The sequence below is a fragment of the Crocodylus siamensis genome, chromosome 1 (assembly GCF_052110815.1).
Source record: "Crocodylus siamensis isolate JL-2025a chromosome 1, ASM5211081v1, whole genome shotgun sequence".
Classification (NCBI taxonomy): domain Eukaryota; kingdom Metazoa; phylum Chordata; order Crocodylia; family Crocodylidae; genus Crocodylus; species Crocodylus siamensis.
In genome coordinates, this window is record NC_143395.1 from 108013767 (window position 1) to 108157945 (window position 144179).

The window sequence follows — 144179 nt, forward strand, 5'->3', positions numbered from 1 at the left end:
ACTGTGGGTATAAGTTAGAACTCCATGGGGAAAGACAAAACTGGAGTTGGTAAAGAGCACTGCCAGATGTAAAATACCACAACAGAGGGGGAGGAGGCTCTAGATAAGTGTAAAGCAAACATGTTGAAGAAACAGGAAAACACATGGCGAGTGTGAAAACTGTTCCAGGGTATTATCAGAGGTTCCTCAGGTTCTTTGGGGTTTTTTCCTTTTGAAGGAAATGAGAGGTGGAATGATTTGGTAAAACTGTCTCTTTGGAGACCAGCAATATATGGAGGAGGCCAAGGGCAGGGTAAAAGACTCTGATTCATTCAGAAATCATGAGCTGCATAAAGGGATTTTCAACACTCTGAAGGACCCTGACGTGAGTTTAAAAAATACACAAGAGGGGTGAGGAAACTGAGGCAACAAAGTACAATTATGAGAAGTCCTTGAAGAGATGAACTACAATCCCAGAGTGCTTGCAAGGTTGGGTGAGAAATGGTATACTGAAACTGGGGAGTCTGAAGGCTCATTACACTGACCTAACAGATTTGACCCCTGAACTGTCGTTTCAGTGGGTGTTAACAGAAAAGGAGCCCATGACCAGGTGTGCCAGAGGGACCAAAGAAAGGCCAGTCTGGCTGGCCCTGAACCAGCTCAGACCAAAGAAAGCTAAGGGCACAAGATTGTAGTATGGTGGGACCCAAACACAGGAACTTGGTGGGTACGTAGATGCTATCACCTTTGGTTCATTGTAAAATAGCATGTGAATGGATACAGTAAGTCCTTGCTAATAAGGATTTGTCTGGTACAAAACAATGTATGGTACAACAGAGTCAATCATGTGTGACATGACATTCAAGTAAATATCAGTACAGACAGACAAGACATGACACTAAATTCAACTCTATGATGTGGTAACTCTTAAGTCCTATGAGACTGAATGTCCCACAACCAATTTGCAAATTATTCATATAGTTCAGCTGGAGATTCAGAAAGATGATTAAAGGTAAACGGCAAGCAGTAGTTTAGAAAGGTTTTCCTAAGAAAAATCAGCAAGACTTGGTTATTCAAACTGGCTGCATCAATAGAAACATCCTTCATACATCTAAGCTGGTGTTTGTGGGTTGAAGAGCAATGAAAGTTTCCCATCATTTCAGAAGTTCTTTTCCTTTCCTTCCAAGTGGAAGACATGATTTCCAAAATGTTAGGATGTATAGCAACCATTCATTAGAATAGAGAGGTTCTTATAGGGGTGGATGTAGGATTTTCCAAAGAGGGTTGTGGGAGCAGGACCCTGCACTTCTCTGGTGGCTGCACCCCCCATGCTCTCAGCCTCCTCCCTGCCACTTATGCTGGCACCATGAAGCCTCTCAAATGAAAATGCCCCCTCCTTTTTCATTGGTGCTCAAAGGTAAATCCCCTCTCCTCCACTTGCACCCCTCTACCACCTTACCTTCCGCTTTCTTCACTGTCCCAGGAACAGAGGGAAGCTCCAGAGCCACTTCTGCCTGCCCCGGTCAAGCTATCCTGGCTTGGGTTCAAATGAGGATTGGGATGGATATCCGCAGAGGGGATGGGGAGGGAGAGGGAAACTATTCTCCCACAATGCTGTTCCCATTGTCCCCATTCCCAGTTGAGCCTACCCCTTCCCCTCCCTGCAACCTGGCTGGGGCAGGTAGAAGCAGTTCTAGAGCTTCCCTGGCCTCCAGGACAGGGGAGAAAGCAGCAGCAGCAGGCAGGGGAGCGGATGTGCCTTTGAACACCAGGAGAAAGGAGAGGGGGATGTGGAGGAGTTCACTTGCTTTAGGGACTTTAAAAATTCCCTGGAGGCTCCCACACTGTACTGCAATCCAAAGTGTGTGTGTGAGGGGGGAGGATGTGGAGGTGCAGGCAAACCATTGCATTCCCTCTGGATCCATCCCTGGCTCCTTGTCTAATTATGCTGTTTTGCATTGTATTGGCACTTGGTTCCTTTAGGAAGTCATTGCAAAAGCAGCTCAGTTGATAATTTAAATTACAGCATCTATTCTGCACCCGCTCCTTATATGGATAATATTATTCCAAACTAAAGCCTAGATTTTCAAAGGAACATATAATAGGTGTCTAACACCCACTGATTAATAATTTAAGTAATGATATTTAGGTTGCATTTGAGAGTCTGGGCTGTGAATGAGTGTCCTCTTGGGGAGGTAGTGCAAAGTAGGTAATTCCACTATGGCTTTTTCCTATGTACACAAGCATAGTGACATATTCATTGTTGTCTGAGAATAGTTGCTGTCCAACTACAGCAACAGTGACTATTTGTCAGCTCAGTTTGATGAGCCAACTGATGTCTCCGCTGAAGCTCAGCTTCTAGCACCTCTGAGCTTTGTTTCTGTTGAAGACCTGCTCTTTTGTAAAGATATCCAGGCTGTATGTCAGCGACCTGTGTAAAATGAACTAGTGTGTTAGTTTAGCTCATTTCCCAGTCGTGTCCCTCATCACAGAAATCACCATGATAAGTTATAACCAACTGGTACTCTTGCTGACTGGCTTAGCCAAAAAATAAAACACTGAACTGGAGTGAAAATCAAGAACCCCTCCCAATATGTTTAATATGCTAATGAAAAGTCTGTTATTAATTATTTTACACTATCTCTCCATTGTTCCTTTAAATGGAGATCAAGGTAGTTATGGCAGGCTTTTTCATAGCTTCTCTTTTATAGTGTTTTATTCCAAGGACATTTGGCCCAAAGTTAAGTTTTATATAAGTAAGCCATTACAGAAGTTAAGAGCAATAAATATGTTTTCTTGTTTTCTTCAACTGCAGTGGAAATGGCATATAGGCAATAAACTTTAGCAACTCAGGTTTCACCTGCAGTTTTCAATCCAAATCTTGCAATTTAGTGCTCTTTCATGAAAACAAGAGAGATTTTCTATTTTATTTTGATTGTGCAACATGAGAAAAGTGCAAAAAATAAGTGTTTTAAAAAGGTATTTACCATATTAAAAGAATGTAAGGTGTAACACAGATAACCTATTGTCTCAAGACATGGCTGTATACTGTTTTTATTTAAATTAATTGCAACTAAATTATATAATTACACTAGAATATCTAAAGCACGCAGAACCTTAGTGTTCACCATAGGCACTGTACAGGGATCAACTGAAAACAATAAGTTTGCTCAAAAGAAGCAGCTGATTCTCTGCCTTATTCATTAGTTCATTTGTTATTTTAAAAATCTGCCTTTGAGAGCACTGCGGGGATTTTTCCACTCTAGTTATTTTAGGAAGACAGGGAAACTCCTTTTGGGGAACTATCTGTTCTTTATTATGTATAACCAAACGTCTGTGCAATGATCATGAAAGCCATATGTACTAATATTTAAATACCAATAAAATACCCTCTCATCTATAAAAGTGCCTCCTCCAGATCATGACTGAGATAAAAATGGTATTATGGCTGCTGCTCCTGCTTGTACCTGTTCTTAAAATTAGTGGTCTTTCTGGCCTGATTCTGATCTCACATCAGCATTGCCTTCAAAATGGAGTTTTTATTGATTACATTAGTTGAAGTAATATCAGGATCAGGTCCTGAGTCCCTATGACTGTCGCTCATGCCTATTTTGCTAGCTTTATATTGGGGGGGCGGGGGTTAAGCTGAATGTGGTCTTTCCATGATAAAAGTGGCTAGGTTTCCCGACAGTCTTTCCCCTGCTGTCAGATACTATCTTAGACTGGCAGGACTTGACTGTACACTGACAACCTACTAGTTCATAAAATTCTTTCCACTTACACCAAGCAGATTTTGGCTGGTTGACATTTTTCAAAATGCAGAACATCAAGCAAAATGAATTTTCAAAAAGCTTCCTCAGTTTTTTTATCCCTAAATTAAATTAGATTTCCATGAAACATATTGTCCCCCTATTTTTAAGTCATCTTCACATCAAATCTACCCACCAGGTTCACAGGTATTTACTTTGCATAGGTGCAGCTGACCTGGCCAGGAAAAAAATGTGGTGAATCAGGCCTAAATTGACAGGCAGGAGGAAGGCAAAACCATTGGGTCGGGACGAACAGCCTTCAGTACTGTCTTTATTCTTCTGCCATCTTCTGTAGTTCTTCTTGACCTGTGTCTTGATCCAACGGATGAAACACTTTTGCGCTCTAAATTAGAAACGCTTGTTTCTACAATGTAGGGAAGTATTAATTACTAAGAGACATTATTTCTGAAATCCCAAGCTCCCCTCTGGTGTGAATTAACCAATGTTCACTTTAAAGTTTCATGCACGCACACAGACACACACAGACGAGCAGACACGCAAACACACTCAGAATGTGTGCACATGCACAAACAACACACACATGCACACAGCCTTATGCACACATACAACCAACACACACAGCACACATGATGCATACACACACATATTCACTTTACTTAAAAATAATAATAAAAACAGAGGCAGTTGCAGATGAATCAGATTAAACCAGGACAAGGTGGAAGCATTTAGTTTACCAAGGGTTCTCTCCTAGGCAGAGCTGAGCCTAGAGGAATGGTGAATATTGTTGGGCAACTTTCTTTTTCTTTCCATTCTATTAGTGCCTTATATTAGTGTTTTCTGTCCGTTAATATACAGACTCTCCTTATGCCTGAAGAAGAGTGTTTGTGCCTGAAAGCTTGCAAAGAACAAGTTTTCCAGCTATTTAGTTGGTTTAATAAAAGATACCACCGCTACCCAAAGAATCTTGTCTGCCTAATACACTGTAAAGGAATACAGATGGAAAATTGGGGCTTGCAGCGAGTAATCAGTGCTGAGAAATACACAAGACCTGTGTGGATTGACAGCATCGATGTGTATTTCTGATGAATCATACAGCCCGATTAAAAGAAATGCAAACCTCTAGAATGCTTGGTTCAGAGATGATAACTTTTATTAGACCAACTAATGAACAGTTGGTCTAATAAAACATATAATCTCTGAACCGAGAGTTCGAGAGGTTTGCGTTGCTTTTTGTCCCAACCAACACGGCTACCAAATACATCCCTGAAACAGTTGGATTAATTCCTCTGAAACGGAGCGAAGATAAACTCTACAGAAGAAAAAGAGAAGCAGAAAACTATCGTGGGGGGGGGGGGGAACCCCCAAAACCAAACCAGTGTTATTCTCGGCAGCAGAAGCCAGGGAGTTTGAGATCGCGAAAGAGAAGCTTCTCTGGTCATTTAAGAGCCCAGGACCCAGAGCTCGTGCTGGGTCTGTCCGGGATGCAGTCCCGTGGCTCCGGCCTCCCCCCACCAGGACGCAGCCTGCCTGGGGCCCCCGAGCAGTGAGCTCCCCCTCAGCACAAAGCATGGGCACCCGCTCAGGATCTCGCCCCTTGTCTCTGCTGTGGGGAGGGGCGGGGAAGCTGAGTACCGCGCGGCATCACTTCTGCTTTGGTAGGAAAGCAAAAAAAAAAAAAGAGAGAGAGAGAGAAAGAAAGAAAGAAAGAAGAAGAAGCAAGAATTCAGTTTCTTTCCAAACTTTTGGAGAAGTCACTAAAGCGGTGAGGTGCCTGCACAAGGGGCTGAGATACTGCCCCGCTGCAGCAGCTCGTGCTTGGGGAGGCGGTGACAGCCCGTGGCAAAAAAAAAAAAAAAGAAAAAAAGAAAAGAAAAAGAAAGGATCAAAGAAAAACGATATCCCCATTTGGTAATAACGGACGGGCCATGTGAATTACCGAGCTCAGCCCGGCTCAGGGTTTACCTCCTCGCCAATAAATCTCGAGGTTGAAGCAATGAAGCTAAGTACTGCTGCTATTTCTTCTTTTTATTTCGGTATGAATCAAAGGAAATATCCCCCCACCACACACTTCTCTTTTCCTTCCCGGCAGCAGAGAAGAGAGGGGCCCTGGCTTGTCACCCCCACCCGGGGGCACGGATGGGAGGAGGCTCCGGCAGGGGGATGGAGGAGGGAGAGTTTTGTCAAGTGTGTCTGCGTGCGTGCGTGCGTGCGTGTGTGTGTGTGTGTGTGTGGTATCAGCTGCGCTGCAGGCGGAGATCAGCTGAGTGAAGCAGGTGGAGGGTGGCTCTACCCAGCTACCGCAATTACTCCGCGTTACCCTCTGCCCACCCTCCCCGGGCACGCACTGACACACACACGCGCGCGCACGCACACAGACAGATGCAACACGCGCACACAACAGACATTCACAGACACGCCCCGCGCACACGGACGGACGCACACAACGCGCGCGCGCGCACAGACACAATGCCTACACACGCAGGCGCACGACAGAGCCACACAGACCTACGGCACATACACAGGCGCACACACAGATACGCGTAACACGCACGCACACACAGCACACAAAAAACACGCGCAGCACACAGCACAGACACACACATGGACACAGACGCACACACGCACACAGATGCATAGGCAGTACACACACAGAGACACAGAGATTCATAGACAGTACACACACAGGCGCACACGTACACAGACACAGGCGCACACGCACAGAAGCAAACACACACAGAGGACACCCCCCCGCCCGTAGGGGGCAGCCGGGGGGAGCGGAGCCGGCGCCCTGGCCCGGGTGTCGGGCAGGTCAGGAGCCCGCGGGCAGCCTGGGCGCCGCAGGCGAGATGGGGGCCGCGCCGGGCGTTTCCTTCCCCCCTCGGGGCAACCCCGAGCTCCCCCCACGGCCCGACCGCCCCCTGGGGGCTGCCCCGGGGCTGCTTCACGCCGCGCCAGGGAGCGCGGTGGTGCGGGCGCCACTCCCAGCTGCTGCTCCCGCCGAGGCTGTATTTCAAGGCAGGCTCGGCCGGGGGAACAGCCCCGAGCGCCCGGCCCCGGCCACAGCTGCGGCCGCGTCCCCAGCCAGGCCTCCCGGTCGCGGCGGCCGGGCCCCCCCCCGCCCGCGCAGCGCCGGGAAAGAGCCCGCGGCTTCCCCCATCCCACCCGTCAGTCTTGTCTGTCTGTCTGTCTCTCTCTCTGCGGCTTCAGGTAAGGGGCAGGGCGGTTCTCTGACCCCCTCGCGTCCCTGAGCCACCCAGACAAGCTCCCCACAAACGAGCTTCCCTGAAGTTACTTCCTCCGTCCATCTCCAAAACGAAAAAAAAAATGCTGCCAAAGATCAAGGCCCCGAGAGCCTCCCTCCCCGAGCCCCCGGGACGCAGCGGCCCCGCTCCTACTTGTGCGTGGTGGTGCTGGTCCCCCCGCGGCTCCCCGCGCCCCGCAACGTGCAAAGCCGGGGACGGATTAAAATGAAGGTCTGAAAACTTGGGGAGGGAGGGGGGCACCCCAGGACCCAACAAGAACAACGAGCCGACCACCAGAATGACCTCCAGACCGCCCAGGTGCCGTGATCCGGCTGCGTGGGCTCCTCTGCCCTGAGGACACGAGTGGCATCGCTCCTCCCAGGGCAGACGTGCTGCCCACACACGGCCCCTGACCGCTGACACCCTGCTCTGCCAACCTGGCAGGGCCTGGCTCGGTTCTGGGCTGGAGATCTGCACCCCCCCTCAATCCCTGTCTCTCTCTGCCCCCCGGGGCTGATGTCCTGGGTGCCCAGGCGGGCTAGGGGCAGAGCCGAGAGCCAAGGCCGGGCCGCCGGACCTGGCCTGGCTGGTGCGTGACCAGGGTCCCCGCAGGGGGAGGCTGGAGCGGGTGAATAATAATAACCAAGGGGGCTCCTGGGCGGCTTCCCCCGGGAAGGAGGGGCTGCCTCCGGAGCTAGAGGATTGCTGCCGATCTGAGCTCTTGGGAGGCTGGGCCTCAGGGGCAGCGCGTGGGCTCTGCTCATCAGCTGCTCGTGCACTGAGGGCAAGCTCTGGGCAGCTCCTGCCCCAGCCCTTTACTTCTCTCCCTGGGGGTCTGCAGCCGACCCCAGCCCCGGGCAGCCCCTTTGTCTGACATCCGGCCCGGGAGGGGAGCCCGCGCCCCACGGGGGAAGAGAGCAGACAGTCACACCAAGGCCTGCGGGCGTGTGAAGTTGGGATCAGCTCGAGCATCAAAGACAGGGGGCTCCCTCCTTTCCCCCCTCTCAAGTAGCAGACGGGTCGAGGCCATTTGCCCGCAGCGCCCCCATGCCCCGCGCCCCACGCAGCCCCCAGAGCCGGCGGGGCTGCACCACCGGCGTGGGAGAAGGAAGGGACGGGTGTGCAAGGGATTGAAGGGGGCAGGGGGTGGGGGATACACTGGCAATGGAAAATCCCACGGCTGACTACCTGCCTGCAGCCACTGGGGCCTGAGGAGCAGAGTGGGGGAGGGTGCTGTTAAGGAAGTGAGGGGGGATTTGGTAGGGTGCGGGGAAATGAGGGCTGGGGAACACGACTTGTGAGGGGAGGCTGAGGGAACTGGGCTTGTTTAGTCTGGGGAAGAAAAGACTGAGGGGGGATTTAATTGCACCCTTCAACTGCCCGAAGTGGGGTTCAAAGGGGATGGAGCTGGACTGTTCTCAGAGGGGGCAGATGACGAACAAGGAGCAATAGGCTCAAGTTGCAGCAAGGGAGGTTTAGGTTGGATATTAGGAAAAAAGTTGCTCACGAGGAGGGCAGCAAAGGACTGGAACAGGTTACCCAGAAAGGTGGTGGCATCTCCATTCTTGGAGGTTTCTAAGCCCTAGCTTCAAAGCTGTCGCTGGGATGATCGCGTTGGGGATGGTCCTGCTTTGACCAGGGGTTGGACTAGATGATTTCCTGAAGTCCTTTCCTCATTTTTTTATGTCTTGAGGATCTTCCTCCCTTCCCTCCTTCCGTCGATGAAGACCGGGCCGCAACTCCGCTCTGCGCCCCTCTCTCCTTGTGCCCGGGGAGTAGCACTGATGCCGCAGCTGGGGCCGGGGACACCCCGCAGACAGAGGGGGAGCCTGGCTGGCCTACAGGGGGCAGGCTCTGCCCCTTTACCCGGCGTTTGCAGTTGCTGGCTGAGAAGAGCCCGAGACCTGGGGTCTTTCCTCCCCCCACCTCCCCAGATTGCTTATCTGCCCTCCCACCTCCCAGGATCCAGCTCAGCTCCGTCTCCAAAACCCCACTGAAATAATGCATATCCGCACCCTGCCACACACACATCGAAACCCACATTTTGCTTACCTGCTATGCAACGGGATCGCCCCAGGAACCCTCCCTAGCAGCCTGACTCGTGGGGGCTCCCCTCTGCCTGCACCAGAAGTGTGTCCCACCCTTGGTCCCAGTGGCCCAGCTCCTGGCATATTTATTCACCAGTGATTTCGGATCCGCTGGGTTCAGGGTTTGCTCTCACTTTGCCACAGCTTCAACTTTTCTGAACTCCGCCCTGGCCAGCTCCAGCCCCGACAGCTTCTTACTCATATCTTAAAAGCATATGAATTGTAGTGGGGGAAAAATTTTTTAAGGGGTCACACAAGGTATATGCTGGCCCTTGCGTTTTTTGAAGACAGAATGAACAGAGGAGGAGACACTATAGCTGGTGTTGTGGGTTTCTATGTAAAGGAAGAAGCAGACAGAAACCCGAGAAAGCAGAAAGAAAGAAAGAAAAAGCACTGTTCGTTACTGCAAAATGTCCTTATTGAGAATATGCTCTAACTGGCGGTGGGGAAGGGTTTCACGGAGAATCATTTGCTATAACTTTTGGCAGTCAGCTCAGTTAACTGGCTGGAGGTTATTAAGGATGCATCGGACAGGTTGTTTCAATGTATTTGTTTCTAGATCCAGACCTTGTGAATGCAAAACTTTCCGAGGTTTAGGCTCTGGGGAGTTCCCCGTGCTGGTTTCACCTAACTCCTCGACAGCTCCTTCATCACCCAGGGGAATGAATCACCGATGGGAAATAGACCATTATCTTCCCATTTGTCTGCCTAAAGGCAGTGGAAATAATCTCCCCATGCCACAACACATCTACTTCTCTTCACTTCAGCTTTTGAGTTCCAAAAAGCAGACTCTGTTTCCAATGGACAGCATTCAGCTTCACCCCTCTGTTTCTTCCTCTATCCCCGCCAGGAAACTCACTTCTGATGCACTGTTTTTTAAATCTGAACATGAACTATAACTCTCTATTGTCCTTCAAAATCCCTTCTAGGAAACTTCTTTGCAAGTCCTCAGAAACCTCAAATTTGTTGTTTTAAGGGTACGGGGCGAATAGTTTCACAAAGTCTCTGAACATAAGACAAAGTTAGCACAATAAAAGTCAGAGAGCAAATCTCTCTGGGAGAATGAGTACGTTGTCTAATGGAGAGCAACATGAAGTGGTGTTAGCAGGGGCAGAGGGGGAAGGACAATGATTTCCCGATGTTATTAATGCGCAGTTTATGCGCAGTAAGTAATGAATTCTTTTCTTTGGATCATGAAAAAAACTGTTCTCTTAACCCAGAACAACAATCTTGATATAAATGAGGGAGAAACGAGGAAGTTAGGCACATCTTAGAAATGCAAATATGTCTTAAAATATATTTTATTCTAATTTTGACAAAGGAATGATTTGTATTTTTTTTAAATGACAGATTCCTTTTTAAAACTTTCTCCTGAAAAATAAATGCTATGTGAGCAGAAAGCAAAGTTACAAAGTTTAACTCCGCTATCCTAAATGCACCTGCATTTTTCGCCCAATGAGACTTCTTTCTGTCGCAAGTCACTTTGTAGCTATTCGTTTACGAATTCATAAAGATCTTCAACGCGGTATAAAAATGAAATAAAACGGCAAGTCAAGCAATTAATTTGCACACACGCGGGGGCGGGAGGGGCGGTGAAGGAGTATTTGGACAATCCCTTCTCTTTTTATTGCTATTTTAAAGAAGTTCTTGTTAGTCACAAACCAGATTTACCAGCCCGCTCCAGTTTACCGAGGAAAGTCGCGGGGAAAAATACCAGGCAAATGCTTTTCCCCCTTTCTTGTCTTAAGAGTCCCCACACAAAGGTAAAACCAGAACTTTTATTTCATTTTGTTTTTATTTGGAAATCTCATCCAGAAACACTGGTGAATAATAAATATATCGATAGTTATCAAGAATATATAAAAAATAAAGACACGTCGTTGTCTTTGAGGTCCTAACAAAATATTTCAAGCAAATGCCCAGGAAAACAAAGCAAAGCATAAAACAACGAGAAGGTTCAAATGTAGGAACACAGTGACCAATCCGACCCTGCATGCAGAAAAATGAGCAAGGGAGCGAAGCGGTGGGCGATGCAGCCAGCCCAGCCACACACTGCACTGCTGGCAGGACTTGGCCAAAGAGACTTGGGGGCTGCTGGGGAGGGAGGGGGGCTTGCACTATTTCCCTTTCTGCTTTCATATAGACACAGGCGAGGGGGGGGGAAAGAAAAGAAAACTTGCGAAATACTTTTCGAGAATTCACTAGTAAATCCTTGTTACAAGGAAAACGGCCCCGTGGCCAGTACAACATGTTTAAACAAGGTTTAGTGATAAGCACGCATGCATTTGGGGGAGCTACATCGTATCAGAGGGTTGAGAGTCATCGCTAGCTTTCAGGCCCCGGCCGGGAGCAGGGAAAGAGGTCCCAGGATGGAAAATGTTGCCCTTAAAGAGAGAAAACAAAAACAAACCAAAAAACCCAAACGAAACCCTCAAACCAACAAAATCAATCAATCAATCAAACAAAAAAAATCTCCCCCAAACCCCAAACCAACGCACCGTCTCTTTGTAGCTGTGAGCAGCACAATGACAACCATGTCTCCCTCTCTCTTCTTCTTCTTCTTCTTTTTTTTTTTTTTTTGTTGCATCCATTTTAAGGAAATATTTACATTTTTGTGTTTGACAACAGGGATATATATATATATATATATATATATATATATATATATATATATATATATATATATATATATATATATATATATATATATATATATATATGTCGTTCTGTTTTAGCATAAGAAGAGAACATAGGCCAAAATCCAACTAAAACATTACCTTTGCAAGGTCCTTACTACACTAATCCCTTGTTACAACAACTGCAGTTTGGACAAGATCAGGTGTCAGTGCGGGGGCCGCACGGGCGGGGATCCGAGGCGAAGAAGCATGCATGCGAGCACAGGACTTCTTGGCTGCGCCACCATCTCAGGGACCTGGGGCCCAAGGCCGAGCTCCAAAGGCTTGCAAAAGTCACTTCAGTAGGTCCTTGGACTCTCCCGAGATCCTGGCCATGCTCGTCGTGGTGAGGGCGGACAGGTGGGGCGGAGGTGGCATTTGACAGATAGTGCAAGGGCAAGGCAAGCCTGCCCAGTGCTGGAAGCCACTGCCAAGCTGGAGGGCGGGAGGAGTGGAGGGAGTCTTGAGTAAAGAGTGAGGGGGTCTGATGGTGCCAATCCCGGGCAGGGAGGCGGACAGGGAGGTGGAGGTGTTGGCGGAGGACAAGGCACTGCCGAGGATGGGGTGCACCTGGTGCACGGTGCTGGCTGCGTGCGCCGGGTGCCCGGCGGAGTGCCCCACCGTCCCGCAGTGGAAAGCGGAGTGGTGCCCGCCGTAGATCTCCCCCACCAGCCTCTTCATCTCCTCCAGGGAGCTGGTGAGCATCAGGATGTAGTTTCTGGCCAGCAGGAGCGTGGCGATTTTGGAGAGCTTTCTCACGGACGGGCCGTGAGCGTAGGGCATCACCTCCCTCAGCCCGTCCATGGCCAGGTTGAGGTCGTGCATCCTTTTGCGCTCCCGCCCGTTGATCTTCAGCCTCAGCTGCTGCAGATCCTGCTCCGAGAGCTGCTTCTTGATTTTGTACTTGCTGCCCTCCCCTCCTGCCTTGGAGCCATTTCTGGAGAGGCCCTCCCCGGACATCTTCTGCACCAGGTCGTTCTGGGTGGAGGAGACCGAGTTGAGCCTGCTGTCCTGGTGGTGGTGGTGGTGGTGGTGGTGGTGGTGGTGATCCCTCAGGTACATCTCCTCCATGTCTGGTGAGGAAGCTCTGCTGGAAACAGAGCTGGAGTCAGAATTCATTGTATTGGGGGTCCTGAGCCAGAAAAGTCTGCCCTGCTCTGGAGTGGGTGCAGTGGGCTTGCTCTTCTTAAAAACAACCAGAGAAACTGCTGGCTCTGGGAAGAAAAGACAAACACGCGCACACACACAAAGCTAGGAAACTCTCCCCTCGCCCCTAATCTTCCCCTCTCCTCCGCTCTCTGGTGATTCAGCCTGTTTACAGGAGAGCTGGTTGGTGTATGCTTGAACTAACCTCAGCCTGAAAAAGAGGGGCTTTTATAGAGCTGCAGCAGAGAAAAGAGACAAAAGGAGCCCTCCTATCTATAATGGTCTTGTTAGGATGACGTGCCATTATTCAGGGCGGTGCGCTTTGACTGTCCCATTTAGCAAGGACTCCTATTCATATGCATTGTGGTGCCACCCTGGGACACCTCAGCCATGGACCATCAGGAGTCAAGGAGACACAAAACCCCTCTGATTGACAACACGCACTCATCGCTCCGTGTTCACGCCTTCTCCTCCCCCTGTTTCTAATTTCCAGTATAAAGCCGCATCTACTATACAGTAGAAAGAGCAAAGGGTCTGCTTGGGATGTGTATTTGCTTGGGGTAATTTTTCAGGCTAGCATCTCCTCGTTAGGTAACCTGGTGGGGGAAGTCCTGTTGGAGGAAGGACGGGGGTATGCCTTGCTTTGTTTATTATTCTCTCTCTCTTTCTCTTTTGCTGTGTCCTGCTCTCCCCAACCCCAAAAGAAAACAATAGTTTTAAGTTTTGAATTTCTTTCTCCGAGTATGGCCTTTCCCCCTTGCCTTTCGTTTTCCACCCATCTTGCTCATCTCGTTTGTCAGACCTGGGAGGAGCTGTGCAGGGCCCTTTTCCATCGCATTGTACCTGAACTGCCTGCCTCTGGTTGCTTTGTCTAAAAAAAGTAATTATTAGTGGCTTATCCGACCCACAAATAGCCTTCCCCTTAAAACCTCTTAAAAAAATACTTGGCTATGCATCTCTCTCTTTGCTATCGTTTTGCTTTTCCCTTGGCGAAACAAGGGGAGGTTGTTTAAGGAAAGCAATTAAGATAAATAGGAAACTTTGAATCTGTTTGTGTGACAAGGATTTTTTTTAAATTTTGTTTTGGAGCTTTCAATTATTTTTCTTTCCTTTTCCTTTTCCTTTTCCTTTTCTTTTCTTTTCCTGGTTGATTCGGAAGGGTGGCAGCAGAAGCTGATCAGGAGGGAGAGCAGGTCGTATTTCCAGCTCTCAAAGTATTTTCTTTGGATTCACTGAGTAATGTAAGCTACTAAGGTGTTGGGGGAGGAGGGGGGTGGGGAGGAAGTCATCTGTGAATTGGACTGAGAGGCTGCACAAAAGAACTGGACAGAGGCAGGCAAACATCAAGCCAGCGAGGGAGAGAATATTGCAAGCGAAAGCTCAGGGAGGAAGGATCGGTGTTTGCTATAGTAAGTAACCGGCTCCATGCACTGGTTTCAGCCTGCTCCGCTGGTAACAGATGCAGCTGGGGGGGGGGGGCTATAAATGTGCCGGGGTTGTCAGGGGCTGACAGTCTGCGTCTATGCCGGAAAATGTTGTCTTCATGCCGCTCTGTGAGCACCGCCTGGGTGAAGTGCAATGCCAGTGGGCGCGGAGGCAGCCTCTGCAGCTGAGCTCCAGCAATGTGGGGCGAGGGGCTTGGGCGGGGGGTGCTCTCCATCCTCCCGGGAAGGGAAAGCAGGGCGCTGGGAGGGGGAGGGGCAGGATCCTGCCACCAACACGCCTGCTTGTGGAAACCGAGTGCAGTTTGGCCCACGTGAGACGAGGATTTGCACAGATCAAGGTGTTCCCAGAGGCGGCTCAGCCCCCGGGGTGGCCTGCGATTGATTTGTGTGTGCTCTTTACACGCTGATTGCGGGGGGCGGGGAGGGGGACCAGCGGGGACTTGGTGTGACCGAGGCAGCCTGGAAACTCGCACGGTCTAACCCGCCCTGCAGAAACTTTAACACGTGCTGACTGCTCCAGACGGGACAGTAAGACTTCCAGGGGAGTTTGCCACGAGGGCATGGGCTGGGAAGGGGAGACGTCTCTTCTGCGCATCCCTTGGGCAGGCAGGGCCCAAGCTCTTTTTCACCGGAGTGCTTGTAAAACCTTCAAGGGGCTCCAAGAGCCCAACAGAGAAGGCAGGAAGGGCCGGGCACTTTCATCCGATTGGATTGAGGAAAATGTCTGTGGAGGAAAAGGAAAGCCTGCTGACGGTCATTACCGCCTGCAAGCCCGCATCTGGCAGCGGAGCACGTAGCAAAAGAAAGACAGAAACGCTGAAGGCAAAACTGCTGCTCGTTAGGCTCAATTGAGGGAACTAATTCGATCCAGAGATGTGGCGGGTTGTTCCTTGTTCAGGGCAATATATTACAGCAGACAGCAAAGGAACCGGATTCCCTCTCAGCGTAGTTAGGAGGTGCTGAGAGCGCTGGAAACTCTTTCTGCAGGCTGGCATATTTCGTGCGAAAGTTATTTGAATAGTATCCACCAACCTCTCCTTAACCTGACTCTTCTCAAACGATAAATTCCTTTTTAAGGCTATCAGGCGCTGAATAATAAATACACCCGCTGACCGCCCACCCCTTCCCAGCCCAGCGAATAAACCACGGGGGGGAAAAAACAAAACAAAACTACCCAGGGGACTAGTTAACTTCTTGCACTGGGGCCAAAAGACATCCCAAGAGATCCCCATCCCACCCTGTCTTTCCAAAACTTTCCTACCGAGGGAAACAAGCAATTGCCACCAAATTTAAAGAAGCGATTCGCAGAAACAAACCGGGGCGGGTGATTTCAGCTAAACCCTCAGCAGCGGCTTAACAGGGAGGTCCCGGAGGGGTTGTGAATCGTCCCTGCCCGGTGAGTTTCCCGGGCGGTGGAGGGGAAGGAGCGCGGCGGCGGCGGCGCAGCGGGGGAACATCTCCAGATGTTCCAGATGTGCCCGGTGGCCCCCCTCCAGATGTTGCACCAGGAGAACTCGCTGCTCGGGACCAGCCGGGCGCCTGCTCGCTCCCCGGGCGGCCGTAGGTGTCCTCACACTTGGACGTACTGTTTTCTGCTCATGCGGAGGCAGCGCCGGGTCCCGGCTTCCCAGCCGAGTCGGAGCCTCGAAAAGACCCGCAGCCCGCCCCAGGGGCGCCTGGGTGGCCCGCTCCTGGACTCAGGGCAGCGGCCGGTCCTCTCCCGAGGGGACAGACTGACATTAGTGGCAGGGGAGGCTTGTCCAGGAGGTACAGCCCAGCTTTGGAGGGGGAGTGAAAAAGGCGAAGGGGGTGGTGGGGGTGGTGGAGGAGGGGGATTAGTAAGCACTTGGCTGCTGCTTCTGAGATCCGAGTGCCTGGAGGGCTCGAGGCCGATGACTCCCCCTTTGATACAGAGGGGCAGCTTTTCCAGGTGTCAAGCTGGCTAAGTGTTTCCATCCTCCTCCCTCTCAGACCCTACCGGGCTTGCTCTGTGCCTGGCCGGAGCAGAGCGGGTGAGAAAGCCGGAGCCCTGCAGGGAACTTGAAAACCGGGGGCTGTAATGGGCAGACTGGGGGAAAGAAGCAGCAGGAAGCAGCCCCCCACCCCCCTCCCCGGGGGAAGTCTGTCCGTCCTTCTTGCCCCGAGGATGGCTGCTGCCTTCGCAAGCGCTGCTGTCCCTGTGGTTTCACGTCCCCTCCCAACAGCAGCCGCCCAGCCAGCACACCGAGCCGCAGACACTGCCATTGATGCTCAGGTGAGGGCTGGGACCATGATCATCCTCCCCGAACAATTTCCCTGCACATCTGCCCCGCGCCCCGGGTCCCTGTCTGCAGGCCGCTCGCGTCCCGCACCCTCCAGCCTCCAAGGCGGAGCCCGCCACTGCTCGCTCAGCAGCCAGCCACGGCTGGGGAGTTTCCTTGAAATCAATTTACCCCTAGTGTCCAAGCTAATACCCAAGACATATCCAAGGTAGACTTCTTCCCGGGACACCCGTGTCTTCCCTATCATTTGAAATCTCTGGAGTGCTCCGAGACCTGAGTTGCACGCAGGGCGATTGCTCTTCTCAGCTCTGGCCGGCTCCTTACAGTTTCCAGAGGTTCAAATCTTTTCCCTTTTCAAGCTCCGAGGTGTTGGGTTGTTTTTTTTTTTTTGGGGGGGGGGTTGGGTTTTGTTTTTACATCCGAAAGAAGGAAAATCAATATATTCTAACCACGTGGGTGATATATGGGCTGTTTTTCTTGTCACTGGCCACATCAGCAACTAGTGCAAGATTAGTCAGAAAAAAAAAATTAACGGCAAAATAAACTTCTGGTTTATAAATCTAGCCACAAACCAGAGTGACTGATGGCTTCTTTCTCTCTTCCACACAACACGAGGCTATGCCCAAGTATAGATGAATGAAACAAATGGCAGTTAGAAAGATTTTTATAGCAGTCTACAATTTAGATTGATTGAATGATCAAACCATTATTAGCCCCGTTGGAATATGCTAATATAATAAAGCCTCCCCCCAGTCAGTAGACCTTTTTTATTTAAACATAACATAAATTATGGCCTTCTATAGAAAGCTTAAAAGAGGATTTTCTTTTTTTCTTAATTTTTGCAGGGCAAGAGCATTTCCTGAAATTTGTAACCATCCCTACTTGTTGGATGTCTGTGTGTGTATGTGCAAAGCAATGTTTCATACTCTTATATACTCATATATTGTGTATTAAGTACTCACAAACAACTGGCAGACCTTCTAATGTGTGGATTAGGAAACCATTTTTAACAATTTAGCAACCTGGTCTTGGACAGAATTAAGAAGGGGATTGAAGACCTGATCTTGTTTCTATTTTAATGAATAGCAAAACTTCCACTGACATTAGTAAGATCAGAATTAGGCCATAGGACTCATAAAGCCAGACAGTTAAGTGCTTTAATAATGGCAAATGTTGGGTGGGGAGAGAGAGAAATTATGGGAGCCAAATTGTGCTAAAATGTCTAACATTTTCCTCCCCTTTTGATCCGCATCTTGTTAAAGGGAGACAGATTTGGTGAGGAACAGAAATGTTGTCTGGTGAGGTAAATGCAGAACTATATTGTGTGGCATGTCATATTTACTGGATTTGAGGAAATTCCAGAATAGCCTAAATGCTACTTATATAAATACATATGAAATGTAATCCAGAGGCAGATCTGGAAGTTTAATTTTAATGATGCCTAAACAGCATGGCTGGTTACAATTTGCAGGTTTCTTATGCAGTTCTGATTTTAGAGGTAGCTTGAAGTGGATTTTTCCACCTAGATAGGAGTGGAAGTTAAGATTTTCTTTAGACATCATTTATCTGATTAAAGAATGCATTTCAAATTGACTATGAACTATGCCTAATTTTGAGTTTTTTGTACAATTGCTGATGAAAATGAGATGTTTCCTCCCTCTGTGATTAGTGTGGAGGCGCATTACATTCAGCATCTCTTGACTCTATTAGTAGTTTTGTCCTGTCATGGAATGTAAATTTCGATCCCTGATATAAAGAGTGTCTGATCAAAGTGACATAATGTATTTTTTTTTTGTATTTTTGTGGGCCTTTTAGGATGTTATTTAGCTTTACTTATTTTTAATGTCTGAGCTTTGCTTCTTCTTTAACTTAGACATTTTAAAACTGTGCTTTGAACAAAACATTTATCAAAAAGATTATTTAAATTTTTAAATGATTTAAATTTGATATTGTTACTATTTTATTGAGTAATATTGAAAGAGAAAGAAAGAAAGAAAGAAAGAAAGAAGACACCCCCTCCTATTTAGATAAATATTGCTAAAAATAGGTTGTAATCATGTAGTGTGATAAATATGCATGTTATTTTGAAAACATGCATTTTACTAATGAATTCAAGTTTCTTGTGCTGTGTTCTATGTGTTGCTGAATTATGGTTAGATTGGTATTTTATGCTATCTTCTTATCAGAATTGCATAGTTTGAAAGGCTATATAATTCTTGTGGTCATTAAAAACTTATTTTCCTATTTGATAGATTTGATTCTGTTTTAAAGCCGGGGTCAAAATTCCAGTTGACTGCAGTGACAGTAGGATCAGGCACAGAACCTTATTTCAGTTAAAAAGCAATTTTTTTCTCTTCTGGGTTGTACACTTTCAGTCTCACTGACATTGAGAGAAAAAGTCAGGGCAAAAATTGGGCCTTGTTGCTAGGGTTTAATCCTGAAGTCCTTGTCTGGGCCAAAGCTCCTGTGAAATTAATACCAGATCAGGCCATTACTGGATATTGTGAAGTAGACAAAATGACACCTACATTGTAGATAGTAACTACTTTCTCTTCAGTACAGCCCACTGAGGTTGAAGTTTTCTTTCTAGATTTAAATCCAGATTGTCATCATTGATTGTCAAGATTTAGAGACAATATAGATTTTTTTGGACTTTGTTAACATAGTGACAATGTTAGAAGCCAGTTTCCAAAGTCTAATTAGTTTTATTTGAGCTTTATGAATTACTAATCCTTGATGACATTTGCTGTGAATGGCTTGAAATTAATTTCTGTAAACAAATACAAGCACTGAATCAACAGTTTGCATTCCATTAATGTATTTTGCCTTGCACTAAAGACCCCTTAATTTTATATGAAAATGAAAGGATTATGGTAAATCAATCTGAGTGTCTGTAAAACTGTTAGATATTCCAAGGTATTAATTGACAGTGAAATATTTTGCTGTGTTTGGGTTTTTCAAAAGAACAAATACCAGTCACAGTTGCTCGTTATGCATCCATTAGAGAATTTATTTCTTAGATGCTTGGGAAAACTAGCATTATCTCCCACATTTGGAAGGTGTTTGTATCATAGTTATTTGGTTTATCAGTTATAAAAATAGTTGTGGTTAGCATTTGTTCTTTATATATCCATAATAGGCAAATTCTGACAGTATTTGGCAAACCTCCAATTTACTTTGGATTTAGGACCAGTTTTCATAGACTTTATAAGTCTCGGAGGTCTTAATTAATTTCTCTTTTGCCTTTATTCTCTCTATACATATTAAAGCCTTACATATTTTAAATATGTGATGCCAGGATTTTACAATACATGTTTACATTTTCTGCCTTTCCATTCTTTGTCCCTCAAGCTACTTAAAAGTGGTACATATCCAGGTTTCTATTTGCCTTCCCTAAATATCAGCTTTCATTCTGAGCTTTTTCCACTGACATTTTCCAGAATCTTTTCTTATTTCTTCAGTGGCTATTTAGGTGGGTGAATGGAAACATAAATAACAGTATAAACTGAAAATAAAAAAAGGACAGAGAGAAGACAAAATTGTTGGAGGAAAAAACAGATATGTGGTTCTCTGGTAATTTGCAGGTGGTTTTAAATTGTATTACTTTCATAGCCCACGTATTGATGAAATAAAAAAATGAAGTGTAACTGTAGCAATCCAGTTATTTTGCAGAATTACTGGGAAGTTTAATTAAATTAAAAATTGTCATTATTAAGGCCAAATAAAAAACAGCCATCATTCAGTAACTTCTCCATTAAGTATTTCTAAAGTATGGATGGCCAAATAGAAAAAACAATTACTTTTTTTTTAATACACCAAGTGAATTTTTACAATCAATGAGTTCATACAAATTCTGGAATATGCACCAGAAATTATTTCTAGCCCACTCAAACACTTGCACTGCCATTTTGTCATATAGGCCTAGGGATTGACTTCACCCTCCTGATAGTGACCAGTATTTTGTTGTATGGCTAGTAGCACTGCAGTCAATAGGACTACATGTTTAGTAAGGGGCTAATCAACATCAAGAATCTGGCCTTTGAACAAACTTGCTAAAAAGTGAAGTAATCTAATATGGAAATTTTTTGAGCCCCTTGCAATATTATCAGTCTTTAGTTATTATGCTTTGAATCTTTGAATGTACTTGATGACTTTATTATTTAAAACACTATTCAAACAATGTTTTCCCCATGTTTATTTAAATTACTCAGCATCCTTATCTTTATTAAAGCTGTAACTGACTTCAGCTAGGCCATTTATAGTGGCAAAATGCATTCTAGCTGCATTTATTAATTTAAACACATTTGGATAAATAGAAAATTATGCACTTGGGGAAAATGATGTCAAACACAAATTCAACAAGGAAGGCAGGCATTCAGAAAGCCCTAACCCAGGAAAGGATTGGCCTGACAGTTTGCAGCATAATGGATACTACCTGACACATGCAGGAAAGGATAAATTTATTCTGAGATCTACCTAAATGTGGCAATTATTGTGCACAGAAAACAAGTGTGCTAATCCAGGTCCCATTTCAGAAAGGCACTTACGCATGTGTGTGACTATAGTGTTCCCATTGAAATCCATGGGACTGGTTGTGTTTAAAGTTACATGTGTGATTACTGTTGTGTGAAGAGGTTGGTGAGCTATAGAACACATTTTAAGAGATTACAGAAAGTGAATTAGATTTCGCTCACAATCTAAATGGATGGGCCAGGTGAAGGACAGGATGGGGAACAGAGACAGGAAGGACAGAGAGAGGATTCTGTGTGCCCACCAGGCCAATAGTAGGCTTACAAATAGAACTTGGACCACCAGAATAAGACCAGTGACTTATATATTAGACTACTGGGGCTTAACCTTCTGGCCCTGCAGGCCAGATGAATGGCATGGGGCCAGTCCACAGGCAGCATCCTATGGATAGGATCAGTTCACAGGCTCAATTTTGCATGGGATTGTGCATGAAGATGGGCCCCACGTGCTGGATTTGGCTGCCACATGGCCCTGTGCACCAACAATTGAATGTGTCATCCAGTCTGTGGGGTTCCCTATGGGTCCAGAAATTTGATGGTGTGGGAGTGGTGGACTGGCAGCATGAATTACTTCCAGAGCCACAGCAACTAATGCTACCATCACTTTTCTGCCACCATATTTCTTGGCCCATGGGGCCATATTTAGTTAAGTACCACTATACTAGACCACGCTGTCTTTCCATTTTTTGAAATAACAGTTGGAAATATCTTCCAAGTGGCAAGTGCCCTCTTTGAAAGTATTTCTATGAGCCCCAGGAGTATGCTTTATTTGCCAAGAATGATTCAGCATGATCCCAAGGGAAGATGAGATCAAACAGAAACAGAGAAGATGGCACAACCCAGTTTAGTGGTCAAAGTTTAATAAGTTCATAAGCATGGCCAGTCGAGTCCATCACAAGATCAACTTTCTCTACATGACAGCTAAGAGAACTGGCAGTCTCCACTGAGTCAATGATGCTGTTTTAAAGTAGTTGCCTGTAAGCATTCAGGAGTGATGAAGCATGCTCTCTTTCCCTTTTAACTAGTCTCCTCTGGGGTCAGCCCCTGCTATTAACCCATTGTGCAAATACCAAAAGGTTAGCTTCCCATCAGTAGCAGTGTCATGCTCCCAGAAGGTCTGGCCTGAAGCCATTTTTAACTGACAAGAGAATGAACTCCCTTACTGGAGTGGTATAGATATTATTGATGAACCAATGCCTACATACCTGAGTGAAATAACTTGGCATAGTATTAGCAGGCAACAGTTTGATAAAAACCTGGAAAATACTGGTTGGATGTGTTAGTGTCCTAGGACATGAATTTCAGCAAGGGAGATTTAGGGTGGATATTCGGTAAAATGTTCTGAACTGTAAGGTTAGTTAAGCAGTGGAACCTCCACTAACTGTCCTTCATTGGAGGTTTTTAAGAGCAAGCTAAACATGCATAGGCATTGGTGATAGACTAGGCAACCTTTTGAGGTCCCTTCCAACTCTATTTTCTATACTTCTGTGATTATTGAAAGCCAGAGAGTGCCTTCAGCCTTGCACTAGAGGGTAATCAGGACCCACCCCCCAGGGAGATCAGGAAGGCACTGTGCCTCAGAGGGAACAGTCATTTTGGAGACTACTTGGTGCACAGGGAGAATGTGCATTTTGCACGTTCCTAGTGAGACTACATGCCCCACTTACCCTCACTGAGGCGGTTTACACCCTTAGCAGGGAAAGCCTCTATGCTCCTTCTAAGTGTAAGGAGTGTGGCTGCACCCTTGTGAATTTGAAGTGGGATGGGGCAGAACAAGGAGAAAAGAAGTCTTATCTTTCTTCTCTTTGTTTAAGAAAAGACACAATATGTCACTCAAGCAATTGACTATTGAACATTTTCCCTCATCAAATAGTCTCCTTTATCAATATAGGATCCTTGTAGTACAATTAATGATATTATTATTAATAATGATTTTTTTTTTCAAATACCTAACAACTATTAGGGCCTTAACATGTGTTGTTCTTTAAAACTCTGCATGGAAGTGCCTACAATGTACATTGAAAAGTGGGAATGAAAGACTAACACAAAAGACCACAATAACAATTTGGATGGAGGGAGGAGACATCACACTGGCACTGTCATAAACTATAATATACAGGAGTCAGGGAACACTATAGGAATTTAAAAGTTATATATGGATATAAAATGAGCAATTTTGTCACTGCTATAATGTTTTAATTAAAATAAAATCTTTGAATTAACTTATCTTCTATCTGTATTCATACCCAAGGAGGCAATTTCATTTCCAAAAATCTCAGAGGCCTGAAATGTGGAATAGCTTTAAGTTTGGCTTATTTTGCCACCTCTCTATAAACTAAATCTCACCATGTGATGTGCAGGGGACTCAACTCCCATTGTGCATGAGCTGTCAAGTGTTCATATGGGGGCAGAGGTGCTTGACACATACCTGCCACTTCCTTAATTTGATCTTTTTATATGCATTTATTTGCATTTTGCCCATTTAAAATCCTATACAGGCATACCTTGGAGATATTGCGAGTTCGGTTCCAGACCACCGCAATAAAGCAAATATCGCAATAAAGCGAGTCACACAAACTTTTTGGTTTCCCAGTGCATATAAAAGTTATGTTTACACTATACTGTAGTCTATTAAGTGTGCAATAGCATTATGTCTAAAAAAAATGTACATACCTTAATTAAAAAATACTTTATTGCTAAAAAATGCGAAGTGAGCAAATGCTGATGGAAAAATGGCACCGATAGACTTGCTCGACGCAGGGTTGCCACAAACCTTCAATTTGTAAAAAATGCAATATCTGCGAAGTGCAATAAAGCGAAGCACAATAAAACGAGGTATGCCTGTATATTCATCTCTATGCTACAAAGCACAGTACAGTATCAGGACCCCAAAAATTCAGATCCTTTTCTCAACCTCTATGAGAAACCTTCTGCTACCTCTGCCCATGTGTTTTCATTATTGGCAGACTTTGATAAGTTTGGGAATTGCAAAAATAGCAGTTTAACCAAAAGTTGGTTCAAATCCTGATTACTTTATTCACAGGAGTGGAGACACATTGGCTCTTAATAGTGCCAGTAAGATCAGAATTGGACCATTATCTTCAACGAGAAACTTGACCAGAACTTAATAGTTTTTCTATCACCAAGGCAAGTAATATTAGCTGAACTTTTCAGTGACAGTTCAGCTCAAATTTTATTCATCTAGTGTAAATTCTTATGCCTATGTTTATAGCTGCCAAACAAGTTTACACATCTCTCAAACTATAGTTATTTTAACAGTTGTTTGGTATAAAAAACTTTTAATCTTTTTTAATGTGAATATACATGCTTCTCCCCCTTCCAGATCCTAGGAAAGAGTGTTATTCCCCCAGAGCTTTTATCCTAGTGAGCAGGAATGAATGAACAAAAGAATGAATGAATTAATTATTGCATGAATGTATTTAAAAAAAAACCCTCCACCTGCTCTGCTCCAAAAATCTCTCACTGCAAAACATGGATGTTTGTTATTATGGCTATTTATACACTACACCACACAAGGATGTTGCTCTCAATTGGAGTTTTTTGCAAAATATGAACTTTGCAATAAAGATTGCTAATTAAACTTCCTGCTCTATGTAGTATGGGGCATCTCCTATCTTTAGTGTCTTTGAGGTATTTCTGGAGAAAGCACATCAGAAGCAGGAATGAGAAAAGATAGATTTTTTAAAATATCTTTTTAGAAATCTTCTGCAATTCTAAAACACATGCATAACACATATGCAGAGGCAGATCTTCTGCATCCCTGCCTCACACAAAGGGTCCAAATTTACTTTGCGTGTTGAAGGCCGATGCCCAGGAACAGGTGGTTATGGGATCAGGCCTCTCCTTACTTAAATAAAATATATTGTATTCTCCCCCAAACACCAGGGAAAACATCAGTTACTAAAAACAAAACAAAATTGAATGACATCCCTTCATTCTTATCAACACAGTGATAATATTGCCAGAAGTTTGTGTCAGTGAAAGTAGCATTAGCTCTGTCTTCTTGGCAACATATGATTGATTAGACTAAACTGAAGACATACCAGTGTTACCAATGTGAAAGGGTTTATGGCTGAGGGTTGCGGCTACTGCATCATGCTGGATTAGACAGAGAAGAATTTATTTATCCCCAGTAACCACAGCTTTAAACACTAATAAAAAAGCACTGTCCCCCTCATGAAGGTGCTGAAATGCAAAGCAAGCTCTCAGCTCCTTTTCTCTCTCTTGGTGGCATTTGAAAGTGTAAAGCTTTGAATACCAATTGCTTGAACTGGACATATGTGAATCTCTTCTAATCCTACTAATCCCGTCCCCAAGTGCTTCTTTGTATGTGGAGGCAACACACATAGATCTAAGTGAAAGTGGCCATAATCCTGGAAATGTGGAAAAATGTCCCAGTGTGAGAGTTGGGAGAGGGGAAAGCTCCCTAGCAGAGAGGACCTGCTGGAGAAACCATTGTCTCTGTGGGGGTGACTTGGGGGTTGCGGGGGCGGGGGGGAAGGAGAACTCTCACCTTTCTGAGCTGCTGGGAGGAAAGCAAACCTACCCAGCGGGGCAGCTCCCTCGCAAACAGCCATCGCACACTTGAGCAAACCCACAGAACTGAGACAAAGTTTCCAAATGCTGGGAAATTCACCCACTGGTAGCTTTCAGCAGTGTGAGCCCAGCAGGCTAGGTCCTAATGTGCTGACTTCATTATTTCTCAGCCTCGCCTTTTTGAATGGCAGATTTGTTTATGGCATTGGGGGCCATTACTCCTTTTTTCTGTACACAGATATAGAGAGAGAAATCTGGATCTTGGTCTTACTTGAAAGAACTACACACCATGAGCCTGATTCTCACGTTCACTAAAGCCCATTTTACATCAAGGGCAAAAAAAGGGACCTCTGTTTTCATAAACATCAGGATGTCTCTGTGGGTTTAAAATAGCTGTCATACTGCAAATCCTCTGCAGTTAGCATCCCGATCGTTGGTCAGCAATACAGTAGATACATATTGCAATTAATGTTGTGCTTTATACAAATAGTTTTGGGTGACTGATCCATACCAAAAGCTCATGCTTTTTTAAAATTAATCTTCACCTGGACATAAATCAACTACACAGGCTTTAAAAATATGCAAATCCCATAGCTAGAACATTCAGGTTTTCCAAACTATTACTCAGTCATCTACATTTGATTCCTGATCACTGAATAATGTTTAAATCCTACAGTAGTCACTGTGCAGGGAAATGAAGATTTGCTTTTAGTGTTTTCAAAATAAGTTAAAATATGGAGCAATTGATAACACAGTTTGCCAGGGAAATCTTTATTTTGTTCAATAAATCTCTCAATAAAACTATGTTAGGTGAACAAATCAAATGCTATATATTCCCAGTGAGGTGACTGTTTTATTACCTGACCAGACTTTCTGCTTTCATAAATAAGTGTCAGCTGAAATTGACCTGCTGTTTAGTGATTGTATAAAACATCCCAAATTCACTCTGGGGACTAGTCAACCAGTTTTGGTATGTGAATCTACTAATGGAACAAGGGATTTTGGGGAGCAGAGAAAAAGGGAAGGAGCTATGAGCACTGGATTTGAACAGAATAGAACAATATGATTTTTTTTAAAAATGTTTGCAGGAAAATAAGGAACTAGCCAAAAACTGAAGGGGTAGAAAGGATTTTAGGTCAGGAAAATGATCTATGTAAAAACTTGTTTTAAATGTAGACTGAAAGGTGAGTTGAATGCTGAGAATAAGGATCAGTTGTTATGGGTTTGAATGAGTTCAGGTTGAATACTTGTGTGAGCAAGCATTATTTGTGTAAATAAGCATTCCCAGAATTGGGTTTTTAGGGAAAAAATCTGGACCTTGCACACATCATCTTAAGTCCTGTTTCACCTAAAAGCATAGAAGTGCCACTTTCATGCCTAAATGTAGCTATGTAAGTGGCATTTTTTCTTGTTACACAAATGTTAGATTTTACTTCTGTTTGCACACTTGGACTTGTTCTTCTGAGCATGCTCAGAAGTGATCTGCTACAGCCATGCTCTGTGGGGCTGGTTTTCAACCTGTACCCTGGGGGTCTGCAGAGTCTATCTAAGGGGTCCACAAAACATGACTATGATCAATCAAAAGTGTGTGACTACCCACACTTACAATTCAAGGAGACCTTCAGCACCTGTGTGAATTCCCTATATCCTGGTCCCAGGTGGATAGCTAAGGTGCTTAAAGTGTCCTACTGGCAGTTGCCAATGGCATGCAAATTAGCAATGCGCCAAGCATCACGTCTGGCTCCTTTGGTCCCACCCCTGTTCTGTCACTGTGCCATTACCTACTCACTAGAGGGTAAGTTCACACTGGTTTCAGTACTGCTATTTTCAGGGTCATTTCTGCACTTGGTGAGTAGGGCTAAGAATTAGGAAATTAATCAATGTGTGGGCTTTAAAAATCAAATACATTTGAAAGGAGGACTGAAACAATTGTGACTAGAAACCAAAAACTTCTGTTACTGCTATACAATCTTAACAAAGAGTACTTCCTTATGCTATATTGGCCTTGAAGATGGCAATACTTGCAGTAGAAATGCAGATCTCTGAACCCAGAGCTTGGCAGCTAAGTGTTTGGGAAAGAGATTTGCAAATATTTTGCTTTCAAATACTTTATTTATGATTTAAATCTGCATAATTATTCTTCAGTTGGGAATCTTCAGCAGGTCTTTGTTTGTTTAAAAGCTTTCAGTTCACTCTAATGTGCTAAGAGAAACTCATATAATTGAAGGGCAATTCTCCATTGCTAGAACATCATTGTATTGTTTAATGTAGACTTTGGACTATGTAAATGTGCAGTGTTATGATTCTGTGTCTTATATACAGCACCTTCTAATACAGGGAGTCTTTTGCAAGCTATTCAAAATGGAGGTCCTTACATAGCAAGGAAGACACACATTGCTTTCTTTGATAGATATTTTATATTGGTTTGTTCTTCTTTGTATTAGTCTAAAAACTAAACTAAAGTGAAAGCACAGGCTTTCCTCTCACATAAAAAATATACCATGAATCACTGAGATAGATTAATGGGAATACAGTGAGGTGATGGGGGTCTGTACAGTGTCCTATAATCTAAATTTCTAAAATACTTAAATTCACATTTCTAAATCATTGTAGTTTCACTGACTTTTAGGGGCTTATACTGGCTGAGGACCTGACTAAATCTTGTTTGAAGTGCAATCTGCCAAAAATACAGAGCAATTTACTAAATATATTTAAGGTGAGGGGTCCAAAGGTTTGGTGATTTACCAGGTACAAGGTGGTTCATTGGCAGAGCAGGGAATTGAACCTACCATACCTGGGATCTGTTTAACTGGGCCAGTCTCTGCCTGCTCTAGATTATACCAGCTGCTGTTATGCTGTACTGCCAGAGAGATGGCTTTGATGTAGGAACACCTTGATGATATCCCTAGCCACCCCTATTTTATCTAGCAGGTGGCAGGAGTAGGAACCACTCCGTTCTAGTTAATAATTTCCTGTTCTACAGGAATCCTCCGCTGCCTGCCTATGCTGGGTTTAGGCTTGCACTGTCCAACTGGGGCAATGCAAAGCTATCCTGATGCACTATAGAATGAGGATTGCCAGTTTTTTAAGTGAATAAATGTTCATTTTGTGCACGTTGTGGAAGAACTAGAACTGGGAAACTACAGCTATGGTAACCTTACTGTCCTTGGCAGTGATGAATTGATACACACCAAGCTGTTCCAGCCTTGCTGCAGTGGCTTCAGTTTAAGAGAAAGCCTGCCCAGATCATTGGTCAATGGTACAACCCTCTATGGCAAGTTTGCCATAGAGACATAAGCTATCTGAACAAGAATCAGAGGGGAATATTTTTGTCTTGGTACACAGAGCATTAGGTACCTATCTCCTATTGTTGATGTTATAACTGTGAGGCTAAAGTCACCATTCATTGAGTAGAAAACACGCCATAGGTTTATTTGAAATACCTTTTTAATAACACTAAGACTTCCTTCTATTAATCCAAAAATATGACAACATTAGTTTTGGGTTTTTTTAAATTTCTCACTGATATGAATACTGTTTAATTAGGCACACTGCAACCTTGGAAAATCCAAAGAACAGGGAAGTGATATTGATTCTTTATTATCACTTTAATTGTCGATTTTGATGTGTTAAAACTGAAACAATCTTCCAGCTGCAATATCTAATGAACTCCAAGATCAAACAAGATCTTGCTAATTACTAAGTTAATGAGGACAAGTTCACAGGCAGAGTTAAGTTAGTAATTACTTGTTTCAAAGCATATTGAAGCTAAGATCTTGATTTGTTGCTATACTGGTATATATTTTGCATTCTGCCTTCTGAATATATTATAGAAGGGCACCCCATGTACAATATATACTGCTAATCATGAGGAAACAGTACACAAGGCAGACTTCAATAATTTAAGAGACTGTTATTTATAAATCAACTAAAATTGAAATCTCATTTACATTTCTGCTGTCATAAATAGTGTTTTTATATGCAAAAATACCCCCGTTTACATGGGGGCAAAATATTCGGAATTTAAATTCTACAGCACGGTTTTCAAGCTGTAGAGCCATGAGAAGGCTAACAATGCATCTATGAATGTTTTAAAAAATGTTTACCTCCAGATCAAACATTTAGTCATGGTGTACATGTATCTATATCCATTTGTATAAGCAAGCTTACACAGTACATATGTGACATATAGCCACAAGAAAGTACACCTAATAAGAGGAGCAGTACTTCTCAAGAAGGTGGTGAAGTTTATATTTAACAGTTAAACTATTTTATTTGACCATGGTACTAATCAGTATTCAGACCTTGTGTTTGATCTATCTGTATCCTCTACTTTACCTTTCAACAGGGTGGAAGAGTTCTGGTCTTTATAGCTATATCACATATCCTTGTGCAATATTAACACCTACTTTGCTTCTGAGGGGCCTGGGGGAATTTTGATCAAGAAACAACATATACATCAGGATATTGAATGGATTGTGCGTTGATGCAGTTAGTAACAGGAGTACAAATACTGTGCATCAGAATATGCACCCAGCAAATACCCAGACCAGATAAGCAATTGCATCGGGTTATTTTGTCAGCCAGGTGTCAGAAAAATGATACTGGAATAATCTGTGACTATTTTTCCACAGCAGCAGCATTCTTCTGAATTACCTTCTGGTCAGCCTCAGGCAAAGAGTAATAAGGAGCTGACCTACAAGCACCATGGGATAGCACAAGATCCCATCTTATCTTCTGAACAGAAGTTTCTGGCTATATGTAGGGATAACTTTGCTCACTTAGAGCTTATCTCGTAACTATATATGTAATCTCGTTATGTCTTTCTTTTGCACTTCTTCTGCAGGTATCTATCTGGGAGCTGCTCTCAGATTGGGAACATGAGCAGGAAAATGTCAGATGGGAGTACTGCTCTTCCCTCTCTATTAATTCTTGATGTTTCTCTTGATCTTTAGCTTATTGTTTCATAACTTGCTTTCTTTCTTCTCTTATAAGTTGAAACCCTGAGCTGAAGTGTGGTTTGCACCAAAATTTATTTTCCAGTTTCTATGTCTTCTGGTACTTATCTAAAAAAAATATAGGTGACATCAATCCAGCAAGAACTGCTGCTGGGTCCTTAATTCTGTTTGAATTTGGGGACTTCCTGGTTGTTTGACTAGTCAGTCAAGCTAAATTAAAGCCACATTTAAATGCATACATATATAAATTCAGACCAAGATTTTTCACAAGCTTTGACCTTTGGGTCAGAGACACTAATAGGCACATACTCCTAGTAAAACAACAAAAATATTACTGTCTTACAAGGTTAGGTGATACACATTTCTCCCAGCTGAGTTTCACTTCTCTAATCTTTTGGTTCTTCAAATCAGAAGATCAAAATGAAAAGTTTCATGGCATATACCAAATTCTGCCAGGTTTTAGCCTAAGTTCAGCTTTGCCTAAATCAGCTTTTGCTTAAAGGAATCTTGAATCTATGAGTTTCAGCAATGAAGGTGAATCACCTGTCATTAGAATGTGGCACTCATGCTCTTGTCCTCTCATTGGGATTATTAAATCCTTCCCATACAAACATTGCCACACAGGGCAAAAAGGAGTTCCTCTCCAGTTTGCTTTTGCTTCTTTCTTGTCTGCCCTCCTTGGTAAAGGTTCTTCTAAAGGATCTTGCTCACCCACATTTCAGCACACCAGTTCATTTTCATACTCCTGATATGTCTTGTGCATCCATCTGATTCTGGTGGAGACAAGCTAAAGGTTGGTGATTTGTCAGATCTCTTCACTAGTGGAGAAGTCTTTCAAGATTGGACAGAATCTTCAGTTGGCGCTTGTTGAAGGTGGGTGCATCTACACATGCATTTACTGTAGCCTAGATTTACTGTGCAGTAAGATACTGCGCAGTAAGGGTTTTTGGGTAGGACAATGGCCCCCAGTCCCTGTACAAGGAGCTCCCAGCCCCTGCTCCATGACTGCAATTGCGATCACCAGGGATCCTGGTTTTCCCTGATACAAAGCAGCAAATTCTCTAACAAAACCCCCAAATCCATGATTAAAATTAAAGGCCACCCACAGCCTCCTGGCCCTGCTCATGCCTCTCACCCCCCAGCCACAGCCCCTGCTCCCCTAGCCCTCCCAGAGGGGGCCCCCAGCTGCTAGGGCTATGAACCTGGGTTTGTAGCCCCCTGCCCTAACCCCCCTGCTGCCTGCTGCAGGCTCAGGTGGGGGCGGCTGGCTCCCCGCTGTGGCACACATTCCTGAGGGGGGGCAGAGAGCACCCGTGCCATCCAGATCTGTGCATGGGGCAGCTGCGGGCTTGGGCTCCCACCCTGTTGCCCTCCCTCAGGGCCTCCACAGCCCAGCAGGCATGACCCAGCAATGCGCCCCCTGTGTGCGGCTGCTTTGAGGGGCACAACCCCACGCCACTACCCTCACTGCCACCATGCACACAGGGGGCACGTCTGGTTCTCTGCATGGCTCCGCTGTTCCCTGCCATGCCAGTTTGCATCCACTGAGCAGTGGGGGCCCCAGGGGAGGGCAGAGAGTGGAAGCCTGTGTCCACAGTGAGCAGCCCGCACCCACCCCGTGCACAGATCTGGGGGGCGCAGTTCCCCCATCCCCCTCAGGAGTGCACACCACAGCAGGGAGTTAATTGCAAAAACTGCAAAATCTGTGGGTTTCTCCAGTAAAAAGAGAAATCCGGGTTTGCCTCTGGTAAAAGGTAAAATTTGCTGTTTACTCTGTTTTTCCATGGGAAACAGATCATGGAGTGGGGGCTGGGAATAAGTTCCCAGCAAGCTCCCAACCCCCACTTTGCAATCGGTGAGTGGGGGCTGGAAGATCCCTGCTGCTGGGGCAGGGGGACAATGTCCCCACCTGGAGCACACAGGGTGGAGGCTGAGGATCTTGTTTTCCCTCCAGCTCCATGAACATGGAGCTAAGAGTGGCAGGTGGGGAGGAGGAGAAACAAGCTCTCCAGCCTGTTCCCCCCGCCAGCTCCATGTTTGTGGAACTGAGTGGGGAACAGGCTTCCCTGCCCTGGCAATCAAGGAGCTTGGGCTGAGAGACACTTATTTCCCAGCAGTGACTGCATGACCTCAAGGCCACTGCTGAGAGATGCTTATTTCCCTGCCCTTGCCTTCATGGGGCTTGGGCAGGGAGATAAGCATTTCCCAGAAATGGCCCCATGATTGCAGAGCTGCTGCTGAGAGATAAAGGTCCCCCTGTCCCCTGCTCCCTGATCATGATAGCGAAGCAGGTGCTGGGAGATAAGGATCTTCCCCAGCCCTGACTCCCCAGTCACAATCTGGGCATAGGGGGCTTGGAGCTCCTTGCTGCCAGGGCAGGGAGACATAGTCCCTGCCCAGGCTCCTGTGGCAGAGCCCGCTTTAGCAGCAGGCAGCTCTCAGGGGCAGGGAGCAATCTCCCACCCCCTAGTGGACAGCTGACTGGGAGCAGATTTTGCTACGCAAGTGGTACGGTGCCATTACTAATGCTGAGTAAATTTGCTACTTCCATTTGCAGGTAAATTTACTTAGCATTTATGTTATGGAAGTTTATTGTGAAGTAAACCTGTGTATGTCTAGACACACATGCTTACTTCGCACTAAACTATGCTAATGCAAAGTTAAGCATTTCATGTAGATGTGTCCAGTATCTATCAAAAGTTTTAGTCCATTAGGGGCCAGTCCTTTTGGCAGGTGCACCACAAATTAGCCCCAACTCTTTTTAAATGCTATTCTGATCCCCTTCTGCCCAGTCTGTTGCTCAGTTTTCTGTTCCTTACCTACTGTTCTCTGCCTGATCTGCTGCTGTTTTTTTCTGCTCCCTGTCCAATCGGCCACTGTGCTGCCTGTTCCCTCCCAGGTCTGTCACGTGAGACACAGAGGCTATCCATGCCACTTGTGGCCTACGTGCCACAGGCTGGCCCTCCACTGTTTTAGGAGATTGCTAGCTTTTATAACCATATGTTAGCATAGAAAATATTTATGAGTTGAATAGTTTCAATTTTGTTTTGATGCTGTATATCTTTGATTTCCAGACATTGCCGAGCTTAGTAAATTATGTGCGTGCCTTTCCTGTTCTTGATATGATTCCTTCTTCTTGAGGAAATCCCTGCCTTATAATATTACCCTACCCAGGCAGGTGAACAATTCTACCTTTTAGCATGATGCTGCTGTTGGATGTCTAGACTTTGAAGTTGCTTGAGTTAATTTTGAGCAGTTTGGCCAGCTATTGTTGTCAGGTTATGTAACTTTTCATGGGTTCAGTTCAGTAGTGCAGTAGTTCTCAGCCTTTCAGACTCAACACACCCCTCAATAAATTCAAGGTACCCCCCGATAAACTCAAGATACCCATAAAAATGCCAACTCCTAGCTTTTCTTTTCTTTTTTTTTAAATACAGAAAAACAATAGAGCAGTTTTTCTGTTGCAAAGAACTCAAAAAGACTATGTCAAGTCAAAATCTTTTTAACACAGTGCTTTCCTATTTGAAAACTCCAGGTTTATCTTGTGAATCATGTTTGCACACCTAACAGTGCTAATACTGCTTGGCACACTGTGTGGTACCCCACGGCACCCTGATTGAGAATCACTGCAGCAGTGCAATGCCACCAGCAAATCTAAGTCTTTTGGGCATTTGACATCTACCCTGTGTTCATGTTGCCAGTGCACATTATTCAGTCTATGACAACAGCAGTGGAGGGAGTATGAAGCCTGGTTTTACACCAGTGTCCATGTTGAACCAATCTGTCCCATCACTGTTCATCCTTACAGAGCCCTCTGTACATGGCCTTGATGACATTGACAGCTTTAGTTGGGATTCTGTAGGACTGAAGCTTGTTCAACAGTCAGGTCTGTCTATCGTCTCTGGGTAAGCCGGTCCAGGAGGGCAGTAAAGCACTGGAACAGGTTACCCAGAGAGGTGGAAGCTCCATCCTTGGAGGTTTTTAAAACCTGGCTAGACAAAGCTTTGTCTGGGACGATCTAGTTAGGGATGGTCCTGCACTGAGCAGGGGGTTGAACTAGATGACCTCCTGAGGTCCCTTCCAACCCTCATTTTCTATGATTCTATAACTCTAAGCAACCAAATACCTTTCAGAGTCAATTAAATGAATTAGGGGAGCTTGCAGTTCTGTTTTCTTCTCTAGTATGACTAGCTGGTCTACACAGGATCTCTTGCCCTGTTTTCTGAGCTTTGCACCCATTTACTATTTACTATTTAAGCATGTGTAATAACAAATGTCAGAAGGCTTTGCTATGACAGACTATAGCGTGATTTGTCTCCACTTGTGGAATCAGTGGGAAGACCCTTTTGGAGTATTCTGATGATATTCCATGTTTCCGTCGGTACAAAGAGTCACCTTGTTCAATTATCCTATTTACATGAATCTAAAATGACCTAGAATTTAAGGCAGCCCCCCAATAATTCGATTCTATATATGGAAAATGTATACATTTGTCATAATTTTCCAGGTATAGAATCCAATTAATGGAGGGTTGTCATGCAGCAGTGGTGGTGCTGCTGACTGGCCAGGCAGGGATGGAGCTTCCCTGTGCTCCATGCCTGCAAGAGAATCCAGCCCGTGCCAAAGCTGAGCTGCCTGACAGTATGGTGGGCAAAGGGGTGGCAAGGGCAGGAGGCAGAAGCTGCAGAGGGCAAGTAGAGGAGGGAGCAGGTGGTTACTCTGTTTCAGGACCTGTGATCAGGCATGCCCAACTGGGCCAAGCACCTGAGTCCTCACACCTGCCCCTGGTTCTTGGTTAATGTAACTGCCCCAGTTCTCTGCAACTGGACTAATGGCTGAAAGTGCCGCTCACCACTTATAAGCACACCTGCAGCCTCTGGCTGTAGGAACAGCTTGGCATAGGCTCAGACTGTTTGGCAAACCTTGTGTTTACCCGTCTCTGATTTTTCTGGCTCCTGACTCAGCTTTGGCTTTTCCCGACCCTGATCTTGGATCAACCTTGGTGTTGGCCCTGCTCTCTCTGGTTTCCCTGGCATCCTGACTTGGCTTCCTTGACCCTGACCATGGATCTTCCTTACAAGTCAGCACTAGTTCTGTGGCTCCTGGCCTCTGACCTCGACTAACATCTCAGGCTGCAACTCTTGAATCTCCCCTCTAGGCCCTGGTAGTCTGTGCCCCTGCCCTGCTGACCCTCAGGTCATTCCTAGTGGCATACCACAGGCCCAGCCACATGCATACCAGCCAAAGCTTCACACTGAGTCTGATTCTGGCCCCAACTGAGGCTCAGGGACGGAGTCAAAGCTGCAGCAGCTAATGTCTCCCCCTTTTTGCATTGTATGTGAATCTAAGATGAGGGGATTTTCTGCCCATGGTGTTTGGGGGGTGGGAAACCTTCTCTTAGATTCAAGTAAATATTCAAGTAATGTTACTTCATTGAACAGCTCTGTCAGTTTATCAGGAAGGTATTGTCAGGGGCTTTTAGCATTTCTGCTCTGACTAAATCTTCTCATATCCTTTTTTTTTTCAGATTCTTGATTGCAGCCTGTACTTCTGAAATCTCAGTCAGACTTATGTTAATAAGTCGTCACTGGTTTCTTCAAAATCTAGTGTTGAAGTGGGGTTGGGTCTGCTGAAGGCTTCTTTAAAATACCTCACCTTAAAATTTTTCAGTTCTACTGCACTTTTCCATCTTTGGCTTTGACTGGCCATTTCCTGTTTTGAAATATCACTGCAGGATTATAGTATCCCTGGGCAGGCCTTTGCAAGCAGAGAACACATTGCCTGTTGTTCCACAGCATCAGGCCCTTCCACATCCCAGCATAGCTGATCTGCTTCATTTGGTGACCTCTATTTATACCCACAATGTCAAAAACTGCCCCAGTTTAACTTAAGTTTTAGAGTTCCATCTTGTGAATTATTAAGTACTAGGATTTTTGATGCAGTGAGAATGTTCACCTTTCATTTGTTTCACTGAGAATGTATTGCCTACTGGTTAAGGCATTGTCTTGGAAAAGAAGCAACTCACTTCAGTGAATATTTCATATAAAATGTTCCACCACTGGTCCAGTGCTGAATTCTCCCCATAAATCTCATGCATCTAACTCAGGGCTGTGGGTGTCACTTGGCCAAAAGTCAGGTGCTATGGCACTGACCATTGCAACCTATGTCCTTTTGTAGATTGAGCCCGTTATGATTCTGAACTTGTCTATACCTTTTTACCAGTGGGCGTTGGGGAGAATGGATCTGAGCACGCTTTGCCCAGCCTGCTCACTTTCACAGGAAGTTTGCCAGTGAGTCTGCTCTTGTCTCCAATAATTGCTTTTAGACCTGCTGGAGACCAAGGATGAAAGAGTGAGTGCTGGGGAGGGGCCTGGAAAAGTCTTACTGGCAAATTTCTGGCTCTGGAGCAGACTTGGATGTGTTTCCATTCCATGCTCTCTGGGACATGATGCTGACAGAAGAGATGAGTTGTTTCACTGGCATTTTGCTTGGGGTGTGAACAGAACTGGGCGTACAAATAGCTCAAGGGTCAAGTAACATAATGAGAGGTGGGTGACCGGGGCACCAGCCCGTGGCACCCACTTAAAGGGAGTCCAAGAATGGAAGCCACTGCTGGCCCAGATGCCACTGCTGCCATAGCCAGCTTTGCCTCCTCTGCTGCTGCTGCCACCCAGAGCACAGACTCTGTGACTAAGTACAGATAGTCAGAAAGTCCAAGGCTGAATTGATTCAATCATCACAAGTTTGTCTAAGCTGCATAGACTGAACCAATAAGCAAGTGACCAGATATTCACTTTTGATTCTGGAACTGTGGCCACATACCTTCAGTGGCCCACGTCAGAAGCCAGGGGGTGCTACAGAATGACTCCTTGCTGGGCTGGAGCAGACAGCTTGGGCCAAAGCTAGCTCGCCCACCCTGGGAGAGGGGTAGCTTGCAGGGGAGATGCAAAGCATCCTGGGATTGTGGGGGACTGTGAGTTAACTTGAATCTGGAAGGGATCTAGGACAGAAGTTCAATAAACTGATTTAACATAAATTGGTTAAGTCTGATACTGCTTCCATCTAGGTTTATCTTAAACTGGTTTGGGCCATTTTGAAAGTGATTTATGTGCACTGAACTTCTGTTGTGTTATGGATTTAAATCAGTTTCTGATCACTTATACCAGTTAATGTGCAATTTCTATCTGGATCAGAAAAAGGACCTGGTATAAAGGCAGAGAGAGGTGAGGGAAAAATCTCTGAAAAAGATAGTTGGAGTTGGTCATAGGAACTACTTCATTTGGTGTGATGCTAAGTTTTCTGTGCAATTGAACAGCTTTGCCCTGAGACAATGGCCTGAAAATAGCCTGGGAGCAGCTTCAGTCCTTTCTGGGCTAATGAGAGAGCCCATCCTCTTAGAAACAACTTGCAAACTGTGATTTTGATTTTGTTGCTTCCTAATGTAACAACATAACAACATTTTATTTTTTTAATTATATTTTTGGCTTTGAATATCATGTGCTAACTGATTTGGTTCATTGGCTTTGTATAGAGACATGCAACAGCTTAGTCTTGGCAGCCTCTGGGCACTGGCAGTCAATTATGTTACACCCCTTAAAGACTGTTAACATTTTCATTCTGTTTTGCTCTGCTGTGTTTTGGCTTCTGTTGTTTCTCTTTTTGATTGTTGTTGTTGTTGTTTCTATTTTAGGAGCAGACTTTTGCAAAGATAATGATGTTTGCACACCTTCTGCTCTGGTTGTTCCATGGGACTTCTTGTGCTGCTGTTGCCTGGAAATCATCTCTGGGTTTAGCTCAGCTGCAGAATGGCTGAGTAGTTTTTAACTCATATACTGGCAGTTTTTTAGTGTGCTTCTATGTAGCTGACGCAGTAGGGGGTTAATCCTCATGGCAAACATTATACCCTTTCCTGACTCACTTATACTTTGGAATCAAGGGTAAAAAAAAAGTTTTCTTTGAAGTTCTTTTTTTTCCTGAATAGTCTGGCAAGCTAACTTCCCAGTCCTGGGCCAGAATTTAGATAAACTGGAATGCAGCTCAGTGACTGTAGCAGATTGTACAAGTCACTACCAGTATGTTATTTTTCCAGTGGCATCAGATCATACTCCTTTGTTAAGAAGCCAGAAACATTATCTAGAGGCAACTTGCTTAGACAAAGCTTACTCTCAGTTGCATTCTCCTATTTTATATTAATATTAACTTTTCTAGTCTTTTAACACATAACATAAAAATTATAAAATGATGTATTTAGGTTTTTAATTTTTGTTCTTCATAAAATTGAAACCATTCCTGACCACTAGACACATGTCTGGCTGGCAAGTCCAAACAGTAGGAATGATGATCTAAAGTCCCTTTTCTGTTTGAGAAAACAAAACAAATGTTGTTCTCTTTCTGGAAACTCAGACAAATCCTGCCTTTATGTTGAACTCAGGAGGAGGTGTAGGTGTGGAAACTGGCTGAAAGAATTGTGCTGTAAGTTCATATTTTCTCTCCATTCTGGCTAAATCTTGCTGTCAGTTACCTGTGAAACTACCATTAATTTCAATGGAGGATGTGTTCAAGTATCAAGAGACGGATTTTTACCTTAGATATGATTATGAGTGACAGCGATGTAAAAATATGGAGTAACATTACTGAACCTAATGGAATTGTTCTGAGTTACATTGGTGTGCACAAGTATACCACTGGCTTCTTTGCATGTAATACAGAATGTCTTTGTACTATATGCTGTGCAGTAATTCCTTCGCTTTTTTGTTAGGCCAGCCTATATCTGAGGTAACACTGGCTTATATGTGTGGGTATGATGCAGTTCCAAAGAAGAAAGAATATTGTATCACTGGAGATGTTCAAATAAGCAATTGTTTGCCCAAGCTACATAATTTTAAAAATCAGAACCTAAATTGAAGTGTTTCATTTCTTTTTCTTTTTTCCCCCTCCAAAACATCCCCCTTCTCCCCACTGATTTTTCAAAATAACTGGGTTCATTAGGACACTCTCTTGAAAGTTGGATATCATTTAGATCGTCACTCTATGAGGCAGAGAATGGATCCAAACTAGGGTTTCCTACTTCTGCAGTGAGTGCCCTTATCATCTACTATAAGGTTTCAGGTAATACATAAGTATTTGTTGGATTGGCAAAGAAAAAAAGTCTGTCTTGCTGGTTGTTGGGCCACTCACCTGGGAGGAGGGGACACTTGGGTTGCAGTCTCTACTTTAGGTAAAGTTTATTTGTACAGAGTACGGCAGAGTCATCAGGAAGGAATGAGACTCCAAAGAGCTCTGAGCCCGGTGGTGAAGGTTATCTCCTGTAGGGTGAGAGGTATGATCTCGAATCACCTCAGGCAGATGAAAACTTTTAACTTGGGTCTCCCACAGCCTAGGTGAGTGCTGCAACTCCTGAACCACAGGGTAAAAAGCAAGCTGTGGCACCTTCTCTGGCAGTTTGAGTTTTGTGACTCCACCTCTAAATTTTATTTTTTCCCCAGCAAAAACGATTCAGTAAATTTGACCTCAATTTGTGAATACTTTGGGATGGCCAAAACTCGATATTTTGGCAAATTAACTGCTGGCTGAAAAGAAAAAAAAATCTTTTTTGCTTTATTTTTATTTCAGAAAGGTCTTTCTAGTCACTTATTCATAGATTCATAGATGTGAGGGGCTGGAAGAGACCTCTTGAGATCATCAGGTCCAGCCTCCCTGCACTTGGGCAGGAAAGACTGCTGGGGTAAGATGACCCCAGCAAGGTGAACGACCAGATGTTTTTTGAAGGTATCCAGAGTAGGTGATTGTACCACTTCTGGGGGCAGCCTATTTCAGACCCTGGACACTTGAGTTGTAAAGAAGTTTTTCCTTATTTCTAATCTAAAGCACTGTCTTCTAGCAATTTATGACCGTTAGTCCTAGTCTTCCCCTGGGGAGCCCTGGTGAACGGATTTATGTATAGAGCATAAATTTGACCTCATAACCTATTTCTAAAGTAACATTCCATAGAGTTTGTCCCATAAATGTGTCCTTTCAGCACCTTCTAATGAGAGCTGCACATAAGTCACCATTGGATCATTAAGAGAAACTCCAACTCTGAAAACAGCTGAAAGATTACTTGATGGAATAAAGATGAATCCACCTTTGTCTTCTCTTCTATGTGACCTCTGTGAACAGAAAAGAAAAATCCCAGACATCATCCTTGAAGCAACAATATTTATACATGGGAGAAGCCTTTTGTCAAGTTTGTATATGCTGCATACATTAGAAATGTATCATGATTACTTTCTTTTGGTATTTTAGTTGTGAATTTTCCCTTGCCTCTGTGCTCTCAAGCCTCAGTGCTTATAGCTAAAAAGCAGCAGTTTGAGCCAGGGCTAAAGGCAGAAGGGTGGGTGGGGGAGGGTCAGCCCCAGGCTTCGGGTGGCCTCGTTGGTTGGTGGAGGGACTGGCTGGGCACAAGAGTGTTAAAGTGAAGAACCATGCAGCAGGCAGCCCCTGCACTTTAGCATCCTTGTGCCCCAGCCACCATCTACACATGCACTTCTGTGCAGTAAATGCCTCCACTGTAAGATAGTATTTCCCCATCTATCTTACAGCAGTAAATGACTCTAGTGTAAGATAGTACTGTTCCCAACGATCTTACAGCAGAGTAAATTAATTTACTGTGCCCTAATACCGGCGCATGTGTAGACAGTGACACTTTATTGTGGAGCTCATTAGTCAACTCCACAGTAAAGCACATATGTAAATGCACCCATAGTGAGTTAGATTATGCTTGCATTGCTCTGATGGAAGCAAGACACTTTCTGGCTCTTTAAGGCATGCAACTATATAGCTTAAATATATCTCTTGTATAACAATCTTTTCAGTTTCCCTGACTACTCTTTTTAGATGAAGGGGCAGGAGGGGCAGGGGGTTCTTTGCTTAGACCCCTTTCAACCTTGTTTTGCTTTGAATGTTGTGGTGTGTCTGGTTCACCCACTCCCAATGTGCTTGGATAACCCGAAAGAAAGAGAAGGGGGTTTTTTTCTTCCTTTTTCCCTGAGGAGAAAGAAGAGAAAAAAAAGATTAAGATGTAAGCTGGCTAGATAAGCCAGGAACTGGGTTTATTACTATTGCTGAATAAGGGTACAAGGATATAAAAGCAGACCTGCTTTATTGGAGCTGGAGTGAGGTTGGTGGGAGACCTATGATGATTGTGCGCCACTCCAAGAAGAGATGTTTCATTAATTACACATTAACTATGTGCACTGAGTAGGAGGTAGAGGATAAAAAATGCAGATGTTTCTGCTGCCCGACAGAATGAAAACCACTCTTGATCCTGTCAAAAGAACATTTTGAATCAAAGGGGCTTCATGGGAGTGAAAGAATGAGTTTTGTGGCTGAGTGCAATGGTGCAGCCTTTTAATCATTAAACCCTTTTATAGCGGTAAAATGAACATCCATTGTCATGGCCACTCCAATAGGGCCATCAGAGCTGGTGAAAAGGGAATGCTTTACGGAGGGCACTAAAGCAGGGCACAACCAGCCCAACTGCTGGAATTCTAAAGGTAACAACAGCAGTGAATGACAAAGAATGAAAAGGCAGCCCAGGTTGGTTTGCTCAAATTACTTTCTTCCCCAAGCCCTTTTTACAAGTGAAACATGCACCAGCTATAATGAGTATTAGTACTTCACAAGCTGGCTATTCCCTTCCTTTGTTTTCTCAGAGTTTTATAGTCTTGGTTTAATTTTTACTGTTCTTTAAGTGAAGGCTCCTTAGAAAAACTGAGTGAAATGTTATGTTATTTTAAATCATTTTCTACACGTGTAGTAAAGTCATTAGCATTGCCAGAAGAATGATCCCAGCCCCCTGCCTTCATTTATGCAAGATTGTTTTACAAATGAAACTTCTCCCCACTGCTTAAAGCAACCCTAATTTCAATATGGAAGGCAATTGCCCTGCAGTTTTATTTATACTCTTTTCTTCTTTCTCCTTTTACTTGATTCTTCAGCTTCCAAGCTATTTGGAAAAATATTTGATGAATCTGCCCACTCCTTAGTTCACTTCTGTGATAAAAAAATGACACAATAAAATATTTCTGAGGTCAGACTAGGAAATGTTAGAAAGCATCAGATAGTCCTTCCCCCCAAAAGATTATCTCTTTCTACATGCTTTGGAGACACACACTGTAACACTTCTGGAGTAAAGCTGGGCAGAATAATATAATTCATTTAGTGGAAGATTTCAATAGGTCAAATTTTAGTTTAGTTCTGACTGGAATGCAAAAATGCATAGCTTTACCTTATCCATCAAACAGATTGTAGTCCTCTTTCTGGGGAGATGCCTCTGGTAGGCTATCATGGAGGTAGCCTACCAGTCCTTCTGGTGGGCTACTTTCTGTGAGCTCAGACTGCCAAGGAGTCAGAAGCCTGGAAGGTGGGGAAACAAGTAAGTCTGCAAGCCATGCTGCTCCAGAGCAGGGAATCACAGACTACTGACTAGTAAACAGCCAAGAGAGTAAGCAGACAGAAAAGCTGCATGCATGCCACCAGAACTGCACCAAAACTGACCCACACCTGCAACCTGAAATATTTTGGTGTAGGTGAACTGGCAAATCCACCCTAATTAGTATCAATATAACACAATATGGACATTACCAGTAACTTCCATGGCAGCGCGCGTACCTACACATGCATTAATGTGCTGTTGCTACTGCACTTGAAGTTTAGCACCTCTCATATGAGGTACTACATAAATGCATAGTAGCCAGTGCTAATGCACAACAGCAATAGCACACTGTCTTTTCATGATGCTTAATGCTCCGTAGATTAATTCTCCTGTCCATTAGCGTGTTAGCATGGTTTTTGCCGTGATGTGCTAATGCGCAGTAGAATTAGTCTACTGTGCATTAAGTATCTTGTGTAGATGCACCTATTGAGTGTATATAAAAGATAATCCTCACAGAATTATGCTATGCTTTTATATTACATGAATAAACTGCAGACCACAATCAGTTACAAAGTAAAGCCATTTAAGTAAATTGGGGTGGGGAGGGGGATACATGGGAGGGATTGAGGGGGTAGTGGGTCTATAGGAAGGTTTGGTGGGTCCAGGAAGGGTTTGGCAGGATTGGAGGGGGGCTGGTGGGTCTGTGGGGGGGAATTAGTGGTTCTGTGTCAGGGACTGTCCATCGAGGGGTGGCAGTGCAGGGTGCTAAAAACAGCCTAGTCATGGTCAAGGGACGTAGGAAGAGTGCAGCCCTGGCGCTGTGGCAAGCATTTGGGATTTCCCAGCTCTTGGGATGTGCTCTGAAAGTGCGTAGATGTTCACTCAATTGAGCTAACCTGTTCCTAATTTACTTAGTTATAAATGTAATATCTGCATGTACCCAAGGGGCATGTCCAGATGAGCGTGGTCATGCTGTACGTGGTGCCGCAAACACATTTGCGGCATCACATACTGCACAGTCCAGTGTTCTCTGTGCAAGAGCATGCTGCCCAAGTGTGCGCAGCATCATTTTTTTTCCATGGGTTTTTTTTGACCCCATGATATCCAGAGGTCCAAAAAAAACAGTGGAAAAAACCACCAGTGCAGCACATGCTCGGGCAGGGAGCAGCGCTGAAAAGCAGAGCCGGGCCGCTCAGAGCCATGCTCCGCATCCAGCCAGGCTCCACACAACAGAATCACTGCAGCTGCTGCCCCGGGAGGCCCCTCAGGACCCAAGTAAGGCTGCTGGGGCCAGCACAGGGCTGGCCCCAGCCTCCCCTACTGCCCCTGGGGTAACTTGCCATGCACCAAGGCACGTGTGGCATGCATGTTCCCTGGGAACAAGTTGCTGTGGTGCAAGGTGCACTGCTGTTAGTTGTTCCTGGGAACCAGTCTGGATGTGCCCAAAGAGTCTATCAGTGGTTCTCTACCTTCTAAGGGTGAAATTTATTTGCTCACTTATTTATACTTTTTGTGGCTTACAACTACTCTATTAATACACACCGGGTACGTCTACACATTCATTAATGTGCCTTAGGTACTGCACATTTAGTTTAGTACTTGTTTAACTGAAGGACAACAATAACTAAAGTTACTGCACAGTAGTGCCAGAACATAGTTATTTTGTGATGCTTACTACACATTAGCCTAATAATAGTGAGCTGTAGGCAATTAGCATATTTTTTAAATGCCATGGTACTGTGCAGTGTTATTGGGCTAATGCATAGTAAGCTTCTCCTGTAGACATGCCCACTGTGTGCATCTACACATGGGCTTTCATGCACAGTAGCCTATTTTATTGCATGTTAGAGTGTCTCAGCAAAAACCATGTTAATACTCTAATATGCAGTAAAATTAGGCTACTGGACTTTAAGTATCATTAAAAATGCGTGCGCTTTCACTACTGCACATTTAGTTAGTACCTTACATTAGAGGTACCAAACGTAATGTGCAGTAGTAAAAACTTGTTAATGAACATGTAGATGCACCTCCATCACCAATATGATGGTAGTTGCACAGGACAGCTGAATTTGGAAGATAAGATACAGCAAATGCTCAGCTTCTACTGATGGAAACAAGAACTGGGGGCCTTTGCAGGAGTGCTCCTCATCTTGCACGATAATGCCAGTGGACTGTCCATTCATAAAAGTGGAATTTCAATGCTGCATTACACTAAATAAACAAAGCTCATTGACTTGAAGAAAAGAAAATACAAAGGCTTAGCTAATCAAGGATTTCTTTTCGGTTTTCAAAAGTCTACATTTTCAAAATTGGGTTTTCAGTGTCTCCACGTCAGTCATTTTAAAGCAGTTACATTTTCAAATTCATGCATCTTAGTTTTTTCACTCCAAAATAGAAGCAGTTCCAGTCCTTGGTCGCTTTGGAAAGTGTAAGCCAAAATCTTTGTATGAAAGGTGACAACTGTGAGCGCCAAGGAAGTCCCTTGTTTGTAAACAAGGCAGTTTACAGGTCTATTGAGACATTTTAAGTGAGACTATGTCACATAAAGTTCCTCTGGGATCTGTAACGGCAGCAGCAAAACAAAGTCACTTCTCTTGCTGCACTTTATTCTGTTGTCATGTTAAAAGCAATGAATTTATTTCCCCCTCTCAGCCCCCCTCTACCACTGCAGTCCTGCAGTAAATCAAAAAAGTAAACTCTCATTCTCATTGTGCAGGGCTTACTTCCAGGCCCCTACAGTTTCCACAGTAACTAATTAGAAATTTGCATCTCTAAGAGAGAATTATTTAATACTGATGTAAGCCCTTTTATTCTTCGGAGCTCGGCCTTTTGCTACTCAACTTCTGGTAGATGTTGGGCCTTAAGGTCATACTGTACAAACTCTGAATGTAGGTGGCCCTGGTCTCCCTTTTTTATTTCGGATGATTCATATCCTGTGAAGAAAATGTCTTGCCAGGTTTTTGTTGAATGCCATCGATTTGAAAAGCAGCACCCGATTCATTTAGTTGCCATTTGTTTTAAACTGTAACATCTTCCCCATTCCTCATTAGCTAACTCTTGTGTAATTGAGTCATGCATTTTTAGTCGTGTTAAACCAGCAGAGCTGGGTCACAATAATGCACCTTTCCCATTAGTTCCATTTACTTTCCCTCCTTGCTTACTCAATCTAAGCAGGGCTTTTATTTTACATGGCAAAAAAAAGAAAGACTAGAAGCTAGAAGTGCATGGTATTTTACTTTGTGGCTGTGTCTCAGGTACTGTGTCTGACATATTGTCCAGGACTAAATAATGAGCAATGAGAAGTGGAGGCCTCAAATTGAACAAAAGGGTTCTTTCAGTCTTTGCTGAAAACTGGATTTGAAATGTTTTGGCTTAGCCCAACCACCCTCCATTGGAGACTGTTTACCGGAAGATCATACGAGTCCTGCATATGGATTTCACCTACAGCAGACTAATCTTAGTAGAAGGTCTTCCACTGATTTCAGTGGGATGTGGCTCACCCCCTTGTGGGTCTGTCTACAGTGAGGCAGTGACAGAGCTCAGTCCCGCTACCAAAGCAGCAATGTTCTCTACCAATGTGTGTCAACCTCAGAAATAAGCTGGGGAGGACACCTTGACACGGCACTCTTTGCACTGTGTTCAAGACCTGGGTTTACAGTGTACTTAAGAGCAGCTGCTTGGGGCGCACTCAGGACATTTTCACTGCCTCAAGTTCCTAGGTGGCCGATTATTGCCTCAGGGGTGAGGCTGAGCTCTCTGACACTTATGTGGCCATCCATACCCACGGTGAGCTCACAGAAGCTTGTTCTGTGCCAGCAGCTTTAAGTCATAGGGCTTTTCTAGAAAGGTTCAGTAAAGACAGATGTATAAGCACCATGAGATCCCCTTTCATTCACTATATGGACTATACATACCTACAGTCATACCTTTCACTTATTCAGGTTTTGTACTCTTCTCACTTCACTGGTATCAGTAGGGCCATCTTTGACCATTGTGCCTATGAAAGATAAATCAAGCCCATTTTATCTTCTCCCTTAAACATTGCTCTTAAAGAAGACCTCATGACTAAAACTTATCAAATGTATTGATGCAGCCTTCTAGTAATAGTTTTCCTGAACTCTAACTGTATTACAGTTGTTTAAATTATAATTATCTACCCTTATGGGGTTGACTTCTCAAGCTGTCTTTTGTAACAATACCATCTATCATAGAAAAGGTATGTATGGGCAGAGAACTATCTGATTTTGTTCAGAATGACCACAAGATCCTCCTCCTTGTTACTCTTTGTATTTGTACTGATCTCTCTCACTTAAGAATCCCACCATAGTGCCCCATGTTGGCATTTGGAATTCAGTTAGTTTCCATTTCAGTCCCTGTCTCCTTAATTAAACAATAATAATAATAAAAAAATACGTACCACAAAGTTTTTTTACTACTATTACAGGTTGGCCTCATATTTATTAACATCCTCTTTCATCAGTGTATACTTCAGTTTTTAATATTATTAATTGAAGGGCAGATTAGGTCACCCTCACTCGCATCATTCTCAACTCGGTGCCAAACGTGACTAAGCATGCCAGTACCAGGCTGCAGATATGTTAAAAGGTTTGCAGCTCTTATTTGCTAATGTTCCAGGTGCAGGTTGTCATGCTTTTAATAATTCTGCACAGAAACCCAAGTGTCTTGACGGGAGGATTATTTAGAAAAGCTGTTGTTGGAGGTGTAGCCATGCAGCTCTGTGCACGATTAGTTGCACTATGGCTATAGCTATTTTTGTGCCCTGCCACAAAGTTGCCTCCCAGGGCTGCTATCCTGATTGCTCCCCCCACCCTGCAGATAGGTTACTGGGTGCTGCAGACACCTGTACAGTTTAGCTTAATACTAACACTTTCCCCTTTTGGCTGGTTCTAGGTGTAAAAATCATAACATATTGGGATAGCAGAAGTATATCTCTACAGCAGCTTGACAGAGTTGTGTAGAGTGAGGAATTCTGTGTCATCCCACATCTACCATTTTACTACTACAGGTTTCCCTCAATTTATGTGGGTTCTTTATATGTGAATTTACTCATATGCGACGAGCATATTCAGACCCATAATTTGTTATATGCGAGGAAAATTCACTCTTATGCGATAAGCATAGATGCCCCCCCGCCCAAGCAGGTAAGTCTGTGTGGGGCCATGGCCCCATTCACCCCAGCCCTGGCTGCAGCGGCCCCAGGAATGGCTGGTGCCTGCTGCCTGCTGCCTGCAGCCGCTGGGCTACACCACGCTCTGAACCCCCTGGGGCTCTGCCTGTCTCCACTCACCCCAGCTCCTGCTGCAGCAGCCCTGGGGGCAGCCAATGCCAGCTGCCTGTAGCTGCTGTGCTGCGCTGTGCCAAGGGGCAGGCAGCTGGTGTTGGCTGCTCCTAGGGCTGCTGCAGCATGGGCTGGCGTGAGTGCAGACAAGCAGAGCCCCAGGCAGCGCAGGGTGTGGCACTGACCCCAGCCCCGGCTGCAGCAGCCCCAGAAACAGCTGACATCAGCTGCCTGCACCAGGGCAACGTGCAGCCCAGGAGCTGCAGGCAGCTGGTGCCAGCAGCTCCTGGGGCCGCTGCAGCTGGGGCTGGGTTGAGTGCTGCTCTGTTCCCTCTGTTTTTCTGCCTTATGCCGCTCCAGGAGCAGCACCCCTTGGCCCTTCCCTAGTCCCAGCCTCACTCCCTCCCTCCCTCACTGCCTTGGGAACCTATCCCTGTTTCTTACTTTATAAAGTGGGCTCGCTTTATGCAAATTCGATTTATGCGCTGTTCTCCAGGAATGTATGTACTGCATAAATTGAGAGAAACCTGTACATAATCCTCACAGTGAATCTATGTGACAAAGGAAAATCTGAGCAATTTATCCAGGTGCTTACCCTGAACCCCATAATGCAAACAAACCAAAAATAGAGGGAAGAAAAGGAATTTGATTTGCTACATAGTAAAAGCCACCCCAGCAGGTAATTGGGATTACCTGTGCAGATAGTTTAATGGCTCACCTAATAGGACGGGTTAAATAACAACTCAGTGGAATGGGTAGGCCGGGAGTAAAAATTATGACATGTTGAACTACTTTACTTTGGAGTGACATATTCTTGGTGACATATTCTTGGATAACCAGCTCATTTCTTGAACAGAAGAAAAGGTATCATGGAATCAGAATCAGAGATAAGTATGACTAGAAGGGACCTCTGTAGGCCATCTAGTGATTTTAATCCTCTGCTTGAGGCAGGATCATCCCTAGCCAAACCATCCTTGACAAGTCTTTGTCTAAACCATTTTTTAAATTACACAATCAACTCTGCTGCACAGCTACAAGGCATATTGCCCAAAAAAATCAACAGCACCCTAGTATTCCACAAGTCAGGCAGGGGGACAGCAGTGGCCAGTGCCCTGTTGTTGCAAGGGATGTTAAAGCACACTTGAGAGATCCAAGAGGGCCATGCCTCCTGTTACAGAGGAAGGCAAGTCCCCCTACAGTCCATTCCAGTCTGACCAAGGGGTACAATTTCTTCCTGATCTCAAATGTGGTATATGATCTGACCCTGACTGGAAGGGCAAGATTCCCTGACAAGGAACCTCCAGATTTTAGTCCCAGCAGAAATTTTGCAATTTCTTAGTTAATCTAATAAAAGGTATCATCTCTGAAACAAGTGTTCTAGATTTTTACATCAGCTTCATCAAAGCTCTTATATTTGATGCTACATTGAGAACTTATATCGGTTACTATTTTATTATTTACGGCCAGATGGAGAGTCTGACCCTAAAGTTTTGCAATGAATTGTGCAAAACAATGTCACCCTTTTTAATAGGAAAAGTATATGTATATGCAAATGTGCATATATATACTAGTAAGGGCACACACATGTACATTTGAAAATAAAAAGCTTCAAATGTTTACAGCAGTTTTGGAGTTCTTCCATTTTTGGGTGAATTCTGAAAATCATACCTCTTTAATATGTCCCAAACTATTTACCTCGAACCCAAGGCACCCATAACTAATTGCTAGTCATTTTTAGAGATCTTGTTCAAAGTTTGTGCACAGGTACATTCAAGGCAGAAAATAGACAAAATTCATTACACACATTATTCACTTAGAGTCTATTGTATAGTTTGGAAGAAGATGCGGAACTTGGGTAGTAGTCACACAGGATCTGCAAACTCTTCTAACTTTGCTGTCAGTCATTCAGCTGTAATTACTTAATCAGTCACAAAGAGGTAGTAAATGGAAAACTCCCACTAAAGCCAGCCCACCTCCATACCATTCCACATTGCTTTCCCTGGAGGCATCCCAATTCATGCCACTTCATTAACACCTACTTGTTGAGAGCTATTAGCTGGTCAGGTAGACTAGCTGGTGTCAAAAAGAGAGGAACAGCCTGCTTTATATAGCAGTGACTATTAATTAGGGTCATTAGAACAAGGAGAGACTGCCCAGCCACCTGCACACTGGAGCTAGAAATACAGCTTTACAAGGAAAGAGTAGAAATCAGTAAGAGATGTGGAAGTAAGGGCATCTAATTAGATTAGTAGGTTTCTGTGCTTTGGACTGTTCTATAATTCAGTCAATTAAACTACACTTTTATAGTGAGGCCTTTCATGCCATGTATCCCAAGGTGCTGCACAAAATAATAAAATTAACAGCTCATGTAATTATTATGAAGAGACAGTTGTTTCTTTCCAGTTAAGATTGTGGTGCTTTCTGTTAACAGTCTGATTTAGACCTCCCCTTGCTCTTGTCTTTAGGAAAGGTTATTTTGATCCAAATTTTGCATTTAACTAGAAAGTGGTATTCAAATCACGGAGCAGGGAGGGGAAATACTTCAAATGCCTTTCCAGGTGTAACTGAAGGTATTGTCCATAAGCCCGTTGGCTTGGGACCTGCCTATCTGAGTAACTCTCTCTCCAGTGATATGGCAGGCAGATTTAATCAGAAATATACAATTTTCTGACTTTATAACAATTGTATACCTGCAAACTCATATTTTTATCAATCACTTAAATGCAACTTCTTCTGGTTTATATCACAAATAAATTGTTTAAATTATACTTTTATTGATGAGTCTGCATACAGCCAAAATACGTAAGGCACTAGGTAGTTATGAGTATTGTATTAAGGCCTACATAGAGAAGAAAAAGAACAGATAAAAATCCTCTAAACTCAAGAAAGTATCAGAGAATCCCAAGGCAAAATTTGACTGTGGCTATATATTATAATTTTGTTTAATAATAATTTAACTTATGCCTAATCAGATTTCTGGAGACGCAAATCATCTATACACAAAACAGGAACACACACATCTGACAGGACCTTCACTAGTAATAGTGAAGGCCTCTTCATACTGCCTTAATATTTTTACCCAAGTTGCAACTTAGAAATGTAGAAGGATGTGAAAAATAGAATGTGAAAAATATAATTTCCTTGCCTGTACAGCCATTGCTTTCATTTCTGGAGCAGCCAAAAAGGGTGACATATGTGGTTGGAGAGAAATGATTTTAACACTTCTCTACCTAGGCATTTTACATGTGTCAATGAACAATCATCACATACACCATTTTATTTTCCCCACTATTGGGTCTGGGCTGGTTTATATATTGCATATTTTAACTACTCAAACTTTTTCCTAGTTGGCATGCCATGTAATGTTGGAACATGCTGTCAGTATGTCCTGACAGATGATACTCTCTGTTTTAGAATATTCTCGTGCTCTTTTGGGATGGAATGAATATATAATGTACCTATACCAGGGCAAGCTGGTATAGCCAATGAAGCTATGTCATTTTACACCTCCTGAGCACCTGATCCGCTATGAATCTAATTGTTCTGTGTGGCACCAGTGGATATTAGGCTAGTAGCAAATTGCCTGTCAAGAATGATGGGGTGGGGTGGGGTGGGGTGGGGATGGAGACCCATGTCCAGCCCCCCCCCCCCACCACTGCAAGTCCAGTCCCACTCCACCCCACCCTCACCACCCTGCCACTCCAGGTCTGGCCCCGCTCCACTCCCCCTGCCACTGCTCCGGGTCTTGCTGTGCTTTACCACCCCCCGCCACCACTCTGTGTCTGCCTGGCCCTTGTCTGCCTCCCTCCTTACCTGCCCACCACCCCACCCTCACTGCCGGCTGTTCTAGAGGGCCCTGGGATGGGCAGCAGGGGGGGCGCTGTCACCATGATCCCCCCTTCATCCTCAGGCAGGGAGGCATGGGAAAGCCCTGCTGCTCAGGTTACCAGGGCATGTTTACCGCCACCACAAACTTCCCTGGCACGGCTTAAATGTGGTTTGGTGCAGCCAGTCATCGCCTGGCCTGCCTTCTTGGTGACACATGAACAGTTGGCCAAAAGCACAACAGACACACAGACAGACAGTCTAAGCCTTTTATTATATTAGAGTCTCATGTAAGTCTTTGTTATTCCATCTTTGTTAATTCCATCTTTCAGACACTCCAAAGTATTATTATTATTATTATTATTATTATTATTATTATACTTTGGAATATAAAAATTATATTATTATGTTAATATTATTTAAATATTCAATGTGATTCACCCAGATAGTGAATGTTAGTTTTAGCTACCTAAAACTATTTTGAAGCAAAAACATCCTCAATTCCTACCTTCTATTTAGTTCATATCAGCACAACCAAAAAGTCAAAATGGACTTTCCTTCCAAGCCAACCCCACAATTTATTGCTTTGCCGTGTTATCTTCTGGTGTTTTCAGTCACAGACCCTCTTAACTGGCTATGAACAGCTGCTCCACCCTAACTGTTCTTAGTGGTGTTATCATACCCAGCTCAAATATATCATGCTCAAGGGCCTGGAAGCTACCCTGCACTTTAGATCTTGGTATGTCTCAGTTCGCTCAGCTGACGTGAACAGCTTGAATTATTTTGTCCTAAAAAAAAATAAATCTTACATAGTTCCTATTCAGGGGCTGTGATAAAACATTCTTGAATCCATTTTGTGGAACAGGCGGCCCTGTAGTGCATATGACAATTTTAATATAAAGTTCAAGATTAAATAACAAATAGACACAAAACCCCAAATACCTTCCAGTCTCTACTGTGTATGGAAGAAATTATGCTGCTCCTCCTTATAAATAATAGGGGTGTGCAATGTGTCATTCCTATTCAGTGTTTGTGGGTTTTTTTGTGCTTATTGATGCTGCATCTGTTTTGTCAGCGCGTCAGCTAATGGAGAAAGTTAATTGTGTTGGTTGTAAGGCCACCTGTCACACACATGCCTCATTTCCATACTAATGGTCCAACAGTGGCAGGCAGTGTACTCCTCTGCAGTAACAGCTACAGCCTCTTTGGAAACGTGGGCCAAATGTGCCTATGCAGCAACTGTAGGCCTCTTATGTGAATGCCTCTAGTGTTGTGGCAACCCAGGCTTGCATTAACCCCCCACTGACGTCCCAAATGTGGATTTTTAAGCATTTGGAAACACAGTAAACGTTATGCCTGATCTCAGTCCACATGCCTAGCAGAAGCAGCAGATAAAACTGCACCTAGCTTTCTGCTTCTTCAGCTCGTTTGACACCCCCAGCTGCATGATTCAGAGCCACACCTTCCCTGCATACATGCTTTCCCTTTAGGAAGGCAGGAAGCCAAGTGACCATCCCTCAACAAAGAGAGATAGATAAAAGCTGTGCTCAGCTCTTCCTGCTTTAATTGCTAAATGTTTTTACTCTCTAGATTCCTTTGTTTGTTTTTAAACTGTTAGTGAATGTACAGTAAAATTGGCAAGCATGCTAAGTGCTGCTGCTCATACTAAAGCCTACCTCATTGGTCCCTTCTGTTAACATTTCCAGTGAGGTAGCTATTACAGACCATGGCTTGGGAAGGAAAATATACTGACCACGAAGGAAAACAGAACTTGCTAGGTTGCAATGGATTCCAGTGAAACTTTTAAAAAATATCTACTTTGGTTGTAGAGCCAGTGCCAGAAAATCTACAACTGATTAATATTTTATTTTAACATATGGGAAACTATTTCTACCGCTGAAATGAGAGAAGGCTTTTTTTATTTTCTTTTAGAAGGTTATATGAACAAAGGGACTTATACTGAACTGTTCCTGGTCATAAGCAAACAAAAATAAATCTGAAGTCCAGAATTTTGTGGCTATTTTTAATGGTTTCCTGTGTCCCATAAAGTTCTTCATAAGATTCTGATAGAGATTACGCTGCTGACACACTCCAGGAAGCAATTCTTGGTCTTCTGACATTCTGTGAGTTTCTAAAATTATCAAAAGGAAACTTTGCTCAATTATATTCTATTTAGTCTATGTCAAGTGAGAAGGGTGAAGCTGAGGAACATGCACTGAGTTTGTTAGGTATCCTTTAATGTTCTCCTTTGCAAGAATGTATATAGGCACTGCAGAAACAAAAAGACCAGCAATGAAAGTGTTAAAAATGATTTGTTACTCCTTTGAAGACTCCCGTGGCATGTACGACTCATAAAGAAAATACTCCAGATATGAGTTCATGCCTAATGATATAGGCCAATGTGCAGGAGGACAGTGTGTGAGCATGAATCATTTATGATGATGTGTAATGTTGCATATTGCCTACATTCACACAGAGTGTATTTCTGCCTTTGGTGTGCAGGAAGGGCCATAGATTTGCTGGAGAATCCAAGAGAAATGCCTGCTGTTTTAGGCAGAAAATCTCCTTAGGGGCCTCTGCGGTATGTAAGTGGAAGCAGTGGCTTAACCACCCCTGAAGAGAATAAAGCAACAACCCCCCCCATCTCCACTTCCCTTTCTGCCCCATGCCAAGTCAGTAACTGAAACAGCAAATAAGGTGAGGCAAGCAATTCCCCTTACTCTGTTTTGGCCTCATTCTGGTGGATACTTGTCCCATTTGGAAGCACTAGAAAGGAGCTAGGTCTATACTCCTGCACTGGGATCCTGGCCAGCTTATACACAGAGACGTGAGACAGGGAAATGCATCTTGTGTTGCAGAAGCTGTCTGTGTACTTGTAAACAGTTGACAGAGAAGGTGTCAGTAGCTGATGATCCAGAATACAGAGCATGCTCCTTAGGTTTTATAGGACAAGTAAAACTTACATATTATAAATGGCTTCTTTGGAAAGTTCTTAATCCGCTGATCTTGCTTGCATATACAGGGCTCAGTCAAGATATGACTTTTTGCCACTGTTAAACTTGGGATTCAACTAGTAAAATCAACATGAAAGTGGAAAGAGGAGCCATGATACACCAAGGCCAACAAGCAAATAAATGCAAAGTTATATGGTCCCTGAGCAAGAATTTCCAACAGTTCACAAACTCAGACTGCTTTATGAATCGTTCATTCATGGAAAAGAGACTGTCTTTTGGTTGGCCTGCTACACTGTTGGCTTCCATTTGGATTACTGAGATGCACATTCTTGAAGAGACACAGATTGTCCTTCACAAATTGGTACTGTCATTAATCTGGGGTATTCGGCTGCACACATGGTCGTCTGAGTGAAGCATACACCCCCTCTAGTTGGAGAATCTTCATTAGCTGGAAAAAGCCTTTGACAAACAGTTGAGAAGCTCTAGCTATACCCAGCAGAGGGCAATGTCACACTTCCACACAATCCACTTTATCACAACACATTGCATGCACTTTCATTTTACCTTCTGTTGTTGTTAAAAAAAAAGTGTTATGCTTCCAAAACTGTGGAAGAGAAGGGAAAGGGAGGAAGAAAATCAACGGTAAAATAGCAACTACAGGACCACACACTATGGGAAATCTTGGGACATCCTGACCTGATAGAATCACTGGCATTAATCACCTGTTGTCATTAAATATCCCATGAAATATGGTATTGGCAAAAAAAAAAAAAAAAAAGGAATTTGTGCAGGCTCCAGAAATATGGGCAAATTCCAATGTGTGTTATGGCAATCCATCTGCCAATATTCATACATACACATCTGTACAGTTTAGACTGTGTGTGTGTATATACTTGTGCTGCCTAGCAGGGTCAGGTCTCCTTTTTTTTGCAAAATATTTCCTATTTTCCTATTCTTTAGTTCTAAAAGCCATCCATTTTAATGGATTTGAATGTTGCATCTTATTTTTCTCCTTATATACCCCACTATTTGTTTCTTACAAGTGCTGGGAGCCATGGTTCCCAAACTCTTCATTCTCTTCTAATTTCTTTTTATGACAACTCCATTTCTAGCCAGCTTAAGCTCACTTCTGGTCCAATCCCATCCACCAGAATAGAATTTCTGTGACTTTCTCCTTAAATACAACTGGGCCATTTGGGGTCATGACCCCTAGTTGGTAAAGTGTTGGCTAAGATTTCCCTTTACCTTTATCACTTTCCATTTCTAAAGTGTTATCTTGTGCTGCTGACCCTGATGTAATGTTTGCCATTTCCTAATGCTAATGAACCAGGATCCCGGTTTTCTCTGATTTAAAAAAATCCCCAATTTTCAGTTAAAAAAAGTGATCCCAAATCCATATTTTCCCATGATTAAAATGAAACATCACTATATATATTTATCTATATATTAGTGGTGTTTCATTTAAATCACGGGAAAATGTAGATTTGGGTTTACTTTTTTTAACTGAAAAGTGCGGATTTTTTTAAATCAGAGAAAACCAGGATCCCTGATGATGAATATGAATTTCAGGAAGGAGTGAAGTGGTCAGTCTATTTTTTGTAGAGCAGCCAAGTTATAGGCCAAAGACCTACAAGCAGGTTGGAATACTTCATTATTGCCTCCCTGTGAAAGGAGTTTCAGTTTAAGCAGGTTACATGGACCGAATGTCAATTTGCAATTCTTCCTACTAGCAGCAAGTTTGAAATTAAGCAAAGCAACAAATACCAACCTCCTCTACAAAGACGTGTATGTGCTGGAAGGGAAGAGAGACTTATGACTTGCCCACACACAGCAGTTATGTTTGGAGAACTGCTGCTCTTCTGGTAGAAATTCCCAGCAGATAGGCATTCAGTTTCTCCTGGAGGAAACGTGCCCCATCTAGGAGAAACATATTTCAGGCTGACACCTGAAGACCTTCCCTTCAAGAGGGTTCGTCTTGCTAGAATGAACACCTGTATGCTTGACTGCTCCGTGATCAGGAGGGATCAAGCAGCAGCTTCCCCTGTGCCTTCCCTACACCAGGCTCACTCCCAAGCATGGGAGAAGTCAAGCAGCAGCTTTCCCCACGCTCACCCCGGACTGGGAGATCCAGTGGGAGTATTTCCCTGCAGCTGGACTCCCCTTGTGCTTGGGGTCACCCCAGTCTGAGGAAGGCATGGGGAGAGGGCAGAGGGAGTATCTGCAGGCTGAAATGCCTGTATACTCCATCTCACATGATTTTTATTGCTCCAAGTTTCCCATAAATTTGAAACAGTAGAAATGAACACTTGTCCATGACCATACACTACCCCCTATATAACTATGTTGATTTAATACATTAAAACATTGTGAATTAAAATCTATTTAATTATTGCAGCAAGGTTTTGTATCTAGACAGTGTGAGGAGAGTATGATAAAAATAGAATGAAATCTATGTTTCTCCTCATTCTTACTTTGATACTTTTGCTATATTACATACAAGAGTTGGAAAATTAGCTGGTTAATAATCACTAGTTAGATGGATCGGTGGTAAAAGTTTATACATCACACAAACAATGACACAAAAGTATTAGAGTTGCAAAGTCAAGCACTCAAAACCTTAGAAATGCCTGCATGTGATTGCCTGTGCAACTCTAATTCACCCTTCCCCTCCCATCATGCACACGCATTATGAGACAGATTTTAATTACAAATTTATGGGGCAGCAGGGAGGTTTCCACAGGACCTTTGGCTCAGTAGATAAAATGGATATTTTACTTAAGGAAAATAGTATTTCATTTTCTTCTTCGGTGTGTGGCCTTGTGTTACATTAACTAGACACAGTGCAAACTAAGCTCTGCAGGCAGAATTGGTATTTCGTAGTCATCATCACTAGAATATCAATTTATCAATTCATATTAACAGCACTTTTGAGATGGGCTCAATTTTTCATAGTCCCTAGCATCACATGGAAGTAGTAGGTGGTGGTTATCTTCTCTTCAGACCCGCAGCACTGGGGTCTGGATTATTTGCCAATATGTTTCACAGACATTTGCTGAGAGCAGGCTCTGGACTGGAGTCTGAATACCAGGCTCTGAAGTGGACTCTGAATTCCAGTCCACTCTGGCTCTGCCTACACTGCGGTAGTGGGAGCTAAGCAAGGACAGGCCTGAGCACAGCCTTGCCAAACTACCTAGAGGTGAACTACAAACTTCTAATTTTCAAAGACTTATTGCTAGGACAAATTTTAGTATTTTTTCCTATAGGAACAGTAGAAGGCATCCTCAAATGACAGGCCACTGTTCTGACAAATTTCAAGTGTTTGTTCTAAAGCAGGGAGCTCAACAGAGTCTAAAATAAAAGCTTACCACAATATTTTAACATGGGATAATCAATGGATTTTTCTCTTGCATAATTCCTGGAAATTCCTGAATTATTTGGGGTGAAGAATTCCAAATAAGTGAGCCTGAGGTAGACATTCAGGACTAAACATTTCAACCCCAATGGTTCAAGTTAGACAAAGTAATAAATAATTGAACACTGGGTATTATAGTGGGAAGGGTACAGCAACCTTAAGACTGGACTGTCAAACCTATGTATAATGAAATATTTATTTTAAAGGCGTAAAAAGACACTTGCCAATCACACTTTCACTAGTCTAATTGAATGTTGTTTTCCTTTTTCAGTCAGTGTATATATGTTTTCTGTGTTTTTTAGATTAAGTTTTTCACAACAAAGACTGTGTCTTTCTATATAACTGTACATTCCCTCGACCATTGTGAGTACTGTTATAAAAATGATTACATGCAAACAAAGATCATTTATAGAAATGGTAAGCATTTTTGTTTAAAAATGTCTAAAATGAAAAACAGCTTCTTTTGTAAACAAAACTGGAAATTCATCATTTCTTTCAAATCATTCTGGTTTTTTCTTTTCACCTTTAATTGTTAGAAATTAAAAATAAAAATACACATGAAAAAGTTTGGGAGGTTAAAAGAGAGGAACAAAAATTTCCAAAAACTCAAACATTTTTAGTTTCTTTTGGATTTTTTCCCAAGAACCTATTTACTGTACATAATAATTTATTATGTGATAGAAACATTACCAATATAATATATGTGGCATTTTTTCACTGTGTTCCTGAGGTTATTGCATGTATTTCTTGGCTTCGCACAGTCTCAGTGTTTGTCTAGTCATCTTTTACCTATCCATTCTTGCGTAGCACATTGTGACTTCATATACTAAAAAAACTCCAAAAGGGGGTTCATATTTACCAGGGATCTTCACTTTTTGGCCTCTAGACAGAAATACTGCAGACCCTGTAGTGCTGAAAACAGTTTAACTTAAACCATTAGCCATACTGGTGCAATCACACTCTTTGCTGACCCTAGGCATTGGACGTGCTTGTGTAGACAAGGGAAAGAGTAGGATGCAAGTGTGTAGAACACCTCTTCCTGCCATACACTCTACATGTCATTTTGTACATGACAGTGGCCAAGAGAAGTTTTCCCATAGTATGAGTTGATTTCCACCTTTGCTTTACGTCAGCATTATCTGACTGCATCTGGGTAGAAAAGCTAAAGGATGAGATATGTGGGAAATGTGAGAAGTTCCCACTATCGTTATTGAAATGGATTTTCTTTGCCTCCCTTTTGACAGAGTCTGTATTTTTCACGGTGCAGTTTATCCAGTTAGAAGATATTGAAGGTAAGATCGTGGTTGTTCACTTTCCTTGCCTGTTCTAGGAAACAGAGGCCCATTTTCTTTCCTGAAGAAGTTACTTGCCTCAGAGATTAGATCTCAGATCACATGCAGATCCATTCTGTGGATCTGGTAGGAGCAGCAGTGGTAGCAGTAAGGTGTAGTAGATGGTAGTAGGAGCAGTGGACCTGATAGGCAGCCCCATTTGGTCATTCCCAGTCACACCCATCCAGCCTACCACCCAGCGCATGCTTTCTGCTATGCTTGGGATTATCTGAGAACTGCTAGACATTAGCCTGCTGTGTGAAACACTGGGATGCATGCTCTTGCCAGCCACCTACTGGCACATAAACCTCAAAGCAATAGACCGATGCTTGGAAGGGCAACATTTACACGACAGTGCCGCAACTTTTTTGATCTGGGTTAAGCACAGGGACAATCTGGCCCACAACAAATGCAGCATCTGTTCATACCCAGAGGGAAGTATTCTCCTTGTTGCGACTTTGTGCAAGGGTCACCAGTGCATGGAGTTTTAAATCCATTCCCTGCTAATCTACTTTGCTCCACCATTCACCAGCTGCACAGGGGATTAATGTGTGACAGGTAAATGGCTTTCACTTCCCCCTTGAAGGAAGGGTAAAATTATAGACCAAATTATGATTCTCATAATACAGTACCCAGTCTTTTTTGGGGCAGTGCTGGCACAAGCTGTCCCTGACTCAGTCCTGTAGTAACTCCACCGTTGACCCATGAGTATGAGAAAGGAGTCCTTTTTGGAAATTGCTATAATGAAAGGTAGTCAAAGCCATCCAGCCAGTGGCCTCATTATGTAAAAAGCTGTAAGCAAAATAAAATTAAAGCATAAAAGTTAAAGGGATTCAAAAAGAACAATAGAACTGATGTTATGGCTGCTTGAGGTAAAACAGATAAACTATTACAAAGAAATAATCTGATGGGTCCATCAACACACTACATACCAGCTAGGTGGTGTGTACAGTTTGTTGAGTAAGTGTGAAACAAGAGAAAACATTGGGTGTTTTCCTCTCTAAACTGATCAATGAAGTCTCAGAAAAATATCTCAGCTAGGAAAACTGTCAGGCTGTTGTAACAACACATCATTAAGGTCAGGCTATTGCCAAATGACATTATGATTAAAAGGAAAGATGCTGGAGGTTGTTGGAAGTACTATGCAAATTACTTTGATGGTGTGGCACCTGGACTAGAAACTTTCCTGCAATACAGGAAAATGATGCATTTACACAACTGCAGGCATGTTTTCCTTGAGTTCTTTTACTTTCCAGCCCATTTATGCTAGGCAGCCAGTCTAACCAAATTAAGCATCCCAGGGTCCCTGATGTTATAAAACTGTGTTTATTCAGTATAAAGCAGAAGTGAGATAAGTGTGTGTCTGTTTACATATGTATAGCCTTAATTTTATTAAAATAAAAAGGGATTGGGCAGTTGTAAGGCTATGATGAATACCCAGACTTATCACAATGCATGCAAGTTACAATTTTGGAAAGTATATTAAACCTCAGGCTTCAAGACTTCAGCCAATCTCTGTTAGAAATCAGGATGAGACTTAATAAAAGAGGAGGATTCACATCTGATTACTGCAGGACTTTTTCTACCTTTCTCTGAGGAATGTAGCACCGGGCACTATCAGAGATAGGATGCTGGATAGGATGGACCAGGATAATCAATTTAGGTTTAGTTTAATACGGCAATCCCTATGTTCCAAAATCCCTAGTGTGCATATGAAAAGTGCAGGTTTCTGTTCAGTGCTCATGTTCTTTTTACATTTCCAAGTAGTGAGATATTCTGTAAAAAAATCATTAAAAATATTCTTTATACCTCATTTAAGAATAAACATATACAATAACCTTTGCAACTCACTACTGCAGAACATCAGAGTCAAATACTATGTAGACAGATTTAAAGGCAGGGTGGAAAATTTTACAGTAAATACCATTACTGGTTATGGTATAACATTATAATATTCATGCACATGCCTTAACAGTAAAACAGGACTTGTAGCTAGACAAGTTAGCATGTTACATTGCCTGTCTCTAGGTTCATGGAGATATTTCCTCTTCACAAATACTCCATGGTACAGGGGGTGAGTGTCAAGCAGCCCCACCCAGCACATTCCTTTCTCTACCCTGCACTGTGGCACTGATCTGCTCTGCAGCCCTCCCTGCTGTTCCTCACCCTTCCCTTACGGCAGGTGCTACTTATTCTTTCCCTTCCTTTCTCTCTCACCACTCCCCTATGCACTCCTTATCAGAACCAAGCTCTCTCTCCCCTCCCCTATGGCAGGTGCTGTTTACCAAATATAAGCTCTCCCTCCCCAGCCCCTCAGCCACCTCTCCCTCTAACATTAGCAGCCTCCCTCCTCCCCTTCCTTCCACGTCTCCAGGGTTAGATCCAAAGGGGATGAGTGGGGTGGACACTGCCCTCCTTTCAGTTGAAAATGCTGCTGGAGACTACTTTCAAGTCCCTGAATTGGATAAGAATTCCCTGCTCCTGTCCCCTCCATGCTCAAGGGCACCCTTCCTTCCTTTCCCTCCTTCTTGCCCTCACTTTCCCATCCACCACCGCTACTGGCCCTGGATGCCCTGGGGTTAATGGGGGCTACAGAGCTGCTCCTACCTGCTCCAGCCAGGCAGGTGGATTCCTGGCAGGGGAGATACCATGATCCAGAAGGAGGTTGTCCAAGGTTAATTGTTGGAGTGATGGAGGTTGTGGAGCAGAAAGAAGAGGCTAGATTGCTGGAGGAGGCAGTGAGGAAACGAGCTTTGATTCTTGAAGAGTATGGACAGGCAAGCAGCTCATCTAAGATCCTGTGAGCTGCCATGAAGAGTGCATTTAGTGAGCTTTCTGACGGCGTTACTGAGAAGGAGAAGGGGGAGGAGGTCGGGGCTTGGTTCACGGTGGGCCGAGGAGGCAAGGTAGTGTCTTCAGAGAGGAAGAAGAGTCGTGATGTTGCTGGGCGAGAAGGCTCTAGAGAGGGGGCGGTCCTGCTGCAGGAAGAGAGGTGGAGCTCTGCAGAGAGCAGTAAATCCGCACGGAAGGCCCCAGAACCTTCCTATTGTTTGTGGGAAGAAGGAGACCCGCGAAGAACGGTGAAGCTGCGCGTGAAAGCCACTCTGACCCCAGAAGGGGTAAAGGGGCAAACAACCATGCTGAGAAAAGACTTTATGACCAGGGTGCTTTTCGAGGACTTACATGTGAACCCCAAACATTTAAGTTGCATGGTGGCTTTTGATAATTTCTGCCACTGGAATATCACCTTCTGGAGGTGAGAAGTGTACTCAGCCTTCTGGGCCCGGTAACCAGAAGTGGCAGACAAGGAGGACTTGCAGGGTCTGCATTTTGAAGCCGGCCAGAAGGCATGGGAGAGAGTTTTGTACTTTAAAATGTATTCAGATGACCTAGAGTATGCAGATGTGAGAAGGTGGCTGGAGGGGCGGTTCGCAAAGATCCTTGATATCCAGCGGGTCCTGGACCAGTGGCAAATCTGGACCGGGGCATGGAGAGCCAGAGTCATCTTATATGAAGACCTGAGACACCCCGGTGGGGTGAGACACCTGCCCTCTGTAGTGCCCATCGGACCCCACCACGGGTACATGACCTATCATGGCCAGCTGAAACTGTGTAGCAAGTGTGGCTTGGAGGGGCACCTTGTGGCCTTCTGTAGCCTGACTGTTTGCTACAGGAGTGGCGGCATGGGGCACCGGTCCAAAGCCTGCAAACAGGAAATGAAGTGCACCGTTTGTGGAGGTGAGGGGCACCTGCAGCGCCGGTGCCCCTTGTCCTATGCGAACAAAGCACGAGAGTTGCACGCAGCAGAGGAGAGGAATAAAGAAGATCCAGAGGATGTGGAGTCCAGCAACTTAGATACAGACACCTTGGATATAGTGGAGGAAACACCAGAAGTAGAGCAGAGAGATGACGTGGTCGAGGTGGCCAACCAGCTCTTCGAGTCGGGAGGAGAGGAATAGATGGAGAAGGAGCAGAGCGAGGCAGTGGAAGAAGGGGCACAAGAATCTGACTTGGCAAGCATGGACTTGGATCTGTCTGGGAATAAGGGGAAAGAGCCTTCCCTCATGAAAAGAAAGAAGAAACAGAGGGTTAAACCGAAGAAAAAGAGAATAGAGGAGGAAGGGGGAACGGTCCATGAGACAGAAGGGACTGCACTGGAAAAAGACGGGGGGAAGAGCGGGGAGCTGCCTGTGGATGGATGAGAAGTTGAGGAATCTGGAAGGGCAGAAAGTTATGGCTTTCTGAGCCCGACCGCGATTGAACATCTGGCTAGGGCTACAGGGATGCGGAAAGTTGGGGAAGACACCTCAGAACACAGTAGCGGCACGGATGACTTATGAGGCATATTTCTCTCTGGAAAATAGCCTTGATGGCATTGACCATAGCATCCTTAAATGTAAGAAGTTTATATGGGAGGCAGAGATGGGATTCAATGTATACAACCTTACAAGGACACGTGGGTGTTGGGCTTGCAGGAGCGCGGGATTACCTGGGGGAGAAATTATAGATATTTGCAGAAGTGCTGGGAGGTGGGACCATGGTGGTGGTGGGGGGTTCAAATAAGAATAAAGCTGCAGGAGTGGGGTTCCTGGCAAGGGAGGGGGGTTTGAACATTAAAGACCAGCAGGTCTTGGAAAAAGGGTGACTGCAAAAGGCAGTGGTTGAGGTGGAGGGCGTGGAGGTGACTTTGTACAACGTTTATGCCCCAGCCAAGACAATGGAGAGGGTATGCTTCTTCCGCAAAATGGGGATGTGTGTGGGGGGGTGCAGGACCGCGAATCGTGATGGGGGATTTTAATTATATAGTTTCATAGTTTTATAGTTTCTAGGGTCGGAAGGGACCTGAGCAGATCATCTAGTCCGACCCCCCTGCCATGGCAGGAAAGAATACTGGGGTCAAACGACCCCAGCAAGATGTTCATCTAACCTCCTCTTAAACACCCCCAGGGTAGGAGCCTGCACCACTTCTCTTGGAAGCTGGTTCCAGACCCTAGCCGCCCTGACCGTGAAGTAGCGCCTCCTGATATCTAACCTATACCTACCCTCTGCCAGCTTGTGACCGTTATTCCTGGTCACTCCTGGCGGTGCTCGGGGGAACAGTGACTCCCCCAATGCCTGCTGGTCCCCTCTGACTAGTTTGTAACAGGCCACAAGATCCCCCCTCAGCCTTCTCTTTTGGAGGCTGAACAGGTTCAGGTCCCGCAGCCTGTCCTCATAGGGCCTGCCCTGTTGTCCCCTGATCATACGAGTGGCCCTCCTCTGGACCCTCTCCATGCTGTCCACATCTCTCTTGAAGTGCGGCGCCCAGAACTGGACGCAATACTCCAGCTGCAGCCTGACCAGTGCCGCATAGAGGGGGAGGATCACCTCCTTGGACCTGCTCGAGATGCATCTGCGGATGCATGCCAAGGTGCGGTTGGCCTTCCTTACTGCCTCTCCACAATGCCGGCCCATGTTCATCTTGGAGTCAATGATGACCCCCAGATTTTTTTCCGCCTCCGTGCTGACAAGAGGGGAGTTCCCTAACCTGTAGGTATGGTGCCGGTTGTTCCTCCCCAGGTGCATCACCTTGCACTTGTCTGTGTTGAAACACATCCTATTCTCGTCCGCCCACCCTTGTAACCTGTCTAGGTCTGATTGTAGCCTGTTGCATCCTTCCAATGTGCCCACATCCCCCCACATCTTAGTGTCATCAGCAAATTTGAACAGGGTGCTTTTTACCCCCTCATCCAAATCGCTGATTTGAACAGTGCAGGCCTGAGGACTGAGCCCTGTGGAACCCCACTGCCCACGTCCTTCCAGGTTGAGAAGGACCCATCCACCACCACCCTCTGGGTGCGGCCCTCCAGCCAGTCGGCGACTCATTTGACTGTGTGGGTGTCTACACCACAGCCCCCCAGTTTCTTAATGAGAACAGGGTGAGAGACAGTGTCAAAAGCCTTCTGGAAGTCCAGGAAGATTATATCCACTGCTACCCCTGCATCTAATGTTCTGGTGATCTGATTGTAAAAGGCCACCAGGTTGGTCTGACAGGACCTGCCACTGATGAACCCATGTTGGTTGCCCCTAAGCATGCATCCCTCATTGGAGAGGGTGGGTGGATTGGGATAGGGCAGGGAGTCAGGATGGATAGTAAGGGAAGTGGCTGCAGGGGTGGATTAAAGATGAGGAGCTCCAGGACATCTGGGAAGGGACAGGAGTTTTTACTAGAGTGGATCCGGGTGGGCGGGAGCAATTGAGGATCGATTTTGTGTTGGTGTCGGAGGGGTTGGCAATCTGCAGCAAGCGACTGATAGACGTCAGCTTCTCGGATCATCGTGTCCTGTGGGTGGAGGTGGGCATCGGGCAAGGGCTTAAACAGGGGAGAGGGGTTTTGGAAATTACATGTGTCTTTATTGGAAGACCCACAGGAATGCATTGCCTTTCAAAGGGCATATTGCCAGTGGCAAACTTTGCAGCCCTTTTTCCCAACACGGTGGGACTGGTGGGTAGAAATCAAGAGGCATGTGCGGGAGTGGTTCACTGGTGTGGGGAGGAAGCAGGTGTGGCAGAGGAAGAAGGAGCTAGTGTGCTTACAAGGGGAAGTTCAAAGATTGTGGGAAGAGTAGAAGAAGGGGGCAGCAGTGAAGGGAGAATGGGAAAGGGTGAGAGAAGGAGTGCAAAATTGGTTCCAGACCAGGATGCAAGAACGGATGTTCCTGGCCAAGGCGGCGTGGGTGGATGAAGGGGAGGAACGGGGCAGGTTTTTCGCCTTGTGGATGAGAAGGAAGAAGCGGGTGGTGGGGGCGGTCCTCACGGCCAATGGAGGGAGGGTGGAGGACGTGGATGGGGTATTGCGGGACATGACTAGGTTTTACGGGGATTTGTTTCATAGGAAAGCGGTGAGGTGGGAACAACTGGAGGGACTGGTAGGGAGTTTGAAAGCAAAAGTGTGGGAAGAAGGGAGGGAAGGGCTGATAAAGGAATTAATGGAAACTGAGATGCTGTGGGTCTTGAGGACAATGCCATTAAAGAAGATGCTGGGAGGTGACAGGATCCCGGTGGAATTTTATGGGAAGTTTTGGGATTTAGTGAAGGGGGATCTCTTGGCCCTGTTTAAGGAAATTATGGATCGGGGTTGGGTAGGGGAGGGCTTTGCCCAGGGAGTCATGATCTTGATCTACAAGAAAGGGGGACAGGAGCGCATTAAGAAGTAGAGGTCTTAATTCACCCTGCTGAATTCTGATTATAAATTATTCTCCAAGATCCTAGAGGCAAGGATGGGGGAGGTGTTAATGCAGGTGCTGGTGGGGAACAAATGTGCGTGGTGGGGGGGGCGGCAGACAACACAAGCACACTGGCTACTACGGGATACGTGTACGATAGCATTGGGCACGAGTTTCTGTTTCGGGTTCTAGCAGGGATGGGAATGCTGGGGGAATTCGTGGGGTGGGTGTGGGCACTATATGGGAGGGCAACGAACAGGGTGTTGGTGAGGGGCTTCCTGGGAGAAGCCTTTGCAGGGGACCTGGAGGTGAGACAAGGGTGTCTGCTGTCACTGGGGCTCTTTGTTTGTGCCATTGAGCCTCTGGCGCAGCGGATCAGGATAGATAGGGCGATCAGCGGGGTTTGAGTGCCGAGCAGAGGGGAATTAAAAGTCCTCCTGTACATGGATGACGTGACGTGCGTGGTGCGGGACGAGGTGTCCCTAGGAAGAGTGGTGAAGCACGCCAATGAGTTTGGGGAGGTATCCGGAGTGAGAGTGAATGTGAACAAGAGTGTAGTCCTGGCAGTTGGGAATTGGGGGGATCTGGGGAAATTTGGATTGAAGGTGGAAAGGGAGGAACTGGAAATACTGGGCGTGTGGGTGGATACCCAGGGGAAAGAAAAATGGGCTTGGGAAGTGTTAGAGGGGAGAGTAAACCAGACGATGGGGTTGTGGGGCACATGGGGTTTATCATCAAGGGGTAAGGTGCAAGTGATCAAACAGTGCCTGTTGCTGATGATCTTGTACACAGCGATGGTGTACCCCCGTCCTGGCTACAGGCCCAGAGGGTCCAGCAGGCATTATGCCTCTTCTTTTGGGGGTGGGGTGGGGAAGACAGAGAAGGTGGCAAGGACAGAGTTATATAAGGAAGAAGGGCTGGGGGGATGGGGTCTCCCCAATATAGAGGTTTTTGTTTATGCGCACTTTTTGAAGATGGTGGTGAGGGAAGCGAGGGGCGCACCAGGAATAGTTTCCAACTTTTGCGTTTTCTGGGGGGCGAAGAGTCCTACAAAGGCTGGGACTGTTCGGGAGTGCGTGGCAGGCGGCGTGGGCTTGGCAGATGTTGCTCCCTTATGCGCACCTTGGATCCTTTGTTGCAAAGGAAGTCTTGGCGGGGTTAGGGATCAGACGGCTGGCGGATGCCAGAAAAGTCCTTAAGTTCATGAGGGGGAAGCAGAGGCTGTCAGATGTCGGGGATTTGAGAATGGAGAAAGTCAGCAGGGTGTGGAAAGAGCTGGTGGGGAAGGAATGGAAAGGGGAGCATGAGGAGCTGGCGTGGAGGGCCATGCAAAACGCACTGCCAGCGCGACAGATACTGAATAGATGGAGACTCTCACAGTCCCCCAAGTGCCCAAGAGAATTCTGTGATGAGCCCGAGTCGGTGGTACATGCCTTGTGGGACTGTTTTTATGCACAAAAGGTGTGGGAGAAGGTAGCCACCTATTTGAAGGAGACTGGAAGGGGAACAGGGATCACTATTGAAAATGTTCTCTATGGATTAACAGAGGGGACGGATGGGTCATGGGGTGTGAGGGTCCTTATCACATGCACCAAGGTAGCGCTATGGAAAGTGCATTCCCTGTTGGCACTCAGGAGCTCGTATTTTTCAACATCAGAGTGCTTGCAGTTAGCAATGCATGAGCTGCACTTCTATAGAGGTAGAGGAAAGAATGGGCCAGAAGGAGGGGATACAACATTCTGGCAAGGGCTGGACTTCAGGGGGTTGTTTCAGCCCAGTATAGGTATAGGATAGACTACGGGACAGCTTTTGTTGTCAGAAAGAGTGGGTGAGGGATTTGTCAGTACCTTTGTATTATGTATCGATGAGTGAACATGTATTTATATAAGAAGCAAGGGTAAGATATTCACTGGATAACACTACAGTTTTAAGCAAAGTGAATGTGATGTCGTTTATCATGTGCGTATTATGTATTTTCTTGAAAATGTATTTGTATACCCTTTGTGAGGCCTCAGTTGAGATCCTTCTTTTAATCTGTTTGATATTGTCTGGTTTCTAATAAAATGTTAAAAAAAGAAAAAAAGAAAAAAAAAGGATTCCTCCTCCCTGCCCAAAATGCAGCTTAATTGTATTAACGTAAAAAAGGATTGGGCACTTATAAGGCTATGACAAATACCCCATGTTCCCTGCCAGCCTAGGAGCAGGCATGGGGGAAGTGAACCTGCCCACTACCACCACTGCTGTCTCTGGCTAAGCCTGCTTCCACTTACAGCCCAACTGGAGTGGCTCCAGAGCCTCCCGCCTGCCCCCAGGGGAGGGAGGAGAGAGGGAGTAGAAGAGCAGAAGGAGGGGAGAGAAAGGAGACAGAATGAGCTGCTGTGCACAAAACGGAAGGGAAAGGCAATGGAAAATCCTTACCTGACTGAAGGACTTAAAAAGAAAACCTTGCTCCTGTGGGGGTCTGCTTGCCCTGGCAAGGGGAGGAAGATGGGAGTGGGGATGCAGCCACCCCTGCAGGACCTATACCCCACTTTACAAAATTCTGGGTCTGCTCATGCTTGCCCCCAACCCTTTAGAGGGGAGTGGTAGTCCATGGTGCATCTAGGACAGGGGTGGGCAAAATACCCATGCGGCCCACCAGGCCATTCTATCTGGCCCGCGGGGCCCCTAAAAAATTTAGTAAATTAATATTTATCTGCCCCTGGCTGCCTGTCATGTGGCTCTTGATGGCTTGCCAAAACTCAGTAAGAGACCCTCCATCCAAAATAATTGCCTACCCCTGATCTAGGATGTAATGACCTGGCCTACCACTCTAAAAGGACTTCCACAATATGCTGGATCTTTAGAGCACCTCTGCTCTAAATCATCAGGCCTTGCCACTGTTTCAGCATATAGGGCAGCGGTTGGCAACATTTTTGGGCAGAGTGCCAAAAACACCTGCAACCTTGACTTATTGCAGTAGGCAGGGGAACTGAGAGGGGCACAATCCTTGCTGGTGCAGTGCAACCTCTGCTTCTTTCCCAAGACACGTGTGCTAAGCAAAATGCTTTCATGTACCACATTTTGACATGTGCGTCAGGGGTTGCTTATCCCTGATATAGGGCTTGATGGACCAAAGGTCTGGCCTAATAGAGAAAATCCTGTGTTTTTATACCACATAGAAAAAGCATTCATACGTTTAGAGAGTTTAAGCTTTACTACAATAGGAATTTGAGGGCCCTCAGCTCCTGGTAGCACCAAGACCAGAACGAATGAAATGTTTTATTGGTTCTTTTAGACAACATTGAACTATACCTTTTGCTCTCACCCCTGAAAAGGTTATAGCTGAAGGTAGGCCTGCCATGTTTCAGTTCTGCAGGTCTTCACTGGCTGCTATTATTAATCACTGCCCGATAATGGTTTTCTGTGGGTTGCATTAAAGCGCCAAATTATTTATCAGTAGTATTAGTCAAACCTCACCTAATCCACTGAATTCTAATCCCAATACTAATCCTTTACCAGGCTTTTAAAAGTTTGTGATGAAGTGATCAGTAAAGCTAACCGCACTTTATCATGCATAACATCACAAACAGGTCCAGAGAGGTGATACTTCCCATCTATGCGGCACTGGTGAAGCCGCAGCTGGAGTACTGCATCCAGTTTTGGGCATTGCACTTCAAGAGGGATGTGGATAACCTTGAGAGGGTCCAGAGGAGGGCCACTCATATGGGTGGGGGCCTGCAGGCAAGGCCCTACAAGGAGAGATTGAGGGACCTGAATATCTTCAGCCTCCACAAGGCAAGGCTGGAAAGTGATCATGTGGCCACCTACAAATTCTTGGGGGTGGGCAGGAATAGGAGATGCTCTAATCCCAGCACTCTTTCCTGCCCAGGGCAGGGGGTCAGACTTGATGAGCTGCTGAGGTCCCTTCCGACCCTAATATCTATGACTCTATGAACTGGAATACCTTTACTGATGCCCAGGGAGTCATCTGAAACAGGTTTCAGTAGCTGAGTAAAATTTAACCTTTGGCTTTTGATGCCCTTTATTCATCCTTCTTCCAGGGCCAAGAAGCAAGATTTCCTTAGAAAATATCCCCAGGACCTGGACTCTTTGCTGCATCTTTTGTTGTCACTGATCAGATCCTCTAGATCCCTGAGTGATGCTAATGTGCTTCATCACTGCTCAAACCTTCAGCTGGAGCACATGAGAAGTACTTTCTTTTTTCTTTCCCTATCCCTTGCCCAAAATAATCTTCCCAGGTCTGTAGCTGAGGGCAGATCCCAAAACATGAAAGAACAAAGGGTTCATTTGCTGCTCATCCTGCAGGCTCCAAGATGCATCATTTTGGGGCACCCCTGAAGGCAAACTGACATCTGCATTCTCCACACTATAGAACCAAAACGCAATGCTTTAAAGCCTCTCAGAAAATCTACAGGACAGTTAATATGATTTAAGCCTATATTTAAATTTTATGGGACTCATTTTCAAGGCTAATAACCCAGTTTATTGTGCACAATATCAAATGCAAATTTTATTACTGACTTGGTAAAAACCAAGACGATATTCATTAGCATATCTCAGTGCATCACCCTTTTTAGCCAAAAGGTGCACCAGGAGTAACAGTGGGAGTTTTTATATGTGCTGTAAATTACAGTTACTATCTCATTAGATAAACACATTTAAAATCAGGTTATCATTCACTTATATATCAGAAAGTTGTTTGTTCAATTGCAGCCAGTCTCGTATTACAACATATGGTGCATGAAATTCTTAGACTAATAAAATTTCAAGGTACAGGGAACTGGTGTCTTGGAAAAAACTGTTTCTCCTCAACGAATGGCTCGATATAATCTGTAATTGCTTTGAAACAATTATGCACCAGGCTGCTTTCTACTTAATAGTATTTACATCCTTGGCTTTATTAGCAACAAAATCTAAGTGGAACTTGTGAAAGAAATTAATTTTTTTCCACTAAAAGATGTAAACTTCTAAGTGAAAGATCCAGCAGATTGTGGAAATGTAAAATATAAGAAATAAACTCTAATTCAACTTTTCTTATCTTCAAAATTTTCATTAGTCTTTGCGATGCCTGTAGCAATGAGATTCTAATTTCAACACTTTAGACATGTAAGTCCATTGGCTCTAGTGGAATTTCTCTGATTTTACACAATGTAAGTGAGATGAGAACTTGGCCCTATACCTATTCTATCTAAATCATACCTCAGGAAATACTAAAGAGCACATAAAGAGTATCCATTTATTTTTCTTTATCAGTTAAAATGTAAGAATAAGTATAATACAGTATAATTTGTGCAGTAGTGAAATATGTAAAAGAGTTTATCTGTTTCCTCAATATTTTCCAGATAGATAGGTAGATAAATTGGTACTGAGCATTACATTGCACTATAAGGCCCTGGCGTCAATGGGTATAAACTGCCATTCCACCAAACAAGGTATACTATCTTGCAATAGACAATGATCTGGCCCATTGAATGTGCTTCTTTTAAAACAATACTTCTTTTAAATCAGCACACTGAGTATGCAAACATTTGCTTTCCTTGCTTGCATTACAATAAACTTTCTAACTACATACATATGTTTCTAGCATTGAACTTTTTAAATATCATTAGATAGAGCCCAGGAATTGTGTTGTGCTAACTACCTCTGTGTCATACATTTAACCTGTACAAGAGAAAGCTTCGAGATAGGGAAGAGGTCAAATTATTTTTTAGGGAAGTTGATGGTATTACAATAGGGGATGAATTTGACAAATGGTAGTAACAACTTGCCAGTAATTGTTTTGAGATTTGGGCATAAGCTCTGTTTCTTGCTGCTTTATGCTATAAAAAGAAGGCTTAAAAGTTTTGATTTTTGCTTTTCAATAGCAGAAAAAGAAATTATGGTTTTTGCTAATTTTGCTGAGGTGTCTCAAAGTTTATTTTGAGCCTTCAGACCTTAATTGAAGAGGAGACAATATTTCATAAAGAGATTTTTTCTTTCTACAGCACAGTTTGCGATCCATTTAAACCCCCAGACTCCTCTCTACATTTCTGATGTTCAGTCAGCTAGCCTCCATTTTGCACTTGTACATCTGTTTTTAATGCATATGAAGCACCTTCCCTTTGCCAACACAAGATTTCTTGTTATGGTTCATGGCCCTGATCTATGATACATAGGGATTGTTTCGGATTTTAATTCCATTTTCTAAAGTGTTGGCATGCCACCCAACTTTTCATCACCTCTATAACTTTCTCCAAGTTTATAAATAGGTGTTGTCAAATCAAGTGGATCAGCTATGCTGGGATGTGTCCCAGCACAACTGATCTGCTTTGTTAAGTGAAACAAGGCATTGCCCATTGTCCTGCCCATTGATTCTGCACCCCCTGGGCACATCTCTGTAAGTGTGGAATGCCACCTCTGGTGCAGTACCAGGGCTGAGACTGCCAAGCACCTGATTGGGTGTCCTAGCTCTGGAACCACACCAGAGTATCAAACTGGTGTATCTCTGTAAGCAAGGGAAAGCCAGGCAAGCAATCCTAGGGCTTAAGGGGCCAGATCCTGTATGGGAATTCCCAGGGGATGAAGGATTGGGCTGTTTAAGCCTGAGGAGCACCTGCCTGGGGCAGCTGGAGAGCATGGGCAGGTCTGGGCTGCTCATACTCTTAGCCATTAAAACAAACAGATAGTGGATGCTAATTAGCAGTACAAATTGATACCGTCTACGTTGCAGCCACAAATTTTGGGTATTTGTGGCACAATAAGGGACATGTGCCACTATCAAAATACTGTTTCCATCCCAAGTCACTGAAAAAATGTTGAGTAGCGTAGTTTACTGTGCAGTAAGCATGTGCGTCTACACATGCGCATGCTTACTATGCAGTAAACCTCACTAATCATGAGAAAATTCACTACCTGCAAATGCAAGTACAATAGCAAATTTACTTTCAATTAGTAACAGCATAGTAGCACTCATGTCGATGCTTGACTGAGAGCAAATCTGCTCCCAGTCAGCCATCTACTAGAGGACAGGAGATTGCTCCCTGCCCCTGGGAGTTGCCTGTTGCCAGAGTGAACTTCACCACTGAAGCTGGGACAGGGACTATGTCCCCCTGCCTTGGCACCAGGGAGCTTCAAGCCCCCCACTCTGTGATCACAGTTGGGGAGTGGGGGCTGGGAGATCCTTATCTCCCACAGCCAGCTCCATGACTGAGAAGCTGGCACTGGGAAATAAGGGTCTCCCAGCACTGGCCCCACAGTACAGAGCTGGTGCTGGCAGTTCCCTGCTGGTGGGGTCTGTTAGCTCTCTACCAGAGGATCAGGGCAGGGGGCTGGGACCTGCCCCTTCCCTGCAGCTCTTTCCAAGTCCCCTGCCCCTGATCTGGAAGCCAGGGCCAGGAGCTTCCTGCTGCTGGGGCAGGGAGACATTGTTCCTGCCCCAGAAGCAGGCAGCCCCCAAGAGCAAAGTGTAATGTCCCAGCCCCTGCCAGAAGACAGCTGACCCAGTGCTCCCTGCCAGGATCTAGGCTAGCACCCAGGGGGAGCCTAGAGCTCCCCTTGTTGGTGGCAGGGGACCATTGCAGGGCCCCAGGAAGTGGGAGCAGTTTGCTGCCATCAGCAGCAAATCTGCTCCCGCTTCCCAGCATGTGTAGATGCCTGCCCAGAGTCATTTACTTGTGAGTAATTTACTTGGAAGTAAACTGATCCTGGATCAAATGCATCCTGCCCACCTTCTCCTACTTTGCTGTTTTAATTATTACTTGCTGCCTGCAGTCTTTCAACTAATTTTATTTCCACCATATGAAAGTTTTTTCTAAATTACATTGCTCCGCTTTACATATAAGAGTGTCGTATGGCACTTTGCCTAAATCCTAACTGAAGCTGAGATATATTTTGTTTGCCACATTCCTTTTATTCATCAGTCCAGGTAACCTGTTAGGTAAATTGGTCTGGCATGATTTGTTTTTAACAGTGCCATGTTGCCTACTAATAGTCACTGTTTGCCCTCTAGGTGCTTGCTGTTTTAGAGTTTGTTCAAAAAAACTTACCAGGTATGGAAGTCAGGTTGACCTGCTTGTTATTCCCCATTTCTGCTCTATCCTGTACTTTCCATCTGTGATCTCACTGGGTAAGTAGTACCATGGGTGAATTACAGATTGAGATTTTGCCATGTAAATGCAGCCTTAATTACTGACTAAACTTTCCCTCTTAGTTGTTCAGCTCTCTCTCTCATCCTACCCTAATTTCACTTGTTTTCCAGTTGCTGCAGGTCATGACTGCAATTAACTTTGTATTAAAACCTCCTACCATTCCCTTATCATGGCCTCAACTCCATCTTTGTAGGAAGTAGTAGACAAGGTAGTATTATTATCTGAGGGCCTTTGATGGTAGGAAATGATAAGAAAAGGCTTGTGCAAATACAAACATTAAGTCTTCCAGGGTAGACAAGATACATATTATTCATATTACAAACAAGCAGGATTTTTTTACCCAGAAAATTATTATTTAAAGATTGCAAAAAAGAGGGCCGGTAATGAGAGATGTCAATTTTTATTTCTATTTATCACTATAAGGATTTGCATGACTAACACCATGAATTTTGTTATACAACAAATCCAATGTGATGAATGGTACTTAGAAGCTAATTCTCTGTCCTGGACAAATACAATTTTGCCCTTGCTCAGATCCATCAAGAATGCTCCTGAAGGTCATTTGCCTGGCCCATCTCTGTGACCACATCACTGCTCTTGATGACCTCTAGATTGGCTCCTCCTTTTCTATCACATCAGATATAAGCTACATGCCCTGACTTTCAAAGCCCTTGTTGACTTATTGGCACATTGCTTATCATTTTTTATTCAATACTGAGAGGTGAACTCCCAACCTCTGAAAGTCCCACAAGGCCAGCCTCCATTGCCTATCTGTTACATTTTAAACACCATTGCATTTTCTCTCATGTTGCTACTCACATTTGGAAGGTGTTTCAGTGTAAACATCCACAAGTCACTTCATTATTTTCCTTCAAAGCCCTACTTAAATTTTTCCTTTTCTGCGATACCTACAAAAAATGTGACTTGTGCTGTTCTGGGGCCCCTGATTCTTGCGCTGATCAAAATCCTCTTTTTGTCTCCTTATTGTTTCCACCCACGTATCAGTTGTCTTAAATTCTGAGGTAGGTTCCCATTCTGTATTATATGGTGAAGTGGGTCCTGACCTTGGTCACCTAGGTGCCCCTGCAATACAAATAAATAAACCAACACCAGAAAGTCAATCAATCCCTGTTGCATAGGTTTTGCTAAATAAATACTAGTTATTTGCTATTTTACAGACTCAACAAAGATTTAAGGGGTTTCTTACAATATACTGAAGTCAGGTTGCTGCTCCTACACCCCGTATGATGGAAGCAGGCAAGTGAACAACTAAAGCAGCAGACTGACATTTTCAAATTGTCTTTGCAGAAATTTGAACATTAGTGTCTTCATTGGCATGTGGTGTCAGTATATAAATGTGCACAGAGCCTTCGTAACACTAATGATGGGGAAGATAAAGTCTATTTAATGCATCCCACTTTTAAAATGGCTTCCACAATTCCTATGCATAGTGTTTACATCTGGGTGTGGTTTCATTCACATCTCTTTCTCATGACAAACTATACTACTTTCTTTTGTTACTTTTTCAAGTAGGTTTGGAAGATTAAAAACATGACAAAAATTGGAAGCTTTTGGACACTGGGAACATGGGTGAAGAACTAAAAGCTCTTGGCACTTTCCAGGACACACACCTTTTTTTGCTCTTCTCACTGGGTTCAAGCTTTTCCCTTTTGATATTCCATGTGTTTATTTCTCAGTTAAAATCAGCTCTAACTACTGTTTGTATTGAAGCTACAAATACCATGCACATTTTGGTTTCACTACTGTAATGTGCTCTAGTTAATTCACACGCATCCACTTCTCTGATGCTCATTCAGTCCTGGTGATGCCCATTATTGTTCTTGCCCAGAGCATCTCAAAGACGTTTATTCTCTCCTGCTTAATCTGCATCATAGACCAATTCTCAGAACCTCTCAGAAGTTCCTGTGCACAAAGGTTTTATGTGCTCACAGAAGGGAGACAGGCTAGTTCTTACTCAGATTTTATTTTTCAGCTCAGAAGATTGTTTGGGGTTTTTAGTTTTGTTTTGAAACAGGAATTACAAGGAGTTTCTTATTGATATAATCAGAAAATGACAGAGCATTTTTACAGAGTCTGGTCTACATCGATAACCAGAACCCTCTGTGTGTTAGAAAAAAGAGTGTTAGTTATAGCCGTGTTGGTCTAAGGACATAGGTAGACAAGGTTCTTTGAGTAGATGTGATATCTTTTATTAGACCAACTAAATAGTTGGAAAAATTGTTCTTTGCAAGCTTTTGAGCACAACCACATTTACCCAAAGGACTTTGTCTATGCCCTTAGACCGACACGGCTATAACCAACACCCTCAAAAGATAGAAGATATCCAATTTTGCCATTTGACATGGAAATTTCACAATGTGAAGAACTGAAGAAGGGTGTTTGTGCTCAAAAGCTTGCCAGGAGCCTTTTTTTCCAGCTAGTTATTTGATCTAATAAAAGATATGACATTTACCCAAAGAACCTTGTATGCATCAGTAAAGAAGAAATTGATAACCCAGTTTTTTTCATTTTGTTTACTCTGAAAATGAATATAGGCTACCTCCTTCCCCCCCAGTAATCTGTCCAGATGAACAACCAGGAGTAAAATACACAAACAGGAATTCTGAAAATGTGTCTTGTCTGCTAAGCCTCTGCCTCTTCCTGCCATCTCCCTTCATTGTGAAAGTACAGCTTGGGTGACCAATGTTAACACTAAACTAAACACTGCCATCTACTGACTGTTTAATATTATGACCTAACTCACTGACAGCTCATTCACCTCTCTTCTCAGTAATCAGACTATCTTTTATCATCAGGGTTTCTTTTTCTCCAGTTCCAGTACCTGAAACTTTCACTTTGGGTTACCAAGCTTGTCTTCTCCCTGACCTGTCTTCCCTGCAGTATATCACTAATCTGTTTTTCTGCTTTCAAGTGCTACAAACACTATCAATGGATCAGCTGGACATAGGGGGGTGGGAGGGAGGGCAGAAAAAAATAAGTCACTTAAGAGGTTTACACACTGGAAGACTTGGGACAAGTTAGGACAAATTGACTGAGGATGTGACATTAAAAACCAAAAAACTGTGGCTGTACTGGCTCCTCTTATTCAGAAGCCCGGAGAGCTCTGTAGATTAACTTTCCTTATCTAAACATGTTTTACTTCTTGACAGCAACCACACTGGGGATTAATATGCTTCAGTTTACAAAGTTAACTTTATGCCTTTAGTTAACTCACTTTAACTTTTCCCAATGTCTCTCCCATTAAGGAAGAGTCCTAAATAAACTTTTCCTCCTCTTTGTTTACACATTGATTTCAGTAAAGTTGGGGCAATTCACACAAACTGAGAATTTGTCTTTAAGTGTGTTTACATTTTTTCCTCAAACTAGCACTTTCATCTCTAATCCTCATGATTTATTCCTAAAACTGATTTTTCCTGATTGCGCATTTTCTGAAAGGATAATTATATGCCCATTAGTGACACAGAGTACTAGAAAGGAGTTAAAATGAATAATAACATTACATGATATGCTCCCATTGGTTTCTATTACAATCATCCCCCCGTTCTGTGAAAAGGATGCTACAGTAACTTCATGACAGTAATAGATATTTTTGATTAGTTTTATGAGTTGCCTATATAAGTGTTTGGGGGTAGGAGCATATTAATTAGTGTGGTTCCTGGATAGCCCCTCTAATTAAAACACTTCACTGACACATATATTAAGCCCCTGCACATTTAACAATGGCTGTGAGATGCTCTACTTAAAGCTAATTCAACAAGTTTTAATTAAAGTGTCCCCGCAGCCATTTTGAAACATGGGGGGATTTAATACACGTGATGCTGCGGTGATGCTAGAGTGTTTTAATCAGAACACATTGGAGCATGTGTACAGGCAGCCTGATACCTTGTGGTACTACAAGTAACTATGTGGATGAATATTTCTTTTGTCTGAATTTGAATTTTCCACCATCCAACTTCATTGAATGTTTCGTTTTTCTTTGCATTAAGAGAAAAAACAGATATAACTGATTTAATCCTCTCTGTGCCCTGGCTTTTCATTTTTAAAATTTATTATATATATTTTATCAGTCTTGTAAACATCTCAATCTGTTCAGTGTTCCTTCCTACTAGCTTTCCATTCTTTTGCTTTTTTTATTCTCCATCTCTAAACCTGAGTTTTCCCTTCTGTTCAATCTCTTTTCAACATTCCCAACTTTCTTTGTAGTGTTCTCTGGGGACAGCAAGATTGGAAGACAGCAGGGGGAATCTTACACATACGTGTTCATCAATGTGTATAGGAATTTTAGGAATTCAGTTTAAGTAGGGCTGTAGTGGAGCATGCAGGGTAAAATAAGTACGTGAGAGCTGGATACACTTCATTCTTCCCATTCTTTCCCTTTAGCCTTTGACAGGCAGCAGAGGCATAGCACAGATGTTGTATTAAGCATCTGGGCAAATGAGTAGAAGAAGTTCATTTAGTATGTCTGTCCCCCAGCCCAAACGGTCACTGTGAACACTCTTATAGAGAAAGTAGCAGCTGCTAGTGTGTGTACATGTATATGCACATGTTTGTACACATATGCACACAACAGACACATAAATACACACACTCTTGAAGGGTCAGGAAGAGCTAAACTGAAAGTCTTTGGGAGAAACAAAATTGTATCTTGAAAAGTTATTGGGAGATAATTAAGACAAATGGCTGTGAGTGAAGAACTGGAAAGGGGCAATTAATGTGGTTATTGCCTATTGTTTCCCTCAGTTGGGGACTGGGATGAAGGATGAAATAAACACCATACTCACTGCAGGAGATGATGTGGTGGGTCAGTGCACTCCAGGGGTATGTAGGGAAGTGGATGCCTGGGGGATAATAAAGTAGTTTGGTTTGTCTAATAAAGCAAAATGCTCACCCTGGCCCATAGACTTTCCAGGTCTTGTAATGTAGACCTCATTGAGCACTGAAAGGCAGAGGCTTACAGCTGCTACCCAAGTAAATAGCTTTCCATTACATAGGATTCTCCAGCCTCACTAGCTATTATTTTATCAAAGATAAGCCTAACTGGACCAAAACCAAACCTTGGTGTAAGGTACATTCAAGTTAATACATTTGCATCAGAAATAAATTGGATTCTGATTAATTTTGTTAGTGCTTTTCTCTATACTTTCTATCCCATTCAAAATAAGTGTTCATTTTATGTGAGATAATTGGAAATGCAGTCAAATAAACTGAAACCAATCACTTTAAGAGTCTCTGTGGGCATGGACAGATGAAAAAATTACCACTGGTATAATCAGCATTTCAAAGTTATACCAGAGTAATGGCCAGAGGATGCAGAACCCTAAACCAGGGTAACTATGCCCAATTTAGAGAAGAATTAATCTTGTAAAAATTAAAATTAAATCTCTACTGGGATAAATTCCACTGGTTTAGGTTTTGTCTGTCTATGTTCATCCTGGGGTAGTCATTTGCTAAATGAAAGACAGCTATTACCTGCTCCCCACCACCTAGATGGTGGGCTACTAGTTATAGCCATTTATAACTAGTAGCCCATCTGTATGGACCATCCCAGAATAGCCACACATTTGTTTGTTCCTGATCTCGAGTAATTTATACCTGTATACAAAAGCAATACAAGTTTCATCAAGGGTGTAAGAGTAAGGAACTGATTTTGGACCTTATAGAAGTTGGAAGCAGGCAGAATGTAAGTGACTTGGCATCCTCAGAAAGAAAATGGAGTTGGGATTCCCTTTCTCAAAATGCAGATTAGCATAGACACAGGGAATGCTGAATGCCTGCTACATACAAACATTAAATGAGGGAAGGATAGAGGGAGGTTTACGTGCCTAACTGATGCAGTGGTTTACCTTTACTTCTAGAAATGGGTTTAGAGCAGAGGTGCTCAACCTTTGGCCCCCTGGGCCAGATGAGTGAAGCCAGTCTGTGGGCAGGATCAGGCCCTGCACAGTAGGATCATGCCCTTTGTGAACTCAGCTGGCCTCTGTACACCTGGATCGGGCCCTATGCTAGCCCTGCATGCTTGGATCAGGCTTCCTATAATGGGATCAGGCCCCATGCCACCCTGTGTGCCTGATGTAGCACATAGGGCCATTCTGCCTGTCCTGCAGGGGTCCCCACAGGTCCAAAAAATTGGCAGCAGGGCAGTGGAAACCACTCACCCATTGCCAAGTTTTCGGACTCATGGGGTGATGACATGGCCAGATTACATGGACCAGGGACCAGATGACATGGCTCCAGGGTCTGAATCTGGTTTGTAGGCTAGAGATTAAGCACCCCTGGTTTACACACCTCACATTTCATCTCCATGAACAAGTGTCAAACCTTGGTTTTCTGTCAGACACAAAAGAGCGATGGTTTCATTCTAATCTGCTTTTATAACCATCATGAAAGCATCTCATTATTTGGCATAACTGTAACTTGATGTAGTAGAGGCCTAGGGATTGGAACAACAGATGGTGTTTTAAGTCACAACTGAAACTGCTTTGTGATTCTTCCTAAAATTATATGGCACACAATTGAAATAGCAAATATATCATTTGGTCTGAGATATTGTAATTGCCTCAGGTCTAGTTTCTATAACCTGTTTCACCTACTCACCACCTCTGTCATTTTACTTTTATGTTGTTGAACAGTAGCCCACGGTACAGTCATAGAAACCATAACCTATTGGCAGCCATCATAACTGAACCAACTTTATGTTCTCCCAAGTTTCTAACCTTGATATAATTGGGAAACAAGGGTAATAGTTTTATGGAAGCTACAGCAGGAAAGAAAAGAAGGTTGTGACTTTGCACTGCTATCTAGTGCCTGGAGTGAAGAAGAAGTCATGGTGCCACAACATTTCTCTAGATGAGGGGTTCTGAAACATTTAAGAGAATCACATTCCTTCTATGTTTCGTGTCATGGACCACCCCTCTTATTGCAAAATATTCCAGTAATAATTGATTATTCAGAAGGTAATACTGGAAAATCATTTGTATATTCTGCTTCTTATTATAACTGAGCAACAAGGAAGGAAGACAACAGCTGGACTGTGATCAGGCAGTTTTCCAAGTACAAGATTTCCACAGAGTCACTAGCAAATTTGAGAATCTGAGCCCTGCATGATACCAGACCCATTTGATTTATTTTGCATCAAGAGGATGCTCTTTGCACAGTACTTAGTTCCTTCCTAAAGATGTTTTTCATGGCTCTAAGGCCACTGGCAGATCTTTAAAAGAAAGCATAATGGGATCTGATGTGATTCCCAACAATCACACCTCCTACTGTGCCACAAGTGCTTTTTTCCCATGTGGCTGGGAGCTCCATCAGCTGAGGGAGCTTCCATGGTGTGTCCCCATGGCTGAGAGATCCCATTGCTGACAGGGCTCCCAGCCTCAGGGGCACATGATGCGCTGCTGCAGCTGAGAGCTGCAATTAGCTGACAGGGCTCCCAGCCATGGTACCATATGTTACACTGCTGGAGCTGGGAGCTCCAATCGTTGATGGGGCTCCCAGCTTCCGGGGGCGCAGCATGCACTTCTGCAACTGGGAGCCTCATCAGCTGATTGGGGCTCCCACACTGTGCTCCCTGACCTGGGACTTTCAATCAACTATCCAGTGCTCTGGAGCACTCTTCTGTATGCTCTAGAGCAGGGGTGGGCAATTATTTTGGCTGAAGGGCCATTTAATGAGTTTTGGGGACCTGTCAAGGGCCACATCCATGTCTCTCTCTCTCCTCTCCTCTCCTTCTCTCTCCCCCTCCTTCCTGAAACTGCCGGAGCTGTGGTTCACTGCAGCAAGTGGGCATCAACCTCAGCTGTGGGTGTAGGCAGCAGATTCTGGAGCCCTGATGTGGAACCTGCTGGTGGTGTCCCAGCTGACTCTGCTGCTCTCCCAGTGTGGCAGCAGTTTCTGTCTGGGTCCCCAGCTGATGCTCCTGGCAGCTTCCAGGTCAGGACTCTTGGCAGGAGCTTCTGCCATGCCAGGAGATGGTGGTGTCTGTGAACGATGCTGAATGGTTCTGAGTCCAGGCTCTTGAACCCACCACTGCCTGCCTGCTGCAGTGGAAGCCCTGCCTGGGTCCACAACTGATGCCTCATGCTGCTGGGTGGAGCAGTGCCACCCACTAGTCTGGCACCACACAGTGGCCAGAGTCTCCAGCTGCCTGAAGGCCAGATCCAATTAGTTGCTGGCCATCCACCCATGGACCGGATCAAAGCTATTAGTGGGCTGGACCTGGACTATGTCCTGTATTTTGCCCAGAAGCTGGAAGCAGTGGCCACATGTTCAATTAAAGGTGTGATAGGAAAAAACAACCAAGTCATTACACACATTTTGTGTAATAAATTTGTCACTTATTTCTGATGTTGTCACACCATTAATTGAATGAATATGTGGCCAGGTCACTACTTAAGATGTGATTAATGACTTAATCACATCTTAAGTGTTACATGTGTCTGAGACCTAAGTGAAAACCCTGGATTTATCTGTCTGGAAAGTCATCTGTTCTTCTCTGTATGACCCATAAATTACTGTACTCCTACTTAGACCAAGACAAAATTACTCTACTTCCTCTTAGACCGAGATCCAAGATTCTCAGGAAAACATAGGCATTGTGGATCACAATTTGTCATTATAGGTATTTGAGTATCATCACATGATGTAGAAAGCTACAGAAAAGCTGCTGAACTTACAGGTGGAAAAGAAGGAGCCTTCTTTCTGGGGTTATTATTATTTCCATGTTGAATCAGGCAATATTATTGTTACAGTTCAACACTACTACCTTTTGTGTAATGGAATGGAACGGAACTGAACACAATTTAGGTATACACCAGTGTGACTGTGCAAGTTCAGTGATGTTTGAACACTTCACTCCACCTCCATTCTGGTTACCTGTGATGCTGTCAGGCTGATCATATATCCACAATGGAATAAGTCCTCTGTCACTTTTGATTCTTTCCTTTTTATCTTACTGTGTAGCTCTTGCTGCCAAAAATGTGAAGTGTTTGTACATAAGTTCAAAAAAAAAACCCCATTAGTACTGGTATCTTGTGCATAAAGTACCTCTGTGGGTGCCATCTTCTACTGAGTACCAAGTACTTCAGACTCCGTTAGTGGCCAGAGGATAGGCAGGGAGGCAACTGACTCCTGTATTTGGTCTTTGGTGTCCATCATCCAGAGGACTAGACACCTTTCTTGGGTGCTGTTATATACCTAGTTTTAGCAATTCAGAAGGAGCCAGAAGTGTTTCTGTACTCAGCAGAGGAATGATTGGTTACAACTAGGGTTGCAGCAGGTCTAAGATGGCTTTGGCAGCAGGGGCCAGCAGGCACCTGCCCCCGGGGTAACTGTGAGCGCTGCGCATGGAGTGGATTAGAAAATAGAAGGGGAAAAAGAACTATGAGGACATTTTGCCTGGAACTGCTGCCAATTTACATTTGTCACTTGCCATGCATTTCTGAATGCTTCATCCAGCCACATCTTAAATAACATATACTACAGTCTTTTTATCATTACCTTTGTGAAACTGCTTTAGAGCCCAACAGTCTCAATGTAGGGAGAACATGTTCTTTCCTTAGTTAATTTTCATCATATTGTATGGCAAACACAAACATTTTAGAGAATTTTATTTTTGTCTTCTGAATGATAACAAAACTCGAGACTGAGTTCCTTTCCAAAAGTCCAGAGTTTAGTAGGATTCTAGCCTATGGTAACTAACCTGTTGTCTTCTAAACAATCCTTGGATTTATATGTTGGGAATCTCAAAATAATGTCACTAGGGCTAAATACAGATAGTCAAAAAACCAGTGGCTGAACTGATTCAGTCTTTGCAGGTTAGTCTAAGCTGCAAAGATTGAACCAATAAGCAAAGGAACAGACATTTGCTTTTGATCCAGGAAATTCAGCCACATATCTGCACTGGCTCGAGCCAGAAGCCAAGGGGCACTAGAGCACAGCTCTCTGGCTCATAGCCAGCATGGGCTGCATGTTTACTTCCAGACTCACAGAAGCAGGACTCTGCAGGGTTGCTCATCACTTCCTCCTTCTGCTTCCAGGTGCCTCTGGGAGCTGTAGTCTACAGTTGCAGTCAGCACTAAGTAAGGCAGCAGGGCAGGGCAGGTCTGTAATCGGGGGAAGGGAAGTTTAACCTCCTTCCCTGGTCCCAGACCCTACCAGGGATTTGCCTGGAAGGGGGGAGGATGGGGCAGTGAGGTAGCTAGTGAGGCCAGTGAGCCAAACCTGACTGCTTCAGCTAGGGAGCAGGGGGGTGGGGCCAGCCTTGCTCTCTGGAGCAGCTAGCCCAGCCCAGCCCAGCCCAGGGCTGCAAAATACTTGGAGAAGTGATTTATTTGAACCAGGAAAGGGTCTGGTACAGAAGTATCATAAACTGGCTTGAACTAAATCAGTTAAGTCTGATACTACCTTCAACCAGTTTTATCTTAAACTAGTTTCAGCCTAGTTTGTGCACTGAACTTCAATGCTGTTACAGGCTTAGACTATTTTCTGATCACTTAAACCAATTTGTGTGTAACTTCTGTCCCTAGCCCAGATGACAGCAGCAGATTCTCTCTTCCAAACTGGAAATAGCATTCCAACCTGTATTGAGAAGCATATCTTTAGTCAATTTGGATTTGAAGTTTAAATCTGGAGAACTCCTTTTGAACTTAATCTTCATTTCAGTTTAAGATTTTCTTTTCAGTGTTTAATAATCCACATACAACTACTATTATTGAGGAACATATGTAGAGTTGTAGGCCCTGCTTGCCCTTTTCTGTGCAGGTCCCTATCTCATCCCTGAGAGGTGGTGGGAACCCAGCTATTGCTGGCTGTCAGGACGAGGGAGGGTTGAAGGAAGATTCTGGGGAACCTCTACACTAATAGTTCTGCTTCCCATAGTCCTTGGGAGTCCACTGGGTTTGAGAGAATTTTTTATGGATTATTTGTTGAGCATTAAACCCCATAACCTCTCACATGAAGGAATGATAATGGACAGGATTCTCTAAGGGAATCCCTGTTTACCTTCAGGGATTTTTTCACAGGGAGGGCAAATTGGGTAAGAACATTTTTGTACAGTTGATTTTTGTTAACTTTAGCCTATCACTTGCAGCTGAAATTTCTGAAAGTTTAAAATAATCTCTTAAGCAAACACTAGTACTCCTTTTCCCACAGATGTATACTAATATTGTGCTAGGACCTCCGAAAACAGATTGTGAAAGACCAACAAACAATGAAAGGGAACGCTCTCATGTCACTCTCCATCATAGTGAACAAAGAGAATAAATGCTGAGAAGTGGGTTCAGTTTGTAATGTAGGCTTTCAGGAATACAAGGATGGGGGCTTTTTTTAAGCACCCTTTCTCCTATTGCAACATCATTAACATTTAAGTTATAATTCTCAGTATCCCCTGTCTTTCTAAAGCAAACATCTCTCTCCTCAGTATTTAAGCATTCAACCTCTTCATCTCTCTCTCATGTGGTATTGTAAAATCATGCAAACCATGCACACGGAAGACACAGAACCACAAATAACTTAAAGCTATGCAAATATCACATCATATTTCAAAAAGAATTCTACAGAAACAGCTAGAAAAATGATGGAAAGGAATATGAGTGACTTATAAGCAGCAAGGAAAAACAGGCCTGGGTGACGAGGAAAAAAAACACCCCAAAAAACAAAAAGGAGCATAGCTGCTTGAGAAAGAAATAGTATTCAGCTAGTGACTGCAGCAGCATGCAGTATCTTATTGTAGAGTGTGGAGGGTAATGGAGATCCCTGCATATGAATGGAGGTCTCTGTCTCTCTCCCTCTGACACATACACGCACACACAGAAAATCCAAACCAAAAAAAATGGTTTAAGGTGTCTAATCAAGACCCCCTCACAGAAAAGCTGTTGCTAGGTAAACAAAACTGTTTAAAACATGTTCATCATTAAAGCGTTCCCCTGACAGAAGGATGAGGCAGCAGACTTGGTGACAGAAGGGAGAAGAAGAGAGGCATATGGCCCCCAGTTCTGTCCCCTGCTGACAAGCTGCTTAGCTGCAAGCCCCCTTTTCACTGTCTTCCTTGTGAACGGCAGATTGCAATGCCCCGACTTTCCCATCTGTATCCAAGGCTCGTGCCCCCAACAATGTGGCAGCCATGTAGTTTTCATCCGTGGACTATAGAAGGGGGAGGGGAAGGTTACCAGGGTATGCTGGAGGGAGAAGGGGGGAGAGAGATTAACAACCAATAATCACAATGCTATCCATAATGCATTGTCTCCACAAGATTACATGGTATATTTCCAGTGGGGATTTGCCCATCCATCACAGGCCTTTATTGGCCCTTTTTTTTTGTTGTATAAAGCCCAAACACTGTCGTAAAATTCTAAACTGCTTAATTGCTGTGCTGTAAAAATTTGCATATCAGAGATATGTCATTCCATCGTTAAATGGCAGTAGGCATTTGTTACAAGGTCCTAACAATCATGCTAGACCACCTCTGAAAAAAAGGTCACCTATTGGCATTATGCAAAGTTCTCTGCTGAATTCTAATCAGCAGCAATTATGGGTTGAAATATATTGCAACTCTGTATTTTGATTTCACGTGGTTCAAAATCCCTGGGCACACTGACCCCTTTTCTTACATGACCAGATTCTGCAATCAGTGCTATTTTGCCAGCTCCATCTCTATGTCTGTTAGGTTTGCAAACTTTGTGCCCTAATGCCTTGACGATAAACTAAGCTGTCCGTTTGGTGCAGAATCTGTATAGTATGCATTTTTTCCTATTCATATCTTAATTTCTTGACATTATTACAGAATCTCAGTCAATACACTGGTCTAGCCATCCTATAAAGCCAGTCTATAGCTCAGTAATGCCTGTACAGTAACAACTGAAATAAGGTTTAAAAAATTCACGTGTGTATTCAATGCAATATATAATGATACTTTGCTCTTATACATCACTTGTCATCCATACGTCAGTCTCAAAGCTTTTGCTTTACAAAGGTGACAAAAAATCATTTATCCGTGCTTTGTTTATTGGGAAACTGAGTCCCAGGAAAGGCAGAGCTAGGGTGCAAAGGATTCTGGGATCATGGCCAGCAGAACTTTCCCTGCACAACCTCTAAGTAGTCCCTAAGCATATAAAAAAATCTATTTCTGTGAAGTTGAAAAGACTGGTTTGTGTCTTATAAATAGATAAAAATGGAGTTAAACTTGGTTTATCACTACTCCCTGTGTTCCCTTCTACGCATGCTAAGAACTCTATACTCTTGACAGAAGTGCCGGAGGATTTTTAACAGGTAGCCAGACCTTTGCTTAATGTTTGATCCACTAAGGCAGTAGTACCACACAGAAGAGGTAGCCCAGACATTAATTTGACCTTCATTTCAATTGGGTTTGGGGTTGTGTTTTTTAAAGAAACAATTCCAGAGCCTTAGTATCAAAATGTATAAACCAATAAAGGCAAACATAATTTATTTCCATTGAAAATGCAACTTATTTTTGGTAACGAAATGTCAACAAAAAGTCACAAAAGTTTGTGTCCTTTATTTCAAGGATTTATTTTTCTACAAATGCAGGAACTGATGGGATCTGATTCTGTTTTCTTCGAAACTACAAAGAACAAGGTACTCTCAGGACCTTCATGTTAGATAAAATAGCCACAGCAGCCTAAAGGGCATATTTTAAAAGTCTCCAGATCCAGGTAGAGTGAATTACTCTGGTGCTGGTTCTGATGAACAGTAGCATACCAGAGCAGCTCCATACCCTAGGTCAGCTGTTCTGAACCTTTTTCTGTTGACGTACCCCTTGATCTCAGAGTGAGATTTCACATACTCCCTTTCAATGGGAAATTAATTTTTTAGGCTCTTCAACCTGTGTTAGACAATGTATGAAATATATGTACCCCCAGGGGGTATGTGATGAGGCTCCATGTACCCCCTGGGGGTACATGTACCCCTGGTTCAGAACCACTGCCCTAGGAAATGGCAGCACGGGCAAGTATCCTCCTGGTCACAACTGACAGCTATTTTTGTCCCCTACCCCCTCCCCAAAACCAGTGCCCAGGGCTGCTGACCTGGTTGCCACCCTCAGTTATACTGCTGATGTGATGAGCAGTAGGGCTTAAGCCCTACAGGGAGCATGGAAAGGTAAGTAAGAATTCTGGACACATAGGTATCATGGCTTGAGCTGCTGTGATTTAGGCAACCTTTTAGGACTATCTGAATTACACCAGGGGTTATTTCGGCTTTGGAGCAGCCTACAATTGGGAGAATACACAGGGGTCATCCTCTTGGCCTGCAAAGTTACTTGCTGAGTCTCTGACAACGGTAAGGGTTTTTGCCCTTAGTCTCTTCCATATCAAATCTCCTATGTGCCTGTAGTAGATGCTTTCTTTATAGGTGAAAACTATCCTTGTAGAAATATCACAGGAACATTAATGCTTATCTCTTTCCTGTCTGAGGGGATCAACAGTTATGAGGCTATGCAATAAACAAATTCCCATAGAAATGTTCCAAATACACACCAGTAAGGCAAAAATGATCCTTTAGCTTTAAGAGGTGGAGAAGTTAGTAATTCCTTCTAGGTCAAATCCAGCCACTTGCTGCAATGGTTTCCCAGTCACTGGACCCAGTGCAATCCCATTCTGGTAGGAGGTGAGAAATGAAACCATGGGAGGTGGGTTGTGAGACAGGACTGGAGGACTTTCTATCCTTTCTGTGTGGGAAAGGAAGCATAAGCATCTGTCTATACATATCATATACATACCAACCAGCTAAATCAAACACTAGACCAGGGCCAAGCAAAGATTTAGACACCTGAAGCAGGACTGAAGCATACTTTAGGTGCCAAAGTCCAAAACTTCAATCCAAAAATCCTCATTCAGTTGCTGCCTAATCCTGGAAATGTCTAATTTTACAAGGCCCTTCTTGTTTAGCCTGAATGTTCCCGCCATACCTGGGGCTGAAATTCTGTGTATGCTCAGAACAGCTTCATCCAGAGTAACTAGGGACCTTTCTCCCACCTAAGACTTACGGGGCACATCTATACATGCTATTACTGCTATAAAGGCTTACTGCACAGCATTTTACTGTGGAGTAAGCCTTCCCTGCGAGCATGACTACACATGCTTCCTATTGGGAGCATATTTGCTCCCAATGGGAGCAGCCCAGTACAGAGCTTCTTCTACCCTGCTCTGGCCCCCTGCAGCAGCCATGGGGAGCACCAGGCTCCCCCAGGGGCAAGCAGGGAGCATGGGAGCTGGTACCAGTGCACACAGGAGCAGGAGAGCTCTCTTGGCTGCAGTGGCAGCTGTATCCTGGCCCCATGCACATTGGGAGGGACCTGATATGCATGGGGCTGGGAGACAGCTGCTGCTTCAGAGCTCTCCCAGCCCTGTGCCCATGGGGGCAAGTGCACTGTGACCTGCAGGGCTTCCCTGCCAACTAGGGCTGGGTGAGAGCTGTTCTTCTTCTGGAGCAGCTCCTAGGCAGCCCCTGGCTGGACAAGGATTTCCCTGAGTAGCTAAGGGCTGGCCAGGAACTGCCCTGCTCCCCAGTCCTGGTGTTGCTCGGCTCCCAGCTTCTGTGGGGAGCAGTGCCAGGATGGGAGGGGAGGCAGAGAATGGGACTACGCTGTCCCAGTGCTACTCAGGCTCTGGTTCCTGGGAGGAAGCCAGGAGCTGAGCAGCACCAGGACTGGGGGAGTTGGCCATCTATAGTGGCCCCCTGGTGTTGGGGCTGACTGGGTGCAAATTTGCTTCTGGTCAGCATCTACACATGCACTACAGTGCAATATTTACTGCACAGTTCATTTACTATCTGTATTTACAGGTGCTAACTGCACAGCAGACTAATTTATTGCACAGTACATGATGCTCATGTGTAGACAGTGACAGTTTACTGTGCAGTAGATTAGTCTACCATGCAGTAAGGCATTTTCTGTAGACACACCAACCATGTCCAGAAACTATTCATATCATTGCTTAAATTCCCTGAGAGGCTCAGTCCAATAGGCCTGCTCTGAGCATACTTAACATACACCAGCAGGTCGAGGCCCCCTCTCAAGAAACCACTGTACCTGGAGGTGGAGGTTATGTTGGTGCCCATTTTTTGTATAATAGCTGTATGGTTAGACAGCACTTGCTCAGGAAGTGGAAAGATCCCCTCCACAATCTGAAGCGGTTCAAACCCACATCTCCCACCACCCAGAAGAGTATCCAGGAACCATGGGCGACTGGTGCCGCCTGACTGGACAGTCAGCAACTGGGGTGGAGGGGGTTCCTCTGTGGCCAATACTGCAGGCCCAGGGAGGGCCCCTCCCATGGCTGATCCTGCCAACTGGGGGGAAGGTCCCCCCACAGTGGCTGATCCTGCTGACCCACAACTGGCAGCAGCGCATCGCTGCCTCTTCTGGGCACACCATTGGCACTTCTGGGTCGGCAGGATCAGCCGTGGGGGACCACTTCTCCTGGTGCACTCCTTGGGCAGCGCTCTCAGGAGGAGCACCAGCAGTCTGTCCTGCCTCCCCCCCTACCCCTGCCCAGGAACGCTGGCTGACAGCGGGTGCACCAGCGCTCTCAGGGGGTGCATGTGCACCCCTGCACACCCCTTAGGCATCTCCACTGTCCAGAATATGAAAGTATAGATTAGATAGGGAAGTGGCAGGGAGAGGAAGGAACTCTCTGTTTCTGCCATTGAAGCTGTGCCACTGTGTAAGATTTCATACAGGATTATTCTGATTCTTTTTTTTTAAATCCAAGTGAGATGCCTACACAGTAACTTAGCCCTTGTTTAGGTCCAGGTTTGGATTCTGCTTCAGGGATGGGTATTTAAAAGCCACGTGTTGCAACACTTGACTTGGAAGTGCCTAGGTCTTTGACTGGATCTGACTGTTCCATGAAGAACGCAGGATTTATAAGAGTGTGTCATGGAAGTATGCTATGAAGAATATTCTGGAGTGGAGGGAGGAAATTCCCACTCCTCAAGTCTGAACATTTTTTTCCTCTGCAAATACAATTCATTTGGCAACTAAATTGCCTGCACAATGTGCACAGTTTAAAGCAAGATCATAACATTGCAACATCAAAATTAAACATGAATTGGGAAGTTCAGTAATTCTTTGAACAACATTTCTCTTTCACAGTCACCATCCAAATTACAATAGATAAACCAGTCATTGTTTATTAGCTCCTTGCCTCAACTGGCAGGGAAGAACTGAGGCTGCCATTTAACTTTGGATACCTGTCAAATATCTGAGATGGGTTGCTGAGACATTAGACCCTCACATGAAGAAGGCAGAAGTTAGACAAATCACCGGGACAAACGCCAATTAAAATTTCCTAAAATGTCTAATGTCTACAAAAAGCACATCTGTTATATCTTTTTAAGCTGCACTGAGGAAGACTCATACACAGTAAGTTATCACACATCCCCTACTAGGACTTTAACCTGTGATTCCATAATTTTAGACTGTGCACACTTGAACTGCTAAGCTATCTATAATAATACAGCCTTTTCAGTGTGGTTCTCAAAAATGCCTTGTCTCTAAATTAGCATCATTAGCCTTGATTTAGGGACTGGAAAAAATGAACAACTTTACAAAAGTTTTCCAAGGTCATCTGCTTTCCTTACATAAGATTTTACTAGGAAATATCTTTATGATCTGAAAAAAAATCAAGAAACATGGGGCCTGATCCAGAAATCATGGATGTCATCAGAAAATACTTCAGTCAATGGGAAATTGAGTTCAGCATGTTTTGGAGCATAGGTGAATCCAAGATTTGCTGAAGTGAGGTGTGGCACACTGCCCTTTAGATGGTGGGGAAGCAGTAAGGTATGGCTGGAGCTGGTGGGAGATATTGGGGAGCCAGGGAGGAAACAGACATGCAAAGGAAGTTGGGGATGGCAGGGGAGGAAGGGGGAAGCACTGCTGCTCCTGGCTTGCTCCAACTGAGGGTGTGGAGGGTAGCTATATGGGATGCCAGGCTTACTTGGGGCAGCAGTGGCAGCACAGATTCCTCCTTCCAGAGCCTGTTCATGGCCAGCAGGGACACCCTAGGGTGGGTGGGTTGGGAGAGGCAGGGAGCAGATACTAGAAGGAGAAACAGGCCTGTGGCTACCACTGTCCCCAGTGAGCTCTCCAGCCCACTCACCCACAGCCCAGATAGCAGGAAATATCTCACATGTATTAGCCCACATTTTAGTTGGCTATATGTCATGGGGATTGCAGGGGGTAAGCGCCACCTGAAAATCAGGGTCTTGTATTTCTGTACAGTGTCCACCACATTTGTCCTAGAGAAATAGTTTCCATATAATCCAGCAATAAAGGGTACACTAGAAGTGTTCAAAAAGCAAGAGTATATGTGAGTTTCCAAATCTGCCTTTATGGAAAATCAGTGATATCACATGTTAGTATACACTTCTGCCTTGGAGGTGCAGCAGCTAGGTACCAGTCCTGGCTTGAAGAGAGAGATTTTGCTTCTCTATTTTCTCTGTACTCCATCAACATCAGCTACATGGAAGACTTTCTACTGCCTTCAGTGTGTTTCAGGGTAGGCCTAGAGAGCCTGAATAATTTGACTATGCAAGAACAATTAATTCTATCCTTACTAAGTATTAATAAACATTTATACAACTTTTATAGCTCTCTTCCTATTACATTCAAATATATTTTATTTGCAAATAATTCTAACATACAATTATGTATTTTTCCTTTTCTTTTATTCATTATTTAAAATTATTCAAACAAAATGCATGTGAATTAATCTGTCATTAATCTGTTAGAAGCTCATTGAAAATATTTGCCTCTTTGTGTTTAAGTCTTGATTATATCTAAGTCATATGTTTGGTTCATATACTATGGAGTGTAACAACACAAATATGCAACTGATTCATTAAATCAGTGAAAATCCCTATGAAAAATCTTATTTTATTTTAACTGTTTTATTTTAGTGTAGTTTAAATTTATTCCTCCCTGAATAAAATTTACATAAAAGAGACTTGGTTTGAAGACAATAAAAACTACACAGGCATTTATGCTGATTTAACTAAATCAAATCACATACTTAGGTGATGGGCACCTGAACTAGTTACTGTGAGGTAAGTTAAAGGGAAAGCTTAGACTGCTTCAGCTTTTCTGTGGTAACTGTTCAACTCTACGCTGTTATCTGATGCTAAATGTGAAGTAGCTTTCCCCACTAGCATACCACAAAGTAATTTCTTCATATGGCCGTGGAAAGACTCTTTTTTATCAGGTTTTGGATCAGATGTAGAATAGAAATTTGTTCCATTAAAGTCCTTTGCTAGAGTATTGATAGAAAAGAGGGAAACCAAAGAGATGTGAGAATAATAGATACCCCATTTCCAACAAAGATAGCTGTTTGCAGTACAAGAGTGCCTATTTAAGTTAAAATAAATGTCTAATTTAGTTTGGAGTATCAGATTCTCAACTGGCACAAGTTAGCAGAGCTGTGTTGACTTCAGTGAAGTTTGAATTAGCAGAAAGGCTGACCTAAACCATTGCTATTTGGGCTGTCAGTTAATCACAGTTAACGTGCATGATTAATGTGTTACTTAGTTCTTGTGTTAATTTTTTTAATGTGTTAATCATGCATGTAGTTTTGGAGCCCACAGCTGGGCTCCACTCTGCCACCATCACCGCCACCTCTGGGCCACGCAGTGGGACACAGGTGGCAGCACGGTTTCAGGCTCCATGTGGGTGCAGCGTGGCAGGGGGGAGCAGGCACGCACAGGCACAGGCATAGATGAGCAGCTGCAGCCTGCAGACAGCCAGGAACACAGCCCGGTGGCGTGTAGAGCAGCGCTCAGCGGGTAAGTCTGCAGAGGGAAGGTGCAGGGGGGAGAGGGAATGGACAGAGGCCAGACTGAGGTCCCCACAGTGAGGGAGGGAGTGGGGTAGTGTCAGGGGCAGAGGCAGGGGCTGGATGAATGGGGCCCCAGGGCAGGGGCAGGTCATGGGACAGAACCATGGACAGCTCATCCAGAGGTGCGGGGGGGTTGCTGTGGCTCCCCACAGCTGTGCGCACTCTTAGGGGAGTCATGGAAGACATGTGCCCCCCAGATTTGTTCATGCAGAGATGGGGTGCCCACCCTGCTGCTTTTGCCCCAGGAGCTACGTACTGGCTGTGCATTCCCTGCCTACCCGGTGGCAGGAGGCACATCATGGCCTCATGCAACTCCTAGGGCAAAGGCAGAAAGGTGCAAAGCTGCAGCCTGCAGCAGGCAGCCCGCCTCTGCCTCTCACACAAATCCTGGGGAGCATGTGCCTGCATGCCTCCCCTGGGGGTGCATGCAGTGGCAGCAATCCCCACCCCCCCTGTGCCCCTGGACAAGCTCCATCCCATGATCAGCCCAAGCCCCCGGGCCCCATTCACCCAACCCCTGCCTCTGCCCCACTCCCTCCCTCCTTCACCATGGGGGCCTCGATCTGCTCCCCCACATCCCTTCTCTCTCCCCCCACCCCTCCCCTCCACAGACTTACCTACTGGGTGGTATGTGTGTCTGCTCCTCCCTCCCAAGCCACAGCTCCCTCAGCCCTGCTGCTGCCCTTCACTTCTGATCCACAGTACTCCACATCCTGGCAGGGCATGTGAGGACCCCCCCAACCTCCCCGGGCTCCAAACCACCGTCCCACACATACAGCCCCCCACACCTTCATAAATTCCCCCCTACACACACACTCCACCCCCATCCCCACCCCCCAACTATACAAAGTACCTTCATAATTTTGCATAATTTTCCATTTTTCTGCACATAATTTTGAGTAGTTAGCTGTGTGATTAAAATCACAATTAATTGCAACTAATTTTATTGTGCTACTAATCATGATCAAAATTTTAAATTGTTTGACAGCCCTAATCATTATATATCAGGGGTTCCCAACCCTGGTCCACGGCCCGGTTGTTTGCCGGTCCGCAGGAGGGCTGGCTGCCAGACCAGAAGTGACCACAAACAAGCAAACTGTGGACTGGCAAACTGTGGACTGTAAGTGACTGGCATGCTGTGGGCAGGAAGCCAACCCTTTTTTATACTGAGTATAAAAAGCAGTAACTGAGTATAAAAAAGGGTTGGCTGCCTGCCCACAGAATGCCGGTCACTGATAGTCTGTAGTTTGCCAGTCGTCAGTTACTTCCGGTCCACAGCTTGCCAGTCCTCAACATAAAAAGGTTGGGAACCCCTGCTATATATTATCTGAGTACCATTTGGTTACCCTGTATATTCCTTTGGAGACCTTGTATTAATTTGCAACTGGATCTATATTCATTACATTTTAATTTTCTTTAGTTCTCAATAAATGTATATTAATACACACTCAGTTTTTAACACACACAGCAGCTGTCTTATTATATCCATCCTGATAGAATAAATGGTGCCTTAATTTAAAGGGTTATCAAGAATGGAAATGGGAAATTGCCCTTTTTTAATTTCTTGGGTCTATAAACATCAACAGTCCCATAAATGTACTAGCATGTAGGAACAGAACCTACTAAAAGCCTTTGAGGACACGATTAATTCATTCTGCACAAACATATTTCTAGCATTATCAGTCTGACAATCAAAAAACTTTAAAAAATGTTAATTTCAAACTTTGCCTTCATTTCTTCAGCTTTGCATTCATTTTTCCAAGCCACATGGGTGATTTGTAACCATTAGGAATGCTGAAGCGTCAATGAATCCAATAACCAAAATAAGACTCCCTCTCCTAAAAAACCCCAATGAGTTTAAAAAATGTGCATATATGGCACCCAAGAAGGTTATCAGGAATTGGAGGAAATTAAATAAGGCTCCAGCATGAATCAACTAAAGCTTCCATATAAAATGCCATTAATTTATTGTACTGCAGTGCACAGTCCATTTTATCTGCCCGCCCCCTCCCCCCAACCCCCCGCACAGGCCATTCAGTTAAAAGGTCATATCCCAGAAACCTAGGTCACTTTGGCCAATAATTAACTGGGACTGAGTTCATTAGGTAAAACAAGGGGTAAGTAGCCATGTGAAAGTCAATACGGCCTTTGATATGGAAAAGAAAGTGAAGGCAATCCATAAACCATCAAAGCTGTGGATAGGGTAAATGGCTTGTGTATTACAGCAGTAAGCAAGGTGTAAAAAAAACTTATTAACATACCAGATTTGATTCGACTCCATTATATTTCATCAAATAGTTTAGAAAGCACCCAGCATAAAACATCATCATAATTGTAATCATATATTTGGCGATTTAACGTGTACACCATAATGTACCATTAGTTACACAAATAACTAATAATTTGCTAATGACAATATTATGTTAAGTCAGTTTAGGGGCAATTAAAGTGAGTGATATTTACATATGCCTAATGAATCACAGTCGATGGCAGATTAAGAGATTCTAATGAATATTCATCCAGACATTCGCAACCAGCTTCACAGTTTATAAACTGAATTATGGTTGATTTGCCCTTTTAAAAATGAATATGTGAGTATCTTCTGCATGGGAAGAATGAACAATTGGGGCTGATTGTAAAATTTTTTTAAGCAATGTACTGGTCAGGACACAAAACATTTTTATGCACTCTCATACCCTTGGCTTCTCAGCTCTTTTTATATCACAGATCAGTGTTGATGAACTATCTCCATTTTCAATCTAGCCCACGACATGAAATATAGAAATTGTTTTGTGTTGAATTAAATGCAACAGAAGTTTTATGCAGCCTCACTAAGGAGATAATTACACAGGTATCTTTCTCTTCTAAGCACAAGATAAGCCAGCAACATGAAAAGCTGTTATACACATCACAGGCCTGAAGTCAACACAAAAATTCCCTTTTACTTAAATGGGATTTGAAGAAGGCTCTCATATGATAAAATTAGAGTTAGTGCAGCATGATCTATACTAGAACTTTCCATCACTTTTTGTGTTGTACATAATATACAGATAACAATTCTTCAATAAAATAATATGAATTAACAGCAAGATATATTGTTTCCGACTTTAGCCATTGCAAAGCCTTTGAAATAAGGTTTAAAATATTTGAAGCAAAGCAGAGAGACAAAATCTCACACAGATATTTATTTAGTTTGTTATTTATGTTATTTATTTATTTATTTTTGATTTATATGCCACTTTTCCTGAAAAAAGGCTTACTGTGGCTTACTGTAAAAATCAACACAGATGGTACTTGCAGGAGGTTGCTCTTAGCTGACCTTAGGGACTGAAGTGGAACATAAGGGAGAAAGGTGGTCTCTGGCCATGAGATTTTTAATTGATCCTGCCCTCCTTGCTCATGCATAACCCTCCCTAATGTCCATGCCAGTTTTGCTTTGTACACCACAATGTACCCTTTTAAACAATTTTCTATTTCCTTTCCCAGTCTTTCCTGTTTCTGTTGCAACATGGCACCTCACATATGGCACTCGAATTTACAGAGAAAAATGCAGGATACTGAGTGTGTTAAATCTGTCTTTTAGAATTACAAAAACGCAAGATGGGATAAAATGAGAATCTGCCTAAACTTAGTATGTGGGTCAAAATGAAATCCATTTTGGAAGTTTATTTTTAAAAATGTATTTTTGTGATTTCCTTCCACACACATCTTTGAATTGAAGTGGAAGCTCTGAGAAATGGCAAATAAAAAAAAGCTAAATATTTTCAGTCTATATAGAATCAAGGCTTAAAGAAAAGCTTGCAAAGTAGCCTACATTTGTGGGAATTATAACACAACTTCCAATACAACAGTTATCATTGCATATTTATTATCAGCATTACTGGTAGTAGTGTTACTATAAGACCTAAGGAACATAGTCATAGTCCAGGACCACACTCTTCTAGGCACAATGGGCACCTATATACATGCCCAACACCTACTCCGATGTGTGCTAATTAGCACGTTTCAGCAGCCTCAGCATCACATGTATTCAGCATCCCTGTACTTCAGAATGGCAGCAAGGACACTTTAACTGAAGCTCATTGAATGAGGTTTGTTTAGTTAAAGCACACCCACTGCCATTCTGAAGCACAGGACACTGATTACATGATGCTCTGTGGACACTTTAATTAGAGCAGCTCCCAAGAGCCCCTTCCCATCCTGAAGCACATGTGAAGCTGCCCAGTAAGTGCAGGGTTCGAATCACTGAGTTGGAAGGGACGCAAAGAATTGTGTTGTCCAACCACGTGCAAAGTAAATGGGAGATCTCTTGCTGACTTCAGCAGGGCCAGGATTTCACCCTGGGTATCTCAGTGCTGAGTCCTGTGCTGTAACTGGAGTAAGTTAGCTAAGCATTATGAGTGAAGTTCATCCTCTGAAGAGAGCCAGCCCACAGCCTCTTTGTCTCTTAATACTCACTGTAAGATTTAAATGGGCATTGGACACATCTACGTGTGCACTTTAGCAGTAGCCTATTTTACTGTGCAGTAAAGCATCACATAAAAAACCATGGGTAATATGCAGTAAAATAGACTAGGGGTGTGTGAAAAGGGCCCTATTCAGTTCAGATTTGGCCCAAATCAGGGACAGTGATCCGATTCGGTCATAGACACAGCTTTCAATGTTTTTTTTAAATACCTTGAGGTACCAGCGCAGCTTGTGAACACTGCAATGCTGGGACAGATAGAGCATCCCACAGGAGCACGGGGGATGGTGGAGGGGGGGCCTGCATGCTCAGCAGTGAACCCAGATGTGGACTGAAAATACTTCTGATCCACTTCTGGGTCCACCAGGGAGCATGCTGGGAGGCACCCCCCATGCCTCCCCACCTAGGTGATCAGCTGTGGGGGGACCCTGGGTGCCCCCCAGACCCAAGAGGCACTAGTTGCCGAGCTGGGGGGAACCACAAGTGGACCAGAAGTGCTTCTGGTCCACTTCTGGGTCTGCTGCCAAGCACACTGGGGACCTCTCTGTGCTCCTGTGGGATGCTCCACCCACCCCAGCATTACAGCATTCACAATACCTTGAGATATGTAGAAAAAACATTTAAAGCTGTGTCTATCTCCGAATCTCTCCGAATTGATTCAGAAGGTTTTGATTCAATTCGGAGAGATTAAAGGGTCTCCTGATTCAATTCAGATTTGGAGATTTAGCCACCGAATCGTGCCAAATCTTTGCCAAATCAGCAACCAAAGCTTTGCACAGCCCTAAAATAGACTACTGTGCATTAAGGATTGCTAAAAAGTCACATGCTTTTGCTACTGTGCATTAGGGCAGCCTAATGCACGTTTATTTGGTACCTCACGTTGTGGCTCTTAACCAGAATTGGGCCTCCAGAGCCTCCAAACCTTTGTGATTCACTCACATAAACACTTTCTATGCCATGTACATGAGATTTTTCTCATAACGTTCACAGTTTTTTCCTGGCATAACTTCAAAAGCAAGTAGTTTTGTTTTTCTTTCCTGATTCCAGAGTTGAGAGACACTAACAGAAGTGTTCTCATCCAAGCTTAATGCGGCATCCATTGGCTAACTTTACCAGTCACAGTCATCTGAAAAGCAAACAAAACCCCATTAGGAACAAAGGTTGGGCATAGATGCATGTGCATGTGCAATTAGCATGTAGCAATAAGGTCCAATGCAGTTCATGCTGGAGTTTATTGCTCCTGGGTGCAGTTTTTGCATGTGAACCCACAACTGGAGCACGTTGAGCTGGGGCAGGGCAGCCCTGGGCTGGCAGGCTGATCCCCTGTCAGCCCAGAGCTGTTCCACCCTGGATCAATGTGCTGTGGAGGGGATGGTAGAAGCATGAGAGTGCTGAAGTGTGGGGCTAACTGGCAGGTAGCCCCTGCACTGTAGCACCCTCGGGACCCAACCAGTCCTGGTCACCATCTATATGTACGTTTTGACACACATAGCTTCTCCGCTGTGGGGTGGTACTTGTCCCAGACAGTACTATCCTACAGCAGAGTTAGTTAACCTACTGTGCCCTAATACAGGTGCTTGTGTCAACAGTTATGCTTTACTGAGGAGCTAACAAGGCAACTCCATAGTAAAGCACATGTGTCAATGAGCCCTATATGTCCTTTGTCTCATACCTATCTTCAGTTTCATTTAAAGCTATTTTGGATGACATAACTCTTATACCAGTTTCTTTGGTTCATTTTGTCTGTATATTTGCTTTGTTGGTTATTTGTACCGAGTATTTGTTTGTACCTGGGTACTTTCCATTAGGTGCCTAAGAGAAATAAAAATGCTCATGCTATTACAAGCTTGCACATCAGTTAGCACTGTGAATATGAGTGGCAGTGGTGAGGCAGCATGTTGTTATTGCACTAGAAATAGGAAAGACTGGGAATGGAAATGGAAAAAATCTTAATATTGAAGAGGAGTGCAAGAAGGAAATCTTTAACTTCCCTTTAGCTGACATCATCTAGGAGATTGTTGCTTTAAACTAGGAGCCTGGATAAAAAAAAAAAACAGCAGGAGCAGGGGTGCAAGCATGAAGATATTTTTAGCTACCAGTCAACAACCCAATGAGAACTCAAATATTTGAGAGTTAGGGCTTCAAGTCAGCAAAATATGTAAACACATGCTGGTTGGCATATCTGAGTTTGTATCAGCACCTAAATTGGGGTTACCACTAAACCTTGGGTTTTTTCAAATTTTGTTGCACCCTGTAGATAATGAGGCCTGAGTGTTGCAACTCTGTTTTTCTTCTTCTAGGCATTCTATAAGTATTGTTCAGCTCCAAGGAAAGACAAGTAAGAAGCACATTTTACTAGTCTAGTTTAGATGGGACAAAAGCCACAGATTTATGAAGCAAAGTTGATGCAGATTTTTCCCATAAAACTGATCTAATACTAACCATTTTGGTCCTTGTCACATTTGCTAGCGTGTGCAACCTGCTGACTTGGGTACGTGTTTCTCCCACAGTTGTAGTCCTAAATCGCATGCATGAACAGACATATGAAAATATTCAGAAAATTCTTCTGGTTATCAGTCTGGATTGAGTTTTAACTATGTTGCCTTTCATTCAGTCTACAATAGATTTAGAAGTTCAGAGAAAGCAGTAATGTCAAGATTTAGTTCCAAGAGACAACACCTGCATGACACAATTAACAAAAATAACAAAACCACTTTAATAAATGATTTCCTATTATGTTTTGTTCTGCCATGATAGGTTTCTTTAGTAGAGCTTGTTAAAACCTTTTTATGAAATATTTTTTAAAAATTCTAGGGAGCTCCCTTGTTTGTTTTCACTTAAATAGGAAGCTTTCCAAGTTTTCTTTCCCCAAGGACAGTGCAAATTTAGAAAACTATTTCCAGTCATCTGTTTTCTTTATTTTTATTGTAAGAGATTCTGCTTTATAAAAACCTAAAGCTGATTAAAAAAAGACTGAATGTTCAGTTTCTAGGCTAGAGAGGGAAAATAGCATGAAAAATGTTAATTTTTGATGAAAATCTATTTTTTGCATCAAAATTACTTTTTGCCATTTTTAGCCATCTTACATAACACAGATTCTTCAGTCAAATTTTATGCCCATTAGTTTATTGTCTACATTTCTTTACTGTAATTTTTTTTTCATGGAGATGACTAGAAGCATATATTTAAAAACATAAAAGAGAGTGAACTGTTTGACTTCATTGGCTTTCACTGGGATTTGGACATATCATTTCTCTTTGTGCCTTTGAAATTTTCCTGTTTCTCCTCCTCTAGCCACCGCAGATATTTCATTTGTGGAATGCTAGTATTATAGTCTCCACTATCCTTTACTTTCAAAATCTGTTTCTGCAGTTCAGAAGCTATTCAACAGTATCCACTACTCAGATGCTTCTAGCACTAAATGTGTATGTTGGTATGCAGTTACTGATATTCTCCTTTACCTTAGTGTTATGACTCCTAAAAGCAACTGGGTTGGTCATAGCTCTAAGACTGCCAAAGTCATTTTGAATTTTATTGCCTTACACTACATTGTAATTATTGTTTTTGCCTTGCTTTATAACTTTAGCTAATCTTTTTGCTTTACTGCACCACGCCTGCTTCCTTTAACCTTATGGAAACAACATTTTGATGTTTTAATTGCATCACTTTGGCATCTGTGATTAAAAACATCTTTTGCAAAATTTTGAACCAGCACTAGCTATCAGTCTCATATGCTCAGAATCTTCCTAACTTCCTTTTTATTTTAAAGGAACTGAAGATTGGAAGGGATGGATTCAGTAGCAGTAAGTCATGCATGACCAACCTGATTGCCTTTGATGATGAGATGACTGGCTCTATGGATGCAAGGAGAGCAGTGGATGCGATATACCTTGATTTCAGCAAGGCTTTTGATACGGTCTCCCACAACATTCTTGCAAGCAAGCTAAGGAAGTATGGGTTGAATGAATGGAAGGTAAGGTGGAGAGAGAACTGTCTGGATTGGCAGGCTTAGAGGATAACAATCAGTGGCACAATGTGTATTTGGCAGCTGGTTTCAAGTTGGATGCCCCAGGGGTTGGTCCTGAAGGCAGTTTTGTTCAATATCTTCATCAATGATCTGGAAGATGGGGTGAGTGCACCCTCAGCAAGCTTGCAAATGACACTAAGCTGGGAGGAGTAGTAGATACACTGGAGGTTAGGGTTAGGATTCAGAAAGACCTTGACAAATTAAAGGTCTGAACCAAATCTTATGAGGTTCAATAAGGACAAGTGCAACTAGACTTAGGACAGAACTGTCCCATGCACTGGTACAGACTGGGGTCTGACTGGCTAAGCAGCAGCTCTGCAGAAAAGGGCCTGGGGATTACAGTGGACAATAAGGGGATTTGATAGCAGCTTTCAACTATCTGAAGGATGACTCCAAAGAGGATGGAGCTAGACTGCTCTCAGTGGTGGCAGATAACAGAACAAAGAATGGTGGTCTCAAGTTGCATCCAGGAAAGTTTAGGTTAGATATTAGGAAAAACTTTCTCTTTAGGAGGGTAGTAAAGCACTGAATCAGGCTATCCAGAGAGGTTGTGGACTGTCCACCCTTGGAGGGTTTTAAGACCTGGATAGACAAAGCCTTGACTGGGATGATATAGTTGGGCCTGGTCCTGCTTTGAGCAGGGGGTTGGACTTGATGACCTCCTGAGAGTGCTTCTAAGATTCATTTTCTACAATTCTACAACATCCCAAGCCCTGTATTGGTAGGCTGCCCTTTGTCCAAGACTATCCATAAAAATTTTCACTCCAGCTCTTTTTGCATACCACACCCATGAAAGCACTTGAACCAGGACCTACTAAATGCCATTGGAGGAGAGCAGAGAAATAAGGCTACCACCAATACTGCCAATGTAGAGTTGGCATATTCAGATGATCCTAAGAAGTAGGCCACTCATCACGTCAAAGAGGAATGCAAAACAAACATACAAAATCCAGTTATACAGGAAACCCTCACTATTCGCGAATCCACTAGTCGCAGATTTGAATATTCATGGTGTGCTGCACCAATGCAGTGGATCAGGGCGAGCACCGCCGCAGTTCCCTCTGGTGCTGCACCAAGCTCCTGCCTCTGTGTAAGCAGTCATGGAGTGTTGCACAGGGCAGGGGAGGGCAGAGCTGGGGAAAGTGGAGCGGAGAATAGAGCTGGACAGGTAGAGAGTGAGCCAGGGATGGGGAGGGAGGCAGCAGTGGTAGCAGCATCTTCACCCCCAGAGGCAGCCGCAGTCAGTCCCCAGGCACTGTGGGGGAGCCCTGTGCTTCCAGCTTCTCATGGGGAGGGAGCAGGGGGCGGCTGTGGTGTCTGATGGGGAGTCCCGTCAGTATTCACGGATTTCACCATTCGTGGGGATCACCAGAATGGATCTTCCATGAATAGCAAGTGTCTCCTGTACTTGACAATTTGACCTGGAAGGAAATTCCTTCCTGACCCCACCAGCATGCACCAGTAGTCTGAATTCATGAGCAAGGTCCACTAGCCAGTAAGGGTGTGTGAAGCGGGCCCTATTCAATTCAGATTCGGATTTGACCTGAATCAGGGACAGTGATTCGATTTGTTGATTCAGATCACTGTCCCTGATTCGATTCGGCTGAATCTGAAGATTCAGTGCTGATTTGGAGAATCAGTGATTCGGACATAGACACAGCTTTAAAAGTTTTTTCTACATACCTTGAGGTAGCAGGCATGGCTTGTGAAGGCTGTGATGCTGGGGTGCATGGAGCGTTCCACAGGAGTGGGGGGGGGCCCTCCATGTGCTTGGCGGTGAACCCACAGGGTGCCCCACCAGCCCCAAGAGGCACCAGTCACTGAGCTGGTGGGGGGGAGGAGGCCTACGTGCTCCCCGGTGCTTCTGGTCCAGTTCTGGGTCTGCTGCTGAGCACACTGGGGAGCCCCCCATGCTGTCTTATAAAGGCAAAGGCTCTTAGTCCTACAAACACTGACACAAGTGAATAACTTAAAGCAGAGGTGTCAAATCGGTTGGAGGGTTGCATTCCTTCCTTTTCAGGAATCCATAGGCTGTACCCTTGCTCTTGTGCTGCCAGCCCTGGTGACACTGTGGGAAGAAACTCCAGCACTGCCCATGATAGCAGCCAGCCTTCTACCCCATAGGGTCACATGAAGTATGTGTGTGTGTCTGAGAGAGAAGGAGAGAAAGTAGCCCTGCAGGGACTCTGTGAGTTGTGCATGTATATGTGAGACCTTGCACCACTGTGGCCAGAGCCTGGGCTTTGGGGCTCTGGCCCTAGTGTCAGGGCTTCCCATGGCAGGAGCCAATGCCCAAATGAGAGCAGAGGCTCTATGTCCATGGTCAGAGATCCATAAAGGCAGCCTGACCCCTGGCTTTTGCAGGGACATGAGCAGCTCCACCAGGACCATGAGCAGAAGTTCATCCACTGAGGGCAGAGCCAGAGCAGGATGACTCAAGTCAGTGGGTTGGATTTGACTCACTGGCCATGTTTGCAACCCCTGATTTAAAGTATGTAACTAGTCACATTGACTTCAATGAAAGTATATTTGCTAACTATGTAAAAACCTTCAAAACTGTTTGATTAACCAGCCGCAGGATGGTATTTAAAATAAACAGATTTTGTAGGATCAGTATTTAAGTGTTGGACTGTAAGGATAGCAGCTTCAGGGTGCATTGGCAATACTGGCAAAACAGTTTATAAGCTAAAGAGAAAAAATGAGGGGAAATAAGTACAGCTTTGTTTTCACAGCCAGGGTTTCATTTCTCAGTACTTGCAGGGGTTTCACTTACTATACTATAAACTAGAAGCCCAACAGGATGGACAGTGACACATAAGACTTCACTTATTTGTTAAAGCTTTGGTTTGTTTCAGATGTGTTTCCATGTTTCTTCAGTGTAGTAGGCAACTGTCGATCCTCTGGATCATGGTGTGCGTGTAAGAGGTCTAGTCAGGTTCCTGATGAATCTGCTTGTATGGAGTCCTGTGACCATCAGACCAAGACCTTCACACATACACCTAAGCAAGAGTATGGAGGAGTGGAAGCTGCCCAAGACCTACCGTTCCTTTAGACCACTGAGACAGAATCCAAAGGCCCAACCGAGTCTTGACATTCAGTGCCTTGACGGTCGTAGCTTCTGCCAGAGACTAACAGATAATAACTGCTGCTGACTGCCTAACACCTCAGTGAGGACGCTTTACTATCAGGGTGACGTCCCTTAGCCTTTCTTCAACCAAGGGGTACCCACAGAGCAGTGGAGACTAGGGTTGTGAGGTTCCCTATACTCACCTTACTCTGGAGGTTGCAATCTTGTGGTATTTTATAGTAGTTACCCCACCATGAGTTGCTCCACCATGTTGCCACAAGGCCCTCCAGTTGGATGCAGATTACTGTCAGACCCACGATCATCTCCATGCATATTACAGAAAATAAGAACACCAATAGGCAGTTAATGAACCTCAGTCTAGCCTGTGAGGAATAATCTTCGAGCTCATCTTCTGACATGTTTCTATCCATCTAACAGCAGCAGTGTTTAAATCTCTTGTTTGCACTTTACTAGCTGAAGATTGTAAATGTTTTATGAGTCGCTGAGCTTGCAGCATTACTATTTTATTAGAACGTTGACTATCTTGTGTTCATTGCTGTCTTGCTAGCAAATTTTATATAAAAAAAATTACCTTCAGACTTCTTAGGAATGACAATTTGATAGCCTGATGAAAGCTGTTGTTTCAGATCATTTTGTGTCGATGATCTGTTTTGTTGGAAGACCATAGCACTCCGTTGCTTATCAAAACTAAAAACTATCACATTTCATGACAATATAGAAATGTTTGGTTCACAGAGTGGACGAGGTAGGTGTCAGAGCCTTGTGCTAATCTTAGGTAAGTGGGCTCTAAGGAGATGGAGGAAAAACTTGGGTCTATGGACCATTTATCTTAGAATGCCTGAACAGCAGCACTCAATTGATATATTTAGCTGGTTCAGGGTTTAACCAGCACTAGCTGACACAGTGTTGACCACTGGTCTACATGAGCACTCAGACCTGGTTAACCTCTTGATACCAATTCAATGGATTGCAAATCACATTTGAATTCGATAACATTTTGTAATGCAGATGTGTTCTTAAACAATGAAAGCTGAGTTAATTTGTTGGCAACATTGCTGGAAGTTCTGTGTTGCGTGGGAAGCTTAGCCACTCAAAACAAAGAAGATAGAAATAAAGCCTCTTTTCCACTATTATATGTGGTCATGTAACAACAGCCTGCACCAATATATAGTCACTTACGATGCAGCTTTTTGGTCTGCACTACAAATCAGAGGCTGCGAAACAGGAGTAGCAAGATACATCGGACATTCTGGCAGCCATAGCAAACCACCAAGGGAGGGCTTTCAATGAAGTATCCTTAAAGAATGGGCATGAGTATAATTAAGAAAAGTTATTCAAGTTATTGCTTCCCTACATTTTTTTCTCTAGAATGACTACTGGAGAAAGCATTTTCTCAAACTGTGTCTGGATGAAAGCCCAATTCAACAAAGGAAGAGAAAATGGTCTGATCATTCCCTGGCAAAAGATTTCAATGATAGAAGACCAGAGAAGTAGCTGGAGGTGTGTTACACAAGAGGTAGGTAGAGAAGGGTAGTTGGTGTGGGAGTAATTCAAGGGCCTATAGGAATCTTTGGATAAACTCTCCTAGCTGTGTAGGCATTTCCCCAAACCCAAACTCCTAACAGTTGACATTCATGTGTCACTAGTTGCATCCTGCTAATACAAGACACCTCACTGTTCAGTGTTTCTCTAATTTTTCAAAGGTTTTATCTTAAGGTACTTATGAGACAGTGCCTTTAGTAAATATAGACATGTGCACATAACTTTCAGTGTCCTTCATAGTAACTTTTGATTAGTACCTTCGATGAACTAGTAGTGCACTCCGGTTCAGAGCTGTAGAGTTCAAAGCCAATTCTGGATCTCCATTCCTCTGGGAGCATTCAGTGACCATGTTAGTGCTAAAGTACCATGAAGGGAACTGAGGTATTGAGATAATAACACTGGTCTATCCAAGATACATGGTTCTGCAGAACCATTTACCATTTATACTTCTATATTTAAAAACCATGTGTAAAGATGCATAGGTAGGAAGGGAAGATTCAGAGGGGGTGCAGTGGTATGGCTGCACCACCTTTTCAGACCATTTCATGGCAACAGCAGTTGAGGACTATTTTAAGTCCCTGAATTAGGTAAGAATCCCACTCTGTTCCTTCCCCTCTATGCTCAGTGGCACATCCCCTCTCTTCCACTCCTATCCCTCTTCTGCCCCACCTGCCACTGCCGCTGCCACTGTCACTGTCACTGTCACTGGTGTTTCTGTCTCTCTCAGTGAGGGGCAAGCTCTAGAGCCACTCCTGTCCTGCTGCAGCCAGGCTATGCAGGGAGCCAGGCTCAGCTGGGACAATGGCAGTGGTGGTGGCAGGTGGGTTCCCTCTTCCTGCCTAGTCCCCCTGAGTGTTTCACACCAGCCTTCTAGCAAACTCAGAGAGAAAGAAGTTGCTGCTGCTGCTGTCATTGCCCATGAAAGGAGTGGCTCTGAAGCTTCCTCCACCCCCTGGCAACTGGGGACAGCCGCAGGGAATGGGAAGGGAAAGGAAAGGAAGGAAAAAAAATGTTAAGCATGCAGGGGAGTGTAGGGGGTGCCAAGAGCCTAGAGGGAGCATTTTTTACCTGATTTGGGGACTTAAAAAAGTCCTTGGCTGCTGCTCCTGCAGCTTGTCCTGACATCCCCAGGGGGGAGGGAAGGGGTGCTTCCCACTTTTAAAAAACTGTATCCCTGCATGTAGATAAGTGCTAATACTAGTAGTAGAGATAAGGAAGATGAATATTGCTAAACAAAACACTTTATGTTACTTGTCTCTTTTACTCTGCATAGAATTCATCATGATCTGCAAAAAGAGGGCATATGACCTTCCCTCCTAGAGAAAAACAGTCAGCTTCCTTCATGCCACTGTTCTCTCTTCCTCCAAAACCTCTCAGAGAAGTGTCCAAATGTCCAGGATTCTATGTGGTAGGGAACGGTTGGGCAGTTATTATGTCAAGTGAGAAGTTTGCAGAAGTAGGATATAGGAAACATAACCTAATTCAATTCTGGGCTGTTCTTACCTTGCTTTTGTGCCCATGTTTGTTGGGGTATATAAGTTGTAGCCATATTGGTCTACAGGCAAAAGGAATCAGAACTTGTGGCAGAGGTGATAACTTTTATTAGGCCAATTAGATATTTGCAAAAACACTTCGTTATTTGGAAGCTTTTGGGCATGCTCACCCTTCTTCAGGCATAGGAGAATGCAAAGGTTGCAAAATTTCTCTTGGGTGGAAATTGAAATTCATGTTTCACAGGATAGCTGAAGGTGTTGTAAGACCTCCTGGTTGGAATAGTTCATTTTGTGCAAATTAGGTTCAGATACAAGTTGGAATGTTTTTGTGGGGAACTCTTTATGAGGATAGTTCTAGGCCAGCTGCATCAAGAAATGCTACAAGAGCATTATTTCACTAGGGTCAAACTGGAATATTTGGATTTTAGAAGCTGTACAGTCAACACAGAGGACTAGATCCTGCAAGATCCATGGCATTTGTGACCTGGAGATTACACGCGTGAACAGTGAGGGAACTCTGCAGAGAGTTCCTCCTGTTGAAACTTCCTGTCAGTTTTCCTGGGGGAGGGGACCATCAGGCCCATAAGAATCCAAATGTCATCAAAGTTCAGTGGTATTCAGATCCATGGCTCCAAAACTTTGTCAAACCTCAGACCAACCCCAACCTATTTAGGAAAAGAGAAGAGGGCTTTGGAGTAGAGTAGTGGGGATTTCCATACAGAATACTCTTTAGATTTGTGCTCTTGCCTGTACCAATACATGTGTGGAAGTGTCTTGATTTGGGAAATGGCTCCCCTGAAATTAGGATCCAGCTGACTCAATTCTGTGGGAATGCATCCCTAGAGGAATGAGAGAGACCAGCCACAAAGAAGATAACTGGCTTTACTGCATTGATAGAAGAAGCCATAGATTTTTGCTAAGGGCGCTCCTGGAGATAGATATGGCCTTGCTTCACATACCTCTACATAACAGTACAAGGTAAGAACTGTGCTTCCCATTGAACTTGCCATGCCAGAAGTACGCCAGACCGAATTTATGAGATTACTAGGAGGCAGTAGGCTCTGTTTCTTTAAATTCTGGAGCATATAACCAGGAAGTAGGGGCTGGGTGGTTTTAAAGTGAATAAGAGAAATAGCAGTTTTAGAAACAAAGCTTGTATTATTTAAAGAAAAAAATTCCTTGTTGACTGAAAAAAATAATCAGTCTTTATCTGATTAGTTACTATTGTTACAAGAGGCATACATTCCAACCCAGATTTTTCCCAAATCCAAAATTTAAACTGCTGGAAATGTAACTAAATGGAACCTGTTTGAACTTCTGCAAACCACACTTGACATGTATGTACTGCATAAGCATAGTTAGAGTGAAGATTTTCATGCCTGTGTATCTTTAGCCTTCATAGTCACTAGGCGCATCTACATGAACCGCTACTGCACAGTGATTACTGTGCATTTATTTAGTACTTGTGGCCTGCAAATGCCTTTTTAGTGATGCTGCTGCACAGTAGCCTAATAATATTGGGCAGTAGCATATTAGCGTTGTTTGTGCTATTATGCGCTACTGCACAGTATTAGCTACTGCGCAGTTACCATCCCATGTAGATGTGCCTACTGTTCTTCAGGACCCCAAATGTTGTTCAGAGCTGAATGTATAAAAATGTTCTTAAAAGAAACACATTGTTTCCATGTTTTCAGTTTCCCTCATCTCTCCTTTGTAATGTAATGTCCTTCAGTCTTCTGTAGAACAGCCCCAAAGAGGTTGTAAGATTTGTTTCATTCATCAAAACAAAACTAGGCATCTGAATACACTGAGGTAAGAGAGGGCCTCGGACTTGCACATCTTTAGGGTTCAGAAATTCTCACAGTGGTCCTGTCTTCAAAGACATCTAGAGGAATTTTTTTTCATTTAAAGCAACAACACTTTAAAGGGACAGAAATAAAGCATCTTAATTTGGCTTGGGGAGTAAATTACCAAATTACCAGAGACATTTTTAGCCAGAAGTTGGTTGCAAACTACAGTGCATAGACATACTAGTTTACGAAAAGATTCTGCCTGACTCTCTTTCTGTGGGCCTGAAAGAAAAAGCTTTGAGATGACTATGGTATTTTCATATGGAAAGGAAAACACCTACAGCTGCACAGTGGAAACAACTACAGGGAAACTGTCGTTAAAGGAAGATCTCCCATAGGGACTGCCTGTTCCGGTTTGATGGCCAGAAAATCTGCTTACCCTCTGTTAGGTTATGAGGGAAGCAGACTCTCATCTACTTGGGGAAATGAAGATAAATGGTTTCTGATATTCTAAACCATTTCTGTCACTCCACATCTTGTTTTTTTTACACCCTGCCCCATAGGTCCTGACAAGTAAGATAAAGCAAAGAGTCTTAGTAAAAAAGAGTTATTCAGGCATATATCCAGTATCCAGCGACTTCAGCTTTCAGCTCTTCCATGGAAACCAAAAGGCACAGTCAGGCAAGAGAAGCAGCCAAGTTTTCAAAGTGGTGTCACTTGATTGGGGCATGGATCATAGGGGCAGATCCAGTGGGGGTGCCCTACTGCAGTTGTGCTCCCCTTTGATTCCTGCTCCACTTAAACTTTAAAATCATCTGCCTGGGAGGGGCAGTGGCATTGCTATTCAGGCAGCAGGTGTAGAATATTAACTCAGGTGTAGAAATGACTGACAGTGAAGTATTGGAGGCATGGTCAAGGTGCTCAGGAAGGCTTTGTTTTATGAATCTGGATAAGAGATGTGTATTTAACTATAATGACTACAGGACTATTGACACAATATCTTTTGACTATTTTGCCTAGTTTATTGTATTTTTAAAAACTTTATATATAATCTAGCAAATTAGTGCACATTACAGTAGTTATAGGAGGTTTTTCTATAATCTTAAACTGAATAATATAGTACTAGCCCCCTAGCATATTAGTAAAGCATCTAGTTTGTCTTTAAGTGGAGAAAAATGTGCTGTGTTATATGTGATGATGTACCACACCACCTGTACCCCACTTTTCAAAATCTTAGATCCACCCATGATAGGGGCATATGTTTAATCAGGAGAGTTTTGTGATATGCATATATCCATAGTTAAGGGTGCTCCATGTTAAAAATTGTAGCCTGTTAACTATAGCAATATAGGTGCATCAGGAAACAGAAGCTTTGGTGGGAGGGGAGGGCTATGTGTGACCTCAGATTTACCTAATAACTTCTAATACTACAGCCAATGTGCTCATACTAGGCAGGTGGTTCCTCAAAAGCTACTTGCTTCCCCTCCCTGCAATTATAGTGTTCAACCCGTCATTCCCCAACCCAGAGAGCCTTCAGCTCAGACCTGAGCATGAGGATAACTGGGGATGTCTACTCCCTTTGAACAGCATGCAATCTTCTTGGTAAATGAAATAACAGAGAGAGAGGGAATGAGAGGAGCAAAATCTAATGGGGGGGGGGTGGGCAGAGAGGAGGACAGGAAAGTGGAAATGGATAGAAATAAAGAAAGATGTTGCTAACATGGGGCAAGGGGACTCATTAATCCCATGCAATGTGGGGTTCTAGCAAAAGGTTTGGAACCACAACTATTAGACTGAATTGGCCAGGGCTTTGGTTTTTGTTGTCCTGCACCGCCCTCTTCTGGTACCAGCCTTAACAGTGTGACAAATGGGGACTCTTCTCCAGCTGCAATCATTTTGCAGAGTAGGGAGTCAGCAACATGGGCATATAGGAACCAAAGACCAGAAGGGACTTCCGGGGCCATCCCAAAGAGGCCAAAAGATCATCTACTTTGCTCCCCCTTTCAAACCTGCAGTCAAAGCACCCTATAAAAACACCTCTATAAAATGCCACAGATAAATACCAGAGGAAGAGTGTCTTCCTGTCACAACATCAGGGAAACTGTTAGGTGAATATTTCCTCATAAGGTTTTAGGAAGCAGATCAGGCCCCAGGCTACAGAGGCTGGCAAAAAAACCCAGACACCTTCCATGTTTTGACATTATAATAAAGTACAGTGTGGGTGATCACCAGCTGTAATCAGCTGTACAGCTATTGAGACATGTCATTCATTCTGTGAACACTGAGTGAGAGGAACACTCAATATTTGGGCTATGAACTCCCTTATTGCAACTGTTGGTAGAGCACAGCATCACTCTGAATTCACCATAACTGATTCAATTTTCAGCATGATTGTGAGGATTACACTGCGCACATCTGCCAGAGAAGACAAGGAAGGAAAGGGATGATGAGATTAAGGTCAGCTGTATAAACTCTGTGGGTTCATCATCTTAGTTTGGGAGTACAAGTAGGCATAGCTTTAAAGAGTACTTTGGAGGATACATGTTATTCCTATCTAACCCCTGCTCTACAGGGAGTCCAGTTGTCCAGCTGAACAGTGGGGTTAAACTTAGATGAAACTGAGGGGGATCAGGGCTCATCATAGGGTATCTCTGAGACTCCAGGAAAATAACAGAGTTAAAAGGAGCAACACTGACTTTCTAGATTTTAATAAGCCCCCTTTGTACTACTCTATGGCTCTCATTTAAGATATCAACACAGCTCAGCAATTTTAAACACATTTTGAAGCAGGCAGAGGTTTTTAAACCTTGCTTTATAGAGGGGAAAACTGAAGATAGAGAAAAATAGAGGTTAATATCAAAATGAGTCTTAAGAAATGAAGCTGCCTTTGTTTTAATCAATGACTAGACCAGTGAGGGCCAATCTTTCTGGCAAGCATGCCACAAATTAAGACTTACATCTTCCCCGAGTGCCACTCTGATTCCCCTACCTGATCTATTGCTCTGCTCTCTGCTCTGTGTTCCCTGCCTGATAATGATGCTGTTTTCTGCTCCTTGCCCTGTGCTCCCTACCTGATCTGCTGCTCTGCTTTCTGATCCCTCCCCTATCTCCTGCTGCACGGTGTGCTCCCTCTCTGAGGTGCCATACCAGAAGATGCCCATGCCACTTGTAGCATGTGTGCCACAGGTTGGCTACCCCTGGACTAGACAATCTCTGTATACACCAAAAAGATTAACAGTGCCTATTGGCTAACTGCAGTCTATATTTATACAGTAGAAGCCAGTCTCTGTTCTCTATTTTACTTCATTTAGTATATATGGAGTAAGGGATACATCCAACAATTCCACTACAATAGCCATATTAGTGAAATGTCTGTATCCTGCTCAATGCAGTACAAGTTATATGAAAACAGAATAGTCCTCTCAGTCTGAGCAGAAGCATCATTCTGTAAATTAGTTCTTTCTCTCCCAGGGGATGAGGGGTGGAAGGGTGAGGAAACTCTGATTTTGACTCTTCAGTCCGTTGAAAGGGAAACGCCACTATGAAAATAAATGTTGTTAGGGAAATAGATCTGGGGAATGCCTCACTGAGAAACCCCCTCTAAAACTCCATCCCTAGGCAAATACATTCCTGGGGGAATGCCCCTGCCCCATTTAATTAAATCCCCCCTATTAACTAACTTCTGGAAAGAGTGTTTTATAATGGCAAGTAGAGTCCTGCAAACAGCCTGCAAATGAACTACATTCTGCTATTACTCCACCCTAATTAGGGCTAGCCTTATAACACTACACCTGGGCGTTGTCTTGTGATTAAATTCACAAAGAGTTTAAGGTGTTGTACCAACTAACTCTAAGCATGCAGATGCCCAGTGGGCTTCTCAGTCTGGAGTTAGGTGCTTAGGTTTCTGGGACTGGGGTGAGTTAGGTACAAAAGAATGGGAGTGATGTAAGCTACAAATCCCATACATGCTATACAAAGAGACACAAGGAAGTTCCTGGCACAGCCTTGGGTGGGCAAACCAGTTGCTTTAGTCCAGACAGGCAGGGAACACAGAGCAGAGCAATAGATCAGGTAGGGGAATCAGAGTGGCACTCGGGGAAGATGTAAGGCTTAATTTGTGGCATGCTAGGAACTGGCCACGGTTAGAAGTACAAGGACAGTTCAGTACTATGCATTGGGTGCTGGGGTAGTACAGGTGCTAAGGCACATAGTTGATTGCCCAGAGGCTGCAAGTTCACAGGCCATAGGAGAAGTACTCACAGCACAACCTCTCAAAGTCCAGTGAATCTGAAAATCCTGCTAAATACCTTGTTACCAGGGTGTGAAAAAAGAAAGGAAGCCCCGTGCACTGAAATGTTAACCAAGGATGTAGGTAGACCCATCTCCATGTGAAAATCTCATCATAATGGCTCTTAAGACAGGTGTCAACTGTCTTAGCATAGCTACCTGGGGATAGTGCATACTCAGGCAAGAGTTACCATAGCTCATAAGCTGAGCAAATTGCTTACAGACAGTGGAGGAACAAGTGATTCTACAGAGAGGGAAGAGGAAGAAAAATAGCAGGGGGAGCAGATCTACAGTTTCATGTACAGCAAATGCACATGAATATGTGATATTTCTTTTTTATAGATTCAACATGCTGCCAGCTCAAATCATGGCTATAAGTCACCTTAAATGAAACTGAAGAACACATGAAGAACAACTGTGGTGGCAACTGAGCCCCCTGGTCAGAGGTGTAACTTTAAATGTTGGTGCCCTGGGTGGCATGGGGTAGGGAGTGAGATCTTACCTCCTTGTGCAGGTGCTGCTGTGGAAGTGGACTCATGCTGCCTCAGGGCCAGCTCCCGCAGCTATGGCTTCAGCAGTGGTGGTAACAGAAATTCAGGTTCCCTGGAAGCTGCCATTCTGGTGCCCACTTCGAATTGCTCCCCTTCCCCAAGTTACACTTCTGCCCTTAGCTCTCTGTCTGAGAGTTTCTCAGCTACCTGGGAGGTACATGAGCCCATGCAAGGGAAGGAGGGAGGGAGGGCAGACAACAGGACAGTACTGCCATGAAACAGTTATAAGTTATAACCTTCAACAACAATACTTCAAATATTTCAGGGTCCCAGGAACCCAGGGAGGGAAAAGAATCAGATACGCATTAAGCAGTTTCCTGTGCTGCGCTACAGACAGCTGCCAATCAGCACAGGCTCCCCAGTCAGACAGGAAAGAAACCACAAGCTCTTCCCTCCACTCTCTTCCCTGTGGCTCTCCCCACATCACTGACACTCCAACAGACTACTTTTTAATGGGACCAAGGCAAAGCCCAAAGTCTACAAGGTACAGTAACCAGAGGCACAGACAGGACACTAGTTGGATACAGATGCCACAACAAAGAACATCTGGATAGGAAGAGGTTCTCTGTGGCCCCAGGGACATGCACATTCACGGATTCAGGCAATGCACATGCAGAAAAGTTCAAGTATGTAGGTACCTAGAAGTTAGCTGGGGAGAAATCCAGGACTCATGCTGTTTCTAAAGTTCCCCAGCTTCCTACTTTTCACTTCATGGCCAGGCATTACCAGTTTTAAACTCTGGGAATGTTATTGTCCCCGGTTGCAAGGCAGCTCTGGTAACCATGCAGCCATGCTGGTGAGCAGTCAGCAAAGCAGCTGAATTAGGTGTTTAAAATGGCAACCTGAGTAGCCCCACTGTGGCAGCTCTGCCTGCTTGCTTTTCATGGCTGCTAGGGTGTTGCTGGACTTAGCACCTAGAGGGAAGCACAGACCTCAGGGAAAGGTGGGAGCTGAGCACTCCTAGGCTCACTCTTCAAATCACCTAGAAGCACTATGTTTGAATAACATAACTTAGCTGCTATTCAGCTTGCAGTGTGAGAGGTTCTGGGTTTGGGTGCAGTGAGAGAGGCCTTGTGGAGACTGCCTCAGTTGCAAGATAATTACCTTTCTTGAGAAAGAAATTATGAAGGCCCCGGGGGCCACACCTGGGCCATGGGTTAGCAAGGATTTAGTTAGGGAGCTTCTGGAGGGGTTGGACATATTCAAGTCAGCCGGCTCGGATGATCTCCACCCTAGAGTTCTAAAGGAACTGGCTGAGGTCATTGCAAGTCCCCTGGCACGGCTTTACGAGCACTCGTGGTGCTCTGGTGAGGTACCGGAGGACTGGAAGAGGGCCAACGTGGTCCCCATCTTCAAAAAAGGCAGGAAGGAAGACCCGGGAAACTATAGGCCGGTTAGTCTTACCTCGATCCTAGGCAAACTGTTCAAGAAAATTATGCTGGCACACATCCAGCATGGGCCAGCAGGAGACTGCTTGCTTAGGGGCAACCAACATGGGTTCATCAGTGGCAGGTCCTGTCAGACCAACCTGGTGGCCTTTTATGATCAGATCACCAGATCATTAGACGCAGGGGTAGCAGTGGATATAATCTTCCTGGCTTTTGACACTGTCTCTCACCCTGTTCTCATCAAGAAATTGGGGGGCTGTAGTGTAGACACCCACACACTCAAATGGGCTGCCAACTGGCTGGAGGGCTGCACCCAGAGGGTGGTAGTGGATGGGTCCTTCTCAGCCTGGAAGGACGTGGGCAGTGGGGTTCCGCAGGGCTCGGTCCTCGGGCCCGCACTGTTCAACATCTTCATCAGCGATTTGGACGAGGGGGTAAAAAGCACCCTTTTCAAATTTGCTGATGACACTAAGATGTTAGGGGACGTGGGAACGTTGGAAGGATGCAACAGGCTACAATCAGACCTAGACAGGTTACAAGGGTGGGCGGACGAGAATAGGATGTGTTTCAACACAGACAAGTGCAAGGTGATGCACCTGGGGAGGAACAATTGGCACCATACCTACAGGTTAGGGAACTCCCCTCTTGTCAGCATGGAGGCGGAAAGGGATCTGGGGGTCATCATTGACTCCAAGATGAACATGGGCTGGCAGTGTGGAGAAGCAGTAAGGAAGGCCAAACCGCACCTTGGCATGCATCCGCAGATGCATCTCGAGCAGGTCCAAGGAGGTGATCCTCCCCCTCTATGCAGCACTGGTCAGGCCGCAGCTGGAGTATTGTGTCCAGTTTTGGGCGCCGCACTTCAAGAGGGATGTCGACAGCATGGAGAGGGTCCAGAGGAAGGCCACTCGTATGATCAGGGGACAACAGGGCAGGCCCTATGAGGAGAGGCTGTGGGACCTGAACCTGTTCAGCCTCCAAAAGAGAAGGCTGAGGGGGGATCTTGTGGCCTGTTATAAACTAGTCAGGGGGGATCAGCAGGCATTGGGGAAGTCACTGTTTCCCCGAGCACCGCCAGGAGTGACCAGGAATAACGGTCACAAGCTGGCAGAGGGTAGGTTTAGGTTAGATATCAGGAGGCACTACTTCACAGTCAGGGCGGCTAGGGTCTAGAACCAGCTTCCAAGAGAAGTGGTGCAGGCTCCTACCTGGGGGGTGTTTAAGAGGAGGTTAGATGAACATCTTGCTGGGGTCATTTGACCCCAGTATTCTTTCCTGCCATGGCAGGGGGTTGGACTAGATGATCTGCTCAGGTCCCTTCCGACCCTATGAAACTATGAATGTGTAAGTATGATAGCTGAGAAGTTCAGACAATGCCTGAATGGCATGAGAGTTCATGAATTGGTTTTCTTATCAACCAGAGTAAGGCTATTGCTTGGAAAATGGAAGGATTTAGAAAGGTGAACTTTGATCTGTTGGTAGACATTAGGGCTGTTTAAAGCTTTGGTCCCTGATTCAATTTGGTGGAGATTCGGCCTGGTTTGGTGGTTGGGGAGGCATTGGGGGGGGTCGGGGGGAGGCAGCATAGAATCATAGAATCATAGAAGTAGGGTTGGAAGGGACCTTGTAGATCTTCAAGTCCAACCCCCTGCCTGGGCGAGAGAAAAACTGGACTCAAATGAGTCCAGCCAGGTAGGCATCAAGCCTCTTCTTAAAGACCTCCAGGGTAGGAGCCAGCACCACTTCCCTTGGAAGCTGGTTCCAGCTCCTAACCACCCTAACTGTGAAGTAGTTCTTGCGGATGTCTAATCTAAACCTACTCTCCAATACCTTGTGTCCATTATTCCTTGTTATGCCAGGGGGCGCTAGGGGAAACAGTGTCTCCCCCAAACCCTTCTGGTCCCCCCAGTGAGTTTATAGACAGTCACCAGGTCCCCCTTCAGCCTTCTCTTGTGAAGGCTGAACAGGTTTATGTCCCACAGTCTTTCATTGTAGGGTCTGCCCTGTTGTCCCCGGATCGTGCGGGTGGCCCTCCTCTGGACCCTCTCAATGTTGTGCACATCCCTCCTGAAGTGGGGCGCACAGAACTGGACACAGTACTGCAGCTGTGGCCTGACCAGTATCGCATAGAGGTGGAGGATTACCTCCTTGGCCCTGCTTGAGATGCACCTGTGGATGCACAAGTTGCAGTTAGCCCTGCCAACCATGACCTCGCATTGTCGGCCCATGTTCATCTTGGAGTCAATAATGACTCCAAGATCCCTTTCTGCCTCCATGCTCTCAAGAAGGGAGTTTCCCATCTTATAAGTGTGTGTTGGTTTCTATTATATTGAAATGCATCCTGTTTATGTTAGCCCACCCCTGTAACCTATCCAGGTCTTGCTGCAATCTTTCCCTCCCTACTAGCGTGCTCATCTCACTCCAAATTTTGATATCATCAGCGAATTTAAACAGGTTGCTTTTCACCCCATCATCCAAATCGCTGATGAAGAAACTGAACAGTGCAGGTCCAAGGACCGAGCCCTGGGGGACTCCGCTGCCCACTTCCCCCTAGGTTGAATATGACCCGTCCATCACCACCCTCTGAGTATGACCCTTCAGCCAATCTGCAATCCATCTGACTGTGTAAGCATCAATGCCACAGTCGCCTAGTTTTTTAATGAGGATGGGGTGGGAGACGGTGTCAAAGACCTTGCTGAAGTCTAGAAAGACTACGTCCACAGCAACACCTGCATCCATTGCCTTTGTGACCTGATCATAAAAGGCAATCAGGTTGGTCTGACATGACCTGCCCCTAATGAAACCATGCTGGTTGCCCTTGAGCATCATCCCTGAAGCCGGCCCATCACAGATGTGCTCCTTGAGGATCTTCTCAAAGAGTTTCCCTAGGATTGAGGTAAGACTGACGGGCCTATAGTTGCCTGGGTCCTCTCTCTTCCCTTTTTTGAAGATGGAGACCACGTTAGCTATCTTCCAATCATCTGGCACCTGGCCCGAGCACCACAAGCACTCGTAAAGCCGTGCCAAGGGCCCTGCAATAACCCCAGCTAGCTCCCTCAACACCCTGGGGTGGAAAGCATCTGGACCTGCTGACTTGAACACGTCCAGCCCATCCAGAAGCTCTCTAACCTGGTCCTCCCCAACCTGAGGTCTGGAGGCGTTCCCCTCGAGTCTGTCTTGCATCATGGTGGGGAAGTCCCAGTCTCTGCACAAGAAAACGGAGGTGAAGAATTGGTTAAAGAGGTCTGCTTTCTCCTCTGGTGCAACCACCAGATTGCCTAGCATATTTTGCAGGGGCTCCACATTACCCGATGCCTTCTTCATCCTCCCTATATATTTGAAAAAGGACTTTTTATTATCCTTGATCTTGGACGCTAGTCCTAGCTCTATGTCCGCCTTAGCTTTCCTGACAGCCCCCCTACAGGCCCAAGCAGAGGAGGTATACTCCTCTTTGGAGATAGCACCCCCCCTTCCACTGGGTCTACACTGCCTTTTTGGTGATCAGGCATTCCCGGTCACCCTTGGTGAGCCAGGGGGGCTTTCAGGCACTCTTGCCCCCCTTGCTTCTTGTTGGGATGGACACCCCTTGGGCCCTGAGTATCGTTTCCTTTAGGAATGACCACTTGTCCTGGACACTGAGTTCCCCTGCCCTCAAGGACCCCAGCACCTCTCCCACTAGTCTCCTCAGCTTGTTGAAGTTGGCCCTCCTAAAGTCTAGGGCTACCATCTTGCTGCAGGCCCTTGATACCCTGCACTGGATGGTGAATTCCAGCAAGTGATGATTGCTATCACCCAGGTGGTCAAGAACTTGGAGGCCCCTTACCAGGTCATCACTTGTGGCTAGGACCAGGTCCAACAGGGCATTTCCTCTGGTGGGACTGTGTACCTCCTGAATTAAGTGGAAGTCCTGTATCTCAGCCAGGAACCTCCTGGAACAGTCCGTCCTGGCTGACTGTTCCTCCCAGCAGATGTCCAGGTAATTAAATCACCCATGACAACTACATCCCTTGCCTTAAGTGCCTTTGCAAGCTGGCCCAAAAATTCCCGGTCCAGCTCCTTCCCTTGGTTGGGGGGGGTCTGTAGTAGATGCCCACCATCAAATCGCTCTCCCCACAGCCCCCTTGAATCTTGCCCCAGAGCAGTTGAGCTTGCCCTTCCTCTGACCCCATTCTGCTGGCAGAGGATGTGTAGTGCTCCTTGACATACAGCGCCACAACCCCACCTTTCCTTCCTTCTCTATCCCGCCTGTAAGCATACTCCCCTGCACACCCAGAAGTGTCCTGGAAATGCTTCCAGTCCACTTCTGAATTCACCACCAAGTACATGGAGGCCCCCACTGCACTCCTGTGGGACCCTCAATGCCTCCCCAGCTCAGCGATCAGACACAGGGGGACCCTGGGTGCCCCGCCAGACCCGGGAGGCACCAGTTGCCAAGCTAGAAGGGGTGTGGAGGCATGCACTGGTCCACTTCTCGTCCACTTCCAGGTCTGCTGCTGAGCACACTGGGAAGAGCCCCCATGCTCCACCCCATGAATGCCCAACTCCACACCTCGTGCCAGGTTTCTCACACCATTCTGATGCCGCTTCTACTATCCTGCCAGGTACCTCAACCCCAGCACCTCCCCACAAGCTGGCCTGGACAACAGCAGAGTGCCCAGAGTGTGCTGAGATGTCCCCACCATGTTCTACCTCTGATAAGAAGCAGGTGGTGAGATCCATAATGGGTTTTCTCTAAAATGTACATAGTTCCCCAGAGCACACCCACAATAGTGTCCACAATATGCATATGAATGCCACATGTTGAGTATGACTAAGCTATGATTCATGAGTACTTTGTATTTCAGTCACTTGCTGTATTTTGAGCACCTGATTTTTCTGTTGTTCTAAATTTCTTATCTCTTCTCCCAACACACAAGGTTTTATTATGAACCCCACACTTTGGAGCCCGTTCTCCCTTATTACTGGTGACCACTGCAGGCAAATGGATGTCTGCTCTGCTCCAGAATCCTTCATGCAGAGGTCAGTTGAATGTTCCCCATTGCTGGGCAGGTATACAAAGTCACAGGGAAGTATATATGCCCAGAGTGGATGCCTGAGTGCATCTACAGAAGCTCCTGCTCTTTTTCCCTTTCACATCATCTTTCCCTTTCACCCTGTTTTGTCTGTGCCTAGTCCCAGAGATAGAGGCATTCTCTCTTGTATTGTAATTTTATACAGGATAAAATATCCAAAAAATAAACCATTCACTTGGATTGTAGTGTCTCATTGGATGGAGATACTGCATTGTGAGGATGCCAAAAGTTGTTTTACTGACTGGCTTGCCTTTTTGAGTGTGATTACAGTACTCCTTAGCCTCTGTGTTCAGTTATGTTAGAAAGTAAGGAGCCAGGGTCAGAGGAGGTAACCTATGCTACTTGTGAAGGAGAAATTGTCTTTGCCCTGTGCCAGGGTTGCTACTTGTGAGATGACAGTAGACTATGGTGGTCTGGACAGTACAGGTTTTGGAGGAGTGGAAATTGTTTGGATGTACTAGGACATGACTCCACATTTCTGGCCACCACATCTGCGAGTCCTATCTGTTCATAGCAGTGTGTTCATACTATATGTCTACTGCCTTTTCATGTATGCATTATGAATCTTGCCTTGGCTTCCTAAGGCTGACTTACGTGGTAACTACCTCTCCCAATACAATGAAAACACAAGGAATAATAGCATGTTTCTTCTTTGGGTAACCAGACCAAGTGTTGTCTGTGGTATGCATTAAAATGCTGACATTAACATGCATTAAAATCTCAAGAACTGACCTGGTGCCCTGGAGGTCACCTACCAATATTTATATACATTGTATGAAAATATACAAACATATGACAAGGACATTTGAATGCACCCATGGCTAAATTGTGATACTGAGGTGTGCCTCGGTTCTGTTCATTTTCAGACACACTAGATAAATACAGGTTATTCAATACATTAGCTAGGATGATGGCTACAGCTATTAGATCTTTCATATAATATGTGTCAGTGGAAACAGTGATTTTTTCATGTAGTGACAGAAGTGTTCAGTACTTGCTCCCTAAAATTTACGATGTGCACTAGAATAGGAAACCTGTCCATTGTATCTGTTTGGATAGCTCTGTTGAATGCTGTTGGAAACTGACAAGGGATTTAAATAGTTTAAGAAGTGATATCTGTAGTGGGAGGAAGTGTGGGGTTTTCCTCCAGGTGTACTGCACAAATGACTGGGAAACATTTAGCATTGACTTGCTATGCAGTGCCAATCAAATTATTCCAGTCTTGCTAGAGAACACAAACTCAGTTGGATATCCATAGTCTGCTAAGACTAGGATACAAGTCAGAGTTCAGAGGGCCACCAGCACAACTTGGAGGCCTGAGGGAGCACCAGAAAGAATGCAAATATAGTCTCTCATAAAATAATTAAACATTGAAATGTAGAGGTCTGAGAGTCTGGGAAGCATATTCCTCAGTGAAATGAATGTGATAACAGGGATCAGTTCAGTCATCCTTAAATAATTCTGTAATATAGAATCAAGGCATATTTCAGGCCACATCCTATTCTACATTTTGGGCTCTTAGGTCATGGACCCTTGCAGTGACACTGTGCAGTGCTTCAGAGCACTCCTCACCCACTGCCTGCTCCTGCTGAAACCCTCCAAACCCAGAAGCATGCCCTTGAGGACACTTTGGGGCCAGCTTCAGCGTTTGCATTCTGGAGAACAGCCTCATGGGCAGCCACAGAATAACAGTACTGAATGTCTCATTTAGGCACCTAAAAGATGGAATAGGATGTGGCCCTAAGTATTTAAGTATGACTCTATTCCTCTGTTTCTGAGTACCTGAAAAACCACTAATGTGTCTATTTTTGTAATACTGGTTATACTACATCACAAAACATGCATGAAATAACAGCAAACTATCAGATAAGGTGAATCTCTGAGACTTGTGTGCTGTCATCCCTGCTTTATTGTTCAGAAATGTGGACTACATATGCTAGGCACATCAAGAGACTGAACAGCCTCCACATAAGATGTCTGTGTAAAATCCTGAAAATAAAGTGGGAAGACAAAGTACCTAACACAGAGCTACTGGATGCACAGGACTGACACACTTAGAAACCATTATCAAGAAGAGGAGGTTGCAATGGATCAGCCATGTCAGAAGAATGTGAGGAGACCATATCCCCAAGAATATTTTGTATAGCAATATTTGAGATGGGTCCAGAAAGTGGGGTTGCCTTCTATGGTGGTACCATGTCATGCAAAATGATATGAAGCCATTCAACATCAATGTAAAGAGTTGGGAGGAGCACACAAAATCCCATCCGATCTGTAGGGGACATCTGGCACTGGGTGCAGCTCAGACTGAAGTGGCTTTGACCCAGAGGAAGGCAGCAAAGTGAGAAAGAAGAAAACAGCATCCTTGAAAGATTGGACTTCACCTCAGGCAACATATGGATCTGTGAAACTTGTCACAAGCTGTGCTGCTCTGGAATTGGGCGTATCAACCACAAACACATTTATCAGGCTTTTGACTAGACCTCTTATGTGTACACTATGGGCCATAAGATCAATTGTTGCCTATATATAGGAACCTACCTAATTTGCAGTTTTGCAGATTTTGTGAAAACTGTGAAATCCAGGGTTGCTTGCAAAATCCTCAAAAAAAAAAAGAGGTTAATACAAATACATTTTTATCAAGTCTTCTCCTCCTGAGCGGGCCTTGTAGCCCAACCAGGAGGAGAAGGCACCAGCTGTCAGGACAGCACAAAGCAGGCAGCAGATAAGATGGTAACTGCTCCTCCTCCTTCCTCTCCCTCCAGGCCTCTCCTCCAATCAACACCGAGGGGTGGGACTGGATGAAGGGTAGCCAGCAGTCAAGTTGGCAGCCACCATCTCATCCTTGCTCCCCCGGGGAGACTCTCTGCTAATCAGGGATGAGGGGTGGGGTCTCTCTGCCAGTCAGCACCTTGGGGTAGGGCCACTGCAAAATGCCTTCAAAATGGGCCATTCAGGCCAGGACAACGCCATGAAAATGGCTTTGTCTCACTGTGAGTCAAGTAGGTTCCTTACGTTACATCACAAAAAGCAAAGAGGAAGAAGAAGACCTACCAATTTTTTGCATTAACTCTTTTCAGGGACTCTGGACTAATATTGGACGTAGACAATCTTATCCAATAAGTGGAACAGGATCTGGCCGCTACTGCTTAGTTACCAAATGTATTGGAAATCTGTAACTGAAGGATAAATCAATATTTGTTAACATTTGCTTTGTGAATATAAACATGTTCTTCTGCACTTGTATTTACTTACCACGTGTGCAGTATGCTTCAATGTTAATGAATACACCTTTGTATTAAATTGCTTGATGCATTTTCAATATATTAGTCCCTTCAGTCTTCTTTCAGTAAGAAAGGTGACACCTTAAAAATTGAAGTGCTTCAAATCTACCACAAGATGGCAGCACATCTCAGTTTCTGTAGTGCAACAGCACTAGACACTGAAAAAGCTCCTGTGAATGCAGCAGCAGTAGCCCAATCAAAATGACTGTGTATGTAACAAATTAAAGGTTCTCTGTGATTATCAATAACAGGGTAGTTTGCTCTTTTCTTTATCATGTCTCCAGCATGATCAAGAAAGGGTAATGTATGAGTTACTACCCTATTTTTATTTGCTAACAAGAGGGCATTCCCTAAATAGACCCAATAATTTTAGCACTGCAATTTGAAAAATGAGCATCCCCGCATTGCTTTTTATGCGGGGAGCACTAATGCATTGGGGAAGGGAAGAAAGAAGAATCACTGTGGTTGGGAAAGAAGAATTCTCTTTCATGAAAGAAGCTTGGAATCCGTTTTGGTCCCACACTTGAACAGAAGTGAGTCCTTTCAAAATGTTTTCACAAAAGGCCAAAAGTAAAAAGACCATCCTCTTCCTTCTCCATAGTTAGATGATACACCTGGGATGTAGGTGAGAGAAGTTCAAATCCCTGCTCTACCCAGTTCAAACCAGAGCCTTCAGGCAAGAGCCCCAAGTACCAGGAGATGGTCAGCTTCTCCCTTAAATTGTCCTGTTGCCACTAAATTTGCTCCATATCCAACAGAACAGGAATTTGGGTGTTCTGTGTCCCTAATCAATATGGCATTACTGGCTAGTCTACCATAGGTCTCTCTCTGTGATCAGAAGTTCCATCCTGGATCAGAGAAAATTCCCAGTGAAACATTTGAAACAGAGCTTTTCCACAATACATTTCAGTTTTGATAAATCATCATATTCAGCCAAAATTTTTTAAAAATCCCTAACTTGTTTCATTCTTTGTCTAGTTTTCTTCTGAATTTCGTAATGAAGAGCACTGATGCAGGTTCCATGCTATGTACATATGCTATGTATTTCAGATGATACAATTTTAGTCTCCTGGAAGACACTTTTTTCTTCTCCATTAGGCTTGTTATTAATACACAGCTAGATTACAACAAAGATAAGTGCAAAGTCTGCACTTGGGATGAAATAGTTGTACATATAAATATAGACTGGGGAATGACAGCTAGGCTGCAGTACTACAGAAAAGGACCTGGGGGTTACAATTGACCATAAGCTGAATGTGAGTCAATAGTGTGCTTTTGTTGCAAAAACAGCCAACAGCATACTGGATTGTATCAACAGGAGTGTCACTTGCAAATCAAGGGAAGTAATTCTTCCACTCTGGGCAGCACTGGTGAGGCCTCACCTGGAGTTCTGCATTCAGTTTTGGGCCCCACGCTTCAAGAAGGATGTGCTAGTTTGGAAAGAGCAACAAAACATTTTTGAGCAGAGCAACAAAAATGGTTAGTGGCCTGAGAGGCAAGACTTGTGAGGACAGGTGAAAAGAACTAAGGTTAATTTAGTTTGGAGAAGAGAAGATTGAGGGGAGATTTGATAACAGTCTTCAAATACTTGAAGGGTAATTACAGAGAGTGTAAAGATGGACTTTTCTCCATGACTAGCAGACAGGATTAGGAGAAATGGGCTCAAGTTTCAGCAAGGGAGTGGAGATTAAGAACTTCTGGACTATGCATTGGAACAGGGTATCAGGGGAAATTTTGAAATCTCCACCTTTGGAAGTTTTCAAGAGCATGTTAGACAGACACTAGATTGGGATCGTTTAGTTAGTGATAATCCTGCCTTGAGCAAGGGGCTGGACTATATGACTGCATAGGGTACCTTCCAGCCCCACTTCCTATGATCATATGATCTGGTTTCTAGACATTGTTTGATTTCACTTGCTAATGATTATTTTAAGCAAAGTTAAGGAAGTCATGTCTTGTTTTTGCAAGTCTTTCTAGTTGGGTGCTTGTTTTGCAAAATTAGGGAGGTTTGGTTCTCATGCGGGCTAGTGAGAACTTAGATAAATGTTCCTCTTTTAGGATATGATCTTGCTATTTGATCTTTGCTGGCCTGATCTTTTCAGCCTGAAAAACTATTTTCACCCCTAATATCCATCCCACAAATGTACAAAATGTAAAGAGCGATCATATCCCCTCTTAATCTCCATTTTGTTAAGGTAAATAAGCCAAATGCCTTTAATCTTCTTTCAGAGGAAAAGGTCTCCATTCCTTTAACCATCACAGGGAATGTCCAGAAGAGTGTGCACGTGCCTTTTGCCGCATCTCAAACCCCTTTGAGACAGGGCAAGAGGCATGTATGGGAACAAGGCATGTGTGGGGCAAGAGGCATGTGTAGGTTCCAGTGTGGGGAGAAAATTAGACCCCTGGATAGGCATTCCTGATCACTGCCCAGCTGGGTCCTGCCACCCTTGGGGGCCCCCTGCTGCCTGGCCGGGCCAGGCAGCAGGGGGGCCCCAGGACCCAGCTGGGACCGGCACATGGTCCCCGCATGCCACAGAGAGGCCCCAGGGCCAGCAGGACCTAGCTGGGCCTGGTGCGCAGTCCCCACGTACCGCATGGGGTCCTGCCACCATGGCTCAGAGTGCCCCTCTCCTGTTGCTGCTGCTAAAGGTAAATTAGGGACCCTGGGCAGGGGGGCTGTGGCTCTCCAGGGTGCCTGGGACCCTGGGCAGGGAGGGACTGTGAGCCTCCAGCATGCCTAGGACCCTGAGCAGGGGGACTGTGGCTCCCCAGGGTGCCTGGGCCCCTGGGGCGGGGTGAGGGCTGTGGACCTCTAGGGTGCCTCCAGGGCACCTGGGACCCTTGACAGGGGGGGCTGTGGCCCTCTGGGCTGCCTGGGACCCTGGCCAGGGGGGCTGTGGCCCTCCAGGGTGCCTGGGATCCTTGGCAAGGGAGCTCTCGCCCAACAGGGGGGAGCTGGGTCTCTGGCCGGGGGGGCTGTGGCACTCCAGCATGCCTGGGTCCCTGGGCAGGGGGGGCTGTGGCCCTCCAGGGGGGAGCTGGGACCCTGGGCAGGGGAGCTGTGGCCTTCCAGGGTGCCTGGGATCCTGGGCAGGGGGGCTCTTGCCCAACAGGGGGAGCGGTGGTCTCTTGCCCTCCAGGGGGGAATTGGCACCCTGGGTTTCTAGAGTGCCTGGGATCCAGGGTGGAGTGGGGCTCTGGCCCTCCAGGATGCCTGGCAGTCTGGGTGCGGTGCGGGCTGTTGACCTCCAGGGTGCCTGGGACCCTGGACAGGGGGTCTATGGCCCCTGGGGGGGAGCTGGGACCCTGGGCAGGGGGGCTGTGGCCCACCAGGGGGGAGCTGGGACCAGAAGGGAGCTGGGACCCTGGGCTTGGTGGCTGTGGTCTTCTAGAGTGCCTGGGATCCTGGGTGGGGCAGGGCTGTGGCCCTCCAGGGTCCCTGGGATCATGGGCAGGGGGACCGTGGCCTTCCAGGGGTGAGCTGGGACCCTGGACAGGGAGACTGTGGCCCTCCAAGGAGGAGCTGGGACCCTGGGCAGGGAGGCTGTGGCCCTCTAGGGTGCCTGGGATCCTGGGGGGTGGGGCAAGAGGGCTGTGGCCCTCCAGTGGGGAGCTGGGACCCTGGGCAGGGATGCTGTGGCCTTATAGAGTGCCTGGAATCTTGGGCAGGGTGGGACTCCATGGTGCCTGTAACCCTGGGCAGCGGGGGGCGGGCTGTCACCCTCCAGGATGCCTGGGACCATGGGCAAGGGGGCTGTGGCCCTCCAGGGGTGAGCTGGGACCCTCGCTAGGGAGGCTGTGGCCCTCTAGGGTGCCTGGGATCCTGCAGGGCAGGGCGACAGGGCTGTGGCCCTCCAGTGGGGAGCTGGGACCCTGGGCAGGGAGGCTGTAGTCTTATAGAGTGCCTAGGATCCTCGGTGGGGTGAGGTTTTGGCCCTCCAGGGTGCCTGGGACACTGGGCGGGGACAGGGCTGTGTCCTCCCAGAGTGCCTGGGATCCTGGTCATGGGTGTGTGGCTCTCCAGGGTGCCTTGTACCCTGGACATGGGGGCTGTGGCCCTCCAGGGTGCCTGGGACCCTGGGCAGGGGGACTGTGGCCCTCCAGGAGGGAGCTGGGACCCTGGACAGTGGGTCTGTGGCCTTCTGGGAGGAGCTGGGACCTTAGGCAGGGAGGCTGTAGCCTTCTAGAGTGCCTGGGATCCTAGGCAGGTGGGCTTTGGCCCTCCAGGGAGGAGCTGGGACCCTGGGCAGGGAGGTTGTGGCCCTCTAGAGTGCCTGGGATCCTGGGGAGGCGGGGCGAGAGGGCTCCCCTCCAGTGGGGACCCTGGGCAGGGAGGCTGTGGCCCTCCAGGGTGCCTTGGAGCCTGGGTGGGGGGGAGGATGTGTCTCTCCAGAGTGCCTGAGACCCTGGCCAGGAGGTGTGGCTCTTCAGGGTGCCTGGGACCCTGCGGGATGGGGGGACTGTGACCCTGCGGGGTGCCTGGATCCCTCGGTGGAGTGGGGGGCTGTGGCCCTCCAGGGTGCCTGGGACCCTAGGCAGGGGCCCTGTGTCCTCCAGGGACCCTGGACCCCGGGTGGAAGGGGGCTGTGTCCATCCAGGGTGCCTGGGACCCTGGGGAGGGGGGTGTATGGCCCTCCAGGAGGGAGCTGGGACCCTGGGCAGGGAGGCTTTTGCCTTCTAGAGTGCCTGGGATCCTAGGCGGGGTGGGGCTGTGTCCCTCCAGGGTACCTGGGACCCTGGGTAGTGGCACTGTTGCCCTCCTGGAACCCTAGGCAGGGAGGCTGTGGTCTTCTAGAGTGCCTGGAATCCTGGCCAGGGGGGCTGTGGCCCTCCAGGATGCCTGGGACCCTGGATGTGGTTGGGGCTGTGGCCCTCCAGGGTGCCTGGGACCCTGGGCAGGAGGGCTGTTGCCCTCCAGGGGGAAGCTGGGTCCCTGGGCAGGGAGGCTGTGGTCTTCTGGAGTATGTGGGATCCTGGGCAGGGTGGGGCTGTAGTCCTCCAGGATGCCTGTGACCCTCCAGGGAGGAGCTGGGACCCTGGTCATGGAGGCTGTGACCCTCCAGGGGGGAGCTGGGACCCTGGGCAGGGGGGGCTATGGCTCTCCAGGGTGCCTAGGATCCTGGGTGGGGGAGCTGTGGCCCTCCAGGGTGCCTGGTACCCTGGCCAGGAGGGGGACGTGCCAGTGTCTGAATTTTCTCATGATTGCAGAGATTCAGACATAGACACAGCTTTAAAAGTTTTTTCTATATACTTCTAGGTAGCAGAAGCTCATGATTGCTGTGATGCTGGGGCACATGCAGTCTCCCACAGAAGTGCAGGGGGTCCCCAGCACACTTAGGAGCAGACCCGGAAGTGGAACAGAAGCACTTCTGGTCCACTTCCAGATCTGCCAGGAGCGCACAGAGGGTCCCCCCACGTCCTCCCCGGCTTGTCAACTGGTGCCTCCTGGGTCTGGGGGATGGGCACCCAGGGTCCCCCTGTGGCTGATTGCCAAGCCGGAAGGTATAGGGGGGCCCCCCCAACATGTTCCCCAGTGGACCCAGAAGTGGACTGGAAGTACTTCACTGCTGAGCACGTGGAGGGCTCCCGCCTCACATGGGATGCTTCAAGTACCCCAGCAATCATGGGCCACACTGGTACCTCAAGGTATGTAAAAAAAGCTTTTAAAGCTGTGTCTATGTCCAAATCACTGATTCTCCAAATCAACATTGAATCTGCAGATTCTGATTTGGCCAAATCAGGGACAGTGATCTGAATCAACGAATCGAATCACTATCCTTGATTCGGGCCCAATCTGAATCCGAATCGAATAGGGCCTGCTTTGCACATCCCTAATAGGTAATTATGTACTTCCAGAATAGGAAATAGATTTCCTATCTCGTGAACATTTTTAATATGTTAAAGACACTTTTCCATACCTGAATAAAAATAAAAAGTCTGAGTTGTAAAACTGTCACAAAAAAATCACAACAACAATAAAAAGCAGCTGGGGGGAGTAGTAGGTACACTGGAGGATACAGCTAGGATTCAGAGAGACCTTGACAAATTGAAGGATCAGACCAAAAGAAATCTACGTGCACATTTACTGTGCAATAACCAAAATTACTGCGCAGTAACCAAAAATTACTGTGCAATACAGGTGGCATCTACACTTGAATGCCCATACTGTACAGTAAATATGGTAACTTATGCCAACAAGGAGCAACCATCTCAAGTTGCAGCAAGGGAGGTTTAGGTTGATATTACGAAGAACTTTCTCACGAGGAGGGTAGTTCCATCCTTGGAGGTTTTTAAGACCTGGATAGACAAAGCCTTATCTGGGATGCTATAGTTGGGCATGGTCCTGCTTTGAGCAGGGGTTGGATTAGATGTGACCTCCCTAGGCCCCTTCCAACCCTCATTTTCTAAGATTCTATGATTCTAATAGCAATAATTGCACTAGTACAGCGCTGGTAAATATTTCTTTTGAACATCTTGAAAAGTTTTCTTCTGCCCGTATTTTTTACTCTGATTAATTTTAATTTTTTTAAAAATTGCCATTATTTTTATTTAATGTCAGAATTTATCTTTTTGTAAATTTCAAAACCTTTTCTAAGTAGGACAAGTCATCAAAACTATTTCCTGTAAAGTTTGGTTCTGATAAACCGACGTTTTCCCTACAAAAGTAGTTTCATTTTAAAAATTCCTAACCAGATTTAGCTACACCTCATTTTTCACTTCTGCCAGTCTATGATAGCAATATAAAAATGAGGTATTTGGAACAAACCTTTTTTTTTCCCTACCTAATTTGAGTATTATAGCCACTGGAGTGGTTTGATTAGAAAAATCCCCAGTTCACAAATCAATATGACAAATTAATTTAATTCACAAGGTACAAAAAGATTTCTGAACTGTATTTGGACAACCCTGGGCAGTCATGAAAGTGACCCCAAACCTCAAAAACTTAGCAAATTATTCAAAACGTATTTCGCCAAAGATTCATACTGGCAATTCACCATTCTCTCTCTCAGTTTTTTTGGGGGGAGCGGTTTCATTTAAAAAGTTTGGCATGCAATGAGGAAGCTGAAACTATAGTATGTGACAAAAATAAGTACCTATGCATTAATTTACTTGTGAAGTTAAGTAAGAATAAACAACAGAAGTATTTAAAACCTTTTGATAAGCATCTGCAAATAATGGGTATGTTCCACGATACCAGGGTTCATTTGTGAAGTTTCCTGAAAATCAAAATTAAACATCAAATTGTTACTATGTAATGAATACTTTAGCCAGTCAACATGACTAAACACCTCTGTTATAAAACCAATACTTTATCCTAATAAGTCAAAAATGACCCCGGGGGAACTTAATCATATGTTTTAGTCTGTCTTGCCTGACACACAGTCATTTAGTCTGTTACATCCCTGCAAATTCTTTTTCTTAACCTTATTTGTAAGCATCCAAATAATGGAGGTTTTTTGCTTGTGCCCAAGGAATGGATTTTCTTAGCAAGTGCGGTTTGCTTCAGTTGCCTACATGGTTTGTTTTGATTGCATTCTAGGGCATTTGTTAGCATACGATTAGCTTTCTATCAAGCACATCTTGCTTCAGTTTTGCAATTAAAAATGGCCAGTCATCTGTATTTATATCTGACGTATGATTTGGCAAGGAAAAGATGATAATTCTGGCAGTTTTTGACTTATCAAAATGTACCAGATAACTGAATTAATATCTTTGTTTGCACACATACCATTTGAAGCCATTAAACCAGAGTTTTAAGCTCCATTTAACTATCCTTAAGATACTCTCTCATCTTTAAACTTTTGTAAGATCAACCTTTTATTTTTGTTTTTCCCTTTTTTGGATACTGTACTTCAAGAAAAACATGGACCAGTTAGAAAGACTCTGGTGGAGAGCAACAGAAACGATTCAATATCTGGGAAACATGACTTATGAGGGAAGGCTGAAAGAGCTGGGATTACTTTTTTTTAGAAAAGAGAAGACTGGGGTGGGGATTTGATAACAGTCTCCAAAGAGTCTTCTGGTTATACAGAGGATGGCAATAGACTATTATCAGGGGCTGCAGAGGTCAGGAAAAGGAGCAATGGCCTCAAATAACTGCAAGCTAGAAATTTAGGTTAGAAATTGGAAACAACTTTCTCACACTGAGGGAGATTAAGCATTGAAAGAGGCTACTCAAAGATGTTGGGGAATCGCCATCCTTGAAAGTTTATAACACTAGACTAGACAAAAGGATATTTGAGGAAGGTTCTGCTCTGAGTAGGGGGTTGGACTAAATGACCTCCTGATGTCCCTTCCAGCCTTACTTTTCTATGATTCAAGTAGCAAATTGTCCATCAAGAATGATGGGGGTGGGGATGGAGCACCACCACCCACCACTCCATGCTTCTACCGCCTCCCAGGAATGGGGAGGGGGAAAGCTTGCACATGGCAGCCACCACCCACCGCCCTGTGGTGCCACCAGTCTGCATTTGGCCATGTGCCACCCCCCCACCCCGTGTCTGGCCCTGTACCCCCCCCCCACACTCCACGTCCAGCCCCATGCCACAAGAAGCAGCAGTGCCATGGGGTGGTGGGTGGCAGTGCTTTGTCCCCACCTGCCCTGGCCTCATTCTTGGTGAAATGCCCGTCAAGAATGGGTGGGGTGGGCAGGGATGGAGTGCTACCTTGCAACTGGTGGCAGCCACTACCCACTGCCCAATACTACCCGCTGCTCGGTGTCCAGTCCCATGCCAACTCCCCCACCCCCGCGCTCCGCATCCAGCCCCAAACTACACCCCACCCCCCAAGACATGGTGGTGGCCTGGGGAGGTTGGTAGTGGCACTCCATCCCCACCTGCCCCGCCCATCATTCTTGACAGGCATTCTTGACTCAGCACTGGCTGGAGCCCCATCCTGCCGAGCACCACACCCCCGAAGAGTGTTACGGACAGACACACAGACATATATAAGCCCTTTATATATATATAAATGATTTTATGATCCATAATGATCTGGAACAATATTTCCTCTGCAAATAGATTTTTTTTCTTTTTGGCTATGAACTGTATAAACTTTTTTACTAACAAAAACTTTTGGATTTCATTAGCAAAGTGGATTTTAGTATTACTAAACATAATCTATTTTAGGAACGATGGCTCTGCCACAGGTGAAAGAAGCAATAGATTGGCCAGATAGCCCAGGATTGCCAAAAGGAAGGTGTGAATCTCTACTACTTTCCAGTTAGTATAGAGATTTATACCTATGCAATGTGCATGCCACCACCTTAGCATGAGCAAAGAGAACTGAATCTTAGTCACATGTGTGGAGTTGGTGAAATTAGATTCTTTCTGGGCTGTCTACTGTTGCAAGACCTTCTGAGTACAATGCCCACATGCACACAGGCAAAGAGAGGACATTACACCACCTACCACTGGTATGCAGCTTTCTCCAGAGAGAATATAGAGAACTTTACCACTGTTATACAACAAGCATCTTTTTCCTTTCTTAGAATGTCAGGTAAAACAGAAAGAATTTTCCTTTTGGTGGATAACATCAAGGAAAAAGTGCCAAATGATCATACGTCATCCTCAGCAACAGGCATTCAAAGGAACAGACATCTTGGAAAACAAAGGTTTTAATGATTCTCTGAATTGTCCCAATTAGTACTGTTTGAAATCCCCTGGATGCAGCTATTGGGAAAGCTGGGTAATTCTAGGCTTCCAAAGTAATGAACGTCTTGGCTTCTTTTGTCAACAAAACTTCATGGAAAGCACATAGTTTAAGCTTAAACAAACAAAACATCACCCTGTTCAGCAATGAATCAAATGTTTTTTCCTTTGGAGGTGAGGAACAAGGGAGACTTGATCTTCCCTGATGACTGTAATCAAGAGTTATAAACTGAAAATAAAAGTGTGAGAGAGGTTTCACCAAACATTCTCAGGACTGTTCAAGGGAGAGAGCAGAAAGCTGGTAATTATGTGCCCCACAAGTCCTTCAAATTCATCTCCACCTTTTCCAGGAAATTTTCGCTGTAATTCCTTGGATCACCCTCTTTATGGAAAGTGCATATTCCCATAAGTATGTAGGAAATTCAAAGGATGCATCTTGGTAGAGAATCAGCTGAAAGTTTGTTCAACACAGTAGCAGTCAAATTTAAGTTGATGTAAGGAGTTGTAACTGAGCAACATGGCATTGCATTGTTTGAGCACATCTACACATTCAATTCATGTGCCTGGATTTTCTGTGCAGAAAATTTAGGCTCATTAAAGCATTCTCCAGTGCACATCTACATATGCACCTTCCATCAAGAGCAAATTAAACCCCACAGGAGCATCCCAGTCTAGGGATGCGCCTGCCCTGCTCTGGCCCCCTGTAGCAGCTAGGGGAAACTCCAGGGCTGGCAGGAGGCACAGGGGATGACAGGGGGAACATGAGCTTAGCCCCAAACTCCAAAGGATGTTTGTTGTGCATATTAGACAGTGATGCTTTACTGCACAGTAGATTAGTCGAATGTGCAGTAAAGCATCTTGAGTAGACCTACCCTTTGCTGCCTAGGTAACTTTGGCCTGTTGTAAGCTGTACTACAGCTGTGGCACAGGGTGGCTGTAGCCACATTCTGATCCTGATGGAATTACACTGACTTGAAGTTGCAGTAATCATGACTTAGGTCTTTTAATTATAGATGGAATAAAAGCCATTGTCTTAAATCCAAATACCTTTGAATGTTAGAGAAAAAAAAAGAGTAGCATCCTATCCCTAGCTGATTTTTATTCCATGTCATATCCAGAAGGCCAGCCCTTCAGGTTCCAGTTCAGATGTAGCCAAGAATTCCTAAGAGGAGGCATTTCAACATAAAAAATTTAAATGAGAATTTCTGACAGTGTGAGAATTCTATAAATTTGGACCAAAATCATGGAAGAACCGTTCTTAAGAATGCAGCTCTGAATTCAGACCTATCTCTGATTCAATCTCAAGCTCAACCCCTGTATCCTAGCCTAAACTGAACTCAGCTGCAAATACCACCTCCTTGTCCTAACTGTGATTTCCAAACTTGAATTTGATGCAGTGGGAAAGTGGGAGCCAGAGAATATTTAAAAGCAGTGGCATAGTTAGAAAGAAAGAGACAATGAAGATAATTCTAACATTTAACAGGGCTGGAAAGATGAGATATGGGTATCATTAACCATCTGAAAGATGTTATGAGGGCTTGGACCAGAGCTCTTCCTACATGGATGGAGGAAAGGTATGATTAGAGTTGTGATTACAATGGTTTCATGGGTGGTTTTGTAGATGCACCTATTGAAATATATACTGTACCTTTCTGGTCTATATACATAGTTCTTTTCACGAGTGTGATTATTTTCTTATGAGTTGTTAGAATACTGAAGTTAAATAGAACAAACAGTTCTAGTCAGTGATGTTTGTTCAACACAGTAGCAGTCAAATTTAAGTTTGTTGATTGAAACTTGTATCTATTAATAGGTTTGATCTTTCTGGCCTGTATTTTATACAGACTAAATACAGAACAAATAAATAGGTAATGATTCAAGCCATGCATGTATTGCAGTACTTCTACACGATGGATTATGCACCACCTACATTTTGCAGCCTATGGTGGGATTTTTTGATGTAGATGTTTGTTATGAGAAGTGAAGAACAATTTCTTATTAATAAATTCCATGTACTGAAATGATGCATATGCACTGGAATTATTTATCTTACCTTACTGCACCATGGGCATAATGTTTCAAAATAAGTATATTAATAGACGCCTTTCTGACAAATTCCTCTCTGCCAGCCAGAAAAACAACATAAGATTTAAAAGAGAACTACATTTTTCAAAAGCATACAAAAATTATATATGCATTTAGAAAACATCAAGTTTAAACTAAAAGATTTTTATACATGTTTGTTAACTCTCCCCACTAGCTCATCACGGTCGGAGGCTCCTCCCTGTGTGTCCTGATGTTCTTGGCTCTTCTCCGCTGGCCAGTGCCCAGTGCTCGTCTCTCCCCTAGGAGTGCTAACCCTCAGCAAAACCTCCAACAGCAGCCAGAGCCGCCCCCACCACCTGCAGCAGTAGTAACAGCCACAGCCAGGCCCAAGCTCCAGGTATCAGCTCCAGGGCCCTCACCGCCATCACTTGCGCTGCTCCCCCTGCTCCAAGTTACTCCCTCCAAGATGTTCCTTGAGCAGCAGGGCAGCCGGGTGGAGTTGCTCGCTCAGCTGCTGGTAGCAGACTCTACATGTTTGTTATGAGATAAAAGAACTGTTCAAAACGCTCTTAAATCCTACTTGCTCCTGCTAATACCACGATTAAGATACAGGTTTCCCTTGCTTTATGTGGGTTCTGTATGTGTGAATTCACTCTTATGTGATGGCCCTTTTTTATACCAAAATTTTGTTATATGCAAGGTAAATACACTCTTATGAGATCAATGTGGTAGAAGCCCGCAGTCAGTTGCTTTGTGCGATGCATTGTAAGAGTGATGTGCACCAAAATATTATCTCCTGTGTGGCTCTGTGCTCCTCACTCATTGCCTGCGACACATGTTTCTATAGTTGCCATCCCCATTATGGTAACATTCATAGTTTCATAGTTTCATAGTTTGTAGGGTCGGAAGGGACCTGAGCAGATCATCTAGTCCGACCCCCTGCCATGGCAGGAAAGAGTAGTGGGGTCAAATGACCCCAGCAAGATGTTCATCTAAACCTCCTCTTAAACACCCCCCGGGTAGGAGCCTGCACCACTTCTCTTGGAAGCTGGTTCCAGACCCTAGCCGCCCTGACTGTGAAGTAGCACCTCCTGATATCTAACCTAAACCTACCCTCTGCCAGCTTGTGACCGTTATTCCTGGTCACTCCTGGCGGTGCTCGGGGAAACAGTGACTTCCCCAATGCCTGCTTATCCCCCCTGACTAGTTTATAACAGGCCACAAGATCCCCCCTCAGCCTTCTCTTTTGGAGGCTGAACAGGTTCAGGTCCCACAGCCTCTCCTCATAGGGCCTTCCCTGTTGTCCCCTGATCATATGAGTGGCCCTCCTCTGGACCCTCTCCATGCTGTCGACATCCCTCTTGAAGTGCGGCGCCCAGAACTGGACGCAGTACTCCAGCTGCGGCCTGACCAGTGCCGCATAGAGGGGGAGGATCACCTCCTTGGACCTGCTCGAGATGCATCTGTGGATGCATGCCAAGGTGCGGTTGGCCTTCCTTACTGCCTCTCCACACTGCCGGCCCATGTTCATCTTGGAGTCAATGATGACCCCCAGATCCCTTTCCGCCTCCATGCTGACAAGAGGGGAGTTCCCCAACCTGTAGGTATGGTACTGGTTGTTCCTCCCCAGGTGCATCACCTTGCACTTGTCTGTGTTGAAACCCATCCTATTCTCATCCGCCCACCCTTGTAACCTGTCTAGGTCTGATTGTAGCCTGTTGCATCCTTCCAATGTTCCCACGTCCCCCCACATCTTAATGTCATCAGCAAATTTGAACAGGGTGCTTTTTACCCCCTCGTCCAAATCGCTGATGAAGATGTTGAACAGTGCGGGCCCGAGGACCGAGCCCTGTGGACCCCACTGCCCACGTCCTTCCAAGTTGAGAAGGACCCATCCACTACCACCCTCTGGGTGCGGCCCTCCAGCCAGTTGGCGGCCCATTTGATTGTGTGGGTGTCTACACCACAGCCCCCCAGTTTCTTAATGAGAACGGGGTGAGAGACAGTGTCAAAAGCCTTCCGGAAGTCCAGGAAGATTATATCCACTGCTACCCCCGCATCTAATGATCTGGTGATCTGATCGTAAAAGGCCACCAGGTTGGTCTGACAGGACCTGCCACTGATGAACCCATGTTGGTTGCCCCTAAGCATGCAGTCTCCTGCTGGCCCCTCCTGGATGTGTGCCAGCATAATTTTTTCAAACAGCTTGCCTAGGTTCGAGGTGAGACTAACCGGCCTATAGTTTCCCAGATCCTCCCTCCTGCCTTTTTTGAAGATGGGGACCATGTTGGCCCTCTTCCAGTCCTCCAGTACCTCACCAGAGTACCACGAGTGCTCGTAAAGCCGTGCCAGGGGACTTGCAATGACCTCGGCCAGTTCCTTTAGAACTCTAGGGTGGAGATCATCCGGGCCTGCTGACTTGAATACGTCCAACCCCTCCAGAAGCTCCCTAACTAAATCCTCACTAACCCGTGTCCCAGGTGTGCCTCCTCCGGGGCCTGAGGGGGGTCCAGCAGGGAGGTGGCTGTTTTGGTCCCTACTTAGGAAGACGGAGGCAAAGAAATCATTAAACGTGTTAGCTTTGCTGTCTGGTGTGACGACCACATTACCCATGTCATCCTGCAAGGGCCCCACATTACCCAGGACCTTCTTTTTACCCCCTACATATTTAAAAAAAGACTTCTTATTGTCCTTAATCTGGGAAGCCAGTCCCAGTTCCATCTCTGCCTTGGCCAGTGCTTGTGTACTGTCTGCTGTTGGCGAGTACCAAAACTGTCTTGTAAATGTGGTACAAATAGCTCTGGGGGTCAATACAGTCGAGGTCTTTGAACATATCCCTATTTGTAATATTGTATAAGTGGGTTCCTTTTATGCGAATTTGAGGTATGCGCTGATTTCCAGGAACACATGTACAGCACAAAACGAGGGAAACCTGTATAGCATGTGTTGTCTGGCATCAGAATATTTTCATGATGGCAAGTTTATGTATATAACTGATATTGTGGTCACAATTAAACAGAAGGATATTATACCTTGTCTAAAAATGGACCAAGAAATACAGATTAAAACTGCTAAAATATTATACTTGAACTTTTGCAATTCTCTTTTCAGTTGCAATTTGATCAATTCTCTTTTCCTTTAAAAGGGAAAGGGAGAACTGAGGACATGTTATTGATTTCTTTCCATCTATTTCAGATTTCAAAATTCGGAAAAGTTTGACCAGCTCTTGAGGCAATACTGGAACAGAGACAATGTCTTCCTCTGTTTTATAAAGCTGGATGATATCAATGAGTAAATCAGTCAATCAATCAGTAAATAAATAATAGAAACACACACTGCCTTTAAAAAAAAAAGGAGAAAAAAGGCATGTTTTTACTAAGGTGTCTTTAAAATATTTTTATATCAGGAGAGGTAAAAGTTATAAAGCATCTCAATTTGTTTCCTAAGACTAAATAGGGAATGTATGAAATACTTGACACTCTAAACTCAGGTATGGGATTTGTAGATTTCCTGGAACCATTAGCATCCATCATTACAAGGTAAAATACATTGAATATCTTGAAGTTTATTATGTGGCTTATCCATACAGAAGTGAATGTTTGTATAGATATAAAAAATCTAATGGCATTTTAAATAAGCAACTGTTTTTTGCATCATTGTAATACAGAGGTTTTCAACCTTTTTAATAAGTGTACCCCCAGAGGCCAGATGCGGAGCAGGGGATGGGAGGAGGGGGGTTGCACTCTGTGTCCACCGCCTGCCCATGTGTACCCCCTAGGGCTTTCCCAAGTACCCCCAGGGGTACATTTACCCCCAGTTGACAACCCCTGTTGTAATGGATCCAAGTTCTTTATCCTTCGTTGCTATTCTGTTGCTCTGCTCTGAATTCCTGATAGTGCTTTTTCTATGGTTTTCCATGCTTATAGTTTATTAAGCATATTGGTTTCTTACAGGTTGGGAAAAACTGTAAAGGAAGGTACACATATTACTGTTCTTTTTTCCCAAAGGTCAGAATGTTTCTTCTATTTAACTTTTTATTTTGGTGTTTATTTCAACTCATGATCCCCTTCTGTGCCTCAACACCTAGAGTGGAATATATCCTATGGCTCTGAGTGGGTTAAATCTGTGAGAGCTATGCTGTTTTGTCTCAGAATAACTCTGAAAAATACCCTCAAATTTCTGTTGTTGCTCTCCCGGTGCTTGATTGTAATGGAAACAGGGGTTTGCCGTTGTACTTTATGTATACAACAGCACAAAAGAGAAGTACCAAACTTCCACTACTTACAGGCAAACGAAGTAGAAAATATCAAAGGGAAGTCCAGATTGTTTTATTTCCCACTGCAGAAACTGTGGGAACTATTCTAGATCCAAAGAAACAAATGACCTAGCTTTACTTCAGAGGAGCAAATTGAGGAAAACATCTCTCCTTCCAAAGAGTGCACTGTAGATTCACAGAAGATGAGTAAGCATTCAGTAGGAGACTTCTCAGTGACTTCACTAGGCTTTGGATCACTTAACCAACAGGAACACATGCACATACTCAGCTCTTCTTCATAGCAGGATTATATATGAAAACACTATGCTAAGAACATTTTGTGCAATTTGCCAGGCCAGATCCTGTTCTGGGTCAGGAGACACTTTAATGTACAGAGTTATAATAATATTTATAAAAGCTTACTGCAATATTGTTAGATCTGTAAGGCTCCAAATGCTTATCAAATTGTGGTTTCAGTCCTTCATATTGCCTTAAATCACCGAATTTACTGCAGTGGGATTACCCATGGAGTTGCTCCTGCACTGACTGAAGTAAGTGGCAAAGCTTCCATTGACTTCGGTGGAGCAGGATTAGCGTTCAAGTGGAAAAAAGTCCCCAAGCAGGTAGAGGAATTATATCATCCATTACTGAAGTGCAGTCACCCCTCTACTGGAATGTAGGAGTTCTTTAGTTAGCTGCCATGATATTACTCAAAAGTTAGGAAAGAAAAGGAAAACAGTTCATCTAATACTGCAAAAAGAATCTAGGCAGGTAGAATGTAGCCACTTGGAATTTGGCCAGGACGCTCTGCCACCTGCCAAGAAATTTGATAAGATCTTTGACCAAAGTAGATAAGACTGTTTTTACTGGTCATCTAAAAATATGCATATCCAATATGCGTGTTTAGGAAGGAAGTAGAAGAAACATGAGCAAGTAAGTATTAGTCTACCTGTGAGTCAGAAAGCAGAGGGGTGATGTACAATTCCTCCCAAAAAGCCAATGATAAGTAGACCAAAAAGAGAACTGATCTTCCCTTTTCTTCATTGTGTCTAAGGTCACATTTTGATATAGCATAAACCATCTTCTCCATAAACTGTGTGTGTTCTTCATGCTGAACATAACTGTTGCTAAGGCTCTCACATTAAAGGCTTTGCTTAGATGCTGGCATTTGCTAACACAGCACTTCCTTGTCTCCGTTTGTCTCATTTCCCTTTGTACAATGTTCCAACAAAGCACACTAAGTGCAGTTTCTTCTATGACAGGCACATGGCATAACTGTAAACTAGTTGTTTTCGTATGAGGTTTCTCAGTCTTCTCCAATATGCATGACCAGATGACTGGGTGAAAAATTCCCACTATGTATTTTAAGTGTATAGAGGTAAATCTCAGCTGTTACTTGGGAGAAACCAGCAACAAGAGCCTGTTCAGCTATCACATGTGTATGACATATCCACACCACATGCTAGTATAGACTTTGCAGTGACAATCCATTACTCAGCAATACTCGCGTGACAGCTATGCTGGACTTCATAACTGATGCACAATGTTCAGTGCGTCAAAGAGGACACGACTAGGTCCTCCTCAGCAACTAGCACTTGGAGGCCAATGCATGATGGACATGTTTAATATGTAGCAAATACTGCTCCTGAGCTGGCTTTCACAGCACTCATCTGCCATAGCAACCAAAACAATGATAACCATGCCTAGCTCATGGTGGGTGTTTTTTATCAATACAGCTCAAAGCACTTCACAGAGGCCTGCACCTACTAATACCTAGGGACAATATTTTGTCAAGCCCCTTGCCCATCTCCAGCTTTCCTCATATGTCAGAGCCTAAATCTGTTGGTATTAGGGCTTTATGCTGCAACTCCTCTTCATATCAATCACAAGCATTCTGTATGAAAAGAGACCGGTAATACTGAAGTCTCCTAGAGTGCTACAGCAGGGGTTCCCAACCCCCAGGTCACGGCCTGGTACCACGCTATGAAGGGTTGGCTGCCAGTCTGCAAGAGGGTTGGCTGCCGGACCAGAAGTCAGGATGTGACTGGCATACTGCAGACTGGGAGCCAACCCTTTTTTATGCTGAATATAAAAAAGGGCTGGCTGCCAGCCTACAGTATGCCCATCACTGCTGGTCCACAGTTTGCCACTCCG

The 144179-nt window shown here is 44.6% G+C and overlaps 1 protein-coding gene and 1 long non-coding RNA gene across 2 annotated transcripts; one reads left to right on the plus strand and one right to left on the minus strand.

The window, feature by feature from the left end:
* Positions 1–11850: 11850 nt before the first annotated feature.
* Positions 11851–16057, minus strand: OLIG3 (oligodendrocyte transcription factor 3). The gene is made up of 2 exons (XM_090040162.1): positions 15661–16057; positions 11851–12840 (listed from the first exon to the last, which is right to left on the minus strand). Exon 2 carries the CDS (start codon positions 12822–12824, stop codon positions 12048–12050), a length of 777 nt encoding a protein of 258 aa, XP_089896288.1. The 5' UTR covers positions 12825–12840; positions 15661–16057; the 3' UTR covers positions 11851–12047.
* LOC149873181 (uncharacterized) lies at positions 14209–117512 on the plus strand. The gene is made up of 4 exons (XR_016441455.1): positions 14209–14308; positions 103322–103525; positions 108036–108183; positions 109483–117512. It is a non-coding gene; the product is annotated as an uncharacterized LOC149873181 (long non-coding RNA).
* Positions 117513–144179: the final 26667 nt, after the last annotated feature.

Bases quoted from the DNA above. Each gene is read 5' to 3' on its own strand.
- OLIG3 (XM_090040162.1), bottom strand. From the start codon at position 12,824: ATGGAGGAGATGTACCTGAGGGATCACCACCACCACCACCACCACCAC.